Here is a 144,179-nt window from a genome sequence, read left to right as displayed (position 1 = left end):
AGACTAACGAGCAGATCTGATATGATGCAGGTGTTAGTTTTGGGGATGAAAATTTACAGGGTGATTCCATAATTTTTTCCTCAGAATTGAGTGATTCCATATTTTTTCCTCTGCTTGGTCTAAAAAAGTAACCGTTACTGACTGCCACAATCGTTTTTTCTTGATTTCTTATAGTGTTTCTTAAAGCCAGAAAGTTGCCATTTGAAATGACTTTAGTTTTGTGTCATGTCTGTGATCTGCTTTTTTTCTACAAAATTAAACAACTGAATGAACATCCTCCGAGGCCGGTGATTCCATAATTTTTGCCAGGGGTTGTATTTCCGTGCACCCCAAGTGACCCAAATTTATTTTCATTAGGGTTAGTCTATTGGGTATGGACTCCCCAAAAACGTGACAATTTTAGCGGCTGACTCAGGGCACAACAAATCGCTATTTTGTGTAATTGTGTACATTTTCACAGGGGCAGTGTGACCTGCGCCCTTAGACAGCCAAGGTCTTTCATGCATATAATGATACATTAGGACCTCTTCCTTTGATTTCAATTAAAAATTCAGCAATTGACTTTGGGCACACAATGCGAAATTACCACTTTTTCACAAAGTGATTTCTCCATGCGCCCTAAGTCAAAAGTGATGAAATATAGCTCATATTGTCACTCAGCATCTCTAGTTTCGGTGGTAAAGAGTGTTTTGTAGCTGGTTTTGGTACTGACCCTTTTTGCAGGACCACTTCAGGAAGAGGCCAAATATGGTCAATTGGCAACTTCCTCCGATTTTCATGAAACTTGGAGAATTTGCTCCCATAACAGGGTAAAGAGGCCTCTGTAAGTTTGAGTGCAGTGTGGCAAGCCATCTTGGCTGCAGGCTGCCACCTGGTGGCCAAATAGGAACTAAACTGCAAAAAATAAACAAGATTTGGTTCTTTTGAAAAATGTACAAAAGTCTGATTTGAATAGGACAAATGGTTCAAGAAATATAAGGGTTAAGTGTTTATTTTTGCCAAATTCTGCAAATATGAGTCACATTTAGACCAAAGGTGACCAATGTAACCTTTTTCACAGAAAGAAGCTCCTGCTGCCCTGCAATTTCAATTTATTTTCATTTTTATAGCACCAAATCACAACAGAGTTGCCTCAAGGCACCTCACACAAGTAAGGTCTAACCTTACTAACCCCCAGAGCAGCAGTGGTAAGGAAAAACTCCCTCTGAGGAAGAAACCTCAAGCAGACCAGACTCAAGGGGGTGACCCTCTGCTTGGGCCATGCTACAGACACAAATTACAGAACAAATACACAAGAAATGCTGTTGGTGCACAGGACAGGAGGGTTTTCACCACAAATACCACACCCATCTCTGGACAGAGAAAGACAAGACATACAGTATAATTTGCCAGTACTATTTGATTTCAGCAGTAGACCCATATATCAAAGTCAAACTGATAAAAAGATTATTTGCTGCTCAAACTGGAGTAGGAGATAAATGATGTAATGACTTATTAGCACCACAGTTCAATACATTATTATGTCACCATTCCTACCAATAGGGCACCGCAGTCTCGTTTGAACCCTGCGTGCCCTTCCAGAAATGGTGGTCACTTTTGGAAATGCAAAAGCTTCCGAGTCTATCGACATTCTGATAAGGCCGTGGATATCGTTACGGTAATTGTAAGTACGTGTTGGTAGGTTATCATTATGGCGGTGATGCGACATCCTAACCGCCCAAGTAACCCAAATCTTCCAGAGATACATGAACCGAAAGAAAAAATTATTCTGAGGTTATTTGCATCCTATCTGCATTGACAGGCGTGTGTGTGTGCGCACGTGCATGTGTATGTATTAACGCACACATTTTGTTCAAATTCTCAATCATTCTGATTATTTTGTGCATGTTGGTATAAACAAATACAAAATACTCTCTTAGTAATCATTTTACAACCCCTGGCAAAAATTATGGAATCACCGGCCTCGGAGGATGTTCATTCAGTTGTTTAATTTTGTAAAAAAAAAAAGCAGATCACAGACATGACACAAAACTAAAGTCATTTCAAATGGCAACTTTCTGGCTTTAAGAAACACTATAAGAAATCAAGAAAAAAAAATTGTGGCAGTAACGGTTACTTTTTTAGACCAAGCAGAGGGGAAAAATATGGACTCACTCAATTCTGAGGAATAAATTATGGAATCACCCTGATCATGTAAATTTCCACAGTCATTGAGGATACGGGGCTGCATGTCAGGTAAAGGCACTGGGGAGATGGCTGTCATTACATCATCAATAAATGCACAAGTTTACATTGATATTTTGGACACTTTTCTTATCCCATCAATTGAAAGGATGTTTGGGGATGATGAAATCATTTCTCAAGATGATAATGCATCTTGCCATAGAGCAAAAACTGTGAAAACATTCCTTGCAAAAAGACACATAGGGTCAATATCATGGCCTGCAAATAGTCCGGATCTTAATCCAATGGAAAGTCTTTGGTGGAAGTTTAAGAAAATGGTCCATGACAAGGCTCCAACCTGCAAAGCTGATCTGGCAACAGCAATCAGAGAAAGTTGGAGCCAGATTGATGAAGAGTACTGTTTGTCACTCATTAAGTCCATGCCTCAGAGACTGCAAGCTGTTATAAAAGCCAGAGGTGGTGCAACAAAATACTAGTGATGTGTTTGAGCGTTCTTTTGTTTTTCATGATTCCATAATTTTTTCCTCAGAATTGAGTGATTCCATATTTTTTTCCTCTGCTTGGTCTAAAAAAGTAACCGTTACTGATTGACAATTTTTTTTCCTGATTCTCTACTTTTAAGATTAGGCTTAAAACTTTCCTTTTTGCTAAAGCTTATAGTTAGGGCTGGATCAGGTGACGCTGAACCATCCCTTAGTTATGCTGCTATAGACGTAGACTGCTGGGGGGTTCCCATGATGCACTGTTTCTTTCTCTTTTTGCTCTGTATGCACCACTCTGCATTTAATCATTAGTGATCGATCTCTGCTCCCCTCCACAGCATGTCTTTTTCCTGGTTCTCTCCCTCAGCCCCAACCAGTCCCAGCAGAAGACTGCCCCTCCCTGAGCCTGGTTCTGCTGGAGGTTTCTTCCTGTTAAAAGGGAGTTTTTCCTTCCCACTGTAGCCAAGTGCTTGCTCACAGGGGGTCGTTTTGACCGTTGGGGTTTTACATAATTATTGTATGGCCTTGCCTTACAATATAAAGCGCCTTGGGGCAACTGTTTGTTGTGATTTGGCGCTATATAAAAAAAAATTGATTGAATTGATTGATTTCTTACAGTGTTTCTTAAAGCCAGAAAGTTGCCATTTTAAATGACTTTAGTTTTGTGTCATGTCTGTGATCTGCTTTTTCTCTACAAAATTAAACAACTGAATGAACATCCTCCGAGGCCGGTGATTCCATAATTTTTGCCAGGGGTTGTAAAAATTACACATGCCCAAGTAGTGCAAAAAAAAAAAAAAGCAATATTGGCTACTAATGAAAATTCAATGAACTGTTTTGGGTTCTCCACGCTGTGGAGAGAAACCTGGCTACACAAACTGAAATACCCTAACGGCTCCACCATTTAGCTTAAAAATATCATTAAAAAAAAACAAACAAACAAAAGAAGTTAACCGCTATGTACAAATAAAACTCACTGAACCGCAGCAACGTTTTCACGCGTGTACAGGACGGCTAACCAGCTAACAATTAGCACTAGGCCCAACAATCATTTCTACCATTTAGGCGTAAAAACAACTAAGCGTTACGAATAACTATTTGCACACAAGATTAAAAGACATACAAAAAACTACATGTTTGTAATTCTCCAGGAGAATATGCCAATTTATTCATCTTTCTCAAAACGGACATCAATTCATCCAACTCACCATGATGCACGGGGAAACAGAGAGGACAGGAAACGGAAATACCGCGAGACCTACAGTGAATTAGCCCCGCCCCTTGTCTTATTTATTTAAAATAAATAAAAGATCGTCCGTTATTTGTAGAGCTTTGGCTTAAAACCTTTGCGCCGCATTATATGCTTTTATGAAAGATTCTGAAATAAAATAGTTAAAAGGAATTTGCCTATGTAGACGGTGTTTCTGCTTTTCAGCCAAAAAAAAACAACAAAAAACACACAAAGTTTAAATTTAACCAAGTTAGTCCCATTGAGATCGAGCCCTCTTTTGCAAGGGAGACCTTGGCTTTTATAAAGTTTCCAACAACCTGCATGTCTTTAAATGTGGAAGAAAACCAGAGTACCCCGGGGAAACCCACGCAAACACGGACCGAACATGCAAACTCCACACAGAAAGGCCACAGGTGGAAATCAAACCTATGACCTTTTTCTTCTCACCATACTGCCTAACAGTGAAGTGAAGCCAAACAGCACCATGTAATAAAACAAGCCAACCTTGAACCGCCTTGCTTCGTGTAAGTCTTGCTCAAGGGTATCTGGCAGTGAAACCTACAAGTCTCACAAGTTCACAAGACCATTTTTTAATCTTTAGGCCACTTTTCCTAAATGTTATAGTTTTCTTCAACATAAGTAGTTATTCAAAATTTAGGAATAACTGCGCCTCGTTGAATGGAACCTTTCATCTTTCACCAAATAAAATATTCTGTCCATTGCATGAATGAAAAAATATTTTTGTTTCATATAATGCCTAAAATGGGCAGCACGGTGGCTTAGTGGTTAGCACTGTTGCCTCACAGCGAGAAGGTTGTGGGTTCAATTCCCGTGGCCTTTCTGTGTGGAGTTTGCATGTTCTCCCCATGTTTGCGTGGGTTTCCTCCGGGTGCTCCGGTTTCCTCCCACATCCAAAGACATGCGGGTTAGGTGGATTGGCATCTTTAAAACTGTCCGTAGGTGTGTGTGTGTGGGCGTGTCTGTGTTTGTTTGGCTATTTGTGGCCCTGCGACAGACTGGCGTCCTGTCCTGGGTGTACCCCGCCTCCCGCCCTATGACTGCTGGGACAGGCTCCAGCCCCCCGCGACCCTCAATTGGACTAAGCGGTAGAAGATGAATGAATGAATAATGCCTAAAATAGATCTTTGTCATTTGATACGTTATTAGTTTATAAACAAGAGACAAGGGACTTTTTGGTGTGTGTTACTGGTCCCTTGAGGTCAAGAAGTTCCAATCCAGCAAACTTTAAATCACAATCTAATCCAAATGATAAAATTTACCAGCTTTGGTAATATTAACCTCTCTCACGGTCTTAAAATGATAATGTAGTCCGTACCTGATGCCGTGCATTGAGTTCTTCGTGTACAGACTGCTATCTGCTTTCCTCAGTCCAGCAAAAAATCATGACAGAAATTTGTTGAGCTTTTCATCCGACAGAGTTTCTACTTGAGCTAGAGACATCCCAGTTGAATACTGCAAATGCCCCCAGGTGGTTTACATCATACCAGATTTTTGTGTGTGTTAGAAGACTGAGCACCGTCAATAAACCCTGCCATGTTTGTTTTTAAGCTAAGCGCCATCACCGCTAGTGTGCAGTGGTACAAAACGTATGGAACCAAAATTGCACAGTAAATGGAACAAAATGGCAAATGGGACAAATGATCAGTATCACGTGGCATACAAACCACCAATCAAATGGCAAGGATCTATTTAGGCGTTACATAATATATAATTTGCCTGCAACAAGAAATTGCTGTGTTTTCATAGGCTTAGAGTGAGCCCTTCTTATCTTCATGGGAGTGGGCTTCCTCATGGGCCTGGTATGTTGCAGCAACATGTTTTTTCAGTATAGTCCAAATGTGACATACTCATCCCACCTTTCCCATGTTGCAGCAAGGCCAGAAGACTGAAGAAATAATGTATTTTTTAAAAAAGCTTAATCATGTTACCAACAATTTTGAGAACCTTTGTGAAATGGAGGCTCATATATATTTGTTGTCTCAAGGCACAAGGGAGCCGAAATCCTCATCACCAGAGAAGTGAAAAAGCAACCCTTAATTGGAATACGTGGGTATGTAAAATTAATGAGTTTAACTTGTTATAAATTAAAAACACCTTGTTTTCTTGTTTAAAATAAACAAATAAAAAAAATCAGCCACTGGAAGAAGTGAAAATTTGCTTGACAATATTTGTTGAAATAAGGTCTGCATTTAACCCATGCTAATTGCAGTTGGACACAATCCAACCACTAGGAGCAGTGAGCAGCCACAGTCCAGCACCCGCGGACCAACTCCAGATGTAGAGACGCTGCCTTGGTCAGGGGCAGAAAAAGGAGCAGATCCTAAATTAGCATGTTTTTGATCGTTGGAGGAAACCAGAGTGCCCGGAGGAAACCCACACAGACACAGGGAGAACATGCAAACGCCACACAGAAAGGGTGGGAAGCGATCCCATGACCTTCTCGCCAGTGATAACCACTAAGACACCATGCCGCCATGGTGAATCAATTCATTAATCAATTATTTTTTTGATTAATAAATTGTTTGCTAGGTCCATACAATATCAGAAAATGGCAAAAAAACAAAAACAAATGTCAATCTATGATTTCTAGAGCCCAAGATGTTGCCTTCAAATGCCTTGTGTTGTTCACAACCCAGAAATATTCAGTTTACTGCCACATATGAGTAAAGAAACTTGTAGAATAAACCATAAAGTATTCACATTTAAGAAGCTGAAATGAGATCCTTTGGATATTTTCATTAAAGAAATGACTTAGAACAATGAATAGATGATCAAACTAGTTGTTGATTAACTTAATAGTTGATTAAAGATGGACTCACTGTTGCAGCTACAGTACTGACCAAACAAATTACATAAAAATAGCCATTGGGGGAAAAAGTGTTTAGTAATAATAGAAAAAAAAGAACAGAATATAACACAAGATATTTCAATTTTTTTTTTATTTAAATAGTCCTCTGCCTTGTGATTATTTCTTCTTGCTCTTCTTATCCTTTGCCTTCTTTTTAGACTTCTGGGCATTGGCCTTTTTGTAGAGGTAAAGTCCCACCAAGCAAAGCAGTGTGGGTACCAGAACCAGACATAGGAGCGGGAACACGTCATTGACCATTTTCTGCCACGGAGTCTGCTGCGTCACAGAAATCACCTCCACCTCGAACTCAAGAGTGGCATCACCTACAAATTTACATTCAGGGCTTGTAAAATGATAAATAACATCAGGGTTTGAATTATAGAATGCCCTCCAAAAGCACTGGGCCGCTTGATATTTCACACATTTTAATTTATTTATGCCATTTCAAATACAAAAAGTAAATACATTAGTGCACCACAGGATGCCACAGGAGGTCTTTCCTACCTGTGGCAATCAGACTGCATAATTCCTCCCCCTTCTGCAGTTGATCCCTATATTTTTTCTATTACCTCTCCATTTCATATTCTGTAGAGTTCTGGGAATCGAAAAAATATGGTTTCATTAAACTGTGTGTGTGTGTGTGTGTGTGGGGTGGGGGGGAATGTATGCAATGCGATGATGTATGCAAAAATGTATTTTTGCATACATTTTGCATACATTTTTTTGTACTTATTGTAAAACAAAACAAAACAAACCAACCAACAAACAAACAAACAAACATTGTTCACTGTTTACTGTTTCGGTACTCTGGCTAAACAACTTCCTTTGGGATAAATAAAGTTGATCTTACCTTAAATAAAGCTTCTCAATATACAAATTTCTCTAGCGTTCATCTAACTTTAAGGCAAGATGATGGGTTGTATAACTAATGGAACACTTTGTTATAATACCTGTAAATAATCAAGGTTATTGCCACTTTTCTTCAAGGGGGTGGTGGCCAAGTGGTTAATGCGCTTGGTTTCAGTTCAGAAGGCTCCGGGTTCAAATCCCACCCCTGCCACACTTCTCCATGTAATGTAGAGTTGCATCAGGAAGGGCATCCGGCGTAAAAAATGTGCCAATTCAACATGCAGATCCACCTTGGATTTGCTGTGGCGACTCCGAGTGCAAACAAGGGAGCAGGCAAGGGGACTTACTATTACCAGTTTTCTTCAGCCAAGTCAGAACATGAACATTTCCAAGTCACTGAAAATGTCTTGGACTTTATTTGCATGAGTTATGAAGAAATACAAACAGTATGGCACTCTATGGTAAATCTGTGTGGAGTAGACAGTTCTCAAAAACTGAGTGACTGTGCAAGGAGAAGAGTGAGGAAAGCCACCAAGACACCCAGACAAACCAGAAGAAGTTCTAGGCTTCTCTGGCTGTGACTGGAGAAATTGTGCATAGTGCATGTTTTACATTTTGTATCCCCAGTTATACAGCTTCATGATGACGTGGTATAGAGGAAAACGAAAACCTGAAAATTCAGCTACAATTTCCCAGAAGGTACATCTGAGATGCAAGCCTAGAGCTGATGTTTTGGTTCCATTACTAATGCAACCCATCTTCTTGACTTTTATATTTTTATTTAATTCATATCAAATTGTAGAGATTTGCTTTGAGTTTAGGATTAAGCAAGATCATTTTAAAAATGTTTATATTGAGAAGCCTGATTTACTTTTTGTATCTGAAATAATATAATCAAATTAAAATATGTGAAATATCAAGCAGACCAATACTTTTGGAGGGCACTGTATATAGTCCTAAGAACACTATATCATATATGGAAATGGCAAAGCCACAATCACTCAGATCAATACTGGCAATATAAATCAACATCCACAGTATAATTTAGAGGAAAATAAGGAAAAGTAAAAAGGACATGTTATATCCTTATTGCTGTCTCACCTCTGATGTTCACTGAAAAATATTTCAGCTAATAATTTCCCAAAATGTCAGCAGAATATTAACTATTTTTTATGATGTCATAAGATGGAATTAAAACTGATCAATAGAAAACCTAAAAATATGATCTGAATGTGCCTCAAAATGGTTCCCTTTTTTATTTATTTATTTGCTTTCTTCAGTTTCTTTAACACTGCAATATAGGCTTTCCTTTCATCTCATATTATAATAAGTCTCACAGTCTCATGACATCACAAAAAAAGATGCAATGGCACAAAAGTTGGAATTCTATTTGAGCCACTGAGAAAAAAAAGCTGGGAATTTCTGTTTGTAAAAAGTTAGTGGGACACCAAACTAATGAAATAAAACACAGCTATAAAATATACTGCGGAAATATAGTCTTGATATAGAGCACACAACAAAAGAATCAATGATTCAAACTTAGAGCATCTCTCAATAATTGTATGACATCTAAGTGGACATACTTTACAAAGACAATACTGAAAACGCATGCTCTAAAGTGGAAACACAATGCAACAAAAGTCAGTAAAAGTATGCATATAGCCTTTAATATTTAATATGGTAACATTTTCAGCCAGATTTTTTGAAAGACAAGTCAGTGGATGGATATAGGAACATTTCCAAGTCCCTCACAACCTCTTTGAGTTCATTTAAATGAATCAATCAAAAATACAAACACTAGTAGTGAACTGTAGTAGGTCTGCCTCCTGTTTGCTACCTCAGTTCAAAATCAACTCAAATTCAAGAACTGAATTTCAAGTCATTGTCACTTCAATTCTGAATTTTGCACAGAACTGCTTCCGGGGACAGCCCTTGTCTGTCCCCATCAGAAACATGGTACTTTCTGAGTTTTTGGGCAAATCACGCAGCAACAAAGTGAAAATGCAAAGAGAAAGTGACGATGCAGTGGAAAGCGGACATGTGTTGCGGTCTGTTTATGACCCGGAGCTCAAAAATGTTGAGGCGGTTGTGCAGGCGAGAGACCTCAGCTACTCTGTCAAAGTGTGTCGGCTAAAACTTACCGACATGACCTCTCCCGTTTGCCTTGTCTTCCCTTCTCCACTGGAAACCGAAAAAAAACTGCATTTTTCGCGACTGCTTCGGGGATTGCAGCCGAAAACAAAACAGTACATCATTTTTCTGTTCGAAGTGATGCTGTGTTTGTACAGGCTGTCTTCAGCAAGGATTCAAACGAGACTGCGGTTCCTTATTGGTCAACTACTTCTTGAGATATTGCACCAACAAGCGAAAACGGACAGGCAGACAGACAGACATGCTGATCACTATAACCCCCGTATTTCATACCCGGGGATAAAAAAAGGATTCAAGGACTCCACTTGACTGAGTTAAGTCACCTTGTTGCTTTGACTGAATTGCGTTATGTCAGTGTAAAGTGTCTGGTGTCATTATTGAAAACACGACACTTTAAACTTGATAGAAGTTTGAATCACTTGCCATTAATTGATAATGCACAGGAGGGTAATCTTTTGTTGAATACTGTACAACCCTGTGACAGACCACAATGTGCATGTAAGGGTGCACAGTACAAGCAACAAATTCTTGATTAATCCTCTTGTGTGTATGGAAGTGTGTATTCTCTACCTGGAACGGTTGGAGGGAATCCTTTTTTCCCATATGCAAGGTGAGGTGGAATTGTGGCTTTGATTTTTTGCCTGAAAGACAACAAATGTAGCTATTGAGCAAGTGTTTCTCAGCTTAGACCACCCTCAACCGTACTCACGTTTTACGAGGGGCGATTGAGACGTTTTGAGTCTGACCCAGAAAAAAGTTCTTGAGAAACCAACATTTCTCGAGAATGGGTGAAGTTTTGACTCATTGGGTGCAATGTTGAGAAACGCTGGTTTCTCAGAATGCAAAAGATGGACAACCACACCCAACTCTTCTGGGTCAGGTTCAAAATGCTTCAATCGCCCCTCGTACTTTGTACTTACCCTTCACAAACACCCACCAAGCTTTGCTCCAGCCCTGATAAGACAGTCAGACCGAGAAAATCGATCACCAAAACCAACAACATTCCGTGGCACACGTCAGACTGCAGTTATCTCTTTAACATACCCTCATCGAACTGTCACTCATTCAACAGCACAACTGACACTCAACAATTTACCAGCGATAACTGATCTTTTGCCGAGCTCCACAGGAAGAGGTTCCCGGGACAGTGAGGAGTCAATCACCTTTCCATCCATCAGTTTACCCTGTGCAAGACAGTATATAGCAAGATACATAATTACAATGACGACAATAATAACAAATAAATATGTATTTAGCAGATACCCCCACCCCAAAAGATTAATAATTCCTATTACTGGAATATGAACGACAGACAAGTTTCCTCAAGATCACTTTACTAATATGAAGAAATGTAATGCAATGTAACAAAAGACCACATCTTTATACGGTAAAGTAAAAATAGCTCCACAGCCCATAATGAGAGCCTAACACGGACATGACTTCACATCTGAAAAAGGTACAATGTGAAAAATAAAGAAACTTGAAAAAACAATATAATTAACATTTCACTTTTTTTTTTATAACATTCTAATACAGAATAACAAAAAAGTGAGATACACATTTAAGGAAACTGATAATATCTACATTGTTTACTCTATGTCAGCTGGTTCAGCTAGTAAACAAGGGTCACTTCTGCTTTTGTTATCTTACCAAAGAGGCTTGTAACATATTTTATGTTGTACCTATGTTATTTATGTCTTGATGTTGGTTTTATGCTATAGTTTGCTGTACAGTGTGTTCAATATATTATTAATAAAGCTTAAGAAAAAAAAATCCCAAGGCCATGAAGAAACTGACTCGACCTAACTTGTAAAACTGATGCAAGGTTGATATATGTCTGGTATGTATAAAACACACACATTCACCTTGCTAATCATATTTCTACAGATGTCGTTCTATGACATGCAAACTGATAATTACACATAGGTTGCTACCATTATTTCATTGGTATTTTTTAAATGGATGTGGATTTTATTGTATTTTCTTGATAGGTTGCACCAGTCCCTGTCATTCTTTATTTCCTAAACTATTTTTAAGGGTTACTGTCAGTCTCATAAACAAAGTCACAGCGTAAAACAGAGTCTGTAGTGAATACTGTACATATGGCCCCTCTCCAATACTGTTCAGTTAATTCTATCACAGTATAAATTAACTGTATTGCAGGTAATCAACTTGATTTAGCACTATGAATAGTGTTAAACCAACTCTACCATACCATAAATTAACTTTACTAGAGTTAATCAACTTAACTCTATCATAGATAATCAACTTGATTTTAGTATGATGCCATGTAGAGTTGCATCAGGAAGAGCAACCTGCTTAAAACTGAAAAACAAGGGAGAAGCCGACGGGACTTATTAGTGTGAAATCAACTCTACCAAATGAACTCTATACTAGAGTTAATCAACTAAAATATATTACAATCAGTCAACTTGGTTTAGCATTATGCATTATTTATTAATTATTAACATAATTTAGGATTTTAGCATTATGAGCCATGTTAAATTAACTCTACCATACCATAATGAACTCTATAGTTAATCTGTTTAATTTTATCACAGTCAATTTGATTTAGCACTATTAAGTGTTAGATGAACTCTACCATACCATAAATGAACTCTAACACTAATAGAGTTAATGCAGCAGTACTCTGCCACATCTGTTTTATACAACAATGTTTAGCTTGTACAGCACTCAGACATACCGTATATCTTAATATTAAGGGCTGTTATTTTCCAGCTCCTCAGTGGAGGCCCCCAGCGGCACCCCGTGGCTCCGGCCCTGTCTGTGTGTGTGTAAAACAACACTCCAACGTACGCATGGTCGAGGTGAATGTTGCTGACGTGTTACACTGCGCCGATCACGCGCACGATCGCGGGCCATATTCGCTCACCAATGAGCCCGACGCACCGACGACACGCAAATCCACACATGTCCGATTAACGAAAGCAGACGACCGTGTGTCGGTTCGATCAGGAGGTGGTGTGCACATGGTGCACGCACACAGTGCCACACAGACAACATCTGCACTCGTCAGCAGCTGGGCGGGTTTCCCTGCCAGATGCACAAACCTCCTCACCGTGTAGTGGATGAGGAGCGTGTCCCCCATTCTGGAGAGTACGGAGCAAGTTTCGGGCTTGACCTGCAGTCACAAAAGTTAAACATACGTTGAAACCGTCTAGTGTAATTACTGCTGTATTACTGCTGTATTGTGTCGATCCACGCGTGTCCCGCTCACCAGAGTCTTGACCTGCACCTCCTCGGGCGCGTGCTGCTGTCCGCGCGCGGCTCCACAGGTGAGAGCCGCCAGCAGCACGAGCACAAAAACGTCGCTTTTCATGGTGAAGGAGAAGTTGTGGACAAACGAAGCGGCTTTCGGTCTTGAATGCACAGAAAAGACAGACGACGGTCCGTGGGAGTGGGTCAGGTTAGGAAACGCTGATGTGTTATAAGACGCAGCGATAAGCAGCAGCAGGCCGTGGACGTTACCCCAACACCTGGGTGTCTGTCCACGGAATGCCCGCCTCAAACATTTCGCCAGGCAGCCTCCCTGCAGAAAGCGGAAACTGTCGTTAAACACGGCCGCTGGGGGCGCTGCTGTGCAACTGTCACCATGTACCACAACGAAAGGTGGCCTCTGTGTTTGTGTATCCGGAGCATCAGTTCAACTCCAGAAAGAGCTGATTTTCGTCCTTTGGCACACTTTTTCCACGAGGATTGAACTCAGGAAAACAGCAAGGAGATCGGACCAATATTTTTTTGAGAAATCACCACTGTTTGTTTGTCTGTTTTTGAACAGCCTGGAGCCCACAATTTTTCATGAAATTTTTACTAAAGATTCATATCCTGATAGGCAAGAACTGATTAAATTTAAATTTTCAAAGTTAAAGGTCAAAGGAAGGAAAAATCTGGGAATATTGGGAAAAATCGCTATCTTTAACATTGTATGAATTTTCAAAATTTCATAACTGTCAAAAAAGATCAAATTTCTTTCATATTTGAGAGTATTATGTAGGATGGTATCCGTTATCAACTGACAAAGCTTGATCCGGTGTAACAGTTTGTCTTCTCCCCTGGAATCTTCCCCCCAAAATGAACCATCAACCGCAGGAAAAGTATAAGACAAATCTCTCCACCTCATCTCCGCTCAAAGTTTTTAACACGCACAAAACTTTATAATGAACTTGGCAGACATCAGCTGACAAGGAGCTCATTTTGCGCTTTATAAACTGAACTTTATTCATAAACATCACAGCGCACAACCCTGATCATTGTTGGATGTGATATTGAAATGATATTTCTCTTTTTTCTCAGTTCATGTCCAAACTCGCATCACTCCCAACACATTGCAGTGGAGGATCTGCTGTTGCCACGGCAAAAAACACAGCAGTCATTATGCGCCCATCAGCCAGTCATGGGTTGCTTTGTGAGGTGTTTTTGTGTGGCCTATGTGGTATTTGTGCATCTTTCGGGCTCTGTGACTATACTACAGAAATCATGGCGGTTTGTGAGAGGATACCGAGCAGACCTTGTAAGGTCAAGGTGGCAGCTGTACGCTTCTTTGGCATGTGGCATTCAACATGATTTCATGACTGCACAAGGACCACTGGACAGACCCCGTCCCTGTGTAAAGAGGGTTTAAGCAACCATTCACTTGATATGAAGCAATTCTAGTAGCACCCAAAGATCCTTGGAAATGGGTGTCATCCCACAACTGTGCACTAAGGCAGGAAGTGCCAGGACCCTAGAGATGTGGACCTTCATTCTCCTGCAAAGGTATCAGTATCACCAAATACCTTGCAATCACTGTGTAAACAAAACTCTGGAAAGGGGTGAGGCCTGCATCACACCCAACTCTTCTACTCACCTGCTGTATCTGTAACAAGGAGCTTGTTCATGAACCTACAAACCTTTAAATCACCAACTGTCTGAAATGCACAACTCTTGCCTTTGCAAACAAAATTTCATGGAACAGTCATCAACACAGATTACAGTTATTAAATGACATGCTTATGACTTCCGTTCAGATGGGTTGATGATGGGTTATTGATAGTGACAATGTAAAACAGAAGTTCCTGTATTGTATACGTACCACAGCTCATGCATAGTGTTACTTTTGACTGCAAAGTGAATATGGCAGGAATAAATCAGGAATGTCATCAAACTGTGTAAACGCTACACCGTGCAGCATGAAAACACAACAGACTTGTATCTGTGTGTAACTGTGATCTGAATAAATGTGTTGATAAGACAGCAATATTTCTCCCATCTATGATATAGTTCCATCACACTACAAAAGCATCCGACTGCTACGGTCCACTTCTACTAGCTTCTGTTGTGTGGGCCGCTGAAGAGGAGGTACTGCTGGCCCACCACCACCAGAGGGCACCCTGCCTGGAGTGCGGGCTCCAGGCACCAGTGGGCGCTGCCATCTCACAGGAGTAGCCGGGGTGACAGCTGTCACCTACGACAGCTGTTACCAATCATCTGATCCGCAGCGGTATATCTGCAGGACGTCATCTCCACTTCTCTGCCGAGATATCGCTCTACCAAGGAGGTAATTTCTCAGCTGACTGTGAATATCTGTTGATTGTGTGAGTTGGATATTCCGTTTCTTTTTTCGACGAGAGGTGGAGGTGGTTTCCCACCATACGTGCTGCTGGGTGCACACGCACCCACTTCTAACTGTTTTTGCTCCTCGCCAGCAGTACCAGATCCGACACGCGGAGGCAGTGGCCACCTGGGAGTTCGGGACTTGGCGGCTCCAGTATTCCCGGGGTTCGGTGGCGGAGGAAATCGTGTGGTTCCGGTTCTGCTTTGGACAGACGTCTCTTATCTTCGAGCCTGCCCACGTGACACATTCTTGTGAATTGACTTCTTTGTCTATTGTTGTGATCCGTTGTGTTTGTTGTGCTTATTCACAACAGTAAAGTGTTGTTATTTGACTTCCTCCATTGTCCGTTCATTTGCGCCCCCTGTTGTGGGTCCGTGTACCTACACTTCCCCAACAGGATATCTCGGCCAACATCATGGATCCCGAGGGGCGTCAACCGGCTGTTGAACGGCCAATGGAAGAACAGGGCGCACAGGCGTCCGCAGGAGGAATGATCGGTGAGTTGCAGCGAATCCTCACCGCTTTCACGGCTCGGTTGGATCTTATGACCGAGCAGAACGTCCTCCTTAACCGCAGGGTGGAGGCTCTCGCCGCGCAGGTGGAAGCGCGCCCTCAGGGCGCTGCTGCGGCTCTCCCTCCTGTCGACCCTGTGCGTAACAGTGACGTTCCACAGGTCGTTCAACGACCCCTCCCACCTTCCCCGGAAGCATACATAAGCCCTCCAGAGCCGTACGTAAGGTTGTGTAGAGACGTGCGCGGACTTCCTTATGCAGTGTTCGCTCGTCTTCGCACAACGTCCTGTCATGTACGTGACTGATGCCAGCAAGATAGCTTATGTGATAAATCTGCTTCGCGGTGAGGCACGCGCTTGGGCTACAGCGCTCTGGGAGCAGAATTCACGGCTCCTTCAGACATATGATGGGTTTGTGAGGGAGTTCAGAACAGTGTTCGATCACCCAAATAGAGGAGAGACCGCTTCAGCCGTGCTGCTGTCAATGAGACAGGGGCGCCGGAGCGCAGCTGCTTATGCAGTCGACTTCCGCATCGCGGCTGCGAGGTCCGGCTGGAATAGCACTGCCCTCCGCGCCGCCTTCGTAAACGGACTGTCGTTGGTTCTAAAGGAGCACCTGGTGGCTAAGGACGAACCGCGGGATTTAGATGGGCTTATTGATCTCGTTATACGATTAGACAATCGGTTAGAAGAACGCCGTCAGGAACGAGACGAAAGGCGTGGCCGGGCACGTGCCGTCCCTCTCCCTTCCACCTCCGACCGAGCTCCGCCCTCCCCACGCTCCACGGCCCCTACGCTCCGTGTGGTAACAGCTCCCCCTGCTGATGAAGCTATGGACACGAGCAGGGCCACATTTAGACCCCCAGATAGACAGAGGAGGCTGGTCCGCGGAGCATGCTTTGTTTGTGGCTCGATAGAGCATCAGGTGAGGGACTGCCCCGAGCGGTTAAACACCAACGCCCGCCCCTAGAAACTGGGCTAGGGGTGGGCCGAGACATTCACATGGGACACACCCATATTGCCACACGACTCCCAGTTACAATCCTTTATGAGGATTTAACCCTTCAGGCCCCAGCACTGGTGGACACGGGCTCTGAGGGGAATTTGCTAGACAGCAAATGGGCCAGGGAGGCAGGGCTCCCTCTGGTGGCACTTACTTCACCTGTGCAAGTACGGGCACTAGATGGCTCCCTACTCCCTTTAATCACACATAAGACACCTCCAGTAACTCTGGTGGTGTCAGGGAACCACCGGGAGGAGATTGAGTTTTTTGTGACTCCTGCCACCTCCCGCGTGATTCTCGGGTTCCCCTGGATGTTAAAACACAATCCCCGGATCGATTGGCCGTCCGGGGTAGTGGTTCAGTGGAGCGAGACCTGCCATCGGGTATGCTTAGGTTCCTCGGTTCCTCCCGGTTCCCAGGCTAAGGAGGAGGTCAGAGTCCCGCCCAATCTCGGGACGGTGCCGGTGGAGTACCATGACCTTGTGGACGTGTTCAGCAAGGATCTGGCGCTCACCCTTCCCCCGCACCGCCCGTACGATTGTGCCATTGATTTGGTTCCAGGCGTTGAGTTTCCGTCCAGCAGGCTGTACAACCTCTCACGACCTGAGCGCGAATCAATGGAGACCTACATCCGGGACTCTTTAGCTGCCGGGTTGATCCGGAATTCCACTTCCCCGATGGGTGCAGGTTTCTTTTTTGTGGGAAAAAAGGATGGCGGACTACGTCCATGCATTGATTACAGGGGGCTGAACGAAATCACGGTTCGTAACCGATACCCATTGCCCTTGTTGGATTCAGTGTTCACGCCCCTGCATGGAGCCCAAATGTTCACTAAGCTAGATCTTAGAAATGCGTATCACCTGGTTCGGCTCCGGAAGGGAGACGAGTGGAAGACGGCATTTAACACCCCCTTAGGTCACTTTGAGTACCTGGTCATGCTGTTCGGTCTTACAAACGCCCCCGCGACGTTCCAAGCATTGGTTAACGATGTCTTGCGGGCTTTCCTGCACCGATTCGTCTTCGTATATCTGGACGACATACTCATCTTTTCTCCGGATCCTGAGACCCATGTCCGGCATGTACGTCAGGTCCTGCAGCGGTTGTTGGAGAATCGGCTGTTTGTGAAGGGCGAGAAGTGCGAGTTCCACCGCACTTCTTTGTCCTTCCTGGGGTTTATCATCTCCCCTAACTCCGTCGCTCCTGATCCGGCCAAGGTCGCGGCGGTGAGAGACTGGCCCCAACCCACCAGCCGTAGGAAGCTGCAACAGTTCCTCGGCTTTGCTAATTTCTACAGGAGGTTCATTAAGGGCTACAGTCAGGTAGTTAGCCCCCTGACAGCCCTGACCTCACCAAAAGTCCCCTTCACCTGGTCGGATCGTTGCGATGCCGCGTTCAAGGAGTTGAAACGGCGCTTCTCGTCTGCACCCGTTCTGGTGCAGCCCGATCCTAGTTGCCAGTTAGTGGTTGAAGTGGATGCCTCGGACTCAGGGATAGGAGCTGTGCTTTCCCAGAGCGGGAAGACCGATAAGGTCCTTCACCCGTGTGCCTATTTTTCCCGCAGGTTGACCCCGGCCGAACGGAACTATGACGTCGGCAATCGAGAACTCCTTGCGGTGAAAGAGGCTCTTGAAGAGTGGAGACATCTGTTGGAGGGAACGTCCGTGCCATTCACGGTTTTCACTGACCACCGGAACCTGGAGTATATCAGGACCGCCAAGCGGCTGAACCCCAGGCAAGCCCGCTGGTCACTGTTCTTCGGCCGTTTTGACTTCCGGATCACCTACCGTCCCGGGACCAAAAACCAGAGATCGGATGCCTTGTCCCGGGTACATGAAGATGAAGTCAAAGCGGAGTTGTCGGATCCACCGGAACCCATCATCCCAGAGTCCACTATCGTGGCCACCCTCACCTGGGACGTAGAGAGAACCGTCCGGGAGGCCCTGGCACGAAGCCCGGACCCCGGAACTGGGCCGAAGAACAGACTCTACATCCCACCAGAGGCTAGGGCTGCAGTCCTGGACTTCTGTCACGGCTCCAAGCTCTCCTGTCATCCAGGGGTGCGAAGAACCGTGGCAGTTGTCCGGCAGCGCTTCTGGTGGGCGTCCCTAGAGGCCGACATCCGGGATTATATCCAGGCCTGCACCACCTGCGCCAGGGGCAAGGCTGATCATCGCAGGGCTTCGGGACTGCTCCAGCCGCTGCCCGTGCCTCATCGCCCCTGGTCCCACATCGGCCTGGATTTTGTCACGGGCCTCCCGCCGTCCCAGGGCAACACCACCATCCTCACGATAGTGGACCGATTCTCCAAGGCGGCCCACTTCGTGGCCCTCCCGAAGCTCCCGACGGCCCAGGAGACAGCGGACCTCCTGGTCCACCACGTTGTCCGGCTGCATGGGATTCCCACAGACATTGTCTCCGATCACGGTCCCCAGTTCTCCTCGCAAGTCTGGAGGAGCTTCTGCCGGGAACTGGGGGCCACGGTGAGTCTCTCATCCGGGTATCATCCCCAGACCAACGGGCAAGCAGAACGGGCCAATCAAGAGGTGGAACAGGCCCTGCGTTGCGTGACGGCCGCATACCCGGTGGCCTGGAGTACCCATTTGGCCTGGATCGAGTATGCCCATAACAGCCAGGTGTCGTCAGCCACCGGCCTCTCCCCTTTCGAGGTGTGTCTGGGGTACCAGCCTCCTTTGTTTCCGGTGGTTGAGGGAGAGGTCGGTGTGCCCTCAGTCCAGGCCCACCTGTGGAAGTGCCGTCGGGTGTGGCATGCCGCCCGTTCTGCTTTGCTGAGGGCCCGGATGAGGACGAAGGCCCATGCAGACCGTCGGCGGACCCCGGCCCCTACGTATCGGCCAGGGCAGGAAGTGTGGTTGTCAACTAAGGACATTCCCCTCCAAGTGGTCTCCCCTAAATTGCAGGAACGGTATATCGGTCCGTTTAAGATCCTCAAGGTCATCAGTCCAGCCGCAGTGAGGCTTCAGCTTCCGGCCTCACTGCGGATCCATCCCGTTTTCCATGTGTCCCGGATTAAGCCTCATCACACCTCACCCCTCTGTACACCGGGTCCGGCACCACCTCCTGCCCGGATCATCGATGGCGAGCCGGCTTGGACTGTGCGCCGGCTTTTGGATGTCCGAAGGATGGGCCGGGGCTTCCAGTATTTGGTGGACTGGGAGGGGTACGGCCCCGAAGAACGCTCCTGGGTGAAGAGGAGTTTCATCCTGGACCCGGCCCTCCTGGCCGATTTGTACCGCCGCCACCCGGACAAGCCTGGTCGGGCGCCAGGAGGCGCCCGTTGAGGGGGGGGTCCTGTTGTGTGGGCCGCTGAAGAGGAGGTACTGCTGGCCCACCACCACCAGAGGGCACCCTGCCTGGAGTGCGGGCTCCAGGCACCAGTGGGCGCTGCCATCTCACAGGAGTAGCCGGGGTGACAGCTGTCACCTACGACAGCTGTTACCAATCATCTGATCCGCAGCGGTATATCTGCAGGACGTCATCTCCACTTCTCTGCCGAGATATCGCTCTACCAAGGAGGTAATTTCTCAGCTGACTGTGAATATCTGTTGATTGTGTGAGTTGGATATTCCGTTTCTTTTTTCGACGAGAGGTGGAGGTGGTTTCCCACCATACATGCTGCTGGGTGCACACGCACCCACTTCTAACTGTTTTTGCTCCTCGCCAGCAGTACCAGATCCGACACGCGGAGGCAGTGGCCACCTGGGAGTTCGGGACTTGGCGGCTCCAGTATTCCCGGGGTTCGGTGGCGGAGGAAATCGTGTGGTTCCGGTTCTGCTTTGGACAGACGTCTCTTATCTTCGAGCCTGCCCACGTGACACATTCTTGTGAATTGACTTCTTTGTCTATTGTTGTGATCCGTTGTGTTTGTTGTGCTTATTCACAACAGTAAAGTGTTGTTATTTGACTTCCTCCATTGTCCGTTCATTTGCGCCCCCTGTTGTGGGTCCGTGTACCTACACTTCCCCAACAGGATATCTCGGCCAACGTCATGGATCCCGAGGGGCGTCAACCAGCTGTTGAACGGCCAATGGAAGAACAGGGCGCACAGGCGTCCGCAGAAGGAATGATTGGTGAGTTGCAGCGAATCCTCACCGCTTTCACGGCTCGGTTGGATCTTATGACCGAGCAGAACGTCCTCCTTAACCTCAGGGTGGAGGCTCTCGCCGCGCAGGTGGAAGCGCGCCCTCAGGGCGCTGCTGCGGCTCTCCTTCCTGTCGACCCTGTGCGTAACAGTGACGTTCCACAGGTCGTTCAACGACCCCTCCCACCTTCCCCGGAAGCATACATAAGCCCTCCAGAGCCGTACGTAAGGTTGTGTAGAGACGTGCGCGGACTTCCTTATGCAGTGTTCGCTCGTCTTCGCACAACGTCCTGTCATGTACGCGACTGATGCCAGCAAGATAGCTTATGTGATAAATCTGCTTTGCGGTGAGGCACGCGCTTGGGCTACAGCGCTCTGGGAGCAGAATTCACGGCTCCTTCAGACATATGATGGGTTTGTGAGGGAGTTCAGAACAGTGTTCGATCACCCAAATAGAGGAGAGACCGCTTCAGCCGTGCTGCTGTCAATGAGACAGGGGCGCCGGAGCGCAGCTGCTTATGCAGTCGACTTCCGCATCGCGGCTGCGAGGTCCGGCTGGAATAGCACTGCCCTCCGCGCCGCCTTCGTAAACGGACTGTCGTTGGTTCTAAAGGAGCACCTGGTGGCTAAGGACGAACCGCGGGATTTAGATGGGCTTATTGATCTCGTTATACGATTAGACAATCGGTTAGAAGAACGCCGTCAGGAACGAGACGAAAGGCGTGGCCGGGCACGCGCCGTCCCTCTCCCTTCCAGCTCCGACCGAGCTCCGCCCTCCCCACGCTCCATGGCCCCTACGCTCCGTGTGGTAACAGCTCCCCCTGCTGATGAAGCTATGGACACGAGCAGGGCCACATTTAGACCCCCAGATAGACAGAGGAGGCTGGTCCGCGGAGCGTGCTTTGTTTGTGGCTCGATAGAGCATCAGGTGAGGGACTGCCCCGAGCGGTTAAACACCAACACCCGCCCCTAGAAACTGGGCTAGGGGTGGGCCGAGACATTCACATGGGACACACCCATATTGCCACACGACTCCCAGTTACAATCCTTTATGAGGATTTAACCCTTCAGGCCCCAGCACTGGTGGACACGGGCTCTGAGGGGAATTTGCTAGACAGCAAATGGGCCAGGGAGGCAGGGCTCCCTCTGGTGGCACTTACTTCACCTGTGCAAGTACGGGCACTAGATGGCTCCCTACTCCCTTTAATCACACATAAGACACCTCCAGTAACTCTGGTGGTGTCAGGGAACCACCGGGAGGATATTGAGTTTTTTGTGACTCCTGCCACCTCCCGCGTGATTCTCGGGTTCCCCTGGATGTTAAAACACAATCCCCGGATCGATTGGCCGTCCGGGGTAGTGGTTCAGTGGAGCGAGACCTGCCATCGGGTATGCTTAGGTTCCTCGGTTCCTCCCGGTTCCCAGGCTAAGGAGGAGGTCAGAGTCCCGCCCAATCTCGGGACGGTGCCGGTGGAGTACCATGACCTTGTGGACGTGTTCAGCAAGGATCTGGCGCTCACCCTTCCCCCGCACCGCCCGTACGATTGTGCCATTGATTTGGTTCCAGGTGTTGAGTTTCCGTCCAGCAGGCTGTACAACCTCTCACGACCTGAGCGCGAATCAATGGAGACCTACATCCGGGACTCTTTAGCTGCCGGGTTGATCCGGAATTCCACTTCCCCGATGGGTGCAGGTTTCTTTTTTGTGGGAAAAAAGGATGGCGGACTACGTCCATGCATTGATTACAGGGGGCTGAACGAAATCACGGTTCGTAACCGATACCCATTGCCCTTGTTGGATTCAGTGTTCACGCCCCTGCATGGAGCCCAAATGTTCACTAAGCTAGATCTTAGAAATGCGTATCACCTGGTTCGGCTCCGGAAGGGAGACGAGTGGAAGACGGCATTTAACACCCCCTTAGGTCACTTTGAGTACCTGGTCATGCCGTTCGGTCTTACAAATGCCCCCGCGACGTTCCAAGCATTGGTTAACGATGTCTTGCGGGCTTTCCTGCACCGATTCGTCTTCGTATATCTGGACGACATACTCATCTTTTCTCCGGATCCTGAGACCCATGACCCACAGCTTCATGTGCACATACTCCAAATAAGCACAGCATTTCATAGAGATTTACTTTGGTTACATGAACAGCATTTCACACTCTTGCCCATGCAACAAACACTTCATTTTAGAAACTCTTCAGTTTCTATATGAACTGAAGTTCCTCATACTTGTGAAGACAAGTATTGTGCAATGCTTCAGACCTTTTCACAATTTCCTGAAAATCAAATGTCTTCAGTCATCTAGCCGGGCTTTTGTAACAACGCGCTAGGGCTAAGCTCATAACAAGCAAACATATTACACTTTCAAAATTAGTGTTGTAATTTGTGTTTATTATCTGTTCACACTTCATACCCAGTGCTAAATAAGAACCAAAATTCACTGAAGCCACACACTGCTTCAAAAACTCCTTGGGGTCGTTTGCAGTATTTTGTTCAGTAGCACCTAATAAGTAAACTACTATGTTCAATGTTGGATTATAGATTGGGAGATTTAATATTAAGGGCATTTTGCTCATTATATTTAGCCAACCTAACTGGTTACTTATATATACTCAACAAAAATATAAACGCAACACTTTTGGTTTTGCTCCCATTTTGTATGAGATGAACTCATGGATCTAAAACTTTTTCCACATACACAATATCACCATTTCCCTCAAATATTGTTCACAAACCAGTCTAAATCTGTGATAGTGAGCACTTCTCCTTTGCTGAGATAATCCATCCCACCTCACAGGTGTGCCATATCAAGATGCTGATTAGACACCATGATTAGTGCACAGGTGTGCCTTAGACTGTCCACAATAAAAGGCCACTCTGAAAGATGCAGTTTTGTTTTATTGGGGGGGGGGATACCAGTCAGTATCTGGAGTGACCACCATTTGCCTCATGCAGTGCAACACATCTCCTTCGCATCATCCATGAAGAGAACACCTCTCCAACGTGCCAAACGCCAGCGAATGTGAGCATTTGCCCACTCAAGTCGGTTACAACGACGAACTGGAGTCAGGTCGAGACCCCGATGAGGACGACGAGCATGCAGATGAGCTTCCCTGAGACGGTTTCTGACAGTTTGTGCAGAAATTCTTTGGTTATGCAAACCGATTGTTTCAGCAGCTGTCCGAGTGGCTGGTCTCAGACGATCTTGGAGGTGAACATGCTGGATGTGGAGGTCCTGGGCTGGTGTGGTTACACATGGTCTGCAGTTGTGAGGCTGGTTGGATCTACTGCCAAATTCTCTGAAACGCCTTTGGAGACAGCTTATGGTAGAGAAATGAACATTCAATACACGAGCAACAGCTCTGGTTGACATTCCTGCTGTCAGCATGCCAATTGCACGCTCCCACAAATCTTGCGACATCTGTGGCATTGTGCTGTGTGATAAAATTGCACCTTTCAGAGTGGCCTTTTATTGTGGGCAGTCTAAGGCACACCTGTGCACTAATCATGGTGTCTAATCAGCATCTTGATATGGCACACCTGTGAGGTGGGATGGATTATCTCAGCAAAGGAGAAGTGCTCACTATCACAGATTTAGACTGGTTTGTGAACAATATTTGAGGGAAATGGTGATATTGTGTATGTGGAAAAAGTTTTAGATCCATGAGTTCATCTCATACAAAATGGGAGCAAAACCAAAAGTGTTGCGTTTATATTTTTGTTGAGTGATTATATTATATATTATTAGATTAGATTATAGATTACAAGATTGTTTCATCTGATATGAAGTACATGTTACTTATTGTATTTTATTTCAGATATCCAATATGATTATTTCTATACCTGATTAGATTAAAGATTATTAGATTAAATTATAGATTTGGAGATTGTATCAGTTAGTAGTGGCTACTGTATGTTTTTCTTCTTGTATTTTATTTTGGCTAACTAAATCTCTACACTTATATTTTAAGTACAAGATGATCAAAAATGATATGGTCACTTTAATACTTGATACACTCATTGACATGGCACTACACTGGAATGTACAATTGGGGGTGGGGGGTGGGGGGGCTACGCCTAAAATAGAGGAAAGTCTATGTCTTTTCATTGTGGCATTTGTAAATGTGACCATTAAAGCAATCATATACTTCTTTTCAGCTGCCTAATATGATGATGAAATAAACAGATATTAAAGACTGTATTAAAAAATATTCCATAGATACTTGCATTCTTAAAAAAACCCCTGATGTCAGTCAGAAACAACCTGTTTCTCTTTAAATAGAAAGGAGCTGTGTCGTCTTGTCCTTTCAGCCCAGAGGATGATAATACAATCCGTTGTGAAATACGTATATTACAAAATTCTTGAAATATTTGTTTCAGACCATACTTATGCCAAATTTCTTTCTATATGCACACACATGGGGTTGTGGGACTTTGGAGGGTGGAAAATGGAATTTCTATCTCAGACAGTCAAAGTGCTTTACAATCAGGCCTCACATTCACACTCATATGCTGACGTCAGGGTGCTGCCATGCAATTTAACTCCTCACCAGAAACTCTGGGATTCAAGACCTTGACAAGCACTGTTCTTTCGCCTTTTGTAGAACAAAGGTGCAAGAACTGGGTGAGTGACCCTTCACAGTGAGAGAAGAAAATTTCAAGAACTCCAGCGTCAGGAACTATCATGGGAAGAATTTGGAAGAATCCTGCTGCACAACCAACAAGGTTACAAAGTCCAACGCCTGACAAACAAAAAGTGGTGTCGTGTGAAAATGTGCACTTGTACAAGTATTTGGAGCTTTTCCCAAAAAGTTAAAAGTCCTTGAAATACTAGCCTTTTCGTTATCTTAGGGTTAGGGCAGCATTGCAAGGAGGGTCCATAATAAATAGACACAAGCACATTCTGTATGTGTGCAATGTGCAACAAATACGTATATTCACGGTGCACAGACAGTGAAGCTGTGGTTTTCGTGTTGTGGTCAGATCTTATGTTGTGGTCGTTTCTATCATCTTCCCAAGTTTTGTGCAGCCACAAATAAAATAGCACAAGATTTCTGGGTGTTGTAGTTTTGCCCGTTGACATTTTATACTTGTTCTGTATTTGTTCAACATCACTTCAGAAAATTAATTTACAAAGTCAAAATCTTTCTTAATTTATTTATTTTTAAAAAGGTCAAAAATGATTTAAGGTAGTGTTAATTAAAGCTTTTAATGCAGGGATGGTGGGCAAGCAGTTCTAATTTTCATGGAAGGTTCCTGGTTCAACCCCCACAATACTCCATGTAATGTAGCGTTGCGTCAAGAGGAGCATCCTGTGTGAAACTTGTGCCAAATCAACACGCAGATCTGCAGAGTCAAATATGGGGGAAGTTGAAGGGACTTACTTCATTATTTTTAAAGGCATAACTTGCAAGTTCACCAGTTATAAGGGCGATATTGAATTAACTTTAAAAAATACTCTTTTAATAAAAATCAATATTGTTTAAAGTTATTTTGAAATATCTCAAATCATAGATTTTACATGTCTCATTTATTTTTTATCTAAGACGATAAAAAAAAAGTTCATTTTCACTTCAAAAATTAAATGCCACCTAAAAATAGACTTAAATATGCCAAATCATTTCGAACGATTCAGGTTTGGATTTAGTATGTCATCTCGCGAGATTTGGCTGCCTCGTTGAGTTGTCCAGTTTGTAAATATCGTGAGACGTAAGTACTACTACAGCGGCGGAGGTTTTTGCTAAGGTAAGTGAGGGAACAAACACGGCCATTAACCTAAAACAGAACAAATACACGCGCACACAAAACATTCGTTATTATATATTTTTATGGGTGGATAAACTGTGAAGACGGTTCGGTGTCGGTCTTGGTGTGTTTGCTCGGTGTTACCCGGCGTGAAGCCGCCGCAGTCGGCTAACAGAACGAAGCAGATCGGGACGACGGCTAGCTAACGTAATTATGTTTCATCAAAACCCAAACCTACAGTGAAAAGATAACGAAAACGAGTATGTCCCACATTAGGTATTCAGAAAAAAACCTGCAATCAGGACGGTGTGGCTCAGCAGCTAGGTTGCATCGGTGAGTAGCGTCCTTGGCTACAACAACCGGTGTAGCTGGAGGTGAATGAATGAATGAATTTGGGCACACCGGCCTCCACATTTTAATCTGCATTTTTGTCTTTCTTATTTCACAAATTAATCATTATGAAATTACAAAAGCATGCAAAGTTAACATCTTCATACTATGCCAGGAACAATTTTTAAATGATCTATATACCTCTTTCTACCAAATAACCTGTTAAGGTCCTTTAAAACAAAATTAAAATAGTGAGACTTGTACATGTGAAGTTGACACAACTCACGATGACGCCTGCATGTTTTATTTAGGCTGTGGAGTCATAATCCAACACCCACAAATATGAGGGTTTCTCCCCAGAATTTTTTAGTATAGTGGTGCTATTGTTAATTATAACCCCAGGCTGCGCACAAGTAGGTCCTCCAGAGGAGGAAGCTCTACCATGTTGACTGTTCCAAGTATAAATGAAGGACATTTCCTGCAACTTCAGTCTTTTCTAAATACACAACTTAAGGCCCAGTCACACGGCACTTAAAGAAGGGCAACGAAGCCCAAAAGAAACAAGAAATCTGGGCTTCTGTCGGCATCGTTTAACCTTCGTGTAGGTTTGTTCCTGCAGCTGGCACTTCATCAGGATTTTTAAACTGTCTAAAAATTTGAATGAATGCTGCCAAAAACCTCAATTTGTCCATATTTTGTTTTGCTGTCGTTCCTGACGTTTCTTATTGTTTGCTTAATTTTTGTAACTTTTAGTTCGACTTCGTTTGACCAGCTGAATGTTTTCATACAGTACGGAAGCTGGTTTGTGAGCGCTGCTGCCGCTGCATTCATGTACCTGTCGGAAATTACAGGGCAAACTCAACCTGTTTGCTTGGATTTTTTTTTTTTAATGGGGGGGGGGGGGGTCAGCTTCACTGGGCTCAGGCACCTTATATAGGCCAGAATTAATCTTTTGTGTGGATACAATGAATTATTTTACCAAAAATAAAATGAAAAACACGCTCTTGCCACAAGCAACTGCTAAATTGTTTCAAATTTAGCAGTTGCTTGTGCATGTAATTTCTGATGGTACTTGAACGCAGCGACAGCAGCATCAATTGCCCCCTATGTGCATTTATTTATTTGTTTATTTTTATTAAATATAACAATATGAGTGTAGGAATGACAATCCAGCCCTTCTGTACATGTAGCAACAGGTAGATGATTCAGATGATTATATTAGAGCTGTTCTGGAAGGCAGAATTCACTTTGTGGATCACCTGCACATGGGGAGTCAATGTGCGGCGTTCACACGGACTGATCAATTATATAATTGATCAGTCCGTATATAAAATATAAAAAATGTATATGAAATATATAATCAGCAATTATATATTCAATTATATTAGCGTGTGTGGTTAGTGTGGTGGTGGGTTTTTTTGTTTGTTTTTGTTTTGTAAAAATGAGGTGTCTTATGAATGTTGAGCAAGCGCTTCTTTTTTTTTTTTTTTTTTTTTTTTTTTTTTAATTGGAGCAAGATTGAGGGCACAGCGTGTCGTCAGTCTGAACCAGACAGTGAGGATTCTGATGATGGAGATGATAACTCTTTTGTTCCCAGACGAGCAATCAGACCAGGTGGATCCACCGATGTGCGCATAGATATCCACATTTGGTCGGATCGCTCGCTTCTGTTTGCAGCTTCTCCAGGACTCAGGTGCTACAGAGCTCCGTCCCAGTGCCGAGTCCTGGAACATAGAGCAGGATGCAGATACACACTGCTCCAGCAGTGGCTTCAGGCACATTTCATTTAAAGCGTCGAGATCAACATTGGCTTCAGTTTCATTTGTTCCTCTTTCGTTCCTTTTGCGCTCTTGATTCACAGGCTGTTCAGTGATGGGAAAAGTCAACAGCTCATTTGTCTGCCTTTTCTCAATGATTTTTAACTTTTTTTAAAAAATTTTCCCTTTGTTCAGGAATCGTCGTATGCCATGTGACCGGGCCATTAAGAGATCCTTAACATCAAGTTCTTCTTATGATATAATGTCATTCATTGCATAATACATAACAATCTTCACTCTGAATATACCAAATAGCTCTGGAATTATCTTAATTAGACCATGATATTTTTAACTTTTACGTACAATTTTTTTCCAAAATATTGGACAATCAGGTACTTAAGCTCACAGTAACACCCAATCATGAGCTCACAACATTTATTGAAACTAAAACAGTTGCATGCACATAAAAATCATAGATTTGATTAAAGAATGTTCAGGCAGTAATGTCAATTCTTCTTTTATTCATCTTGGCCCAGTTGTTGCAAGCTGACTCAAAGCTGAATATTTCTGCCTCATTTCCTCCAATAGAAATCATAATGGACAACAATGGAAATAAGTATTTTCACTTTGTTGTGTCATCCATATATTTTTAATATATTTATACTTACATTGAAGTTATTAAATAAAATCAATCAACCAAGGAGGTTGTCCAGGGCGTGATGTGATTGTCATGGCAATAACAGCGGCAGCATTTGGATGAACAATTCTTCTGGGATTCTCTGTGTGTGTGTGTGTGTGTGTGTGTGTGTGTGTGTGTGTGTGTGTGTGTGTGTGTGTGTGTGTGTGTGTGTGTGTGTGTGTGTGTGTGTGTGTGTGTGTGTGTGTGTGTGTGTGTGTGTGTGTGTGTGTGTGTGTGTGTGTGTGTGTGTGTGTGTGTTCCACAGCAGTGGGTGTAAGTCAACTGGGTAATGAAACAGTAATGAGGTCTCATTTAGACAGTACAATTTTTTGGAACAGTGGTTCTCGGTTCCAGTCACTAATTTACAGTATGGAGAAATGTTTTGATTTCATTTCTAACCACATGTACTATCAAATCAAACTTTATTCACATAGCACTTTACAACAGTAACCACTGAAACCAAAGTGCTTTACATGAATACATAAAAATCAACAACAATAAAACAACAAAACAACCATCATAATAAGACTCTACATGCTAAAAGCAATTTTAAACAAATAAGTGTTTAGCTTAACTTTGAACAGAGCCAAGGAACTGAGCAAGCACAACTAAAGGGGCAAAGAATTCCAAAGTCTAGACCCAGGCACAACAAAAGGGCGGTCACCCCATTGCCTTCTTTTGGTCCTAGGGACCTCCAGTTGATGCTGACCAGTGGACTGCAAAGTTCTGGTGGGTGTGTGTCTGCAATTAACAGTTCAGAAAGATAAGAAGGTGCAAGTCCACGTGTAGCTTTAAAAAGAAATATTAAGATTCCTGAATTCCAGTTTTGCATTCCCATTCTGTTGTATATTTCATCCAGTATTTGCCCACATCGTGGACATCATATTCTTCCCAGCGGTTACTTGCTAATAACTGGTGGATCCCTGAAGAGGACCATAACAAATTCTGGTATTGGTCTGATCACCCAGTTGGGTACCAAATGACCATACTGAAGAAGAGTCTTATAAAAGGTGTAAATTGGAAATTTGTTGAAAAGAAAAAAAGCTGGTTTTCAAAGACAACTTTTTTCTTTCCTTTTTTTTTTATTTTAGACTGTTTTGTCATTTGAAGACATGTCCTTGGAAGTTCTGGTCAGCATGTTTTACTGTTTTCTGACATTTTATAGATTAAACATATGCATAATTTTGATCCTGTGCATATTTCATAAAACCCTTAATAAATTGAAACTTTTGAAGCAAATTCTTACTTTTAATTAAAGATGTATGCGGTATGGAAATTCTGCCTCAGAACAAGAAGAAATAGGAAACACAAACAATACTGCTATGACTGAAATGTCCATGGTAAATGTATGTAAACTTGTGTCCACAGCTGAAATTGTTAACAAAAGCATAATTGTCATTTTTTGGCATGTGAAACATTTGTACCTGGAAATTAAGTCCTGGCTCTTCACCTCTTGAATGATTATTATATGACAACTAGACTCAGTTTTCACATGTTCAGTAGTACCTCTGAACATCTTCTAAATTGCCGATTGTATATGTAGTTTTAACCGCTTTTATTGAGTGCGGTAAAGTAGGACATGTGACATGTGGACTGACATGTTGGTGTTGCTGCAGACTAACATTTGAAGGAGAAACCAAAGTGCACAAATAGCTTGAACAGATTGTGCTGCAGCCTGGAGTCATGGCATTAGCATGTTGCTCCTTCATCCTTTTAGTGATTATGACTGTGGGTAAATAGTTATTTACAGGTGTTGTGGAGTGTAGTGGAGTTTCTTAAGTGAAGCAGTTCTTTATTTTTTATTTAAGACAAGCTTTCTAGTGGGAAAACTTTATATATGATTGTGACAAATGAATAATATACCCATAATGAATGTTTGAGTTCAATGGTAGGAATATTTCATGAGGTGAATGATATGACAGAATTAAATATTTGTTGCATAGAAAGAATGTAAAAACATTATTTGTTTTATATAACGGCGAAAATAGACCTTTGTCATTTGATATTATATTAATTTAGAAACAACAGAAAAGGGACTTGCATTTTGGTTCGTCACTGCTGTTTTGATACAACAATTCAACACAAATAGTCCAAAATTGTTCTCAGTCAACTTGGAAAAACAGTTTGTTCAAAAATAATTATGACTATGTAGTCCATGATACTTCCAAAAAAAAAAAACTTTGTGTACTTCCTCAGTCCAGCGAAAAATTGCGTCAGAAATTTGTCCACCTTTTCATCCTAACAGTTCTTCATGTCTCCATACGACTTATGGCGTAGTGGATTTCTTATGGTGTAGTGAATTTGTTTTTGTGTGTGTGTGTTAGAAGAAGTAGCACCATCAATTAGCTCCATTTAAATCATCGCCTGTCAGCAAAACAAACTCTGCCAAGTTTAGCTAAACACCGCCCCCACTTGTATGTGTGTTTGTGGGCATGGTTTGCAGAGTGCAATGATACAAAACTTATGGAACAAAATTTGCACTGTAAATGGAACGAACTATCCATGTCAAGTGACGTACAACGCACCAATCAAATGACAAGGATCCACTCAGCCGTTATATAATTCTTTCTATTCAAATATGTTGACTATCCTCAATGTATTTGATGATGTACATGTACACTAACTAGCACCACAAATAAAAAAATAACGGTTCTTGTTTCTTTGTCTCCATTTAGCCCTGCTTTGCAATATATCTCTGCTGCACAACTGAGGCGTTACTTGCTCATCACAGTTGTAGAATAAAAAACATAAATCATGGGTAACCTTTTTGGGAATTTGCTGAAGAGCCTCATAGGAAAGAAGGAGATGAGGATCTTGATGGTGGGGCTTGATGCAGCTGGAAAAACAACAATCCTCTACAAGCTCAAACTGGGCGAAATAGTCACCACAATCCCCACCATTGGTATGTGCAAAATCTAAGGTCTGCAAGCTGTAATGTATCTGTATGGACACTTGTTTTATTTATTTATTTATAGGTTTTAATGTGGAGACAGTAGAGTACAAGAACATCAGCTTCACTGTTTGGGATGTGGGTGGGCAGGACAAGATCCGCCCCCTCTGGAGACACTACTTTCAAAACACACAGGGTGAGCTAATGAAAGTGGAATAACTGGTTTAAGCACTCATTTATTCTGCTTAAAGGAAGCACAGTACACTACTTTTGCTTGGTCTCACTGCCATGTCCTCCTGTCCTGTTTCAGGTCTAATCTTTGTCGTGGACAGTAATGACAGAGAGCGTGTGAATGAGGCACGGGAGGAGCTGATGAGGATGTTGGCTGAGGATGAGCTGAGAGATGCAGTACTTCTTGTGTTTGCCAATAAACAGGCAAGAAACCTCTACTGAACTGCATGACTATACGTACATTAAGTATTGCTGCATACATCATCTTAGGTTGTACTTCATCCTAAATTCTGAATTTTTCAAATCAAGACAAAATAGCTTGTCATCAGAGGAATAAGACTAACAATACTACCAGACAACTTCAGCAGGTTTCTTGTTATTGTGTTCAGCTTTTATGGTTACTTTAAAATCCTCAACAGTAGTAATGTGGAAGGAAACGATGTGGAAGGAAACGAAAATGTCCCTTGTGTGCTAACGCCACATCTGGCCCACTGCCAGTCATAATGTTAAATCCTATTCTCACTTTCACAGATACGCATCCTAGAAGGTTACAATTTGAAACCTTGTTCATACATTGAAAACCTAGAGAGTCCGGTGGATGTCCACAATACACCAGAACACCGTTATTGTGCCGTGGTTGTGTCTTAACCATGGCTCGATTTTCAAGATGTTCTAAAGTATATTTAGAACATCATTGCAAACTTTGACATACTTTGGTAATCCTTTGGATGTCTGTAGAGCTCGTAACTTGGTCATAGATGCTGTGACATCACTAAGAGGTTTTGCAGAAGAGCCAGGGTTGCACTCAGTTATACTGTGGTTGTACTGTAGTTGTTTTTGCATGTCATATGGTACAGGTCCAGCGCATTATGTTATCATAATGTGCCTAGATTGCATTGATGAATAACCTTGATCTTCACCTACTGGTTTGTCACCTTTATAGACTGTGACCTTCCTGGATACATACTCTTGTAAGTGAGAATGGGGTTTTACTAGGGGTGTCACGGTATGCAAAAGTCACGGTTTGGTTCGTATTTGTGTTTAGACGTCACAGTTTGGTACGAGTTTGTTATAGTAGCTTCAGTCTGAGCAGAACAGAGCTGCCATCAGACACTTTAGCACTGTGAGACAAACATGAATTTTTTTTCATTAAATGTTTATGAACATCTCTTGTCATTTGCGTTGGGATGAATTTACTGGGCAACACGTTAAGTGTTGTGTTGTCTGTTTATATCGCATGGAGCCAGACTCTCTCCATTATTTTGTCCATTTTAAGTTTGTTTTACTTCTGCACAAATGAGGGTATCATAAAACCTCACTCTACAGATTTGAAATCATTGTACGCAGTGTTGTTATTCAGCACCTGTGAAATTTTCCACTAGTTCTTGCAAAACGATTTATAAGTTGGTGGTGTTTTCTGTCTAAACTAGAATGCGTACTGATCTCATCCTGGGACGGTGATTCAACACAAATTGGTATCTGTACATTTTCACTTTTAGGTTCATGTTTCTGAAGAAAAAGGTAAATTAACCAATTCTGTTTATGATCCCACTGTTTCCGATTTGGAATAATCGTTTCACTCAATTTAACTGCCCGGCTCACTGGTTCCTGTTTTCACCTCAGACACGCAGACAGAGGCTCTGGCCAGTGGCCAAACCTCCTGCACTGACAGCTTTGTAATCGTACTGTGCAGAGTCGTACCGTGTATTCTGTGTGCAGTTCTGTGAACTGAACTGGCCCGTGTGTACAGTACAGTTCAGTACAAATACATGTATTGTGACACCCCTAGGTTTTACAGTTTTTATTCTTTGTTTTGTTTCCCCCCAGATGTGCATCTACCCCATTTTGTTGTTTTAATAAAGTTCCATGTTTTCATTAAGTTCTTTTCAAAAAATATACAGGACAGTGGGTTATCCCCCCCCCCCCCCCCCCCATCTGAAAATGATCTGATCTGCGATTTAAAAACCATATCTAATTTGGTGTGCGGGCTTTTGTGATTATATGACGCCCCTACTGCATATGCAACAAATTATAAGGCAAATGGAACAGCGTATGGATGTCAAACATGATTTCCTCTTCCTTACAATCCCACCTCTTAACTCAGAGGTTGTGTAGTGTAGTTAGCACTCAGGACTCTGATGCAGACGGCGTGAGTTTGATTCTTGGTGGAACTTTTATTTGATTTATTGATTTATTTCATCTCTCACATTTATTAAGTGTGGTTAGCTCTGGGGCTAAGCTTCTGTAAAATGAATGTTATTCTGTATACTGAAGGATAGTTTGCATCATTTTGGTTCCTTGTGCATGGTTTGCCAGCCCTGCATTAGCTCCATTTGTCAGTGAGTCTTGTAAGTTTTTGTTTTTAAAGTCTTTGCATTAGTATTTTCAGTTTTTCATTTGACACTGTCAGTGTGTAGTTGTTACGACCAACACCACAAAAACTGTCAGCCTGCCCTGAAGCTGTATCACTGCTCTCCTGTGGCATCATAGTTGTTGTAACCGATGTATGATCTCACCTTCTGAACAGGACTTGCCGAATGCCATGAATGCTGCTGAGATCACAGACAAACTGGGTTTACACTCCCTCCGTCACCGTAATTGGTACATCCAGGCCACCTGTGCCACCAGCGGAGACGGCCTCTATGAGGGCCTTGATTGGCTGGCCAATCAGCTCAAGAACAAGAAGTAAGAAGGAATAAGAAAAACCAGCAGCCTCACCCGCCTTTTTTTTGGGGGGGGGGGGGGGGGGGGGGGGGTGTTGACGTGGGTTAGATTTGAATGTTTTGGTCCATTGGTGGAATTTAGGGGAGATTGTACACTTTAATTTTCAGTCAGTGAGAAAGAGATTCTCATGTATCCATATTAATGCACTCTAAGCAATCACAGCACACACTTTTTTTCTGTACCCACCTTTTGTCTTTGGGTGTTAGTCTGTAGGTACTTTGTCAGTCACACGTGACTCCATTGAGTCAGCAGTTTCACTTTATGTTGATGTGTGTATGTTTTGTCAGTTGCATATTTGTGCTGCAGCCTGGTACTGAAAGTCAACGGGAGAAACAGGACTAGAATTTCCCTGTCTCTTGTCCTCTTACAGTCTCATTTTTTAAACCTTTTGGATTTTTTTGTCTTTTCATTCCCCATATGGCCACTCAAGGCATGACAAGTATCAGTTTTAAAAAGTTTACATTTTTAAGTTTAAAGGTGTTGTTCATTTCTTTCTTTCTTTCTTTTTTCCTTCGTTTTAAAGTCCATAAAAAGGATTTTCTTCTACACCGCTCTCATTTTGTCCCTTAGAAGTCTAATAAAGGCTTCAAAAACTTATATGTCCAGTAGAAACAAAAGGATCAATTCTCTGGAAACAATTTAGGATTTTGGCCTATATGGGTTAAAATTCTGTGGCAGTGTCATAGACAGGGAGCAAACTTGAACAAAATCAGTATCGTGGAGATGAAGAAATCTGGTAAACCTTCAACTGTGACTGAAATTACCACCCCTTCCCCCTGACAAAAATAAACAGTAAAATTGAAGTGAAAGAAAGCAGCAGGCACAGCTAGTAAATATAGAAGCCAGAGATGCTGTTTGGAAGAACTCAGGATACAATCTGGACGTACATTCATTTTCTACACTCATTCCAATTAAGGGTCATGGAGGAGCTGGAGCCCCTCCCAGCGCTCAGGCGGGGGGACACCCTGGACAGGCTGCCAGTATGTCACAGGGTTCTATTAGATATAATGTATCACTTTGTGGTTCATGTTTTCTGCATGATCTCACAGAAGGAACTCTGTGCAGTGGAATCCTCCCAAAATAAATATTCTACCAACAATAAAATTTAGTTGTAATTTTGTGATTGTACCACATGCAGAAATAGGTACTTTATAATAACTAGATTTCAACATAAAGTAAATTTTATTCAGGGTTTTTTTTTTTTTTTTTTTTTTTTTTTTTTTTTTTTTTTTTTTTGAAGATCAAAGGTGACAACTGCTTTAAATTTCTGTGCGGCCTGAACTGAGCATCTTATAGCACAATGAAAACTGGAGTGTTAAGGCCTAGTTCAAAAATAATGAAGCCTAACTGCTGATTTGCATTGCATTTGTCATGAACAAGCCATTATTTTATTTAGCACCATCCAGATTTATCTGTGAGTTGCCTATAGTGTCTCTGACAGGTACTGAAAATTTCATGGAAAAATTCTGCGTGGTTCCAGAGAGATGCACAAAATTTACCCCAGAAATAGCACTTTTTTCATCAATTTTGTATGACTGATATTTAGCATTATCATTTAAAGTTGAATGTTAAAGAAATAACCTTGTATTTTGTCAGTTTGTTTGTTTGTGCTTCATACTAACTAATACCAGGACCTAATGGACAGAATTCCTTTGTTTCAGGCTTCTGCAGACTAAAGAAGATACCACCAACTGTTGTTGCAAGCGTTATGCTCTAGCACATTATAGTATATATGCACTGATAATTTCTAGCAATGACTCAACCGAGACCAGTAGAAATATTGAAACTCTGATATATATATATATATATATATATATATATATATATATATATATATATATATATATATATATATATATATATATAAATATTTCACAAAAAAAAGACTACTTTTAAATTTTGATGGTTATGTCACACTTTGGCTTCATTATTTTTGAACTAGGCCTTAAGATCTAACACATTTTTTCCCAATTCTCAAAACATTATTGTAACACTCTAAATGTTAAACCTTGCACACGGTTGTTGTTTCTCAAGAGTTCATTACCTCTGCCAACGAAGTTGGAGGAGGTCATGTTTTCGCACTAGTTTGTTTTTTGAACAGCCCGTAACCTGCAATTTTTCATATATTATGAAATTTTTAGAGAGGATTCATACCCTGATAGGCAAGAATTAATTCAATTTTCATGGTCAAAGGTCAAACTTGGGGAAAATATGGGAAAAATCTATAGCTTTAACATTGAATGAATTCTCAAAAACTCATAACTCTGTCAAAAAATATATATTTTTTTCATGTTTGAGAGAGTTATGTAGGATGGTGTCCTTTTTCAACTGATCCGAATCTGATCCAGATTACAGATTTTGTGACATTTAAATTAAACATTGAAAACTCCATTTAATGTATATTTTACATTATACTGTATCTTCATAAAACATGCTCCAATCACTCATATTTGAAAGTTAGGTGCAGACTGGCACTCACTACCACCTGACAAAGTTTAATCTGGATTATGGATTTTGTGGATATTTTAATTTAATATTGAAAAGCCCATTTGGTGTAGATTTTACATTATATCTCAATCAAAAGTGCCTCAGTCACTCTCACTTTTCAGTTATGGATTTATCTACACCACCAAAATTGGATGGAGGTTCCAAATTTATGCCTGTTTGTCTTCCAGTTATCAGTCGAAACCAAGTGCCAAAAAAGCAATGACAGATTGTGCCATCTGAACATTGTGCCATCAGAACATTGGTTATCTCTGATAACCAATGTTCTGTGAAAATTATCTGAAAAAGAAACTGAAAAAGTTGGGGGAAAAAACCTGATACCACAAAAACAAACTTTGATTCAAGTGCATGAACTAAATACATACTCCTGACATTTGATCACATGTAATTTAGCTTATGAAAAGCCACTTCTAACAGGACTTTGATCTTGAAATTTTTTTCCAAGGTAAAAATTTTGCGGAATTGGAAACTTATGTTGGAAGAGGTTTGTGCTCTGCGAGTTCAGTGCTCTAGTTATCTTGGTGTTAATTCAACTGCTTACATCTGTAGATTAAATCTTTGTATGTGTCATTTATAAGCTGTCCATCACTTGAGTGAATTTTTCAGTGGTAGTTTTATGAATGTTGCTGTAACCTTTTGGTTACAACCAAAAGGTTGTGAGTTGAACCCCAGGCTGTTGTCTCTGGTTTTCTTATAAGCAGTGTCCAAACAGTTACACTTTTAAATGTGTTAAAGTACACTTGTTAAACATGTTGTAATGCAACATGGCAGGTGTCAGACAGTTAATACTGTTCATACTTTAACACTATTGTAAGTGAGAAGTATGTAATCTCAGGAATAGTGTTATTTTAACACTGCAAATTGAACTGACACTGAGGATTTTGCTGTGTGGTAGCCTAAAGGAATAAGTGCCTGTTTTAAAAAAATGTATGACCTAATTTTCTCTCCTGCAGAAACTAAACATCCCAGTTGGTTGTGCTGATGTTGTCGCCATCTGCCGATTGAAGCACGTTACCAAACCACAGATTTCTGCATTCAGTATGAACAGAAACACAGTGTACGTCCTGTGTAGTTGTTGATATTTTGCACAAGGTGGGTTAAAGTGCACACAAACACACACACAACCTGTCCAAGTGCATCAGCTTGCTCCCCCTCACGTTTTTGTTGTCTCTGTAAATTGCTTTAATACCATATTTACTGAATGTCAATACTGTTGATGAATCAATAAATGACCATAACATTTATTTTCCATGAATATCACTTTAATTACGTCTCAGCAGCATAATTATTTGATAGATTGCACAGGAAGCAGATCAGAATGTTGCCGCTGTTTGTACAGATCGCTGCTGATAGCAGCGGGTTGAAATTAAAATATTTCCTTGTGTGCCGTACACTCGCACAGCTTCTCATCCACTGACAGTTCAACAGTTCCAGCAACTCTTCTGTGTATTTTTCATTTATATGACATGTCTGTTTGAGTTTAGTTTGTGGCCTTATGCAGGTAGTCACTTAAAAATTGCCTACATATTGATTTATTTTCACATAGTTTAGTTGTCATTTTCAGCCACATGTATTTATCTGTAAAGTGAATGATTGACAGATTTATTTATGCGCTCTGAAAGCAGGATTTGTACCACAGTTCAACAAGATTTCCACCTGTTTTGTTTTGCCAGTAATGGTTTTATTTGTTTTGGGGTTTTTTTTAGGTATAAAACCTTTGGTGTAGACAATGATATTCTGCGCAAAAACAACCCCCTTGTTTCATTCTGTACCGTTGTTACACAAGTAGATTTAACACCATGTTTTCAGAATGCATGGAGACATCTGTATGTGATGTAAGAATTCCGATCCTGCCGTATTACAAATAAACTCATTTTCTGTACAGCGTCTCATTTGTGTGATCTCACTAATTGCATGAGCTTACTGTATACTATCTATATCTCTATATATATATCTATATATATCTATATATATATCTATATATATATCTATATATATATATATATATATATATATACTCTATATATATATATATAAAGAAGGAATGACTAGCATAACCACAAGCAACCTTGCTTTAACCAGGTTCTACCAGAAGAGGGCAGTCATTATCAATCACCTCCAGATTTGCCCAGAGGTTAAAACAATTCCTATTCTTATTCTACAGAACATCTGTACTGTGCCTTTAAATATGTACAGTTGTTTTTGTGAGCAGAAAAATTGCAATTTTACAATTAGATTTTAAAGATCTTAAGACATTTGTGCTCACTCTATTTTATGATGGTGATTGTTGCAACCGTTAATATGTTGTGGACACAAATGCATAACATACAGTTGTGAAAAGTGTACGGTACATACAGATTCTGCAATATTTGCACAGCAGCCTGTTTTTTTGGTACAGTGACATCCTGCTAATAGTGAAATATTAACCGTTTCTTCTGAATGGTTTTCTTTGATTTCAAGACATTGGGATTTTTTTTTCTGCATGATGTATAATTCTGAGCAGCTCCACCTGTGTGGTTGGGGAAAAAGGACAATGTGTGCTTGTGTTAGTGTTTTACAGAGAGACTGGAGCTGCAAGCAGAGCCAGTTTTCACAAAGCAGGTTAGCTTGTTCACCCACTCCAACAAGCACAGATTGTTTGCACGAAGCTTAAAGTAACAAAGTCGATAAGAGTCCCTTATGTGTTTTAACGACACCAGATATTCATCTGTGTTTGGTGTTTCCTACTTGTCTCTGTTTGCTTCTGAATTTCACTTATTCAACTCTGCAAGAAAAGTACAGACGGGTCCAAAAGCATTTAGACAGTGGCACGATTTTGTGGTTTTATCTCTGTGAATAACCACAGTGGAGCTGAAATAAAACAATAAAGCTGTGCTTGTAGTGCAGGATTTCACCTTCAATGGGTTTAACAAAAAAATATCACATTTGCCATTTAAGATTTTTAGCCACATGTATGCATACTGTAGTGCCTCCATTTTCAGAGCCCGTAAGTAATACAAATTTGTGAATATAAATTGCTTTTACAGGCAGTTATCTTTTTACAATTCGGGGTGGATACATTAACGTTTTCACTGATTATGGCTTGGACTTTGTTTCTTTGTGACTGAAGTAAATAAACAGTATGGCAAATCTTCCTGGAGACTGCAGTTCTTAACTGACCATACAAGAATGAGACAAATGAGGGAAGCTACGAATACACCTGTTACAGTTTTGAAGGAGTTATCTGCCCTTGATGTGATTGGAGGAACTATCACTCAGTCAGGCCAGCTTCAGTCCTGATGGACTGTGCCAGCGAAGAAACAGTTAAACAGTCATCATCCATAGCTGAGAGGCGATTCTGCCATCTACAGGCTTGCTATAATCATGAAAGATGGTGAAACTGAAACTTCAAGCCAGGACAGTTAAAGCACCTTGGGTTGTCCACAACCGATCAAGGGCTTCTCTCACCCATAACATCTGAATCAGAGGAGAGGCATGACCCATACATCTGAGATGCAGGGGTGGACTGCTATTTGATTTGGAGTACCAAGTTCATACGCCTGACAAAAACATGAGGTTCAGGGTGACCACCTAAAATGGGCACCTCCAACACCCGGGGTAAGAGAGGTTAAGGGTGTGCACCCAGGCTAGTGGAGTGAAGGAGACCCCTTACTGCTCCATTCTAGACAGGTGTCAGAACACCCGCTCCAAGCTAAGCCTAGCCACTGCCCAGCACTAGTTATACAGATTTGTGATGGGGGTAGTGCAGAGAAGGATTTTCTTTAAAATTAGACATGAAATTTAAATTAAAGTTTGTCAAGTCATATGGGAAACCAAGTCTGGATTTCAACTTTTTTTCTGGTGTGAAAATCTTTCTCTTTTTCTACCTTACCATGAAGCTGTGATTGGTGGCACGACAAAAAGCACTACGTGCAGTTTCTCTAGTCAGAAGCACAAATAGGTCTCCTTTGGAGTCGTCTTGCACATTCACTGGGTTTTTGAGAACTGGCTAGTCCAGACAGATTTACCATACAGTACTACACTGTTTATTTTTTAATGATTGATGTAAAAAAAAAAAAAGGTCCAACACATATATCATGCAGTGACTTGTCAGAAATAGAACCCTTCCTTGTCTAGAAAACGGGCTGTAAAAGTGATCATAATAAAAATCTTCATATTTATCCAACTAGCTATGGCCTCAGAAAATGAAATGACTGTGAAATCAAATGGCTGTAAACCTGAAATGATTCACTCTATTTTAGTTAAACTGTTTGAATAAGTTAAGTCTCCCTTAGAAGTATGCCTTGGTTGACGTGTCTGTCCAAATACTTATGGGCCTGACTATATTTATACAGTATAGCCCATAAGTATTTGCACTGATTATTGCACTGCATGCTGCAATAAAATAATATCCCACTTCCAGGCAAACAGCAGGAAGGAGTGGCAGGTCAAAGTGTCACTGTTAAGACCTGTGACTTGCTCCTGCAGACTAGTGACACAAGGAAGGAAAAAAGTTTGTTTTGTAGTGTAAAATTGAATATGAAAGCAAGTGTGATTGTTTGAGTAGTGAAATGATTGACTATTTGTCAAGTAAACATGTTTTCAGATGATGAAGGAACAGAGGAAGTGACTCACCTGTTCTGACTGACGGGAACGGCATTACAACATCAAGGAACCACGAGGAGGAAAATCAAGGCTCATAGTTCGTTGGTGTCACACTCAAATGTGACTTAAACGACCTGAAGTGTTTCAAGACCTATAGAAAGCAACATTACAAATGCACACTCTTAGAAATGAAACATACACTCTTAGGCATAAAATGTTGGATTTAATTGATAAAGTTAAGGTAACTTTTTCAACATGTTAAGTGCAAAACAACATTGTCATTGACATTAATTAAATCAAATGAAACATCATTACTTAAATCCCAATATTGTGTTGCACTTAATTGACAAAGTTATGTGGAAAAAGTTACATTAACTTTATCAATTAAATTCAACATTTTATTTCTTAGAGTGCAGGGGTTATTCTTTGAAATTCATTTAAACGGAGTGGAGAATAAACACTGAAAAATGTGATGTCAAATGTGTGTAAGAAATGTAACTTTTAAAGTGTATTCTGTAAAATGTTAGTGTTTGTTTTGACGGTGTTTAAAAATTACTAGTGGTTGTTTATTGATAATTGCTGTAAACAGATTTTGTCAAAACTGCAAACTTATTTTTCACATTAAGATTTTAAAAAGTTAAAATTTTGTTGGGTTCCGTTGTTACCACGAATAGACATATATATATATATATTGGACAATTTTATAATACTTTTTGTGCATTTTACAACATTCAAATCATAATTTGTGTACAGTGAAATGTTTTTGATCTTTGATCTGCAGACAACTTGTCAGCAGCTGCTGAATGTAACTAATAAAGTAACTAGTAATCTAGGTTATTTTTAAGATTGAGTACTCAGAAGAGTAACTATTAGTTACTTTGATTACTTATATTACTGATTACTCAATCTTAAGAGAAACCAAGTTAGATTACTAGTTACCTTATTAGTCATATTACTTATTTGTTATAAGTTGTCGGCAGCTGCTAATGAATTGTATAAAGTAAGTAGAAAAGTAACTTTTCAAAGTAACTGTAGAAACACTACATGTATATGATACCACTTTTATGGCAACGAAAGGTTTGTTAACATACTTGTATGGTGACCAGTGGGGTTACAACACTTAGAAATTAAGGCAAAACAAGTAAATACAGAAAATACTTCAAAAAACATCTTTCAAATTGATGAACACGTTAATTTGATAATGTGTCTGCTGAAAATTCATACAAACACATTTTGCAAAGCTTGACAATACAGTAGTTTCTACCTTTGAGTTCTGCACCTATAACAATAGTGAGTCACTTCGGCTGCTCCCTTGTTTTCACTCAAGGTTACTACAGCAGAGACTGAGGTGGATCTGCATGTTGATTTGGCACAAGTTTTATGTCAGATACCCTTCCTGACTCAACTCCACACTACATATATAGAAATGTGGCAGGGGTGGGGTTTGAACCAGGAACCTTCCACACTGAAACTAAGCACACTAACCACTTGGCCACCACTCCTGCCCTGCAAGTGAAACAATAAAAAGTGAAAATATTACTAGCATAAGAGTAAAATCAAGAATAAAGCAAATAAACTTACTCAGCTCTGCCGACTGTGTGGAGATAAAAAGTGGAGCGCTGCAGTGCACAGTTGAAGTCCTCCAGGCAGAAACAGCTGTATGTGTTGTTAGTACTTACGTTGTGAAACTGCAAGTTTCTGTGTTGTGTTGCAGGAAACACATTATCAAATTTATTATTTGCAGGTGCTGCAGGCTATATTCATGAAAGCAGGGCTCTTTTCAATTTGCAATATGTTTTTTAATGCCACTCTGTTGTTGAATTGATACAGATGTTTTTGCATCTGTGTTTTCTGCTTTTGCTGAATTTTGAAGTGATGTGCCCCCTGGTGGCTTCCGTGTCCTTATACTTACTTTTTGAGCAACAGTTTGGGAGGTCAGTTGCTTTTCACACTGGTTGTGTTTGAGGTTGGTCCCTAGGGAGTACTACTCGAAACTGAAAACTGTCACAATTTTTTAGGCCTTCTGGCTGAAAGGTGGAGATGACCTTGTGCGATAATGAGGCATCCATCATCTGTCTGTTGCTGTTGTCATGTCATCCACATTTTACAAAAAAATACTTCTCTCTCAGTCCTTCATAGATGTTTATTTTGTTTGATAGAACTAAGGATGGTGCATAAAACATCTTCACAGATGTGAGAAATTTTAGCAACTAATTAACTTATCAAATAATTAGTCTATTTAGGAGCTTGGCCATTCAAAATGTTGCTTCTCTCTCAACTCTTCATAGATTTCAGATCTGATGGTTCTTGTAGACTAAGGATGGTGTACAGAAATTATTTGTGGCTTTGTAAAATTACGAATCAAAATGAGGGACAATCCTCATTTTTCAGATTTTAGATCTGATGATGTGTTGGAGGTTAAGTGAGTGTTTGACGGGATGATGAATGTGAAGTTGGAAATTGAATGGGTGATGATGAATATCATCAGGTAGGTTGTGAGATGAAGGAGAAAGCAGATTTCTAGAGTGAGTTAGATGAGGTGGTGGACACTGTACCCAAGCATGAAAGAGTGGTGATAGGAGCAGACTTCAATAGCTATGTTGGCAAAGAGAACAGAGGTGATGAGGAAGTAATGGGTAGATATGGATAGGAATGTGGAAGGACAGATGGTAGTTGATTTTGCAAAAAGGATGGGAATGGCTGTGGTGAATACCTACTTTAAGAAAAGAGAGGACCACAGGGTGACATGAGAGTAGAGGAAGGTTCACACAGGTGGACTACATTCTTTGTAGGAGATGCAAGCTATAAGAAATTGGAGACTGTATGGCAGTGGCAGGAGAGAGTGTAGTTAGACAGCATAGGCTTGTGGTTTGTGGGATGACTTTAGAGGTAAAGACAAAGAGAGTGAGCGCTCAAAAAGGATCAGATGGTGGAAGCTGAAAGAGGAAGACTTATGTGAAATTTAGTGAGCAGGTGAGGGAGGCACTGGATGGAGAGGAAGCAATTTTGGGCAACTGGAAAAGTATTGCAGAGGTGGTGAGAGAGACAGACAGCTACAAAGGTACTGAGTATGACATCTGGACAGTGGAAGGAAGACAAGAAGACTTGTTGGTGGAACAAAGATGTTCAGGAAAGCATAAGGAGAAAAAGGGTGGCAAAAAAGAATTGGGATAGTCAGCTAGATGAAGAAAGTAGACAGGAGTATAAGGAGATGTGTTCTAGGGTGAGAAGTGAAGTGGCAAATGCTAAAAGGCAATTAACGAGGTGTACAAGAAGTTGAATAGTAAGGAAGGAGAAAAGGATTTGTACCGATTGGCCAAACAAAGGGACAGAGCTGGAAAGGATGTGCAGCAGGTTAGGGTGGTAAAAGATGCAGATGGTAATGTGCTGACAAGTGAGGAGAATGTGTTGGGGCGGGGGGGGGGGGGGGTATTTTGAGGAGCTGATGAATGAAGAAAATGACAGAGAGAAAAAGCTGGATGATGTGGAGAGAGTAAATCTGTAGTAAGATTGGTAAGGATGAAATGGGGTAGCTATGAAAAGGAGGTCAGAGCAGAAAGGCACTTGGTCTAGATGATATTCCAGTGGAGGCATGGAAATGTCTTGGAGTGGCAGTGGAGTTTCTAACAAGAGTGTTGAATAAAATCTTGAAAAGTGAGAGGATGCCTGAGGAGTGAAGACGAAGTGTGCTGGTTCCAGTTTTTAAGAACAAGGGTGATGTGCAGAGCTGCAGTAACTACAGAGGCATAAAGTTGATCAGCCACGGGATAAAGTTATGGGAAAGAGTAGTAGAAGCTATAGGCTTAGAAAACAGGTGAAGATCTGTGAGCAGCAATATGGTTTCATGCCGAGAAAGAGCACTACAGATGCAATGTTTGCTTTGAAAAGACTGATGGAGAAGTATAGAGAAGGACAACTTATGACAGGGTGCCAAGAGAAGAGTCGTGGTATTGTATGAGGAACTCTGGAGTGGCAGAGACATATGTGAGGGTAGTGTAGGGTATGTACAAGGACAGTGTGACAGCGTTGAGATGCGCAGCAGGAAAGATGGACTCATTCAAGGTAGAGGTGGGATTACACCAAAGATCAGCTCTGAGCCCTTTCTTGTTTGCAATGGTGATGGAGAGGCGAGATCAGACAGGAGTCTCCATGGACTATGATGTTTGCAAATGACATTGTGATATGTAGTAAGAGTAGAGAGCAGCCTGAATCTAGTGAGAGTAGAGAACAAGTTGAGTCTAGCCTGGAGAGGTGGAGATATGCTCTGGAGAGAAGAGGAATGAAAGTAGGAGCAAGACTGAGTACATGTGTGTGAATGAGAGGGAGCCCAGTGGAATAGTGCGGTTACAAGGAGCAGAAGTGGTGAAAGTGGATGAGTTTAAATACTTGGGGTCAACTGTCCAAAGTAATGGAGAGTGTGGTAGAGAGGTGAAGAAGAGAGTGCAGGCAGGGTGGAGTGGCTGGACAAAGGTGGCAGGAGTGATTTGTGACAGAATAAGATCAGCAAGAATGAAGGGGAAAGTTTACTAGACAGTAAGGAGACCAGCTATGTTGTACAGCTTAGAGACGGTGGCACTAACAAAAAGATAGGAGGCAGAGCTGGAGATTGTAGAGCTGAAGATGATGCGATTCTCTTTGGGAGTGAGGAGAATGGACTGGATTAGGATTGAACATATCAGAGGGACAGCTCAGGTGGGACGGTTTGGAGACAAAGTTAGAGAAGCGAGATTGAGATTGTTTGGACATGTGCAGAGGAGGGACCCAGAGTATATAGGGAGAAGGATGCTGAGGATGGAGCCACCAGGCAGGAGGAGAAGAGGGAGGCCAAAGAGGAGGGTTATGGATGTGATGAGGGAAGACATGCAGGTGGGTCGTGTGACAGAGGAAGATGCAAAGGACAGGTGAGATGGAAATGACTGATCTGCTGTGGCGACCCCTAATGGGAGCAGCCAAAAGGAAAAGAAGAGATCTGATGGTTTTGTTCATCACAGGTGATCGTTTTCAGTTTGTGAAATTTAAACAAGATAATACGATTACAGGTAGTAGCACTGAGCATAAACTGGGTAGTGTAGTCCATCCTATTAATGTGACCGATGACATTTCCAAAGCCATGGTAATATTTTACAATGATTTCTACAACCCCAATTCCAATGAATTTGGGACATTGTGTAAAATGTAAATAAAAACAGAATTCAATGATTTGCAAATCCTCTTCAACCTACATTCAATTGAATACACCACAAAGACAAGCTATTTAATGTTCAAACTGATAAACTTTGTTGTTTTGTGCAAATATTTGCTCATTTTAAAATGGATGCCTGCAACACAATTCAAAAAACTTGGGACGGGGCAACAAAAGACTGGGAAAGTTGATGAGTGCTCAAAGAACACCTAATTGGAAACGGTATAAAAGGAGCATCCCCAAACAGCTCAGCCATTCACAACCAAAGATGGGGCAAGGATCACCACTTTGTGAACAATTGCATGAAAAAATAGTCCGGCAGTTTAAGAACAATGTTTCTTAATGTTCAGTTGCAAGGAATTTAGTGATTCCATCATCTACAGTTCATAATATAATCAGAAGATTCAGAGAATCTGGAGAACTTTCTACACGTAAGCGACAAGGCAGAAAACCAACATTGAATGCCTGTGACCTTCGATCCCTCAGGCATTAAAAACCGACATCATTGTGTAAAGGATCTTGCCACGTGGGCTCAGGAACACTTCAGAAAACCATTGTCAGTTAACACAGTTTGTCACTACATCTACAAGTGCAAGTTAAAACTCTACCGTGCAAAGCGAAAGCCATACATCAACAACATCCAGAAACGCCTCTGCCTTCTCTGGGCCCGAGCTCATTTGAAATGGACAGACACAAAGTGGAAAAGTGTGCTGTGGTCTGATGAGTACACGTTTCAGATTGTTTTTGGAAATCATGGACGTCGTGTCTTCTGGACAAAAGAGGAAAAAGACCATCCAGATTGGTACCAGAGCAAAATTCAAATGCCAGCATCTGTGATGGTATGGGGTGTGTTAGTGTCCATGGCATGGGCAGCTTACACATCTGTGATGGCACCATCAATGCTGAAAGGTACATCCAGGTTTTGGAGCAACATATGCTGTCATCCAAGCAATGTCTTTTTCAGGGACGTCCCTGCTTATTTCAGCAAGACAATGCCAAGCCACATTCTGCACATGTTACAACAGCGTGGCTTCGTAGTAAAAGAGTGTGGGTACTAGACTGGCCTGCCTGCAGTCCAGACCTGTCGCCCATTGAAAATGTGTGGCGCATTATGAAGCGCAAAATATGACAATGGAGACCCTGGACTGTTGAACAACTGAAGTCGTACATCAAGCAAAAATGGGAAAGAATTCCACCAACAAAGCTTCAACAATTAGTGTCCTCAGTTCCCAAACACTTATTGAGTGTTGTTAGAAGGAAAGGTGATGTAACACAGTGGTAAACATACCACTGTCCCAGCTTTGTTTAAACATGTTGCAGGCATCCATTTCAAAATGAGCAAATATTTGCACAAAAACAATAAAGTTTATCAGTTTAAACATTAAATATTTTGTCTTTGTGGTGTATTCAACTGAATATAGGTTGAAGAGGATTTGCAAATCATTGTATTTTGTTTTAATTTACATTTTACACAATGTCCCAACTTCATTGGAACTGGGGTTGTATACTCACCATTACAGCAACCTGTTAGTAATGCATGTGAGCTGACTGATAATTGCAAATTGTCAAGCTGTTTTAACAAGTTTGTCATCAAGGATGGTGCACAGAATGTCTTCGTCGGCTTGTACAATTTTAATGACTAATGAACAAATGACCTAACTCAAACTAATTGCAGAATTAAACATTCATTTTCTACCACTGTTCTTCATGAATATGAGGATCCATCCTTGAATGCAACTTGCCAGATGACCTGCTGAACCAATGGTCCTCTCATTTGTTTTATGATCAGAATTCATGAATGTAGTAGATTTCACTTCATTAGACATATTATAGGGTTGACAGGTATCTTATTGCTTTTCATGTCAATGTAACAAAGCTTCAGGAATGCTACCATTTTGTGTCGTTACAAAATAGCTTTATTTTAATTCAGACACACGACATGTTCAGGAATCATCACCAATAGAATCGCCTTTATTGTCATTGTAATTTGCATTACAACAAGATCTGAGTGCAACTCCAAAAAGGTGCTTTCTGTGGTGCGAGTAATTTTTAGCCAAATAGAAGCTAGTGAAATTTAACGGTAAATTATTCAGAGTATATGTACAACTAATATAAACATAAGGTAAAATAAAATAAAATAAAATGAAATGTGGACTAAGTAATGTAAAATGAGAATTATATACAACTGTGGAATCATATTGCACGGGAATATTGCACATGGTTTACAGATATTGCACAAGAAACTTGAAGGTGCAGATTAGAGTGATTTGTTTTTGTTCAGAGCAGTGATCGCTCTGGGGAGAAAGCTGTCCCTGAGTCTGTCCTAGTTTTGATTGACCTATACCGTCGGCCGGAGGGTAGTTGGTCAAACAGGTGGTTGCTGGGGTGGGATGTGTCTTTGCAGATGCTGGCAGCTCTGCTGAGGTAGCGAGAACTGGCAATGTCTTCCAGGTTGGGCAGAGAGCAACCAGTGATCCCCTGGGCCGTTTGGATTACCCTCTGCAGCGCTCTCCTGTCTGCTGCTGAGCACCCCCGTACCACGCTGTGATGCAGCATGTCAGGATGCTCTCGATGGTGGCTCTGTAGAACAACACCAGCAGCTTCTCCTCCAGATTGTTTCTCTTGAGCACCTTCAAGAAGTGGAGTCGCTGCTGGGCTTTCTACACCACCACTGTGGTGTTGGCAGTCCAGGAGAGGCTGTCAGAGAGCTGCACTCCCAGGAACCTGATGGAGCTGACCCTTTCCACACAGTCCCCTTGGATGTAGAGCGGGGCTGGGTCAGCCCTGTTCTTCCTGAAGTCCAGGATTATTTCTTTTGTTTTTGTGGTGTTCAGCGGCAGGTTGTTAGTTGAACACCATGCTGTCAGTCGATTTACCTCATCTCTGTAGTCAGTCTCATCCCCCCCTGAGATGAGCCCAATCACGGTGGTATCATCCGCAAACTTTATAATGGTATTTGTGGGATGGGTCGGAGAGCAGTTGTGCGTGTAAAGGGTGAACAGGAGGGGGCTCAGTACACAGCCTTGAGGGGAACCGGTGCTGAGTGTGATGGTGGAGGAAAGGTGGGGGCCAAGTTTCACGGACTGTGGGCGGTTTGTGAGGAAGTCCTTGATCCACTGGCAGATGGGGGTGGAGATGGGGGTGGCCCAGATGTGTCAGTTTCTGGACCAGAATCTCCGGGATGATATGGTTGAAGGCTGAGCTGAAGTCCAGGAAGAGCATCCTCACATAGCTCCCCTGGTGCTCCAGGTGGCTCAGCGCGGTGTGGAGAACTGTGGTGATAGCATCATCTGTGGAGCAGTTTGCCCTGTAGGCAAACTGGTGAGGGTCCAGAGTGGGAGGCAGACAGGCTCTGATGTGCTGAGAGACCAGTCTTTCAAAGCACTTCATGACCACAGGCGTAAGTGACCTGTAGTCATTTAATAATTATATATATTATTAATAAATAAGTCCCTTTGGCTGCTCCCTTGTTTGCACTCGGGGTCGCCACAGCAACTCCAAGGTGGGTCTGCATGTTGATTTGGCACAAGTTTTACGCCGGATGCCCTTCCTGACGCAACTCCGCATTACATGGAGAAATGTGGCAGGGGTGGGATTTGAACCCGGAACCTTCTGAACCTAAACCAAGCACATTAACCACTTGGCCACCACCCCCTATATTATATATATTATTAATAATAATTATATATAATTAATAATAATAATAATTATTATTATTAATTATATATAATATATAATTATATATATTATTAATAATAATTATTTAGATACAATTATTCAAAATATAGAGTCCTACAAAAACATTCCTTGAAATGTACCCACGATCTTGAAACATTGTTGTAACAGCTAACTTTAGAGAGAAATTTTTGTAATTTAATTTTGATGAATCCTGTGCAGTATCTTTGGGTCTGTCTGTGAACAATGCGGGTTCCGTCCTGGTCGTGGAACAACCGACCAGCTCTTTACTCTCACAAGGATCCTGGAGGGTGCCTGGGAGTATGCCCATCCAGTCTACATGTGTTTTGTGGACTTGGAGAAGGCGTATGATCTGGTACCCCGGGAGATACTGTGGGAGGTGCTGCAGGAGTATGGAGTGAGGGGGTCCCTTCTCAGGGCTATCCAATATCTGTACTTGCAAAGCGAGAGATGTGTTCAGGTGCTCGGCAGTAAGTCGGACTCGTTTCCGGTCAGGGTTGGCCTCTGCCAGGGCTGCGCCTTGTTACCAATCCTGTTTGTGATATTCATGGACAGGATATTGAGGTGTAGTCGGGGGGAGGAGGGTTTCCGGTTTGGTGGGCTCAGGGTCTCATCACTGCTTTTTGCAGATGATGTGGTCCTGTTGGCTTCATCGGACGGTGACCTCCAACACTCACTGGATCGGTTCGCAGCCAAGTGTGAAGCGGCTGGAATGAAGATCAGCACCTCTAAATCTGAGGCCATGGTTCTCAGCAGGAAACCAATGGATTTCCTACTCCGGGTAGGGCATACGGCCTTGCCCCAAGTGAAGGAGTTCAAGTACCTTGGGGCCTTATTCACTAGTGAGGGGACGACGGAGTGTGAGATTGCAGGAGAATCGGTGCAGCAGGGGTGATATTGCATTCGGTCTACCGTACTGTTTTGATGAAAAGGGAGCTGACCCAAAAGGCAAAGCTCTCAATCTATTGGTCAATCTTTGTTCCTACTCTCACCTATGGTCACGAGGGTTGGGTCATGACCGAAAGAACTAGACTGCGGTTACAAGTGGCCGAAATGGGCTTCCTCAGGAGGGTGGCTGGTGTCTCCTTTAGAGATCGGGTTATCCATGGGGAGCTCGGAGTAGAGTCGCTGCTCCTTTGCATTGAAAGGAGCCAGCTGAGGTGATTCTGGCATCTGATAAGGATGCCCCCTGGGCGCCCCCCTAGGGAGGTGTTCCAGGCACGTCCACCTGGGAGGAGACCCCGGGGAAGACCCAGGACTAAGTGGAGAGATTATATCTCCACACTGGCTTGGGAATGCCTTGGGATCCCCCAGTCAGAGGTGGTCAATGCAGCATGGGAAAGGGAAGTCTGGGATTTCCTGCTAGAGCTGTTGCCCCCGCGACCTGAATCCAGAAAAGTGGTTGAAGATGAGATGAGATATAAATATATAGTTCCTAGTTCCTCCATTGTCAGAGCCCATAAGTAACTGGGCAAACTAATTATAAGGATTATTTTCAAAACAAATAACTTTTACAGCATTTTTTGAAATTAAGGAATGGACACATGTACATTTTCAAGTCACTCAATATATCTTGGACTTCAGTACTTTACAGACTGCAACATATCATCCACGCAGCAGAGAAGATAACTGACTGCAATCTGCCATCCCTACAGGACCTGTACACCTCCAGGGCCCTGAGGTGAGCAAGGAAGATTGTGGCCAAATGCCTCTCACCCAGGACACAAACTTTTTGTTACCCTTCCCTCTGGCAGATGGCTGAGGTCCATCAGGACCAAAACCTCAAAAAACCAAAACAGCTTCTTTATGTCCACAGCTAGACATATAACTAATGCCAGAGACCCCCATTTACCCTGCCCCCACACTGAAAAAAGGGGAAAAAGGGGCTCGATCAATGTACGTATATGTAGTTTGTATATATGACACAATTAATTTATGTTCCTTTTCTGGACATATGTCAGTCTTGTAGAATTCTTGTAATATAAAGGGATGTAAAATCAACACTTCTCAGTCATGTTAAGAAAGAAAGAAGTAGTTATTTTTTGTCTGAAATCTCCGCCTCCTGGGAGTGTGGTCCCAGGAGGTGGAGATTCCAAACTTTACCAGTGAAGCAGTTAGCCATGTGATGTTAGCCTCCTGACCAATGCTGCAGTCCAATTGGTGGTGGAAATGCTTCATATAAGCTGGTTGCCAACTGCCATTATACACGAGGAAGAAGAAGAAGAAAGTAGCAGTTAGCCATGTTTTCGGTGTGATGCATTTTGTATCAGTCATGGATGTTTCCTATGCACGCTTGATAACTTGGTCAGCAAGTGTTGTCCTTGTGAACATAAAGGGTCTGTTCTAACAAGTGAGATGTGTTAAAACTGGATTTATAGTCCAGTGTTAAAGTTGTCTTATTTTTTGACAAAATACAGCTGTTGTAAAAGAAATGTTTTTTTTCATGCCTCATGTTTTTGAAAATGTTATGGTAGTAAATGCTGTAGTTGAGCAATTGGGCTGGATTAATTTATTTAGATAACAAAAATAAACATACAGAAATAGCAAAGTATGCAGAATCTTTATAACCTAATAGTGTGACACCTACTTGAACGGATTAGGTTGATAACATAAAAAACACTGCGTATACTTTATATAAAAAACTCATGTTGCTTTAACAGATGATGACTAAATACATTAAACATAAAAAAGTCATGTTATTTGAGCAAATATGAATTCAGTATATTGAGTATGGCAATTATTTTTAATAAACATAACTTTAATATGTGCAACCAATGAACATATTTTTTTCATATAAATCGAACATACTTTTTTTTCCGGGCACTCCCACAAAGTACAGCCTGAAAGGTACTGTACATCTGCACAGCCCCATTCCACTATATTTATTTGAAAGTAACCATAGTTTTGCTCATTTGTCTATTTGACTCCTTTACTTCTTATAGAAGTGTTTTTTTTCCCTTTTTATTTTTATATTTGTTTTATGCACCAATGACACCAGATCTAATTCCTTGTATGTGAGAACTTACTTGGCAATAAATTTGATTCTGATTCGGATTTATATCAATCATTAAGAAAAAAACTGAGTGACTGTGAAAGAAGGAAACCAGTGAGGGTAGCCACCAAGACAACCATGACAACTCTGAAAGAGTTGCAAACTTTAGCGACTGACTGGAGAAACTGAATAATGTAACAGTTGTCTGATGCATCACCAGTTAGACGGCTTCATGGCAATGCAGAAGGATTTTCCTTTTAAAGATGTGAAATTTCAACTACAGTTTGACAAAAGGCATATGGGAGACTCAAGCCTAGATCTGATTTGTTTTCTTTATGAAAATTCTTCTCTGCTCTCATCCACCATGAAGCAGATGCAACAGGTGACTGTAACACCAGCTCATCTGCATTGCCCCAGTCTGCCCAGGTACAAGAAAAAACGGGCACTGGCCTCAGCTGGGGAAGCAACCTGTGAAGTGGAATAATAGACTCATGGAATCCGGATTTAAAAAATATGATGAATAATTAATAATGAGTTAAGGGTATGAGGAGCTGTGTTTTAGAAGAAAAGTAATAAATTGTCTTACTATGTGGAAAATCAAAACAAATTTTACAGAAATTCATTCCAGTGTTCGAGTGTTCATTCCATAATATAATATAATATAATATACACTCAACAAAAATATAAACGCAACACTTTTGGTTTTGCTCCCATTTTGTATGAGATGAACTCAAAGATCTAAAACATTTCCACATACACAATATCACCATTTCCCTCAAATATTGTTCACAAACCAGTCTAAATCTGTGATAGTGAGCACTTCTCCTTTGCTGAGATAATCCATCCCACCTCACAGGTGTGCCATATCAAGATGCTGATTAGACACCATGATTAGTGCACAGGTGTGCCTTAGACTGCCCACAATAAAAGGCCACTCTGAAAGGTGCATTGACTCATTGACATTGACCCTATGCCATGACATTGACCCTATGTGTCTTTTTGCAAGGAATGTTTTTGCAGTTTTTGCTCTATGGCAAGATGCATTATCATCTTGAAAAATGATTTCATCATCCCCAAACATCCTTTCAATTGTCCAAAATATCAACATAAACTTGTGCATTTATTGATGATGTAATGACAGCCATCTCCCCAGTGCCTTTACCTGACATGCAGCCCCATATCATCAATGACTGTGGAAATTTACAGGTTCTCTTCAGGCAGTCATCTTTATAAATCTCATTGGAAAGGCACCAAACAAAAGTTCCAGCATCATCACCTTGCCCAATGCAGATTCGAGATTCATCACTGAATATGACTTTCATCCAGTCATCCACAGTCCACAGTTGCTTTTCCTTAGCCCATTGTAACCTTGTTTTTTTCTGTTTAGGTGTTAATGATGCCTTTCATTTAGCTTTTCTGTATGTAAATCCCATTTCCTTTAGGCAGTTTCTTACAGTTCGGTCACAGACATTGACTCCAGTTTCCTCCCATTCGTTCCTCATTTGTTTTGTTGTACATTTTTCGATTTTTGAGACATATTGCTTTAAGTTTTCGGTCTTGACGCTTTGATGTCTTCCTTGGTCTACCAGTATGTTTGCCTTTAACAACCTTCCCATGTTGTTTGTATTTGTTCCAGAGTTTAGACACAGCTGACTGTGAACAACCAACATCTTTTGCAACATTGCGTGATGATTTACTCTCTTTTAAGAGTTTGATAATCCTCTCCTTTGTTTCAATTGACATCTCTCGTGTTGGAGCCATGATTCATGTCAGTCCACTTGGTGCAACAGCTCTCCAAGGTGTGTTCACTCCTTTTTAGATGCAGACTAACGAGCAGATCTGATATGATGCAGGTGTTAGTTTTGGGGATGAAAATTTACAGGGTGATTCCATAATTTTTTCCTCAGAATTGAGTGATTCCATATTTTTTTCCTCTGCTTGGTCTAAAAAAGTAACCGTTACTGACTGCCACAATCTTTTTTTCTTGATTTCTTATAGTGTTTCTTAAAGCCAGAAAGTTGCCATTTGAAATGACTTTAGTTTTGTGTCATGTCTGTGATCTGCTTTTTTCTACAAAATTAAACAACTGAATGAACATCCTCCGAGGCCGGTGATTCCACAATTTTTGCCAGGGGTTGTATATATATATATATATATATATATATATATATATATATAGATAGATAGATAGATAGATAGATAGATAGATAGATAGATAGATAGATATAGATATAGATATAGATATATATATATAGATAGATATAGATATATAGATATATATATATGTGTGTGTGTGTGTGTGTGTGATAATATTACATTATATTATATACAATATAACAATTATATATATATATAATACCATAATATCATAATATATTCTGATATTATGGAATGAAAACCAGATCACTGTGTGTACAGTTTCCTGCCTTTATACAGCCTGGACAATGCTTCAAGTATGTTTTTACGGGTTTAAAACTGACAGTTGTTTATTTATTTATTTATTTTTTGTACAACTGGATAACTTTGTATCAAACAATCTGTGACTCAGAGTTGACTAAGATGAGGAGCATCATTTGCATTGTGAAGGAACGTCATTATGGGCAGGTGGCATGTTTCTCTGTGCATGATCCAGCACGCAGGTGTTCCTACTGGCTGGAGAAAGCCCAGGTGAGGCCCACGCTTCACTTGGCTGTGACATATAAATTAATATTTTAGAGATGTAGGGATGGACGGTTTGTCTGCCTGTTGGTTGTGATCCAGGACCCAAGATGGTTCTGTGGAGTTGTGGATGTGGAGAAGTGTGACTCCAATGCATGCTCCCAGACTTGACTTGACTTACTAGTTAGTTACACATCTTTTCTACTGAAAAATTCTCACTGAGAGCTGTAACATGTGGGAGGCAAATAGACACGCCCCTTTATGTTAATTGCAAGCCTAAGATGAACACCCGTGATTTTCAATCCGTCAGACAGCACTGCATCAAGAACTGCCCATCAATAGCTGATATAACACCACTGGCAAAGGTTTGGGAAACCATTGTGAAGCCCTCGAGTCACGTTCACAAATGCTGCTTAAAACTTGACTGTGCAAAAAACAAAACAAAACAAAAAAACCTTCGTCACAACACATCAGCAAGGGGCCATCATGTTAAAATTGAAAAAAATCAGACCCAAACTGAACAACAGGATATATCCATTCACACTCCGATCAACTCACACCTGGAACAACCTACCCGAACACGTTGTGAGTGCACCCACCCTCAACATCTTCAGAAACCGCCTTGACAAACATTGGAGATGTATACCACTATGAGGAGCTGCTCAACCCCAGGGACACCAGGAAAAGAACTCGTACAGACTCAGACTCAATCAATCAATCAATCAATTTTTTTATATAGCGCCAAATCACAACAAACAGTTGCCCCAAGGCGCTTTATATTGTAAGGCAAGGCCATACAATAATTATGTAAAACCCCAACGGTCAAAACGACCCCCTGTGAGCAAGCACTTGGCTTCAGTGGGAAGGAAAAACTCCCTTTTAACAGGAAGAAACCTCCAGCAGAACCAGGCTCAGGGACTCAGACGAGTGGGAAGAAGCAGAGGAGCCGACAGAAGAGGATCCATGAAAGCCTAATGTTGGAAATCGCCATAAGCTGCTTAGGTAGGTTTAACTCTGTCCGGAAGTGGTGTCGACTTCTCTGGGCTCAGAGGCACCTGGGTTGGACGTCACATCACACAGTGGAAATGTGCACTACGGTCAAACTAGTCAGCGTTCCAAATCTTCTCATGTGTCAATCAAAATTGTGATGCAAACATGATTGGTTGGGACACAGAAGATTTTCAGATATCAAAGTGAGCCCCAGCATTATTAAGTTTTGGAATGGATGAGTAAATGCTTAAGAATTCCAGCTATTTGTACAATACTTCTCGATCCATGCAACAACTTTACGTAAGAGCAGAATTCCAACACGGTCTGGCTATAAATCAGGGATTTTCATCCTTAACATCGTCCATGGAACAGATGCAGCTGGGTTTTTATTTTATTTTTTTCAGTTAAGGAGCTGCCTGATCTCCCCCACGTGCTGCAGCTCGCCCCGCCCACGTAAAAAAAAAATCAGTGCTGGAAAACAGAAGCCTCCGCTGCTGATTGGCTGTCAGCTGCTCCAATCAGTGAGCCGTAGTGATTTCACCACAGAGCTGGCGGCTTGTAAAGTTGCGGTTCATGTCAAAAAAACACAAAACAGGTTTTTACTCTGGCGTGGATTTACTCGCTCATTCCAGGAGAACAATCTGGATTATTTCCACGTTTTCAGAGGGGGGTTCAGATGGACACTTTCGATGTGAAACAACCAGGAACGGATACAGGGAGTTATTTTTCATGATGATGATGATGATGATGATGATTGTTGCGGAAAACCTGTAGAGCACAATGAGGATGACCTGGCTGGTGCTGTGCGTCCTGCTGCCGTGCGCGCTCCACGTGTGCCGCGCTCAGACACAGGAAGGTAAAATCATCCCTTTTATTCTCAGACATTCTGTGCCTTTGATAAATGCGGGTGTAGTGGCGGAGCTGCGCCGCAGGAGGCGCTGTGCCGAAGCACCTGTCTCCCGCGGATCACAAACCTGTTCCACTCACGGGGAAACTTGTTTGTTCTGACTCACTTGCACCTCTCCCACGATCTTCTGCTTGTTTGTCGAAATCGCCCGAGTGTTTCATATTTCTCTTCCTCCTCATATTCAAGATCAGCGTGTCTGTGTTCTAAAGAACAGAAACCCGTTTGCACGAGACGGACTGAGGTGTTTTGAAACTGTGAACTTTGACCCCACTTTGAGAAAAACAATGTCACCGAGATCCATTTAAAAACCAGCTAAACAACCAACAATTACCCGTACACATCCTCATGATTTTATATTAGCTTTTATACGTTTTTTTAAAAATCAGGTGTCAAATAAATCTATAGAATTATGCTCTTTAATCTCTCATTCCTATATATGATCTAAAATTTTAAAAAGTCTAAATAATGGCTTGATTTATTTAGCATATGTTTTAATATAACATGACTAATTTGCCAGTTTTTTTTAATTTTGTGAGTTATATGCAACACTTTTGGTTTTGCTCCCATTTTGTATTAGATGAACTCAAAGATCTAAAACTTTTTCCACATACACAATATCACCATTTCCCTCAAATATTGTTCACAAACCAGTGTAAATCTGTGATAGTGAGCACTTCTCCTTTGCTGAGATAATCCATCCCACCTCACAGGTGTGCCATATCAAGATGCTGATTAGACACCATGATTAGTGCACAGGTGTGCCTTAGACTGCCCACAATAAAAGGCCACTCTGAAAGGTGCAGTTTTATCACACAGCACAATGCCACAGATGTCGCAAGATTTGAGGGAGCATGCAGTTGGCATGCTGACAGCAGGAATGTCAACCAGAGCTGTTGCTCGTGTATTGAATGTTCATTTCTCTACCATAAGCCGTCTCCAAAGGCGTTTCAGAGAATTTGGCAGTACATCCAACCAGCCTCACAACCGCAGACCACGTGTAACCACACCAACCCAGGACCTCCACATCCAGCATGTTCACCTCCAAGATCGTCTGAGACCAGCCACTCGGACAGCTGCTGAAACAATCGGTTTGCATAACCAAAGAATTTCTGCACAAACTGTCAGAAACCATCTCAGGGAAGCTCATCTGCATGCTCGTCATCCTCATCGGGGTCTCGACCTGACTCCAGTTCGTCGTCGCAACTTCGCACAGCCATTGAAGAGGAGTGGACCAACATTCCACAGGCCACAATTGACAACCTGATCAACTCTATGCGAAGGAGATGTGTTGCACTGCATGAGGCAAATGGTGGTGATACGGACTGGTATCCCCCCCAATAAAACAAAACTGCACCTTTCAGAGTGGCCTTTTATTGTGGGCAGTCTAAGGCACACCTGTGCACTAATCATGGTGTCTAATCAGCATCTTGATATGGCACACCTGTGAGGTGGGATGGATTATCTCAGCAAAGGAGAAGTGCTCACTATCACAGATTTAGACTGGTTTGTGGACAATATTTGAGGGAAATGGTGATATTGTGTATGTGGAAAAAGTTTTAGATCTTTGAGTTCATCTCATACAAAATGAGAGCAAAACCAAAAGTGTTGCGTTTATATTTTTGTTGAGTATACTGTCTTGTCAAATCAAGTGTTTCTGCTCCAATAAGAGTTGATTTTACACTGTAACATTAATTCATTGTGTTATATTAATATGTATGTATGTATATTATATGTATTATTTTATTCTTAGTGTGTATTCATGATTTTTTTTTTTTATCTTTGTTTACTATTTGACGACATCTCTGTTCTTGAAAGATCACTGGGATTAAAAAGCGTAATATATATAAATTATATATAAATTTTAGGCTTCTTTCTTCATTAGTTTTTGAGATATGGAGGTCCTAAAAAGTGGGTGTTTTCTATTGGAATCGAAGACTTCCAAAAAACTTGCAATGTTCAGTCAGAAATAACTTTTGAACTACTCACTGACTTCTCATTGTAGACAAATGAAATGTTCAGGGATTGTTCTATGGTATTAGTACTCTTCAACCATAAAATTAACTGGTTATATGAAGAATATAATTTAGAATTTAAATGACAGCTTTTAAAAATTCATATTAAAAAATCTTTTGTGTTTTGGAGCAACTTTGACCCTCTTTATTTCCTTAATGAATAATGTCAGAGCTTTCAGTTTTTCAGATATATTAGTCATATCTAAGTTATTATTCAAAAATTAGAAATGTGAAAAAGAAACATTTTGTGATTTGTGAGGCATTAAAAATAAAAATATTTTCTATGTATTTTTCAAATACATATAGCCTAGTTATGAGAAAGTGTACCACAAAAAGAATTGTATCAGTGGAAAGAGCATGTCTTCACTGATTTAAAAACACAAAATACCAAGTTGGTACCTTGACCAAAATAGTTTTATTAAGGTATCAAACACACCATGTTTTACTGCAAATGGAAATACTGTTTTAAGATATACACTGTATTGTGACAATTGCCATCAGTTTACAAAACTTAATTACTGCATAAGTTTGAACAAGGAACATATTTCCTTTTCCACATCAGATGGGAGTTTGTACTTCTTGCCAGCAGATGTAAGTGGGGCATCAATGATGCTCCTGATATGTACAAGAGGAACCCAATAGATCTCCTCTCGTGATGGCCAGCTGTAGCTCTTGGAGGGATCATGCAGACACATAAATGAAAATTCAGTAAGGTATGTCTTCTACAATATATTCCAATTCTAAGGTAGAACTACTAAAGAAGAGTAGAATAGAATAGAGTAGAGCCACTTAGGTGCCTGATCTTGAAAACCAGGGATGGTTCTTGTCACTTGTATGTCAAATGTCACTTCTACATCTTATTCTTCGTCTGACGTTGAATGAATGTTACCAATCCACCACTGTTTGTCATAGGCACATATAGCATATGTTCCAGGCACAGCACTGGCATAAGTGACGGCTGATGTCACAGCTGTTTGCTGACATGTGCTTTCAGTGATAATTGCAAGTAGAAATAGTACCATTTACTTAAAAAAGAATAATAAATAAGTTGTTACATGACTTGTGATTTCAGGTTTTATAAATTACAGGCAATTATTGTAATATGCCTTAAAACTGCATTTCCATTTGCAGTAAATTGTTATGTTTGATACCTTTTAATAAACATAGTTTGGTTTAAGGTACCAACAACATTTTTTGTTTTACCTTGTTTTTTATTAACTAAGACATGCTCTATCCAGTGACATACTCTGTCATAGCTTGGCAATATACATTTGAAAAATAACCCATTAATTTGGTTTGAATTGATTGGGAAAAATTACTTGAAAACACAAATTATTACATTACATTATTACATTACATTATTAAGATGGATTGGATATGACTCTGAATTTATTCCAAATAGAATAGATAAGAGTTTTAAAAATTGGATCACGGGTCCCTCATATTTTTGGAGCTTTTAAAAAAGACGTTAAAAGTTTCAAGAGATAAAAGTCCAATATAGTCTAACAAATCAAGACCAATACAGGTATTTGCAATTAAGGCGCTACTTAGAACAAATAATTAGGGGAACCATGGAGGTGAGGGGATTTGAATTCATTAAGATGTTTATTTTAGCACATGAATTAAAACTGGGGAAAAAGCTTGGGAGTGGAGGATTTAAAAGGAAATTAAACAGGTGGGAGAGGGAAGCAAATATTACCATATCAGACGACGAATGGGAAGAAATAAATGAGCTGCAATGGAGAACAACTTGTTCTTGGTTCTCAAGACCAGGCACCTAAGTGGCTCTACTCTTCTATTTTACTCTTCCTTTTTAGATATTTAGATATACCTTAGTATACTGGCATAGTTCCACCTTAGAATTGGAATATAATATGTAAGATATACCTTACTGAATTTTCATGGAGAGATCATGGGTGGAAGAACATTATAAGATTCTTAAAAACACCTGGACACAAAGTGTTGGAGACTATGTGGAGCTGATAAAGCAGATCATTTTCACATGTTTTGGGGATATCCCCTAATTAGAAGCTACTGGCAGGAGCTAAAGAAGAGTATGGATAAAATACTAAAGGTAAAGGTTTCACATACTTTTGAGGTACTTTACCCAGGAAATATAGGGGCAAAGAGTGAAGAAGAAGGAAAGTGGAAAAAAACAGTCATAAACCCTAGTTCATAGCTACAGAAGTTGTAAAGCCTGTTCCTTGTTACTTTAACTTACCTTTTCTCTCTCTCTTTTTTTTTCTCTCCATGTTGGATTTACACACTGGCAACATTGACTAAATTTTCTCTGTCATAAGTCTTATTTTATCGTATTGTTTATCAAGTCAAAAGGATGAGTTTATTTCTGGAAGAAGTGGGGGAGGAAGGGAGGAAAAGAAAAAAGAAAGAAAGTTCAATTGTATTCTTTGTGTGTGCTATAATGTTCAATAAAAATAAAAAAAAATAAAAAAAATCCATCCATCCATTTTCTTCCGCTTTCTCCGGAGTCGGGTCATGGGGGCAGCAGCTCAAGCAAAGCTGCCCAGACCTCCCAATCTACACACACCTCCCCCAGCTCCTCCGGGGGAACCCCAAGGCATTCCCAAGCCAGCCGAGAGATGTAGTCCCTCCTGGGTCTTCCCCGGGGCCTCCTCCCAATGGGATGTGCCTAGAACACCTCTCCAGCGAGGCGTCCAGGGGGCATCCGGAAAAGATGCCCGGGCCACCTCAGCTGACTCCTTTCGACATGGAGGAGCAGCAGCTCGACTCCGAGCTCCTCCTGAGTGACCGAGCTCCTCACCCTATCTCTACTGGAGCGCCCAGCCACCCTGCAGAGGAAACTCATCTCGGCTGCTTGTACTGGCGATCTCGTTCTTTTGGTCATGAGCCAAATTTCATGACCATAGGTGAGGGTCGGAACATAGATCGATCGGTAAATCGAGAGCTTTGCCCCCCTGCTCAGCTCTCTCTTCACCAACCTTGTATTGCCTTGTAAATAAAAAAAAAATGGTATTGCTTTCACACGTCTCTAGTTCCTGAATAAGAACTATATGAGTAATGCATTTGAAAAATCTGGCGTTCTTCATTATGGCGATATAGAGGATCAAACTTGCTCCGAAAGGCACCAAAAAAAATTTTAGCCAAACTTTAGGAAGCTGTGAATTGGGAAATATTCTACACAGGACCACTTATTTTTCTGTTTGAAGAGGGCTAATATCAAAGAAGAATCCCTGAGCATTTCATTAATCTACAATGAATAACTCAAACATTAGCAATGATTGAACATTGCAGTTTTTTTTTTTCTGTTTTATAAGTCCTCAATTTTAATGGAAAACTTTTTAAGGCCTCCATATCTCAAAAGCAAACACTGAAGCCAAAAAAATTGTATGTGTGTTTTTGGGTTCAATAGCAATATTTCCAGAAAGTGTGAAACAAATCTGAGATGGTCAGGTGTGAACTTTTTTTTCTTTCAGTCTATTGATTGCCATGGAATGACTGTATACTAAAAATGCAAACCAACTCATTTAATAAAACAGCAAGAGCATTTATGCATTTTGTTTAAGTTTAACTTTGATATGTCAAATGCAGTGACATTAAAATGTTAAAAGGAAATTTAAAAATTCAGAAATTTCTGCTAAAGGACTTGTGAATGAACGAGGTTGTTGTTTTGTTGATGTAATAAGCCAGACTTGTACATCAATCAAGTTTTTAGAGTAATTATTGGTTGCACATAGAGCCCTGGGGTGTGGTGAGTTGCATTCAGGGTGTAGTCTTAATTTTTTTTTTTTTTTTTTTTACAGTACATGTAAACATTGTAAAGATAAAGGTGACATGCAACTCAGTACCAGTCATTAAAACCTATTTAAAAAAACATTTATCTGAGTCAAAAAGGAGAGTCAGAGTATTTCAGAGGTATTTTTTTTTTATTACACAAACATGACATCATCAAGAGAACAACAACAATGCATTTCTGATATGTTCCATATGTTTGCATGACTCACCAAGTGTTTGAGCAAAATAACAGCAGGTGGCACTTTTTCAATTTGTTAATGCACTCTTGGCTCTTAAGGTGTGACTTAGCCAAATAACTGATGCGTCAAAGAGCAAATATGCTGCCGCTCCTGTTGTCAAAGCATGCAACTCGATGTTGAACAACTCTGTGTGAGCCTTTGTCTGTTACAGAGATTTTAAGAGAAAAGTCTTACATGTGAGACTCAAACACACACACACACACACACACACACACACACACACACACACACACACACACACACACACACACAATCTCTTCTAAAACCAGTGTCTATGTGCATGTGAACTTCCAAAGTATGCTGTCATGTCCTGCCAAGCTGTGCCAGGTTTCTGTTTACCTCACTCATCCTCTCGGCTGCTTTATTGACCTTGTTTGTCTCCTCCTCCCGTCTTTCTTGTCTGCCTTCCTTTGCAGCATTGAAACCTTGGCAACAGCCACATGAAAATAAAAGCTAAACCTGATCCTTCCCTCACCTCCACCGATGTGTTCATCGTGTGTTAGGTTACACTTTAATACAGAAGACAATGCCACACTTTCACATGCTGTGCACGACCATAGTGACAGAATGAAGGTCGTGCAGGAGTGAGCAGAGTGTGTCATGCAGACTTCTTGATGCACTGCATTGCTTGTTTTGCACTCTTTCAAAATAGGGCCATTGTGTATGTGTGTCTACACTGACTCTTAACCCTCCGCCCCGTTCTTTTTTTTTTTTTTTTCTCCATCATCCATCTGCCAACCCTGAAAGTGCTCTTTGAGGGAGAAACTCGCTCAGCCTGCTGAGATTTCAGCTCCTACAGCTGCAGTTTGTGTGTTGTCTGCACGGCTGACATGCTATCGTGTGTGTTTTTGGTGAGCGTGCATGCACTGTTTGTGCCTTTTAGACAGTGGTTGTATGCATTCTACCCACAGCACGGGAGTCTTTCTCAAATGTGTGTGCTCAGGAGTGTTTCTCAACAGGCAATTCAAATGGTGCAGAGTCAACAGCTAAAGCTGATAGCTGATGTCAGAGTGTGAGGTGTAGCACAAAAAACAACAACAACAAAAAAACTCACCTTTTGTGCTGCTAGTTAAATAAAACTATCGTCCGTGACATGGGTGAGACTCCATGACTCCACCTGGATGGGATGCCAGTCCATCGCAGGATACTTCCCTATTCAAGACCAGTATTCATTTACAGCTGGGTGGACTGAGACACTACAGATGAAATGTCTTGTCCAAGTACACAGACAGGTAGCGTAACCAGGAATCGAACACAGGTGTATATATTGGTAGTCCAGCTCCTTGATTGATTGAGGTTTAATATGTTGGAGGGAAAAGTGAAGTTATTCTTCAAAAGTTATTTGGAAATTTGCATATTCAGGTTAGAGCAACCTGCAGAATCTCTTTAGACCAGCTCCACATTATAGAATGCCCACTTGTAGGAAATAAAAGTGCCCAAGTCGGTATAGGACAAATCAGTCAGGAGAAATCATAAAGGAAAAAACAAAACAGGTTCCCACTCATGCACATAAATGGTAAATGGACTGCATTTATATACATATATACGTATATATATAGCACTTTTCCATCTGTATCAGACGCTCAAAGCACTTTACAATAATGCCTCACATTCACCTTGATGTCAGGGTGCTGCCATACAAGGTACTCACTACACACCAGGAGCAACTAGGGGATTAAGGACCTTCATTTTTTTTTTTTTTTTTTTTTTTTAATGCATAAAAGATTTGTGATATCGATGTACGATGTAAATGGACTGTTGTTTGTGGGGCTTTTGAAACAATCACCAGCAGCTTTTTTTGATCCTGGAGAAACAATGTTCTGGCTGCTTGGGCTCATCCACAGGTTTGCTGTTGGATAGTTTTTACTCATTCGGTTTCTTTAGTCAGAAAAATAATTGTCCATATCAGGACTTGTGGTTTCGTCTGAGGGTTTCTGCATAAGATACTTTGTTGCTGATTTTTTTTTTCTTTTCATTCTGGATGAGACAAAAAGCAGAAATTAAATTCCATTTACCGCGGTACAGTCGGGATTGCAGCAGAAACAGGCGATACCTCAGCCAGATCAAATCTATAATAACTGCCCACTGGATACTGGTGAGGAAAAAGCCAGCAAGTATCTTGTTTGATGAGGTTGGACTGAACAGTTGTTAATGTTCATCAGCCTGATTTTTCTACCAGCACAATAAAACAAGTGTTATCTCGAGAGCTTTTTGTTGGCAAGAGATGATCATTGGACTTTTACTGTTTGCTCACACACTAGTCACGTAAGAGGTTAAAGCTGAACCATGTTCATTTTATTCCTGTCCATGAAGTATAATGAAAACTCTTTAGTACTATGTGCTGTTTAAAAGCTGCACCTTGATTTCAATTGTAGCTGTGAGTTCAATGGACACAAACTCGATCACTAGCTGTAGTTTTGGTGGATGTATTCTGCAAAATAGCTGCACCCCCACCTGTGATGTATGTAAAAGCAATGCATAGGTTGTTCCCTAGCAACGTAAAAATAGTGTTTTGGTTTTTCAGAAGCATCACCTCAGTGTCTCTAGAGGATACTTTTTCTGTGGTGGCAAATAGAGGTCACGAGACATGCAGCGTAAGACAACACTAACAAATGCAGAAAACACAAATAGAAAATAAATAAATAAATCAGTTCTACAAATATGAGTTTGAACTAAAAACGTCTTGCAAACACAGGGGACACAAACAAATGCACAAACAAAATTTAGATTTTGGTAATATGTCTGCTGCAAATTCAGACCACACACGGCAAAACACAGACACACTGCAAAGTTCCACAACACAATGGAAGTACTCTCAACACAAAAAGAGGTTTCTGCCTGGAGACCTTAAACTGACGGGCCTTATACTGATGGGCCTTATACCGACTGATGGATGTTAAACTGACAGACCTTATCCTGACGGACCTTTATACTGATTGACGTTAAACTGACTGATGGGCCTTAAACTGACTGACCTTATACTGACTGACGGTCCTTAAATTGACTGACCTTATACTGACGGACCTTATTCTGACTGACGGGCCTTAAATTGACTGACCTTATACTGACTGACGGACGTTAAACTGACGGTCCTTAAATTGACTGACCTTATACTGATTGACATTATACTGACGGACCTTATTATTCTGACTGACGGGCCTTAAATTGACTGACCTTATACTGACGGACCTTATTCTGACTGACAGGCCTTAAATTGACTGACCTTATTCTGACTGACGGGCCTTAAATTGACTGACCTTATACTGACGGACCTTATTCTGACTGACAGGCCTTAAATTGACTGACCTTATTCTGACTGACGGGCCTTAAATTGACTGACCTTATACTGACGGACCTTATTCTGACTGACGGGCCTTAAATTGATGGACCTTATACTGACTGACGGACGTTAAACTGACGGTCCTTAAATTGACTGACCTTATACTGATTGACATTATACTGACGGACCTTATTATTCTGACTGACGGGCCTTAAATTGACTGACCTTATACTGACGGACCTTATTCTGACTGACAGGCCTTAAACTGACGGACCTTAAATTGACTGACCTTATACTGATTGACATTATACTGACTGACCTTAAACTGACGGATCTTATACTGACTGACGGGCCTTTCATATCCTTGTGACACTCTGTTAGCTTTATCTCTACATGGTTGGCAGAACTCAGTAAGTGTATTTATTAAGTCGGCTTAATATTTTCACCTTTGTGAGTGTGTGTGTTAACAAAATATCTGAAAAATTAATTCTGGAATTTCAACCAAATTTTGTGCATTACTTAAATTCCAACCAAGACTGAATCCATTAGTTTTTCAGGTTCAGGAGTCAAATTGCAAGGTCAAAATTAGGGAGAAAATTTTCCAAGGCTTGTGACTCATGATTCAGAGGCAATCAGCACAAGGTTACGATTAGACATAAACAAGAAGTCACATGTATATGTGCTGGACATCATATATTAGAAACCCAAGATGGACTCCACTGTATTTTCAATTAAGGACTCTGTTTTTGTTGCTCTTCTGTTTTGTCTGTTTATAAACAAACATTTGTACAATCTGTAAAAACTTTGTAACTGTTAGAATGACCTAAGCAGTGGGTCACCCCTCTGAGTCTGGTCTGCTTTAGGTTTCTTCCTTATTATCCTTATTATTATCATCAGAGAGATTTTTTTTCTTAACCGCTGTCACCTGTTTGCTTGCTCAGGGGGCTAGTAAGGTTGGACCTTACTCATGTGAAGTGCCTTGAGGCAGCTTTGTTTGTGATTTGATGCTGTATAAATAAAATAAATTGAATTGCATTTAACCTTGTGTTACTTTGAATATGACATTGCATAAATCTAGGTGACTTTTGCACTTGTGAGTGTCCTTGTCATGTTCACTTTATTGATGATTTGACTCTTTACACTGATATTAACTGGTTCCAATAAAACTTTAAAGAATGCGTCCAAAACCTTAAACCAGTAGCTCCCACACTTTTTCAGTCACACTTCGCTTCATTAAGTGGAAAACATCAGCCCACACAGCGCCCCAAATAAATGGTTACATTTTAATCAACTGAACAATAAGGAACATCAGAGAAACTACATAAGCTATCAAGAATGGAACTTGCACACTTGTCACATTAAAACAAACCAATGGATAAAGAAAAACATGATTTTCCAACATTACAGTGAACTTGAAAAGCGAGACAGACCATATCAGGTGTTTTTGGTTTTGACTGACATGTCTGGTTGATGTGAGTTGCTTCTTGTCCCGTCGTGAAAGTCAACTGTTGGTCCTTTGCGTGTGTGTGTGTGTTTTGTAAACCCATTCAGATCTTGCAAATATGAATCTTGATCACCTTGTAGCATCAGAGTGATGATGTGCATTCAATTAATTGTCTTTATTGCTGGATAATTGTTCCGCACACTGACTTTACAATGTGCCTCCTCCTGACCCCAGCAACAGAGCAACCAAAGATAACCTTAACCTGACCCTATTGTTGACCTTCCTCACTGACCTTGTCAGTCTTAAAAAAAAAATTAACTCTTTTCTGACTGGTATTTGTCCCCATAATCTGAATATGTAAAGAGATTTTTGTCAACACAGTCTGTCACATAACACTGACTCACCTGAGGTAACAATCATCATGTGGTGTGTGTGTTTTTAAATGGTCCGGTCGATCCTGTTGTTCTGCTAGCCTTCTTATTTTCATGCAGATGTCAAGAGATGGAATGTGTTTGTGAGTGTGCTGGTCATGTTTTATGTGTAACCCTTTTGTGAGTGTTGTTCAACAGTCATGTATTTGAACAGTGATACAATTTTGGTCATTTTCTACCCCTTCACCACCACAGAAATAATCACAATGTTCTCATAGTATAGACTTTTGGCTTCAATTCAAGGGGTTTAACAGAAATATTGCATTAACCATTTATTAATTGCAGTCATTTTATACATACTGTAGTCTCTCAATTTTCAGAGCTTAGATGTAATCAAACAGTCAAAACACAAGGATCATTTTCAAGTTACTGAATATGTCTTAGACTTCATTTATATCAGTCATTAACAATTATACTTTGGTATTGTATGGTAAATCTGGAGTAGGCAAATCTTAAAAACTGAGTGACTGTGAAAGAAGGAGCCTAGTGAGGCAAGCCACCAAGACACTGATGACATCTCGAAAGGAATTGTAGCCTTCTTTATCTGTGATTGGAGAAACTGTGCATTAAATAACTATTGCCTGTTTTGTGGTGGTGTACAGGGGCAAATTTACAAAATTGTTCAGTATACTTATGGACCCAAATCTACAGTGCATCTAGAAAGTCTTCACAGAGTTTCAGTTTTTCACTTTTTCTTTTTTTTTTTAAATGTTACAGCCTTATTCCAAAATGGTGTAAATTTATTTTTCCCCTCAAAATTCTACTCACAACACCCCATAATGACAACATGATTTTTTTTTAAGTATTCACACCCTTTGCACAATACTTTGTTGATGCACCTTCGACAGCAATACAACCTGAAGTCTTCTTGAATATGATACCACAGACTTGGTGCACCCATCTTTGGGCAGTTTTGCCCATTCCTCTTTGCAGCACCTCTTAAGATCCATCAGCTTGGTTGGGGAGTGTCGGTGCACAGCCATTTTCAGATCTATCCAGATATGTTCAATCAGATTCAGGTCTGGACTCTGACTGGGCCACTCAAGGACATTCACAGAGTTGTCCTGAAGCCACTCCTTTGATATCTTGGCTGTGTGCTTAGGGTCATCATCCTGCTGAAAGATGAACCGTCACCCCAGTCTGAGGTCAAGGGTGCTCTGGAGCAGGTTTTCATCCAGGATGGCTCTGTACATTGCTGCATTCATCTTTCCCTCAATTCTGACTAGTCTCCCAGTTCCTGCTGCTGAAAAACATCCCCACAGCATGATGCTGCCACCACCATGCTTCACTGTAGGGATGGTGCGTGGTTTCCTCCAAACATGGCGGCTGGCATTCATGCCAAAAAGTTCAATCTTTGTCTCATCAGACCAGAGAATTTTGTTTCTCATGGTCTGAGAGTCCTTCAGGTGCCTTTTGGCAAACTCCAGGTGGGCTGCCACGTGCCTTTTACTAAGGAGCGGCTTCCTCCTGGCCTGCTCTACCATGCAGCCCTGATTGATGGATTGCTGCAGAGATGGTTGTCCTTCTGGGAGGTTCTCCTCTCTCTACAGAGGAATGTTGGAGCTCTGACACACTGATCATCAGATGCTTGGTCACATCCCTGACTAATAAGGCCCTTCTCCCCCGATCACTTACTTTAGCATAAAAGATTAGCAGAAAGCAGCAGAAATGTTTCTGTATCTTTCCCCAGATTTGTGCCTCAAGACAGTCCTGCCTCAGAGGTCTACAGACAATTCCTTTGACTTCATGTTTGGTTTGTGCTTTAACATGCACTGTCAACTGTGGAACCTTATATATAAACAGGTGTGTGTCTTTCCAAATCATGTACAATCAACTGAATTTACTCCAGATGGACTCCAATTAAGGTGGAGAAACATCTCAAGGATGATCAGTGGAAACTCAGTTTTGAGCTTCATGGCAAAGGCTGTGAATATTTGTGTACATGTGATTTCTTAGTTTCTTTTTTGTTTTTTATTGGAATAAATTTGCAAAAATCTCAAAAAACCTTTTTCACATTATGGGGTATTGTGTGTAGAATTTTGAGGGAAAAAATTTAACATGTAACATAACAAAATGTGGAAAGTGAAGCACTGTGAATACTTTCTGGATGCACGATATGTACTGCACACGTGTGGATGTTTGTGTAACTGTATATTCAGGAGCTCAGTCGGCCATTTGTCGGGTGTGTTTCATCAACTTTCTCTGTCCTGTATGAGATTTGAATAGCAAAGCAGCCTCTTGGTTCTGACTGGCTGAACTCCCACAGACGGTAAACAAGGCCCTGTATGTTTTTCGCAGAGAAAGACATGCCCTGTGTAGAATCCTCGGCTGGTTTCACACTGTTACAGTACTTTCATTGATCGTGTGTGCGCAGACCGCAGTGGCTTGTGGCACACTGCATAAACCTTCTTATGCGCAATTGCACGTCACTGAATAGTTTTTCATGCTCATTTTGCAAGTGTGCAAAAGTGATAATAAGAAGTGATAATATTCATTCAAAATAAAACTGCTAAAAGTAACCATCAAGTACACTGACAGTCTTGTTTCAAACTGTGAATCTAATCTCAGAATGATGTTCTTTAATGAGAGGCTGCTTGTTGTTTTTGTTTCTAGTGGTTTTGTGTTCTGGGACCAAGAATGGTCTGAGCACCACAGGAAGCCCAGCGGTGCAGTACAAGCTGATGAAGGACATGTACACCGGCTGTGAGATTGTGATGGACAACCTTGAGATTTCCATGATGGAACACAACAGAGACTTCTCCTTCCTGAAGGTGGGGATGTTAGTTTTTTTTTTTGTTTTTTTTTTTGGACACACAGAAAGCATCTTATTCCTTCTACAGAAAGTGTCAGTGACAGGAACTGCTAACCCATCTGGACAAAGATATGGACCGAGCTGTTGAGTCCCACAGTTTGAACTTTATAATACTATTTATTGGCATAACAAGAGTGAATACATTTATTCTTCTTTAGCTCTGGAAGATGATCAGAGAAAAGGACAGCATCCCCCTTCAGACTGAAATGTTCAAGGATTCTTTGTTGTTATATCATATATGCATCCATGTGACATGATACGAAATTAGGTTTTAAAAGGTTCCATTCCATTAAATAAACTAAAACTAGACCAGATTCAGAATCAAATTTATTGCCAAGTAAGTTTTCACGTACAAGGAATTTGATCTGGTGTCATAGGTGCATAAACAACAATAGAAAGAAAAGGAAAAAAATACTTCTGTAAGAAGTAAAGGAGTTAAATAGACAAATGGGCAGAGCTACATTTACTGTCAAATAGATATGGTGAAATGGGGCTGTGCAGGCATGCAGATGAACAGTATAGAGATGACCCTACCCTCCCCTTTCAGTTTGTACAGGGGTCAAAAGCTAACGTTGCTCCAATTCTGGTTTAAAAAAAAAGATACAAATTATTAGTTTAGTTAACAGGGTTTTAAAAAGGAATAGTTTGGACCATGTATCATGCTTAGTTATCATGTTACAGGGTAACGTGTCACATGTCATAGAATCCAATGGACGTTGACCTTGTTTGACCTTTACTTTAGAGACCAAGTATTCAACACAGTCAAAACTATTCCATTTATTAATCCTATTAGCTCACCCAGTAATTTGCATCACTTTTTACCAAAATTTAAGGAATTTTAACTTTTGACTCTGTACAAACTGAAACTGACCTTTGTCACCATTTTTGCTGTTTTTACCCCATAACTTCTGCTCATTCAGTCATAGATAGTCCAAACTATACCCTTTTGTAATTGTTATGATCAGACAAATTATATAGTGTACTTTTCAATTTGATTGGAGCATTTTTAATTTTGACCCCTGTGTAATTATTCAATTGACCCCTACCTGGCCGCCTATTGAAAATTCAAGTGGCTAGTCTTTTTTTTTTTTTTTTAATAAGAGTAATGTCTAAGGAGTATTTGTGCTGACTTTAGTGCTTGTATCACCATTTGCAGGATTGTTTCAGTTATCTCCTGCACTATATTTCTCTGATCAACTCTTGCCAATGTAGATGAATTAGAGGGCATTCCGAAAATATATATGAAAGTGGTCATCCTTGGGTGAGCCACATTTTCTCCAACAGTTCATCTGTCCCTGGGAGGCTCGGTGCTTAAATGTCAGTTTTGGATTCAGAAAATGTCACATACATTTCCAGCAAAATTATCACCATGACCTCAAGTTGGTGGTTGTAGCTTAATTCTCCCAAAAGTCACACCAGTCATCCTCAGATATCTCCAAGTCAGATTACCTCTCCCACTTCTGTTTGACATGGCGAGTTGAATAATTTTTGTTTCCCTTTCCTAGTCAGGATTGAGGGAAAGATGGATGCAGCAATGTACAGAGACATCCTGGATGAAAACCTGCTCCAGAGTTTCAAAAAGTCTGATAATTTTCAAAAATGAAGTTCTAAACTATTTTTGAAAACTTTGATGCATAGTATATATTCTTAAAGGGAATATAAAGCTAACGTGTGTGTTTGTCTTAAGAAGTGGATTTTTGGCTGAGTTACCGAAACACTTGTTAGGTCTTATGATACTTTCACGTAGACACAGACCTCATAAATGTGTAAAAATGTTATATTCATGTTGTTTTCATCCAGGTTTTAACATTCAAAGAGCCATTCTACAAATGATAATGTACTGGATCAAATGAGATAATTATTAAAGAGTACAAAATCACTTATTGTCTACCTTTTACATTTTCAAGTGTTTGATGTTTTAACATTCAACAAATGCAAAGTCCCAAAATGAGTGTCCTCATAGAGATGATCCTCCTTTCAGCATCGTTTAGGCCTGATGCCACTTGTTTGAGACATTTGTGACATATGTAACAGAAATGCCTCACAAATGCACTGGTTTTACCTCAGATTATAAAAAACAACCCAGTTGATTCACACCCTTTGCCCCAGATGAGGCTTACTTATGTTTTCCTCAGTCATAGCAAAAAATAATACTAATAAATAAATAAAACTAACTCCTATGCAAAGTGACAGTGGCTACATCACATAGAAAAGCCATGTTAATTTAGGTTCTAAAAATATATTCAATTATAGTCAAGTCAAAGAATTCATGTTTAATAATCTTTATTGCAGCAGTAGCACATAGTTAGAATTTAGGCTCTGAGCTCATCATTCCCCGTAGACTGTTATTTGTGATATTGGAGAGTGATAATTAGCTGTGTTACTCAATCCCCCGTTTGAGCCTACAGGTGGGTGTTGGGTTGGAGGCGGAGCTGACAGCAGCCAGCGATTTTGGTGCAGCAGTGGTGGCATTCACAGGCAGAGGGAAGAGCGGAGAAATGGAGTTTTGAACGGCCCTCCCAATTTGCAGGAAGTGTTTAGTAGATTGTGAAGAGAGTGAGGCATGACAAGTGAACAAGGCAGCTCAAGTCATCGGTCAGAACGAGCTCACAAGTTCACTCCATAAGTGTAGCGCAGTAATGAGTCATACTCGGTGTGTTCATCACGTGGCATTTTTACAAAGGTCAAAGGTTGCACAGGTTATTTTAAGACAATAAACATTGCTGCAATTATTTTAATGAGAGTGAAGCTTTTTTTGCTCACTGCAAAAAAAGGAGAGGTACAGGGGAGGTAATGCTCTAGTGGTTAAAGTGTTGGGTTTGAGACCAGAGGATCCTCAGTTCAAATCCCAGCCTGACCAGAAAATCACTAAGGGCCCTTGGGCAAGGTCCTTAATCCCTTAGTTGCCCGCGGTGTGTAGTGGGCGCCTTGCATGGCAGCAGCCAGACATTGGGGTGAATGTGAGGCATTGATGTGTAAAGCGCTTTGAGTGAATGATGCAGATGGAAAGGCGCTATATAAATGCAGTCCGTTTAACATTTTACTGCTTTTGCATTTATAAGTACTTCGCATTTTTCTGCTCTACAGTACGTGCCTTGCAATTTGATGTTTTTATTTGGGATTAATTTAGATTAATTAATTACAAAGCTTGTGTTTAATTCAATCAGATTTTTGAACCACCTGACAGCCTTAGTAGTAATAAATAATGCATGCCACATTTAACATTGAATCAGTGTGTAACTTTGCAAAAACAATGTCGGACTCTGTAGTTTTCCCTGGGCCCCTCCCCAATCGGACCGGGAGTGACATGTTTAGCCGCATGTTCTCCTTGAATTGCTGGCTGTCTGAGTGGTGTCCAAAAAATGAGGTGGGCTTCATAGATAATTGGCAAAGCTTCTGGGGAAAACCTGGTCTTGTTAGGAGAGACGGCATCCATCCCACTTTAGATGGAGCAGCTCTCATTTCTAGAAATCTGGCCAATTTTCTTAAATCCTCCAAACCGTGACTATCCAGGGTTGGGACCAGGAAGCAGAGTTGTAGTCTTACACTCCTCTCTGCAGCGTCTCTCCCCCTGCCATCCCCTCATTACCCCATCCCCGTAGAGACGGTGCCTGCTCCCAGACTACCAATAACCAGCAAAAATCTATTTAAGCATAAAAATTCAAAAAGAAAAAATAATATAGCACCTTCAACTGCACCACAGACTAAAACAGTTAAATGTGGTCTATTAAACATTAGGTCTCTCTCTTCTAAGTCCCTGTTAGTAAATGATATAATAATTGATCAACATATTGATTTATTCTGCCTTACAGAAACCTGGTTACAGCAGGATGAATATGTTAGTTTAAATGAGTCAACACCCCCGAGTCACACTAACTGTCAGAATGCTCGTAGCACGGGCCGAGGCGGAGGATTAGCAGCAGTCTTCCATTCCAGCTTATTAATTAATCAAAAACCCAGACAGAGCTTTAATTCATTTGAAAGCTTGACTCTTAGTCTTGTCCATCCAAATTGGAAGTCCCAAAAACCAGTTTTATTTGTTATTATCTATCGTCCTCCTGGTCGTTACTGTGAGTTTCTCTGTGAATTTTCAGAACTTTTGTCTGACTTAGTGCTTAGCTCAGATAAGATAATTATAGTGGGCGATTTTAACATCCACACAGATGCTGAGAATGACAGCCTCAACACTGCATTTAATCTATTATTAGACTCAATTGGCTTTGCTCAAAATGTAAATGAGTCCACCCACCACTTTAATCATATCTTAGATCTTGTTCTGACTTATGGTATGGAAATTGAAGACTTAACAGTATTCCCTGAAAACTCCCTTCTGTCTGATCATTTCTTAATAACATTTACATTTACTCTGATGGACTACCCAGCAGTGGGGAATAAGTTTCATTACACTAGAAGTCTTTCAGAAAGCGCTGTAACTAGGTTTAAGGATATGATTCCTTCTTTATGTTCTCTAATGCCATATAACAACACAGTGCAGAGTAGCTACCTAAACTCTGTAAGTGAGATAGAGTATCTCGTCAATAGTTTTACATCCTCATTGAAGACAACTTTGGATGCTGTAGCTCCTCTGAAAAAGAGAGCTTTAAATCAGAAGTGTCTGACTCCGTGGTATAACTCACAAACTCGCAGCTTAAAGCAGATAACCCGTAAGTTGGAGAGGAAATGGCGTCTCACTAATTTAGAAGATCTTCACTTAGCCTGGAAAAAGAGTCTGTTGCTCTATAAAAAAAAAGCCCTCCGTAAAGCTAGGACATCTTACTACTCATCACTAATTGAAGAAAATAAGAACAACCCCAGGTTTCTTTTCAGCACTGTAGCCAGGCTGACAAAGAGTCAGAGCTCTATTGAGCCGAGTATTCCTTTAACTTTAACTAGTAATGACTTCATGACTTTCTTTGCTAATAAAATTTTAACTATTAGAGAAAAAATTACTCATAACCATCCCAAAGACGTATCGTTATCTTTGGCTGCTTTCAGTGATGCCGGTATTTGGTTAGACTCTTTCTCTCAGATTGTTCTGTCTGAGTTATTTTCATTAGTTACTTCATCCAAACCATCAACATGTCTATTAGACCCCATTCCTACCAGGCTGCTCAAGGAAGCCCTACCATTATTTAATGCTTCGATCTTAAATATGATCAATCTATCTTTATTAGTTGGCTATGTACCACAGGCTTTTAAGGTGGCAGTAATTAAACCATTACTTAAAAAGCCATCACTTGACCCAGCTATCTTAGCTAATTATAGGCCAATCTCCAACCTTCCTTTTCTCTCAAAAATTCTTGAAAGGGTAGTTGTAAAACAGCTAACTGATCATCTGCAGAGGAATGGTCTATTTGAAGAGTTTCAGTCAGGTTTTAGAATTCATCATAGTACAGAAACAGCATTAGTGAAGGTTACAAAATGATCTTCTTATGGCCTCAGACAGTGGACTCATCTCTGTGCTTGTTCTGTTAGACCTCAGTGCTGCTTTGATACTGTTGACCATTAAAATTTTATTACAGAGATTAGAGCATGCCATAGGTATTAAAGGCACTGCGCTGCGGTGGTTTGAATCATATTTATCTAATAGATTACAGTTTGTTCATGTAAATGGAATTTAAAATTCTTCTTCTTACTTATAAGGTTTTGAATAATCAGGTCCCATCTTATCTTAGGGACCTCATTGTTATGTGTCGGACGCAGCCCGGAGAACCGACCAGCGTTTGAAGGACCCAGTATAAAATAAGCAGAGCACGGTACAAAGGATAACAGAGTTTAATAAACATAACAGTGATGTGAAAAAATATAAAAGTGCGCGGTCTGGCATGGTGGATTGCGGTGCGCTCCCAGCAGCGCTAACGGTCCGGAGCCAGAACCAATTCAGACCCAAGGACCCCGCCAACAACCCCCAGGTGGCCGCGACAAACCGAGTCTGTGAAAGAAGGAATCATTATGTGAGTCCACACTCAACACACAGAGAGAACGCTCAAAGGTGCAAAAACAGCAAACACTTCCTGGCTTAATTACTAATCAGCTTCCCACCCTGCAGGCATGGAACACCCTGTTCACAAAACTCCACTGCAGAGGAAGCTGATTACACGACCAACATACAGCTCAATATAATAAGGTGTGAGGGACACCACATTTACTGACTGTATAAATGTTAGTCACAAAATCTAACGTACCTCAGGAAGTGTGCTGACGAGCGTGAGACCTCACCCCCTCCTCTTTCACAGACCATGCATCAAACCTGGACGTTCTCTGCATCCACTGATGATGAGATGGCTCCCGAGACGACGATCTCACCCGTCTGGTCACAAGGTCGAGTCTCTGGCCAATACACACTGTGTACTCCAGTCTTAAATGCCACCATGTTCCAATCCATGTAGATGCACCACAGCTGTGAGTCCTGACGAGCCGCAGGTGATCAGCCTCAGGTGATCAGGGTGAGGTCCTGATAAACTCAGCTACACAGCCACTCAGTCCCAAATGCAAGCCACCTGGAAGGAAAAACAAAAGACAGAAACAAAAAGGCAGCCAGGCCCCCCAGCCATACAACACTCATAGTACCATATCACCCCAATAGAGCGCTTCGCTCTCAGACTGCAGGCTTACTTGTAGTTCCTAGGGTTTCTAAGAGTAGAATGGGAGGCAGAGCCTTCAGCTTTCAGGCTCCTCTCCTGTGGAACCAGCTCCCAATTCGGATCAGGGAGACAGACACCCTCTCTACTTTTAAGATTAGGCTTAAAACTTTCCTTTTTGCTAAAGCTTATAGTTAGGGCTGGATCAGGTGACCCTGAACCATCCCTTAGTTATGCTGCTATAGACTTAGACTGCTGGGGGGTTCCCATGATGCACTGAGTGTTTCTTTCTCTTTTTGCTCTGTATGCACCACTCTGCATTTAATCATTAGTGATTGATCTCTGCTCCCCTCCACAGCATGTCTTTTTCCTGGTTCTCTCCCTCAGCCTCAACCAGTCCCAGCAGAAGACTGCCCCTCCCTGAGCCTGGTTCTGCTGATGGTTTCTTCCTGTTAAAAGGGAGTTTTTCCTTCCCACTGTCGCCAAGTGCTTGCTCACAGGGGGTCGTTTTGACCATTGGGGTTTTTACGTAATTATTGTATGGCCTTGCCTTACAATATAAAGCGCCTTGGGGCAACTGTTTGTTGTGATTTGGCGCTGTATAAATAAAATTGATTGATTGATTGACAAACCTGGATACAACCAGTTTCCAGTCGTTTTTCAGCCCCTGAACTGTACCCTTAGGGTGGCCTCCAATTGCCAAATGATGGCCCCAGTTTCCTTCCCAATTTCAAAATTAGGGAAGTTGTGCAAAAAAGTAGGCAAAATTCATATTATATTCAACAGTATTTTATTATCGCTTACAGCATTTATTGTGAAATATACCCAAGTGCGTACCATTACACAAATGTTTTTGCAAATGCACAAAACACTTTTTGAAAAAGTTAAAATGTGTCTGTGAACTGTTTTCTGTTGACGTGTCCAACATGTTTTCCAAGTGTAGCAAGGTGAAGTCCAGATTGAAATATCTAGTGACATGTCTTTGTGGGTTCGAACACCAGACTTCTCCCTTTTGTGAAGTTTGTCGGAATCTCCACTAGCCAAGGAAATCTCCATGAGCAAAGTCGGTAGAAACATATTTCAGTCTGGACTTTACCTTGCTACACATGAGTTTCATGTTGTGGAAGAGGATCAGAAGGAGGCTTCTGTTCAGAGAACAGTAGGTCCTGATCACTGCATATTTTACCAGATTAAAACAAAACACCAAACACTTTCATCTACTTTTACCCCAGCGTGCTCCAATTTAATCCAAGTATTCATGTTTTGTGGAGTAGGATTTATCCCGCTCACACAGTAAAAAGTAAGTCCCTTTGGCTGCTCCTTTGTTTGCACTTGGGGTCATCACAGCAAATCCAAGGTGGATCTGCATGTTGAATTGGCACAAGTTTTATGCCGGATGCCCTTCCTGACACAACTCCACAGTAAATGGAGAAATGTGGCAGTGGTGGGATTTGAACCAGGAGCCTTCCACACCAAAACCAAGTGCACTAACTACTTGGCCACCACTCCTGTTATCCCAATCACACAAATAATAATCATTTAAAAAAAATGCATTTCCACCACCAATTGCACCCAGTGTCAGGACAGACTGGGTATCCCTCCACCACCACCAAAAAACACAGGCAATCAGTTGTCAAAAATCAGTAATGGGAGACTACTTTCGGCTGGTGGTACTAGTGGTGGTTTATTCAGGCCCTTCATTTTCATTTCAATTTTCTGAGGTGAATGGATGATAACGGTAAGAATTAGGTGGCGGTCATTTACTCAATAATTGCAGTGCAGCATGATGAGATGGTAAATTTACAAATTTTGCTCATGCAGACAGAGTAAAACGCTCTTAAAAATTAAATGTTCCATTTACCTAACCTAGTGTCAACCAGTCCCATAAAAACACATAATATGAGAAACATAAATATGTAAGTAATTGTGACAAAACAATCTTTGAAGTGTTCTTGTTTCCATCCACCTATTTGTCTAAGAAAAACTGTCTGTAAAAGTGATTTAGTTGTTAAATGGTACCCTGAGATGAAGCATTTGAGTATTCATTCCCACAACACCTCCTCTCATCCACTCAATAGCTTCCATTATACCCTGTACCACTCTTTGTCAAAAATCAAATTGTTATAATTAAATGCACATTATGTTTTACTTTTAAACAACCAAATTTTATGGAGCCAGTTCACAAAACTAGATTAAGTAAATCAATATAACATTTCAGGACAACACGGTGGCTTAGTGGTTTGCACTGTTGCCTCACAGCAAGAAGGTCATGGGATCAATTCCCACCTGTGGCCTTTCTGTGTGGAGTTTGCATGTTCTCCCCATGTTTGCGTGGATTCTCTCCAGGTGCTCCGGCTTCCTCCCACATCCAAAGACATGCAGGTTAGGTGGATTGGAAACTTTAAATTGTCCGTAGGTGTGTGTGCAGGTGTGAATGAGTTTGTCTGTCTATACGTGGCCCTGCGACAGATTGGTATCCTGTCCAGGGTGTAACCCAGAACACGCCCTGTGACTGTTGGGATAGGCTCCAGCCCCCTGACCCTTAATTGGAGTAAGCAGTTGAAGAAGAGTGAGTAAATATAACATTTCACTTTTTCAAATGAAGGCTTTTTCTCAATCAGCATTCTCTAGCAAGGACATCAAACTACTGCCTGTCTGCAGTAAACCTGATTTTTATAAAACATAATCCTATAACATTATTAGCGGATTAACTTTTCAACCAACTTTGAAATGTTTTAAATGTCTGAAACTGAAACATCGCACAAAAGCGACAAGCATCACCTTGAGCAGGTGGAGCAGCAGGAGGTCCAGCCATAGTAAAGGCAATAATTAGATTATTGAAGTCCTTTTCCATGTGTACTTTTATTTCTTATTCATTTAATACTTACTGTGCTGTGTATAAACTGCATGTTAAAATAAAACTGCTTAATTTCATTTCTTCATTTAATTATTTATGTACATCTTGATCATCGTCTGATCTTGGCCTGCTAAACCTTTTTGGGAACCTCCATATTTACGCTTCAACATATTAAAATTTCAGCACTTGAGGTCTGTTTTTCAGAGTTCTAGAGCCAAAAAACCAATCCAACCAGTAATTCTTAAAATGAAAGTTAGCCATGAGCTGTAGCTTCAGTGGATATCAAAGCTACGATTTCAGTGAGGTGTGCCCCCCACTGCTGTTGGCATCTGGGTGTGGCTGGAGTGCATGTTGTGCTTTGGCAGCGATACAGTATGTGCTCTACTCAGTGCCCTTCTACTTGTAACATTCATTCATTTTCAAGGGCCACTGAGGGGATTGGAACCAATCCCCACAGTCACAGGGTGAGGCAGGACAAACATGCACACTCGTAGTAAATTTGTCTTTGGAAGTGGCAGGAAGCCGACGCACGCAGAGGGAACCCGCGTGAACACGAGGAGAATACACAAACTCCACACAGAAACAACTAGGTGGGAAGCGATCCCATGACCTTCTTGCTGTGAGGCAACAGTGCTAACCACTAAGCTGCCGTGCCGCCTGTAACATTTATGATGTACTTAATTTTGTCTTATTCATTTAAGTTTTTGGTCTTTTTTTCTTTTTTAAAAAAGATTAATCATCAGTATTTCACATGATTGCAGAGTCACATTTTATGTTTAACTTCTCCCGCCATAGCTACCATGCCTCATGCTAAGTTTTGCAACTATTTGTCAGGGGACAGTCATGAATGTAACGCGAGAGCCCGATAAGAACCCCAACGTGAGCGTGTTTACTATCTTCCCATGTTTAAACATTATTCAAAGAGAAACTCAAGCCCACTCTTTACACACCCAGCCCACAGCGCCTCAACGACAAACATGAAGATATCAGACTATCGCAGTCATCATGACCAAATATAAAAGGAAAACACACCTCTGTTGCCAGGTGTGGGCTCTGATAATAAGTAATATGACCAACAAAATCAGAATTGTAATTTCTTTTGTCATGTCTGTGAACCCTACAGTCTATCAGAGAGGTCATGGGCCACATCCTGTTTGCCGTCAACGAGGTTAGTCGACTGCCGCTGGACAACCTGCGTGTCATCAGAGGTACCAGACTGTATGGCGGCCAATTTGCCTTAGCTGTGATGGTCAACTATCAGAAAGACGGCCAGTACGGACTGCAGGAACTGGGCCTGACTCACCTTACAGGTACACACTGCTCAGTCGGGTCGTGCGTTCAAGTGCAGGAAGAGATAACAGGCAATGCCTTTTGGTTGCCGTTACTCTCACACCCCCACAGTGCAGCCACACCCACATAGTAGTGGTTGCTGCAGTGTGTGTGTGTGTGTGTGTGTGTGTGTGTGTGTGTGTGTGTGTGTGTAATTTGTAGTAATGTAAAGTGCCTGGAATGTCTCGAATGCTCAACCGCTCAACTGTCACTGTCAGACGAGTTGCGGTGCATGACACCGTGTTTGAGCTATAGTAAACGGTGAGTCACAGGCTTGTTCTGGCTTGTATGCCCTTCACTTTTACATGTGTGGTGCCTACAGAGATACTGGAAGGAGGAGTCGCGATCATCCAGAATAAATTCTTGAGCTACGGCCCGCAGGTGAACTGGCTGGATATAGTCAAGAACACATCGGCTAAAATTGTCATCAGCGAAAATGGTCCTCAAAGTGAGTGGAAAGGTTGCTTATTACCAAAAAATTAAAAAAAAAGCCTCGAATTTGGTTTGGGTTGCTTTTTGGAACTTCATAAAATGTGCACTGGCTGTGAAATTGTATTTCAGAACCTTGTGACGAAGCATGTGGTGACGCACCCTGCTGGGGTCCAGGGAAGGACTCGTGCCAAATCTGTGAGTCCACATATCCCCAAAGACCTCATTTTCCAAAGTTATAAAAAAACTAATGTGTGTTTTCATGATTTAGTGACAGTAGTTTTATAGTTTTAGTACCTGTGGGCATGAAAACTGTAACACCTATGGCAATCTGACATTAGACCTCAGACCTTGACACTCATCCACATGATTGACCTCTGGCTGACCTTGCCAGGGTACTTTTTGAATCCACCTAAGCGTGTGCTACATTTGGTCCAAATTGGGTTGAAAATAAAATTATTTGAGATTGACTTTTGCCATAATTTTTTCATGTCAATTTTGGGTCCAACCTTTATTGACATACCAAGTTTATTAAAAGCTGAACGACATAGGTGGAGGCCAACAGATGAACATGACCTTGACCCCAGTGATTGACCTTTGGTAACCTTACTGGCCCTTTCTGGAAACCACCTACATATGTGGGCCAAGTTCAGTAGAAATCAGTTTGAAAAAGTTAAATTTTGACCTTTAACCTTTTACCTTGAGTCCAGTGATTATCCTTTCGCAAATTTGATGCCACCTGGGCAGGTCCAGAGCCGACCTACATATGTGTGCCACATTTGGTGGACATTGGAGTGGACAACCAAAATCATAACTTTTTACTTTTGACCCCAGTGACCTTTACTCATACCAAAACAAACCCTTTTAAGGCAATTCTGGGCTTGACTGTCATCCACATCTCAAATTTGTTAATAATTGGCAAAGCACCTGTGAGAAGTAGGGGAACAGATGAACCAAAATTTTGACCTTTTACCCTAATAACCTTGATCTTTGATAAAACAAACCCCTTAAAGGTAATTCTGGGCTCCTCCTACATGCACAAGTATATTTATAGAAACTGACTTGTGTTATTGTTGGACATGCTGTGATTTGGTGCTACATAAATAAATTGAATTGAATTGGGCAACACGTCAGAAGAGTAGGGAAACAAACAAATGCACAAACATTCCTCAAATTATTGTATGAAGATAGTATAATCTCCTTTCTTTCAGTGACCAAGACTGTGTGCGCCCCTCAGTGTAATGGTCATTGCTTTGGTCGAAGCCCTAGCGAGTGTTGCCATGTTGAGTGTGCTGGAGGCTGCACTGGACCGCTGAACACAGATTGCTTTGTGAGTTTGCAGCTTGTTGTCTCAGACAAAATAAATCCAACAGGTCGTTTGCTGACAGGTCCATATGTGATACTTTGCAGGCCTGCAGGAACTTTAACAACTCTGGCTCTTGCGTGCCTCAGTGTCCTAAAACCCTCATCTACAACAAACATACGTTCCAGCTGGAGCCAAACCCCAATGCCAAGTACCAGTATGGCTCCATCTGTGTGGCCCAGTGCCCCAGTGAGTCCCTACAGACACCCATTACCATATACCCACTGATTCACACAGGGTTGGAGCTTACATACGCTTTGTTCAATTTTTTTTTTTTTTTTTTTTACAGCAAATTTTGTGGTACATGGGAGCTCTTGTGTGAGCAGTTGCCCTGCAGACAAAATGGAAATGGAGAAAAATGGTGTGAAACAATGCGTGCCTTGTGGAGGCCTCTGCCCAAAAGGTACTCACAATTATTCAACACTGTTGACTAATTGGTTTGTGCATGTAAGACCCAGCAATGTGTGTACTGCTATGGTCAGTTCAGTTTTATTTCAGTGCACTTGTACTTTCAATCAGTGTTCTTTGTCATCTTCTCCCCAGCATGTGTTGGCACAGGAACTCCAGAGAGACAGACAGTTGATGCCCTAAACATTGACAGTTTCATAAACTGCACTAAGATCCAAGGCAGCTTGCACTTTCTGGTGACTGGGATCGAGGGGTATAAATTTATTTCATAATATTATTTTTGTGTAATGTAAATTCCATTCATTTTCTTCTATACTGTACTGGCTCTTTTTATTTGCTGCTACTTTATTTATTTTTTTGAATTCTCTTTTATTTATGCACAGTGATTCTTATAAGAACGTACCAGTCCTTGACCCAGAAAAACTCAAAATCTTTAAAACTGTTCGAGAGATTACAGGTTTGTATGTGTAAGATATGCTTTTTTTCATAAATTAATACATGACACTCTTTTGTTCTATTCTAAGTACTTAAAAAGCACATATAGTATGTAAAAATGAGTTTTAATCAAACACTTTTTTAACAGCGTGCCCCAAAATGCTATACATCATTTTTAATTTGTGGTTCAATATACATGAACAAATATTGTAATTCCCTGAGGTGACTTACTGCTGTGTTAGCAGTCATTGTTTTGTGTTATTAGGTTCTACTAATGTTTATTATTTTGTGTTACATGTGTTATCTACAGTATTTATTGTGGAGAAAAATGTAGGGCCCCATGTGACTTTTGGCCCCTGAACTTCAGTCCACAAAAGACAGCGCATTATTCCGCCACTGAATCACCTGCTGGAAACATGCTTGAGCATAACAAATGAGGCATGATGGACGGGGAAGTTCATCAGTGCTGTTCCAACCATCTGGTTTAAACCTATAGGGCCTTTCAAATTTCACAAAACTGAGAAAATTTAGTTTCTACCAAAATCCAAACATTATAATGTAGGTTTATTTTTGTCATATGTTGCAAAATTACAGCTCATTTTAATGAAAAGGACATATTTATCTATGGAAATTCTATAGTTGGTTCTGCGAGAGACTGGTGTTCTGTCCAGGGTTGTACCCCACCTCATGTCCTATGACTGCTGGGGTAGGCTCCAGCCCCCGCGACCCTAAATTGCAAGCGGTTGAGTAAGCGGTTGAAGATGAGTATGTGAGTGAAATTCTATAGTGAATATTGTCTTTTCCTACATCGATGTCATGCAGACTAACTACAGGAGGAAGTGCATGTGTGCATACATGACGTTTTGAGATTACCTATGACCCATCTTATGTTAAGATCAGTAAGTTTTCTTGTAAATCAGTTCCAAATCTACCAAATGTTGGTCATAGCATCTGATCCTTTGAATTTCTCCCCCTCAAGAGTTGAAATTCTAAATGGTTTCCAGATGGCATGAATTTTGATATTAGGGATATCATATTATGAATCCCCTATCGAAGAAATAAAATTATAGTGGAGCCAAAGAAAATTCTTTATATGACTTACATCTTAAAAAACCCAGTGGCACTATACCTTTAAGAATGGAACAATAAATGATCATAATATTAAGCAGGCACTTGGGTGTTGGAGCAGACTGCAGAGTAGGTGGTTTAAAGATACTGTATTTGATTTAGTGATGTTTATTAGCAGGAATGGAATATAACATTCATAACCATCAGGTCATTAGTGTATTATTACCGGCAACAGTGAATCAATGTGATATCATACCATAAGCTCAGAATGAGCTCTTCATATCTACATGGGAGTGAGCCTCCTTATGGAGGGTGTCATATTTTGTACAATATCCCAAAACAGACATACTTTCTCTGCCTTTCATTCAGTACAGTCAGAAGACTGAAAAAAAAGAAGAATTATGGTTTACTCCTCTGTCAACAGGTTGCTACTTTAAGCTTAAGAACCCTCATTTTGTGACATGGAGGATCACACATGTAGTTTATCTCATGAGAAGGCAAAGGGAGCATGAACCCCCATCACCAAAGATGCAAAAGATGCAAAAGCCTGAAGGGTAAACAGTACAGTGACCAGCGACGGTATAATGCAATCTGCAACCTTACCATTAGATGGCATTAAGCCCTACACACTGTGGCTTTAAAAATGTGAATAAGCAACACTGAACCCAAAAATTTCACTCTCTGGAGATCATAATCTTACATGGAAGCTCCTGGAATGTGTGTAAAGATCAACATGGAAATCTGTTGTAGAAATTTACTCTGTTTACCATTTATCGCTATCAAGCCACAGTAACGCTGGCAGTGTTACCGACTTGAAGGATTTGTGATCACTGGTGTTTGTCTGTGTTTCTGTCAGCAAAATAAAAAAATAAAAATCAAGATAATCTCTGCAAAACCTAACAGGAATATTCGTATCAAGTAGAAGAAACTTCATTTTGAATGTCGATTGGAAGATGAATGTGGATTCTCAGTTATTATATTTTAAACTTTCTGTAAAATAGTGAAACGGTAATAATGAAATTAAAGGTTTTTTTTTATGTCCTATATTTCAGACATTCTCAGTATCCAGTCGTGGCCCAGCAACATGTCTGATTTGTCAGTATTCTCCAACCTGGAAACAATTCAAGGCAGAACCCTTTACAGGTGAACAGTTTTTATTTCTTTTATTCAAGCGTTATGTTTGTTTGTTTTTCTAGTTCACTAAGCTCACTGTACTGTATCTTTTGCTGCATTGTAAACTAGACTTCTACTATTATCAGTCTCATTGTGTCTTATATCTCTTTATCCCTCTGTCATACTTTTTAAACCTATTTAGAGGAGTGAGCTCTAGAAGGTAAAGTAAATATTTCACATGCCTGCATCTCTTTGCCACTTCATATATGACTTCAGTGTAGAGTTTTCTTTGTTAAATCATTTCCACATAGGTTTACAGCACATATTCAGTGCTGGGATCTTTTGATTGAGCTGGTGGTGGGTGCACCTGATTTTGTTGTTTGTGCATGTTCTTCCTGACTGGGTCACAGAAAATATTTTTGAATCAGAGCCGGGATGTATTCTGATAAATTACCCTTTATTTATTACCCAGCATGTTTAAAGGTGAAGTCCCTGTTGGATTTTCCAAAAATTGACAAAATGCATTTTGTGTTGAAATCAAGTTATTATAAAGTACTTTTATTTCTTTGGTGTATCAGAAAATTACAGCAAACTTTATTATTGCTAAAGTATTTATGTTGGACAAATTTCATGGTGAATATAGTGTTTTTGCTGTCACATCTTGCAGATGTCACGAAGGACGAAGCCCAAATGCAGGGTTTGGAGCTCATGCTGCAATAGGGCAGTGCAGTCTCGTTTGAACCCTGTGTGATATCGCGGGATTTGACTACTTATGGGGACAGCTGGTCCCATTGCGCAATATATACACAGCATAACGTCACACGGCAAAATGGTGTACTGTTTTGTTTTCGGCTACAATCACTGAAGCAGAGAAAAGTGCAGGTTTTTTTGGTTTCCAGTGGAGGAGGGAAGACGAGGCAAATGGGAGACGTCATGCCGTTAAGTGTTAGCCTACACAGTAAAATCACCAGTGTTAAATTAACACTGACAGTGAACATATGGTCACACTCTGACCACAGTAGGACCGTATGTTCACTGGCAGTGTTAAATTAACACTGACAGTGAACATATGGTTAAATTAACACTGACAGTGAACATATGGTCCCACTCTGACCACAGTAAGACCTTATATACACCCACTCTGACCAGAGTAGGACCATATGTACACTGGCAGTGTTACTTTAACACTATCAGTGTTAGTTTTACACTGGTGATTTTACTGTGTAGACAGCTAACCAGAGTAGCTCCGTTCTCTTGCCTGCACAACTGCCTCGACATGTTTGAGCTCTGGGTCTGCAACACATGTTCACTTTCCACCGCATCGTCACTTTTTCTTTGCATTTTCACTTTGTTTGCGTGTAATTCGCCCAAAACTCATAGAATGTGCCGTGCTTCTGTCCCCGGAAGTACAGCTGTAGAGAAATTACATCATATGCATCATATTTGATCCCTTTAGCGCCCGCCCTCAAACGAGACTGTGGTGCCCAGTTGATTAGAGTTGGAAACTCGACATTTCTAACTCTTAAAAAAGAAAAAATATCTAATAAAACTGAAAAAAAAGACTAATTTTGTCAAACCAAGTCAAAATGCTTTATGTGTAACTTTTGTTAGGATTGACAACTGACAGACTAAGACCTATGGGAGGACTTGTCCAGCAGATATCCAGCAAAACTCTGCTTTGAAATTTGTCCACATTTTACCCGGAGTTTCCCCAATGTGATGTCTGGTGGCCTGTGTTTATTGACTGTGTCTATGCTGTCAATCTGTGTGTCCTTACTCTACTGGGCTGATAGTCTACCCCCCGTTTCATAACTTAACATAGATAGATGGATGGATAGACATCTAAAGGGGCTACTTCTTTAATTCTGTTTATTCCACTGAGTTCATTCACGCTTTGGCCTTTCAGGGGCTACTCTCTGCTAGTGATGAAGATCCCATCTTTGATGTACCTGGGGTTACGCTCATTGCGAAGAATCAACGACGGCAATGTCTACATCACAGGCAACAAGAAGCTCTGTTACCACAACACTGTCAACTGGACACGGATCTTCAGCAGCAGCTCCCGGCCGCAGAGACGTCCAGCCCAACTTGACATCAAGGAAAACCGATCACGAAATAAATGTGGTAAGAAGGGTTGTTTTCAGCCTTTGCCTGCATTACTGTTGATGTGGGGTGGTAATATTTGTGATTTGTGGTATTTAAAGCTGCTGAAGGTCATGTCTGTGACCCCCTGTGCTCATCTGATGGCTGCTGGGGTCCCGGGCCAAACCAGTGTCTCTCCTGTAAGAATTTTAGCAGAGGAGGAATGTGCGTGCCGCAGTGCATGCATCTAACCGGGTCAGTCTTCACAGGTTATCTGTATTTATCTTAGGGTGTATATCTGCTGTGGCATAGCTGTCCCAGGTGTTTGAGGAAAGATTTTGAAATACTTGTTGACCTTGTTTTTTTTTTTTTTAAATGTAGTGAGCGACGGGAGTTTGTTACGCCGACAGGCGAATGTATGCCCTGCCACTCAGAGTGTGAAGTCCAGGAAGGAAAGCCGACCTGCACGGGCCCGGCAAGTCTTTCTCTGCTTGTTGTCACTATCAGCTTGAATAGCCTAAATGCTTTACAAACAAGTTTGTCAAGCTCCAGGAGCAACTGTTTGTGCAAACTTTCTCTGTGTTGCTGCCACCTAGTGGGCTTACATTTGATCTATTTGTACATAGCACACGAGGTTGCCATTTCTGTCATTTTGGTTTGTATCAATTTGTATTTATTTATCATCTGTTTAATTGTGTCCATTTTTTAGGGAGCACATGAATGTGTGGCATGTGCTAATCTCCGTGATGGACCGCATTGTGTGTCCTCATGTCCAGAGGGTGTGATGGGAGGGGAAGGATTCATCTTTAAATACCCCAATAAGCAACGTAATTGTGAACTGTGTCACATAAGCTGTACCAAAGGGTGAGCAATGAGTACTGTTCTGCGTGCTTATTTACCTCATGTTTGTCTCTCTGCCTTAAACCTCCATCAGGTTAAACATTTTCTCACAATCAAGCCTCTGAGTGTTTGACTCGCCTTTAATGACCGCTTTGATTGCAGAAAAAAAAAGTCCATGAGAGTCAATTGAGCAGCTATCTGGGTGTTATGATAGTAACGGGAACTGGAAGTGGACTCAAGATGCTGCAAGGCAGGAGTTAAGAAAAACTCTTTATTATAACAATGCTGGAGGACGGTCTGCAAATGCAGAAAAACCAGATGGGCCAGTGGAACTGGTGGTGGCTGTGGACTGCACAAAATGCAATCACAAAATTTAGAATTCACTGAAAAAGGCTAAAAAAACAAACAAAACTACAGGCTAAGAATTCTGTCAAAGGCAAGACATATAACTGGAGACCAGTATTACCACTCAATGGAAAAATGGATAAATTGGCGGCATCCTTCTCTTCAGCTGAAGCTTAAGTAGACACCATTGATTTGACACGGGTGTGCTGCAGCCATGGGTGTTGGTGATGATCAGCTCCACGGCAGGGAAACGGGAAGGAGGGGAGACAGGACCCAGACCTATTCTCCAGACCACAACACTAGGAGTTAAAAATCCACCACATACTGCTGTCTGAAGAAATATGACTGGCTCAGTGTGTTTTTACTAATATTCGCGTGTATATCAACCTGGCATAATTCATAGACAGAAACTGGACCACCAGAGTTTGATTTCAGGTGTGCCACATGGTGCCTGTCTGTGTCCTTCAATGATACATTTTATCTCTTTCATCCCAACCCAACCAGCTGTAACATGGTGACCAAGGCTGGTCACCATCAGAGTTTTCAACCACAAAATCAAAGTTGAAATTCTTGTGCTCACTGGGTTACGGCACATCGGTCACTGAAATTCACACATTCCGTAGTTGTAACCACAAACCAAATGCTTCTCCAAATAATATGACTAAATGTTGTAAAAGAGTCAACTTGTCCTTTTTAATGTTCAAAGTTGAATGCACCCTGTGTTCAGGTGTTTTGGCCCAGGAACTGGTGACTGCGTAGGATCTTCTCGGTATATTTCCAGGTAAGTATCATTTGATGCAATAAAACTATTTGACTTTCATATTTAAAGACCCCAAAATGTAATATTTCTTTATTTTGGCAGCCAAACAACCACTGCCATCGTCCTGGGAGCGATTGCGCTCCTGTTTGCTACATTCTCTGTTTTCGTGCTGACGGTCTTGTACCGCAGAGGTCTTGCTATTCGTCGCAAACGAGCAATGAGGAGATACATGGAGAGCAGAGAAGTTAGTCCATTTTTATTTTGAGCTTCAACCTGCTGTAATATTTCAGTTGGACTTGGATTAATGTGTCCTATGTGCCCACAGAGTTTTGAGCCATTGGATCCTGCTGAGAAAGGGGCCAAAGTTCATGCTCGGATCCTGAAGCCCACAGAACTCCGCAAAATAAAGCTGCTGGGTAGTGGAGTGTTTGGATCAGTACATAAGGTAAGGATGATTTGCTCTTGAACATTTCTTTAATTGTACAATTATTATAACTATTTGATCAAAAAGGTTACATACATTTTCTTGTGATTTCTTTAATTTACAGGGCATTTGGATTCCTGAAGGAGATACAGTGAAGCTTCCTGTGGCTATAAAGACGATTCAGGATCGCACTGGACGGCAGACCTTCTATGAAATAACAGATGTAAGAATATCTGACTCAAAAACTTGAATTCAATTGGACCACATTATCCTCCATCACTATCCACTATCGCCCGACCCTTCCACCATGTTTACCTATACTGGCTCCAAACTGTGAGATAAACTGGTTTGACCTGTTAAGGTCAGCGGTCTCATGACTAATACACAGGTGATATAGGACTTCATATTACTCTTTAATAATAACATTGGTGTTTCTTTGACAAAGTCAATGATGTATACATTCTAAATATCCCCTATATGGTGCATCTGGAAAGTATTCACAGCGCTTCACTTTTTCCACATTTTGTTATGTTACATCCTTATTCCAAAATGGACTAAAGACATTTTTTTCATCCAGGATGTTTCTGTACATTGCTGCATTCATGTTTCCCTCAATCCTGACTAGTCTCCCAGTTCCTGCCACTAAAAAACATCCCCACAGCATGATGCTGCCACCACTATGCTTCACTGTAGGTATGGCGCCTGGTTTCCTCCAAACAGGTCTGAAGACAAGGAAAGGCTGGACGCAAATGCAGAGCTGAGATACAAAAAATGGTCCACGGTAAAGCAGTCCAAAATCCACAACAGCATCAGAAACATTAGGCTAAGGCGTGGTCCAAAAACGAGCAGGGAGTCATAAAACACAGCAAGGCAAAAACGGGTCGACAACAGAGCAAAGAACAGAGCTGGAAAAGAAGGCATAAAGCACAACAATCTGGTGGGTAAGTGAGAGAAACAAGGTTTAAATTCAGGGTGTGATGAGTGGTTGATTGACAACAGGTGTGTAAGAAAGTTCCAGAGTAGAGCATGGAAACAGGGAAAGAACCGCCCACTACCAAAGACCCAAGTAACAGACAAGAGTGAGCAGTGACACCAAAACCCAAGCAAAAAGTAACAGACAAAACTCACAGTGATTTAAAAAGAGAACAAAGCAAAATCAAAACAATACAAAACCAAACCAAAATATGCCTAACAATACCCCACAATCCTGACACAATCTTTGTTTCATCAGAGCAGAAAATTTTGTTTTTAATGGTCTGAAAGTCCTTCAGGTGCCTTTTGGCAAACTCCAGGTGGGCTGCCATGTGCCTTTATTCTGTCTGGCCACTCCACCATACAGACCTGATTGGTGGATTGCTGCAGAGATAGTTGTCCTTCTGGAAGGTTCTCCTCTCTCCACAGAGGAATGCTGGAGCTCTGACAGAGTGACCGTCGGGTTCTTGGTCACCTCCCTGACTAAGGCCCTTCTCCCACGATTGTTCAAGAGTCCTGGTGGATCCAAATCTCTTCCATTTATGGATAATGGAGGCCGCTGTGCTCATTGGGACTTTCAAAGCAGCAGAAATGTTTCTGTACACTTCTCCAGATTTGTGACTCAAGACAATCCTGTCTCTGAGGTCTACAGACAATTCCTTTTGACTTCTTGCTTTGTTTGTGTTCTGACATGCACTGTCAATTGTGGGACCTTATATGTAGACAGGTGTGTGCCTTTCTAAATCATGTCCAGTCAAGTGAATTTACCCCAGGTGGACTCCAATTAAGCTGTAGAAACATCTCAAGGATAATCAGTGGAAACAGGATGCACCTGAGCTCAATTTTGAGCTTCATGGCAATGGCTGTGAATATTTAATGTTCATGTGATTTCTTAGTTTTTTGTTTTTTAGTTAGTTTGAAAAAAATCTAAAAAAAACAAACAAACAAACAAGCAAACAACCTTTTTTCACATTGTCTTTATGGGGTATTATGTGTAGAATTTTGATGGGAAAAAAATTAATTTACTCCATTTTGGAATAAGGCTGCAAGATAACAATATGTGGAAAAAGTGAAGTGTTGTGAATACTTTCTGGATGCACCGTAAATAAGAAGATGACAAAAATTTTGACCTCGGGGTATGACCTTGACTTTTATCCAGTATTTCTCAAAATCAGATCACTTTGTCCTTGACTGTGCCGTCAATCAAGTTTGGTCTAAATTGGACAGGGTCCGAGAGAAACCGTGTTTGTACAGTGTGTGTAGTGTGTATTCTTATTCAGTATAGGTTATTGTTAAAGTCCTGATACTTATATGTTCACTGTAGCACATGCTGACAATGGGAAGCTTAGACCACATTAACGTCATTAGGATCTTGGGCATCTGTCCTGGTGCCGGCCTGCAACTCGTTACCCAGCTTAGCAGCCAAGGCTCCCTGCTAGAACATGTCAGGAACTACAAGAACAAGCTCAGCCCTCAGAGGCTGCTCAACTGGTGTGTTCAAATTGCAAAGGTAAAGTACCTTTTTTACTTCTTTTTTTATTACTTTTTTACTTTGGTACATAGGAAAGGATTTTTAAACCACATGTTGTCCACACTGATATTTTCTGCCTTCCCATTAGGGTATGTACTACCTGGAGGAGCACAGGATGGTCCACAGGAATCTGGCAGCCAGAAATGTGCTTCTGAAAAATTACACCGCCCAGGTGTCAGACTACGGCATTGCAGACCTTCTTGACCCTGATGACAAGAAGTACTTTTTTAATGAGGCTAAGGTCTGTACTGTTGTTGCACTAAAGATACAGTAGGCAAATGGCCAACGATCATTTGCAGAGGCCTTGATATTAAATTTCACATTGCTCACACTCTCTTCTATGATATTCACAGATAAATTAATTATGGTTTTTTTTTTGAGTGATGTAATTAAAACTCACACTTTTTTGCCTGTGCATGTCTCCAGAGACCAGTCAAATGGATGGCCTTGGAGAACATCTTGTTTCGCAGATATAGTCATCAAAGTGATGTCTGGAGTTATGGTGTGTTTTAAACAACATTACAAATCTTACTTAAAATGAGTGCTAAATAATCAGCGATAGAGTTCTGCTCCTTGGAGCAAAGGCAGCATTAGTTTGATCCCACACTAAATCACACCTTCTGATAGGTGTGACAATATGGGAGATGATGTCCTATGGAGCAGAGCCCTATGCAAACATGAGTCCTCAAGAAGTTCCTGATCTGCTGATTAAAGGCGAGCGTCTGTCTCAGCCCCAGATTTGCACAATAGATGTCTACATGGTTATGGTCAAATGTGAGTGCCTGAATCTTTTTTAACATTCTATTCCATAATTTCAGAACTACAACATGGCAACACCAAGACTTGGATTACTTATTATTACTTATTGGAGTCTTGGAGTATTTAACATATCTTTCAACTGCTCTCTGATGTGTGTTAGTATTGACAAATTAAAATGGAGTGGGAAATGATTCACTCATAATTTACAGGTTGGATGATAGATGAGAATGTCCGGCCAACTTTCAAGGAGCTGGCCAACGAATTTACCAGAATGGCAAGAGACCCACCTCGGTACCTGGTGATAAAAGTAAGCTTGCAACAGTGGACACAGCTTATGTACCATAATCTTTCCTAAACTTAGACACACAACTGTTGCACCTGTGTTTACCAGGAGGACAGCAGCCAGCAAGATCCAGCCGGAGATGAAGTTGCACAACGAAGTGCTGACTTGGATGATATAAACTTTGAACTGGAGGACTTGGAGGGCGATGAGCTGAATTTTGGGATGACATCGCCCCACTACCTTTCTCAGTCCAGGAGTCTCCGCTGCCTCTCCAGGGTGGATGCTCCCAAAGTAGGCAACAGCACTTACTCTTAGCATTAACCCTATCTAGACTGGGCTTTTTGGGGATTCCTGGGGCTGGGGGGGGCTCTTTCACTCCCCCTCCATAACTGGTGAACGGTATAGTGTAAATTTGCAGGAGATGATCTACACGTGGAACTTAATCATTAGTGCCATAATGTATTTTCTTACAAATATTTTCCTACAGATTTAGTTTATGTGTCTCAGTCTTACTGATTATGTGCCTTGGAGCACTTAAATCTTCACGATTTCTACTGCAAATGGCAACTACAAAAAATATCAAAATGACCTCATAAAACTACGTCACAGATGTGGCAAAATGGCTTCAGTTTCTCATAACGTGACAGTAAACTGTAAATCCTTAACAACATGATATCTTACTACCAAATTTGCAGGGCATGAAGTACAAATACGTAATCGCTACAAATATATTGGTGTTATTATTCCTAATTATGATGTCAAAATGATATCACATATTCTATTTTCTGACTAAACGGTCATGACCTTATAAAAAATTATGTTAATATAAGGGAATAAGTATATGTTAAGTAGAAAATATGGAAAGTACATTGATGAAAGTTAGATCAGTGATTTTTCGGTCAGACATAACTGTCAGAAAATCTTTGCCATGGAAATGGCAAACATGATGGACTTAAGCTTTTGGTACCAAATTGTAGCCAACTAAATTTTAGGAAAAGGCACCAAGTTTCGTAGTCCTAGCATAAGTTGTTAAGAAATTATACGACGTGAAAGTTGGCGTGGGCACTTTTAGCCCCCCCGTCTAGATAGGGTTAAAGGTGCCCTAAATGACATTTTTACACATTAATATCGACGTCAAGAACCATTTTCTATGTAAAAATTTAGTGGCTTAATGTTGTCTTGTGCAGAGAATGAAGCAACACTCCTTTTATTCTCTGAACTTTTCTGTCACATGTTTACATTATCTGGTAAATATGTGATACATTTAATACATGAGATTTCCACTTGTGCACATTTAGTGCATGTGCATCCTGCCGTGTCATATCATTGCATCCTCTATTTACAGCAATACTCACTGCCCAACACTTGGCTGTTGAATTTCTTTTCTAAGATAGCAAACAGCTGCTACTTTCCAGAAATGCATCCAAAAATCACATTTGGAGGCTAAAAACGCTTTTGACCAAGAATGTAGTCTGGATCAAATCCACTTGCGTCTGGCGCGTCCCCACATAGCAAGATGGTTGACCCATTTAAAAGGCTACAACTGCCATTCATTGGACCTCATGTATCAAAGTTGCGCACTTGTGGCGTAAATTTCCGGTGTAAATTTGAAGTACACCAAAGTTGCCGTGACATGTATCAAGCAGTGCGCACCTGCCCATTTCCGGCATACGCCCGACGTGACCTTGATAAATGCGGCGGGTGAAAACAATCGTAATTATAATGAACACGCCCATAAATATTCAGACTCCGCTTCAGACACACCCTCATTTCACAACAGGAAGGAAGACGGCAAAGAAAACGAACTTCACCAATCACGATGCGTGCCAATAGAGCGTCAAAAACGGCCGTCGTATTAATTGTTTTGTAGTATAATCAAAAAAGTTATTCTCTTTTCACGTCAATAATTCTTGACGTGGATATTTGCTCGCTCAATTAATAAGACACGCCTTATTTTTCAGATGTCTTTATTTTTAAAATTTATTTCTTTATTTATTTTATTGTAACAAACGAATGGAGAAGACAAAACCTGATTGCAGCACGGGCGAAGGGAATGACAACACTACAGCTGTAATTATCAATTTCATTGTCTAAAACGATCACACCACATGACGTTAAGCTCAGCGCTGCTCTGGCTCCAGGCTCGAAGTCTGGAGAAAAAGGCGAGCAGCGCTTTCTTTGCGGTCAGCGCTGTGGCCACGGATCGTGCTCCATAGACCAACAATCCTGCAAAAGAGGGATTTGTATTAATTATTATGTAGTATAATCAAGAAAGTGTTATTTATGTAACATATGCATTGATTTGTATAATGGCACTGTTTATCATGTTGATCATTTTCATTTTTATGTGGATTCCAGTGCTGGTTCATTTTGGTGTATAATTTATGCCACCTCTCGACCTGGTGTATATTTTCAGCGCAGCGTACACCAACGACCACATTGATAAATGCCAAGTAGCGCAGCCAGTTTGGCGTACACCCCATATAAGCTCAAATATCACCGTACGCAACGTTGATACATGAGGCCCATTGTGCTTGACACACAGTGGGGGAGCAAGGAGGGTTGTGGAGGAGTGGCCAAGAAGGTAACCCAACAACCGGCCCTGAATTGGGCCAGATACTGGCCTCTCTCTCCTAGCCTGTGATTGGTTGGTGGCCGAGATGCTGACGTCTGCCCATGCATCAGCCTCACATTGCTGTGGTGTGAGCGCTGCTCTCATAATGGTCGTTTAGGAGAGGGAATTCCAGCGCTGCTCTCCAATTGATCATTTGGGAGTGGAAAATCTCACTCCAAAATGGAGCCCAGTATCCGGCCCAATTTATAGCCGGTCTGATTGTTGGGCTACCAAGAAGGGAAACTTTGTTTTTACTCAGAACACAGAGCTAGTGTGACATCTAGTGGCAGAAAAAAATTATAATTTAGGGCACCTTTTAACGACAGTTTCTATAAATACAATTGCATCATCTCCTGCATGTAAATTTTTTCCTTTGTTTTTTTTTTTTTTTTTTTTTTTTTGTAAAGGTGGTTGTGACTCCCCCAACTATGGCTGGATATCTGCCGATGACCCCAGGTGTTGACAACCAAGGACAGGTGAGTGAAGAGGGCTTTGTAGTTTTTAGCTAGTTTATATTTCTGGCTTGGCTCTGAAGATGACCGTGGCAGTCCTTCAGTTTGTACACACAGAATGTAAGTGCAGCGAGAAAAGCTAAATATCCCCGTAACTACTGGCCTAGTTTTTTTTTTTTTTCTACAGCCACCAATTTTTATTTCAATTTAATCAGCTTATAAAGTGCCAAATCATAACAAAAGCCATCTCAGAACAGTGCAACATAAAAATTAAAATAAATAAATAAAAGAAAATCAAATACATAATTAAAAACAGAAGTAAAAGAATAAAACAGATGAAACATAAAAACTATTCATAAGAAAGAGAATAAAAATAGGTTTTAAGTCTTGACTTAAAATGTCCATGGACTCCGACTGCCTCACTGTCGCAGGAAGACCGTTCCACAGAGCGGGTACACGATATGAAAAAGCTCTTTGACCCACTGACTTCTTCTTCACCCTGGGAACACAGAGAAGTCCCGCATCCTGCAACCGCAAAGCCCAGGCCGACACCAGAATGTTAATTTCACCCGGTTCTTACTGTAATACTGTCCCTTACAAAGTCAAACTATTTTTGCACTTTAAATTTATTTAAAGTCACAGTGTAAAAACAGGCCTGGATTCTGAAGAACTTATTTTGCATGAGATCATCCGTTCAGAACCTCAAACAATGGACTAAAACAGTTTTTATAAAGTACAACATGGGCGTGGCAAAGGCGGACCTTATTTCACAAAATCCTTCCCTTATTGGTCCCTGTGGGCACTCAAGGGAGGTCCAGCTCCCTGCCCATAACCCGCACAATAACAGGACATATGATTTATATTGTAACTTGAATGTCTTTCAATTCAAATCACATTATTTATCCCCAGGGCCAATTTTAAAAAGGCATGACAGTAGCTTGAAAGACTTTAAAAAAAAAAAATGGCACACACAGTACACAACCATCAACAATACACAGACCATGCAACCACATTCAACTGCTAAAAAGTTATAATTGCTGGATTATAAAGTGCTTCTCAATGAAGTGCTTTTAATTTGTGCTTCAAGCATCATTTTCAAACCTGATTTATGCAAAAACCTCTCTTGTGTTGTGTGAGTACTTCCATTTTGTTGTGGAGCTTTGCAGTGCATCAGTGTTTTTGTGTGCTTTGTGAATTTGCTTTCAAATTAAATTGTTGCATGTGGAGTAGGTACTAATTTTGTGTCCTCTGTCTTTACAAGTATCTTCTCAGTTTGTGACATGTTTTTTTTTTCATGCAGCTGTCTGTTGAGTTGATGTTTGTGCTTTCGGTATTTGTGTTTTCTGCATTTGCAGGTGTTTGTTGTCTTTATCAGAAGTGTTGTGGCCTCTCTTGGCCAATGTACCAAACACATTTCTATCAAAACTATGACATGCTCCTAACACTTTTGTGCAGTATTGTATAGGAAAAAACCTTTCTTGCTAACGGGTCCTGCTACTGATTGTTTATCACTAACTGTGTTGTTGTATGTAGGGTTTGTGTCAACCACGATCTCGACTCGACTCGGCACGCACTATGTCTGAGAGCTCCGAAGGGTGCGGCACAGTGCTGGAGATGGAAAATAGTGAGGACCTGTCCTTTGCAGGCAGTCTGCAAAGAAAACGTCATTGTGAAGACAGTGCCTATATATCGCAGAGGGACTGTTCATCCGGTGGGCCACCAGAGACCCCATCTCCCGAGATGGAGGAGGAAGAAGACCAGAATGGATACGTGCTCCCTGGAGAGAGTCCAGAGAGAGGTGAGATTACTTACATTCATTGTCCATTTTTCTATTTGAGTAAGAAAATGTAATATGTATATTTCAATAATAGCATGAATGCTTCTAAGTTCATATTATTCTTACACATGCTATCAGATTCAGTACAGTTGTATATTTGGAAAGCATTTTTGCTTTTCTAACTGTACATTACCAGCATGCAACATTTCAAATCTGAATTCTTACTCTGTCAAACATATTTTTCTCAGATACTCTACTCTCAATATCTCGAGCCACTTCTGGCAGGATAAGCAAGCCTCTTTTGCCAGGACTTGTGACTGAACCAGATGATGAAGAATACGAGTATATGAACAAACAGATAAGTCTGTCACCCAGATATAACCGCTATGTGAAGGACGGCACCAACCGGGTGAACCCCAACAAAAACCAACCCCCCAGTATATTGGCACAAGGAAGACCATCCCAAGGAGACGCCGCACCGTATGTAGAGGTCAGGGGAGCTCACACAGGTGATAAGCTCCCAAACCATAACTCCCGTTCAGATCAGCAGGGATTTCAGCAAATTGAATATGAATACATGGACATCAGGAGCAGTGACAAAGAAGAAAGCCCTCCAGCACATGGACTTTCTCCTCTCGCATCATCTCAGCTGACAAGAGAAGACAAGGAAGAGGAGGATGAATATGTGGAGGATGGCAATTATCACTACACAAATAGACAGCCAAAACTGAGACGGTGCCTGCAAGACAAGAAGGATATGCAGACTCGGGGAGTGAATGAGACGTGTGAGTATGAAGACATGGAATGCCTTGCTGGTGCTCAGCTGGGTGATGTGGTGGTGTACCAAAACATGCAAAGGGAAAGGGAGGGTGCAGGAAAGGCCACAGAGGCTCAGCAGTCTGGATGTGATCCCTATGTAAAAGTGCGAGCTGGGTTTGGGGTTGGGGAACCTGCTCCTGGGGATCATTCATTTGACAATCCAAACTACTGGCATAGCAAGATGTTCCTAAAGCCCAAAGCTGCAGTGCCTTCATGAAGAAACTGATAAACTATGTGAACTTCCCTTTGAACTGTATTAATGAAGGGCCTTAAGCAGGAGTGCAGCCAAAAATCACTTTCAGTGCTGCCTATAACACCGTTAAAAAACAAACAAAGACTTTTTTGCCTGTTATAGACAGATATTATATCATGTCTTGAGACTTATGATTATGGGCATTTCTAAAAATAACAGCACTGACTTACAATGACAAATGAACTGTTTATGAACATTTTCCTGATTGTATTTTTAAATGAACAAAGAATGTTTCTAAGAACAAATGCATTTTTAATGGTTGTATCATTGTTTTAAGACCTATTTTCTACTGATAAATCACAACTCCAAATCAGAAAAAAAGTTAGGACAATATGGAAAATGCTTATTAAATACAAAACAAAACAATGATTCTTACATTTGATTTGACTTCTGTTTCATTGCAGCCAGTATAAACCCAAGTTATTTTATGTTTTGTGTGGTCGGCTTCAACTGTTCCTGCATTTAAGGTTTTTATATATATATACGTATATTATTTGTATTGCACTATACATTTCAGCAATCTCAAAGTGCTACAGAACAGAAAAAAATTCAAATCAATGCAGTTAAAAATTATCAAGCTCAAGGAGAATCTATAAATATATTTAGCAAAATGCTTGTTTCATTTAAAAACATCGATAGACTGTGGGGCCCTAAGGTGGTCAGGGAGGGCGTTCAGCAGCCTCAGAGCAGCAGAGGAAAAGGCCCAATCACCCATGCTGTGAAGCTTGTTCTGGGGGCTTGGAGGGTGTTTGTGGTTGCAGAATGGAGGGTGTGTGAGGCAGTTTCGGGGGGTGAGGGGTTCCTGGAGATAAAGTGGGGGCATGTCTGTGAATGCACTGGTGGGTAAGTAGGGAGACCTTGTAATCAATTCTGAGTGGGACAGGGAGCAAGTGAAGGGATTTCAGGATGGGAGGTGATGTGATCATACGTGCGTACCCTCATGAGGATCCTGGCATCGCTGGTCAGGATGTATTGTAGTCTCTGGATGCTCTTGCAAGAGATCCCGATGAGGAGTCCAGCCTGAAGGAGACAAAGACATGGACAAGCTTCTCTGCATCTGCCAGGGTGAGTGTTGGACAGAGTTTGGTGACGTTCTTGAGGTGGTAAAATGATATCTTACAGAGATATTTGACGTGAGTGTAAAAGGTGAGTTGAGGGTCCATTTTTAACAAGCAAATTGGTGATAAATGTGGAAAGGGATATACTGTGTGTGTGTGTATATATATATATATATATATATATATATATATATATATATATATATATATATATATATATATATATATATATATATATATATATATATATATAAAGCTGTACCATCGACCAATAGAGGAAGTGGCTGACATCAAGAAGACCTACCAGTGGCTACAAAGGTCAGTCTAAAGGACAGCACAGGGGCTTTGATCATGGCAGCACAAGAAGAAGCCCTAAGCACCAGATCCATAGAGGTAGGACTCTACCACAGCCAACAGGACCAAAGTTGCGATCTGTGCAAATGTGCCCCAGAGACAGTCCAGCACATAGTTGCAGGAAACAAGATGCAAGTTGGGACAGTGTACACTGAGAGGCACAACCAGTGTCTGGAATCATGTACAGGAACATCTGTGCCGCATACAGATTAGAAGTCCCCAACTCCCGATGGGAGACGCCACCAAAGGTGGTGGGAATGACAGGGTTAAGGTCCTGTGGGACTTCAAATTCCAGAGAGACAAGAAGCTGCTGGCCAGCACAGGTGGTAGTTGACAAGGGAAAGAAAACCACAGTGGTGATTGATGTGGCAATCCCAGCTGAGAAAAAAAGGAGCACAAGAAAATAGAGAAATACCAAGGGCTGAAAGAGGAACCGGAGCAGATGTGGAAGGTAAAGTCTAAGTGGTAATAGGAGCACTAGGAGCTGTAACCCGCAGATTGGATGAGTGGCTCCAGCATATTCCAGGCACAACATAAGAGGTCTCTGTCCAAAAGAATGCAGTCCTAGGAACAGCTAAGATACTGCACCGAACCCTCAAAATCTCAGGCTCAGGCCTCTGGTAGACGACCTGAGCTTGAGGAACACACGTACCACCCTCCCCAGGGGAGGTGAGAGGGAGGTATATATATATATTTCACAGAACATTTAACAGTGATTCCTCACATTCACCCACACACCAATTTCAGGCTCCTGCCATATAATGTGCTCAACTGCACATCGGGATTAAACACTTTGTTCAAGGGCTCTCAGTGATTTTTTTTTTCTTTTTTTTTTTTTTTTCCCCCAGTCTGACAGGAATTAGAAGTGAGGATCCTCTAGTCACAAGCCCACTGCTTTTACCACTTGAGCATCGCCACCTCACATTAACAAATATTTATTTTTATTTAATATATTAACAAATTAAATTAAGTTGACAACACAAAACATAAAATATCTTGGGTTGATACTGTTGCCAATGAAATAGAAGTCTAAGTTTCTTTCTATTTTTTCATACATTTTCCATACTATCCTAACTTTTCTGATTGGGGTTGTACCATTTATGCTCAATGAACATACTGTATATGGATATTTTGAAATGGGCTGTTTTCATTTTCGGCTTGCTTGTACTGTAGAATGATTGTGGAGTTTGCAACTAAGTCGTTGAAACCTGCTTCATCCAGTTACTGATGTGCAGGTTAGCCTGTAACCTGCAGGTCAAGCTGTTGAACTCTCAAATGTCGCAAATGTACTTAAAAAATGCATATAATGAATAATTAAAATAAAATAATGAATCATGTTTTTTAAATGATTTAAATATCAGTTATGTTGTATTTTTAAAATTGGTATAGCTGATTTTCTGTTTTAATTGTAAGAAATTCCCCTTTCATAGGGCATAAAACTTGTGCCAAATCCCAATGTGGACCTGTAGTGGCTCAACTGTGGCAACCTTGAACAACTGGGTCAACTGCAAAACAACAACCACTGTAATAAATTCCTCTTTTTCTGTTGAGTTAATACATTATGTATTTGTCTTTTTGTTTTAAAGATTCTTGTATACGAGTACTTGTGCCATAACACTGGACAATGCTTTTGTTTTATTCCAAAAACTTTTGATGAAAAACTTTATAGACCAAACTGAACACAAAAATAATTTCAGATGTGCTGCATCACAAAAGAAATTTGCATAAACATTAAAATAAGTTGCATTAAATAATTTTGTTTAATCACATAAGACTTAAACTTTCTTTGCCATTCAGATTATATCCATATTGTGCACATTAGAACAAAATTTCATTGCAACTGTCCAGAAAAAAATGATGCAAACAGTAGTTCTGTGCATAAATAAAAGATAAAATAAGCAGTAAAGCAGCAGCATATTGCACATTAAGGATATATTTTTGCACAGCAATAGTTTATAGTAGAAGTCCAGTGTAGAACATTTACATGTATGTAGGTGGGTGCACCTTGGAGCAATTGAGTGCATTCCCAGGCTCGGATGGACTGACCAAAACAGCTTGTTTTTCAGGAATGTACTGAGATTTATGCTGCCTTCATGTGTTAGTCTGAAGAGCCTACTTCCAACAAGTAAAGTCAAAATTGCAAGTACATGTTCAAATGCCTAGTTATCACAGTGAAATTTAAAAAAAAAAAAAAAACGGAGCTATCCTCCAGACACAATAAAAAGTGTTTTATATCAAATTTAGTGTGCATAGATTAAATGGATATGTAGGAGTGTACAGGTTAAATTGATGTACACAAGCAACATCCATGATTGCATCTGTTCTCTGCTATACTGGAAGGTTAGGTGTCAAAATCCAACCCCTTGTCCACATTGTGACACCTGAGTAATGCATCAAGTACGGGACTGCCTATTGGAGTGAAATACGGTGTGGAGTGTACCTTGCATGCCCCGCAGTTGCTAAGGTAACCATGGAGGCTCAACAGGAACCCTGAACACAAGACAGCTAACGGGGCTCTGATGAACCAAGAAATCTTCAACGACGGATCAGGTGGAGGAGGTGATGGTTTGTAATCCAACAACTGAAGGTGGATGAAGGCTGCAGCAGGTCCTCCGACCCCAGTCGTCTGAGATTTCCCAGTCATTGGACCAGGCTAAGGATCTGTCAAGGGTTGTGTGTTTGTTGGGGTGCAACGACATTCCCATGTTAAACAAACCCATGCACAGTTTGCTCACGTGTCTCTAGATCGACCCTGGAATGTAGATTTCTATCTGTCACGATGAAACAGTGCATGTCAAGATTGGGCCTGTTCAGTCACCTCGGTGTCCACCATCCTGTCTGGGACCTGATCAAGAGATGATCTTTGCCACCAAGGGATTACCACGAGTGACTGGAAGGTCGAAGGTCGCACCAACTCAGGAACTTGTGTATCAATATTATCTGAGTATCATGCTCAAAATTATGACTTGAGCTAGGGTTGTTGTGCAATTTACAAGAGGAACTTCCCACTACTGCTAGGGTCCACTAGTCCTAGAATTAAAGACAGCATGTTACCGTTGTTTTTACATTTACGGTAGGCTATATGTTGCACTAAAGTGAGTTAAGCAATGTTACAAAAGGGTGACAAAAAACAAAAACATTTAATTATGGTGCATTAACATTATTTATTTTTTAAAATTTTCAATTCAAATTTATAGACCACAGTACAATTAAAGGTGATTAATGGTGTATATCAACAGAATCCTATGTCTTATTTTGTAAATTGATCAAAACTGGATCTGGTTTGTTAGCTATTTAAAAGTATTACATTTATTTGTAAACTTTAAAATCACTTTGGGGTTGTAGTATGCACCATCAAATAATATAAAGAGGTTAGGAGCACTGGACCCTAGTGGACCCTCCCCATTTACAAGTTGGCAAACTGGATTCCATGGGAAATGGAGATGGTGACGTAATGGTTTGCACGTTGGACTGGGATGCCAGCGATCTGGGTTCGCTTTCCTATTGCAGCCATGCTCCCAAGTGGCACTCTTAACAACAGTGCTGGGGAGGAGTGAGAGACACGTGCCGTGGGCCCTTCTGGAAACAAGCTTCGTGCTTTCGTTGGCTACCCACGTTAAATATGATCCTCTTCTTCTTCTTCTCCATGATACATTTCTAGGCTGTTGATCCATATTGTGTCAATGCAAATAAGTGTTTACACTTTAATGTGTAATCCATCTATTGCAATGTGCTTTTGTATTTTGTACAAATACTGTATTTTATTAAATAAATTCAGCCAGTAAAAATGAAGCACAAAAGTAAAATAGGTACACTTTTTGTGCTGTCATTTATTGTAATGTACTTGCTATGCAATTTCGATAATAAAGAAGAGAAAGAAAGAAAATACGTCTACATTTTTTATTTTTATTTTATTTATTTTTTTACAAATTTTTACAGATTTGGACTCGCGTCACATTTTGGCGGGTTGGACGTCTTTACGTCACGGTGCAGTGGGCGGGGCTTTGAGAGCGGCAGCAGGGAGTCCTGTACAGTCTGTTCGGTGCCCGCGAACGACTTATTAAACTTCACTGCCAAGATGTCTGACGAGGAGCAGGAGCAGACCATCGCGGAGGATCTGGTGGTCACCAAGTACAAAATGGGAGGCGACATCGCCAACCGTAAGTAAAACGGAACGAGTGTTTTTAGGTGCGCGTGGGGCCGCCGGTTGGTCGGCCTGTCCTGCTGCCGTGTCCGGCTAAAAAATGTTCCGCCATGTGGTTTCCAGGCGACACGCACACACGCTGCTGGAGCTGGTAAGCAGGTGCCACCGGCGTCCACTTAGTCTGACTTCTGCCTAGATATTTTATTTAACTACCATGGAGTGCTAACCAAACCGGCTAGCTGTCTGTCGTCAGTCACTGACCCAAAACATGTCAAGTAAACGACAGCGCGAGCGCGCTGAGAGATAAACACACAACAGACAGTCCCAGTGGGATCTTCATGTGTCAGAGCCACCAGACTGAAGTCAACCAGAATGCTCACTTTTCTGCAGGGTCAAGCACAGCATGAGGCTTGTATTTTGGTCCATGTGGTTTATTTTTAAGTTAGAGGGCACTTTCAGAGTGCACAGCTCTGCCATCAGTTCTCTGTTTTTGTCCATAACTGAGTAGAAGTGCTGCGTTGTTTCGGGTCAGGATTGGGAGCAGGCGGTGATTCTGCACGTCCCTGCATCCACCACAAAGTAACCGCTTTGTGTTCTTGATGGTAACAACTCAGGCAGACATCCAGCCCATCACCGCCTCTTGAACATAACCATCTATCTGCTGCAGCCAGATGAAACGTGGGCATCCTCTTAGCCTTCTCTAGTTACTAGGGTCTTCAACACTAAGTGACCTGTGTGCTGGATCATGCCCAGAGAATCGTGCCACGTGTCCATAATGCCATAGCTGATGTTCCCTCACAGTGACAGTAATACACCTTACCAGAATCTCCTGAAGTAACCCTTCATTTGGTACAGTCATTTTAACACTACCCAAGGATCCTCTGAAGGGAGCGAGTACCGAAGACATCAGGTTGTCACCATAGGCCTGAAATACTGCAGCTGTGTTTTGTGTGTACGGTGGATGCATTGAATGTTGATTTTCATGGTGATCGTGTTTACAGTTTCACAACTTGCACATCGTGTGCATGAGGGAAGACTCCCGGACTTTTGTTTTGTGTCACAGCTGCCCTCTAGAGAATAGAGCCAGTGCATCTTTTTTGAGCAGTACACATGGAAAAGAGAAAAATGACCTTTAGCTTTGGCTTTCCTCACTCTTCTCCTTCTTGCAGAGTCACTCAGTTTTGAGAACTGTCTACTCCATGCAGATTTACCATAGAGTGCCATATTGTTTGTTTTTCTTTGTAATTGATGTAAATAAAGTCCGAAACACATTCAGTGGCAGCTTTACCATCAGAGAGCCTCGTCCACAACTACCACAAAAGACTCCAAGCTGTCATTGCTGTTAAAGGGGGCAATACACAGTATTAAGAACGGGGTTATGTAAACTTTTGATCAGGTTCATTTGGGTAGTTTGTGTTGTCATTATGATTTAAAAAGAAGAAACACAGTTGTTTGACAATAAATGGCTTCACCCAACCACTAACCATGAGTGGAAAAAAGTTTTTGTGTTGTCATTCATATTCTCTTAAAAATGGCCAAAAAAGCAAAAATTCTGCCAGGGTATGTAAACTTTTGAGCACAACTGTATATTGCATGGATGGATAAAATGACTAATGAATAAAAAAAAATCCCCATGCAAAACAAAGGTTGTAGTGAGTTACAGAACTTTGGATAGACCCACGCACACTGAAGGCATCTTCACAGGTAAGATGTGGAAGTAAAGTGAAAACTTATTTTTTGCTTTTTATGATGTTTTGGGCTCGCAAAATTAATTTTAAGCAGGACGTTTGATCAAGTTTCCAAACATTAATTTAGGGTGGATGTTTAACCAAGTTTCAGTAAGCGGTTGGGTGGGGGGGTTCCAACGTGCAGATATGGTACATATGTTGATTACCATTGATGGTAATTGATGGTGATATTGATTACCATTGAAATCTCACAAACCATACAGAGAGACGGGGCACACCAGAACCATGAAGTCTTGGCCCTTCAGTATCCTGTGAAGGTACAGGCAGATCCAGTGATTTCATGACTATAAACTCTTCCCAGGCATCTGTAGATCTCAAAGGTTGAGAACCCAGAGACATGAATGTCACTGCTGAGATTAATGAACATCTACAAGTTCAGCCTGTTCACCACGTACAGATACGTTTCTGATGGCTGAGTCCAGGGAGTCGTTGAAAGTCTTGAGCTTAGTCTTGATCCAGGACAATCACAAACCCAGATACTCCAACTCCTCGCTCAGCTTCTCAAGTGTGGCATCAGTTACAGTATCTCTTCTCTTGACTCCCTTTTGGCTCTGCACCATTTTGCCTCCAGTGACTCCTTTCCTCTGTGTCTCACTGTGTCACTCAGAGACTCTTCGTCAGGTGGTGGAAGCAGCCAAGCCCGGGGTGTCAGTGCTCAGCCTATGTGAGAAGGGCGACTCTTACATAATGGCAGAGACAGGAAAGGTCTTCAAGAGGGAAAAGGAAATGAAGAAAGGTGAGTGGTGTGACCTGTCAGAAACTGTGTGGATGCAGGCATGGATGATGTGTACTGCATGTGAGCCCACACACATTTGATTAGCAGTGCTATCAGTATGTAGGTGATCCAGGTTTAAGTCTGTGATTCATACATGATGTTTAAAACTGTGACTACCTCATAATCACAGTCGTGTTTGTTCTCTTTTTCCCTCTTCTAGGCGTTGCCTTTCCCACCAGCGTTTCAGTCAATAACTGTGTTTGCCATTTCTCTCCCCTGAAGAGTGAGCCTGACTACACACTTAAAGATGGGGATCTGGTCAAAATGTAGGCACCAGTTATAAATAATCTTACCCCTCTTTCCCTGATGTGTCGTGAGTCTCCCACTGTGGTGTTCTCCCTCCTCTCTTTGGTGTTCTTTGGTGAGTGTTTTCTCTTTGTTGTTGACTGTCAGATTCAAGAGTCAGGTTTCATCTCTCTGTTCCATGACACGTAAGGCTGGACTTTTTCTAACAGTGATTTTTGGTGAAATTTTCAAGTGATATATTTGCTTTTAGTCTTGATGGAAACATTTTGCCAAATTCCAATGTGACACTTTTCTCTGCAGCATTTTGGCATAAAAATATTTAGATAACAATATTCAGTTTAGTTGCTATATTGCAATTTATGTCTGTTTACTCTTCTTTTTCTGCAGTTTTTGTGTTATATACACAAGATTTGGACTCACAATTCACACACTCATCTCATTTATTATTATGTAAGATATGTTTGTCCCATATAAAAACTACACTAATATGTGTATTTTTTCTTTCAACCAATTTGATCCGAGCAGAATCACTGTTTTAATGTTTCCTTTTTTGAGTTCCACCTTGAAAGTTATCATTACTGAACCAGATAGAACCAAATACCTGTAAAGCCTTGTAACAAAACCAGGGTTTTCTGTGGTGTTTAAAAACTAAACCACTGTAGCTAATTGGTGGAAATTTCTGTTAGCCACATAAAAAGTTGTTTAGCCACACACTGGTTCAAAAGATTTGTTTTATTTATTTAAATATTTGCCACCGTTTCAATTCTCCGACACACTCTGCTCACCACATCATGCATTCATTTGCTATAAGAAACATGGTGAGAGCTAGGATGATCCCTGTATAACAATACATCTTTTGGACATTATAAAAGTGTCATGTGATATATATTCCCTATATTTTACTCTACATTCTTGCTAACTCCGTTAACGGCGGAGTTAGCAAGACTGTTATGTGCCCAGCTTTTGCTGGGCACATTGTTAAGCCCCTTTCACATTGGTGCAAACGTGGAGCTGTATTGTGGCGTTCCATCTACACTGAGTTGAGCAGCTCTGCGCCAAGTTTTTGCTCCTTACGCAGCAGTATGTTGAGGGCTACGCGCGTAGGATGGAAGAAATTAAACGTTTAATTTTTTTGGAGTAGAGTACTGGACACAGAAAATACGCAGTTTTAAGCAGGTCTGCGCAACACGCCATTACTGCATGCAAGTCTGCAACACGGCGTTCCTGTGTACATCCAAAAACTGAGTGTGTGCATCCAGAGTGAATCAGCTGGAGGGCATGATCACGCAGGTGCAGTGCCTCTGTGTGCTCAGAACAGCTAATCTAACTGACGGACGTGTGTGTGCTCAGAACAGGTAATCGAACCTCAACTCCTTAATCCAGAAACAGCAGGTCGGTTGGTCGCTCACTCTGTTTCTCTCGCTCTGTCTCTCTGTTGCTCTCTCCCTCTGTCGCTCTCTCTCTCTTTCTTTCAGGTTTGATCACACCTGAATAAGTGCTGTGTCTCTTTAAAGGCGCGGTCATTGAATGTCGGTGCGCTCATCAGACCCCCTGATCGATCAGGTCTGATCAAACCTGAATAAGCACTGTGACTCTTTAAAATAAAAGTGCTACATTTGCACCAGTCTGAAAGGTGCTTAAGCCTAACCTGAGCTAAGTAACTATTTCCAACATCACTTCTCTTTACATGTTAGCTTGGCTATCAGACATTGATGAAGTTGATGTTTAAGATGAATATTTATAGGGTACATAACACAATATTTACCTCCTTTGGATTCATACAGGAAGACCACATCATGTTTTACTTTAATCGTCTACTGCTACACAAAGTTATTGCAATCAGAAAATGCCGCACTACTGTATGTAATGAAAGAACACAATGGGAACATTAAATGGTTACGATTATTTTAAGTATACATTTCTGTTCCTGAGCATAGAAAATACAAAGTTTCGACTTTGATTTTTGTTCATTGAACTGGTTCTAGGCCTAGCCTGTTTCCCAAAATGCAAAATGGATGAATATTTGGACTTTGTGAGGTGATTTGGGTGATTTGTTTACACAGTGTCATTAATAATGCTGACTGCACAGTGAATTAATTTGTGTTATGTTGACCTCTTACTCTCATGTCCTGCAGAGATCTTGGGGTTCATGTTGATGGCTTTATTGCCAATGTTGCACACAGCTTTGTGGTGGGAGCCACTAAGGTCAGAGCTTTGATAAATAGGCATTATTAATTAGTCATCATGTTGTGTTCTTTGTCTTTGCACACTTTGGCATTGTCTTTGTGTGTTGTTTTTTTTCTGCTCTCTAGGAGAACCCTGTCACGGGCCGGAAAGCTGATGTGATCAAAGCTGCCCACCTGTGTGCAGAAGCAGCTCTTCGTCTTGTTAAACCTGGTAACCAGGTATTTCTACAAATGACCACCTCATTGTTTCACTAACAGTTGTCATTACCTCTGTCAACGACATTGGGAGGCGGTTATATTTTCACCCATTTGTCTGTTTATGAACAGCCTGTAACCCACATTTTTTCATATATCATTTTGAAATTTTTGCAGTGGATTCATATCCTGATAGGCAAGAACAGCTGATGAATGAAGAAAATGAAAGCAGGGGAAGGTTGGATGATGTAGAGAGAATAAATCAGGAAGTACAAAGGATTAGTAAGGATGAAGTGAAGGCAGCTATGAAGAGTGGAAAAGCAGTTGGTCCAGATGACATCCCAGTGGAGACATGGGAATGTTTTGGAGCGATGGCAGTGGAGTTTCTAATAAAATCTTTGAAAGTGAGAGGATGCCTGAGGAGTGGAGAAGTGTGCTGGCTCTAATTTTTAAGAACAAGTGTGATGTCTAGAGCTCCAGTAACTACAGAGGTAGTATTAAGTTGATCAGCCCCAGCATGAAGTTCAGTTATGGGAAAGAAACTAGGCTTAGAAAACTGATGATCTGTGCAGCAAGATGGTTTCATGCATGAGAGTATATGGACTGAGAAAGTTAACTATGTTTGCCCTTTGTACATTTTTATTCCCTCATTATGAAATTGGGGGGGGGGGGGGGGGGGTTATAGTGATCAGTGTGTCTAGCGCAATATTTCAACCACCAGTTGACCAATTTCACTCATATTTAGCATAAGGGTGTACTTGGGTGATTGGCCAACACCAGTCAATTCTGGTGAACGTAGGGGCAGTTTCAAGGTCACGGCAAGATACTGAAGATGTTGTCATTGCCACCGTTCTTAGAGCGTTATCTCAAGAACCAGTTGACCAATTTCATTCATATTTAGCATAAGTGTGTACGTGGGTGACCCCCCCCCGGACACTTTGTATTACTGCTTTGTGGGGACCGGGGAGATGTGTCATTTCCTGATGACTCTTGAGTTAGACATGACATATCTTGCGCAAGTAAAATAATATATTAGTTACATTATGGTGGCTGGACAGACCCCGTTTAGCAGGTTCTGTGAGCACCTTGGATGAAGTGTATGCTGGCACGTATATAATGTAAGTCGGTAGGTTTTAAGGGATGTTCAGACTTTTCTGAAGAGTTTGTGAAACCTGGTCTGTTTTAGAATTATTGACTGGGGTTTGATTACAACCACAAATTACTGTTTTTAGATTACATTTTATTTCAAAAGCAAAACTATAGTTTGAGTGCTTTGTGTCTGTCTTTCAGAATACTCAAATAACAGAGGCTTGGAACAAGATCACCCAGTCTTTAAAATGCATGCCTATAGAGGGTGAGTGCACGTCATCTGTGTGTCAGTCTGCTGTGGTGTGGAAAAGTCACTATGGGCAATGACAAGTGTTCAGTGTTATTAAATTTTCCTGCTGCTCATTTTTAAATCTCTTGGAACATGTGCATGTTGATTTTATGTCTGTGTGGTTCTGTGTTTTAAAGGCATGCTGTCTCATCAGCTAAAGCAGCACATCATAGCTGGTGAGAAGACCATCATTCAGAATCCATCAGACCAGCAAAGGTACATTTGATCATTGTTTTTTAGGGGTCTGAAATTATTGTTGCCACTACTTATGCTTGAAATTTTGTGCTTTACAATTGAAGTTACAGAGCTAATGCATATGAGTATCTGTTTATTCACAATTCTCCTTACTGCATTTAGTCACATCTGGGCCACTGTAGGAGACACATAATTATTATTTACTTTTTCCCAGTTGTGTTCTAACAGGTGCAGCCAGCGATTAAAAATACATCCAATAAATGTAAATCAGATTGGACAAACTAAGTAACAAATAATCAATACATACCTTGAAACACAGTTGCATCCCACTGATTTTACCTCTTAAGTGGCACACAGTAGTCACAAAGAATATTGTCCTGCACTTCTTCACGCTTCACAGGGCTTCATAAATTTACATATTTTAAAGTTCCACGTGACTATCATTAAACATCTGATTGTCATCATCTTGTTTGTGTCTTTTGATTCTTTAATTTATCCAGCCACAGTCAATAAGCTGGTAAACATAGACGAGTGTAACAGCTTGTACTGTTTACTGCTTCAGAGTCCCGTGTCCACACCGCAGCTGTCCCGTTGAGATCTGTAACGTGGCGTTGCTTCCTCGCCGAGCCTTTGTGGTCTCTTGGCGCTCTTGCAAAATTGGATAAACATGTGACTCTCTCATAGGTGCATGTTTTGTTTGGTTGGTTTGTTTGTTTTAAGTGGACATCAAGCATCGTGAAAAATGTGCCTGGAAATTTGACTGATTGTGGGGGAGAAAAAAATCTGATGTTGACAAAGCAATGCATTCTGGGCCATTTTTTTCCTCTCCTACAGTGAGGAAAATACGTATTTGAACACCCTGCAATTTTGCAAGTTCTCCCACTTAGAAATCATGGAGGGGTCTGAAATTTTCATCTTAGGTGCATGTCCACTGTTAGAGACATAATCTAAAAACAAAAAAATCCGGAAATTACAATGTATGATTTTTTTTTATTTTTTTTTATAATTTATTTGTATGTTACTGCTGCAAATAAGTATTTGAACACCGTGAAAATCAATGTTAATATGTGGTACAGTAGCCTTTGTTTGCAATTACAGAGGTCAAATGTTTCCTGTAGTTTTCACCAGGTTTGCACACACTGCAGCAGGGATTCTGACCCATTCCTCCACACAGATCTTCTCTAGATCAGCCAGGTTACTGGGCTGTCGCTGAGAAACATGGAGTTTGAGCTCCCTCCAAAGATTTTCTATTGGGTTTAGGTCTGGAGACTGGCTAGGCCACTTCGGAACCTTGATATGCTTCTTATGGAGCCACTCCTTGGTTATCCTGGTTGTGTGCTTCGGGTCATTGTCATGTTGGAAGACCCATCCACGACCCATCTTCAATGCTGTAAGTGAGGGAAGGAGGTTGTTCCCCAAAATCTCGCAATACATGGCCCCAGTCATCCTCTCCTTAATACAGTGCAGTCATCCTGTCCCATGTGCAGAAAAACACCCCCAAAGCATGATGCTTCCACCCCCATGCTTCACAGTAGGGACGGTGTTTTTGGGATGGTACTCAGCATTCGTCTTCCTCCAAACATGGCGAGTGGAATTAAGACCAGAAAGTTCTATTTTGGTCTCATCTGACCACATAACTTTCTCCCATGACTCCTCTGGATCATCCAAATGGTCATGGGCAAACTTAAGACGGGCCTGGACATGTGTTGATTTAAGCAGGGGAACCTTCCGTGCCATGCATGATTTTAACCCATGACGTCTTAGTGTATTACCCACAGTAACCTTGGAAACAATGGTGCCAGCTCTCTTCAGGTCATTGACCAGCTCCTCCCGTGCAGTTCTGGGCTGATTCCTCACCTTTCTTAGGATCATTGATACGCCACAAGGTGGGATTTTGCATGGAACCCCAGTCCAAGGGAGATTGACAGTCATGTTTAGCTTCTTCCATTTTCTAATAATTGCTTGAACAGTTGATCTTTTTTCACCAAGCTGCTTGGCAATTGCCCCGTATCCCTTTCTAGCCTTGCGGAGGTCTACAATTTTGTCTCTGGTGTCTTTGGACAGCTTTTTGGTCTTAGCCATGTTAGTAGTTGGAGTCTTACTGATTGTGTGGGGTGGACAGGTGTCTTTATGCAGCTAACGACCTCAAATAGGTCCTTCTAATTTGGAATAATAAGTGGAGTGGAGGTCGACTTTTTAGAGGTGGACTAACAGGTCTTTGAGGGCCAGAATGTTTGCTGATTGGCAGGTGTTGAAATACTTATTTGCAGCAGTAACATGCAAATAAATTATTAAAAATCATACATTGTGATTTCTGGATTTTTTTTTTTTTTTTTTTTTTTAAGATTATGTCTCTCACAGTGGACGTGCACCTAAGATGAAAATTTCAGACCTCTCCATGATTTCTAAGTGGGAGAACTTGCAAAATCGCAGGGTGTTCAAATACTTATTTTCCTCACCGTATATGCAGTAGGGAATATTTACAGTATAGTGAGGGTAGAAATGTAATGGTTACCTGTAGTGTTGGGAATCGGACCTGTTATCCTTACTCGAGTAGTCTTGACCTTTTCGAGCCAACTTGAGAAATTGACACATAAACGACCTGACTGTCCTTGAGGTGGCATGAGTTGTCGTCATGACAGACAATGTCTGAAACCAAAAAACAAATATAATTCTATAGTCACTTGCATTTCTTACCATCAGAAGGACTGGGGCGACAGCCCAACTGGGAGGAACCCCCCCCGAACCAAGCAGGTGACTTGCTGCAAGTCGGAGATTTTCAATTTAAAAGCACTTAAAGCAGGCATTCAAAAAAAAAAAAGTAGCCAACTCAGGCGGGGGAGACACTGGGTACTGTGTTTTTTCTGGTGGCAGCTGCCTGCGGTTGAATGTGCTTTGTTATTTAGTGCTGAAGAAAGACTTAATTGGACACAGGGTGTTATGTCCTCTGTGCTGAAGGGAGACATGTCTGCACACTCCAGTGATGTCACACGTATGAGAGGAAATGAAAGTCACAAATTCAGACAATTGGGTTTCATCTTAAACAGGCGTGGTGCAGTAGTCCAACAGCACCTTTCACTTGCCACTATCGAGTGGACAAGTGGTACCGTCGAGCCCTGGGGGGGCTTTCCTCACTCATTTCCTTTGTGATCAGTTTTGACACTGGGGCTGCTCATAACGGATTGAGAATAACTGAGATTTACTGTGTCTGTCTTGAATGACCGTTTCTAGTTTGAGCATTAAGCCGTGGTCACACCGAATAATAAAGACGAGAATAATGAGCCATGTATGGATTTGTCAGAAATTTCAGTCATTATTCAAATAATGAGCCACGTATATGAACATCTCATCTTCAACCGCTTCTAGATTTGGGTCACGGGGGCAGCAGCTCCGGCAGGGGAACCCAGACTTCCCTTTCCCGTGTCACATTGACCACCTCTGACTGGGGGATCTCGAGGCATTCCCAGGCCAGTGTGGAGATATAATCTCTCCACCTAGTCCTGAGTCTTCCCCGGGGTCTCCTCCCAGATGGACGTGCCTGGAACACCTCCCTAGGGAGGCGCCCAGGAGGCATCCTTGCCAGATGCCCAACCACCTCAGCTGGCTCCTTTCAACGTGAAGGAGCAGCGACTCTACTCCGAGCTTCCCACAGATGACCGAACGTCTCCCCCTTCTCTAAGGGAGACACCAGCCACCCTCCTGAGGAAGCCCATTTAGGCCACTTGTACCCGCAATCTAGTTCTTTCGGTCATGACTCAACCCTCATGACCAGAGGTGAGAGTAGGAACAAAGATTAACCAGCAGATCGAGAGCTTTGCCTTTTGGCTCAGCTCCCTTGTCGTCACAAAAGTATGGTAAAGCAAATACCGCCCCTGCTGCACCAATTCTTCGGCCAATCTCGCGCTCCATCGTCCTCTCACTCGTGAACAAGACCCCAAGGTACTTGAACTCCTTCACTTGGGGCAAGGCCGTATTCCCTACCTGGAGTAGGCAATCCATCTGTTTCCTGCTGAGAACCATGGCCTCAGATTTAGAGGTGCTGATCCTCATCCCAGCCGCTTCACACTCGGCTGCGAACTGGTCCAGTGAATGTGGGAGGTCACTGGCCGATGAAGCCAACAGGACCACATCATCTGCAAAAAGCAGTGATGAGACCCTGAGCCCACCAAAACGGAAACCCTCCTCCCCCAGACTGCACCTTGATATCCTGTCCATGAATATCACAAACAGAGTTGGTGATGAGGCGCAGCCCTGGCGGAGGCCAGCCTCCACCGGAAACGAGTCCGACTTACTGCCAAGGACCTGAACACTGCTCTCGCATTGCAAATACAGAGGTTGGATGGCCCTGAGAAGGGACCCCCTCACTCCATACTCCTGCAGCACCTCCCAACAGTATCTCCCGGGGTATCTGATCATACGCCTTCTCCAAGTCCACAAAACACATGTAGACTGGGTGGGCATACTCCCAGGCACCCTCCAGGATCCTTGTGAGAGTAAAGAGGTGGTCGGTTGTTCCACAACCAGGACGGAACCCGCATTGTTCCTCTTCAGTCAGAGGTTCGACTATTGGCCAAACCCTCCTTTCCAGCACCCTGGAGTAGACTTTACCAGGGAGGCTGAGTAGTGTGATACCCTATAGTTGGCACACACTCTCTTGTCCCCCTTCTTAAATATGGGGACCACCACCCTACTTTGCCACTCCTTAGGGACTGTCCCAGACCGCAACGCAGTGTTGAAGAGACGTCTCATACAAGACAATCCCTCCACACCCAGAGCCTTCAGCATTTCTGGACAGATCTCATCAACCCCCAAGGCCTTGCCACTGTGGAGTTGTTTGACTACCTCAGTGACTTTGACTCAGGGAAATTGATGAAAATCCTCCATCAGCTTCCAGCTCTGCCCCTACTATAGAGGGTGCTCCGGTCTGATGCAGTTGTTCCTCAAAGTGTTCCTTCCAGCACTGGATTACATCCTCAGTTGAGGTCAACAAAGTCCCATCCTTCCTGTAGACAGCTTGGATGGTTCCCTATTTTTCCTTCCTGAGGTGCCTCGTGGTCCAGCAGAAGCACATTGGTGCCGACTGAAAGTCCTTCTCCATGTTTGCTCCGAACTCCTCCCACACCCGCTGCTTTGCCTCCCCCACAGCAGAGGCTGCTGCCCTTTGGGCCTGTCGGTACCTTGCAACTGCCTCTGGAGTCCTCAGAGATAACATGTCCCGGAAGGACTCCTTCAGTCGGAATGCTTCCCTGACCACCGGTGTCCACTACGGTGTTTGAGGGTTGCCACCCCTTGAGGCACCTAAGACTTCAGGCCACAGCTTCCCGCTGCAGCTTCAGCAATGGAAGCTTTGAATATTGCCCATTCTGGTTGATTGCCCCCAACCTCCACAGGGATGCTAGAGAAGCTCTGCCCGAGGTGTGAGTTGAAGATGTGTCGGACAGTGGGCTCCTCCAGATGTTCCCAGTTCACCCACACTATCCATTTGGGCTTACCAGCTCTGTCCAAAGTCCTCCTGCACCCTCTGATCCAACTCGCCACCAGATGCTGATCAGTTGACAGCTCTGCCCCCTCTTCACCCAAGTGTCCAGAACATGCGGCCTCAAATCAGATGATACGATCACAAAAATCGATCATCGCTCTTCTGTTGTGTGGGCCGCTGAAGAGGAGGTACTGCTGGCCCACCACCACCAGATGGCGCCCTGCTTGAAGTGCGGGCTTCAAGCAGAGGGCGTCATAGCAACCGGGAGTGAGAGCTGTTACTCGTCATCAGCATCAGTTGTCACTCATCCACATCATCACCACCACCTTAAAGGCCGGACTGCAACTCCACCTCCCCGCCGAGAAATCAACTACCAATCAGGTAATTTTCTCTGCTGACTCAAAACATTGAGTAATAATCTGAACTTCTTTGCAGCTGTTTTCCTGTGGTGTGTCCTTATCTGTGGGATTGGCGTTTGGTGTGATCAGCGACGGCTTCGCTTCACACCCCATCCAGATAAGTGGTTAGACAGGAGCTGCACGAGTGTGTGATTGGAGGTGGAGGTGCTCCCTCCTTACTGAATACAGACTGTGGGATTACTGAGTGTGCGACCTCACACTCATCAGGACTGTCTCTGTTCTCTGCCAGCAGTACCGGGTCTGACTGCTGAAGACAGCGGCCACCTGGGGCGCAGGGCTTGGCGGCTCCGGTGTTCTTCAGCTCCGTTGGCAGTGGAAGCTGTGTGGATCCGGCTCTTCTCTCGCCAGGCGTCTTCTATCGTCGAGCCTGCCCACACGTCACCTGGTGTATGATTGACAGTCACTATATTGTTATTGTCTGTACGTCGTTGTGTGGTTCACAACATTAAATTGTTACTTTTGGCTTATCCATTGTCCGTTCATTTACGCCCCCTGTTGTGGGTCCGTGTCATGACACTTTCACAACATCTTCGGCCTAGCGTACTCTGGTACCATGTACACTTACGAGCATCCTTATGTTCGAACATGGTGTTCGTTGTGGACAGTCCGTGACTAGCACAGATGTCCAATAACAAACGACCATTCAGGTTTAGATCAGGGAGGCCGTTCCTCCCAATCACACCTCTCCAGGTGTCTCTGTCATTGCCCATGAGTGCGTTGAAGTCCCCCAGCAGAACAATGAAGTCCCCCACTGGAGCCCCATACAGGACTCCATTCAGGGACTCCAAGAAGGCTGAATACTCCATAATGCTATTCGGTGCATACGCACAAACAGTTTTCCCCTCGGCCACCTGAAGAAGCAGGGAGGTGACCCTCTCATCTACTGGAGTAAACTCCAACATAGTGGCATCAGCCGGGGACCCGTGAGTCCTACCCCTGTCAACAAGAGTGGTTCCGGAGCCAAGGCTATGCGTGGAGGCGAGCCCCACCAGATCTAACTGGTATTGCTCCACCTCCCACACAAGATGCTGCTCTTTCCCCCACAGTGAGGTTACGTTCCACATCCCCAGAGCCAGCCCCTGCTGCCCAGTTCTGGTCCATCGAGGCCTTCGACTTTCACTGCCACCCATGGGACAGCACACCCGACACCAGCAGTTCCCCCTGCGGGTGGTGAGTACACAGGGTGGAGATGGAAGGTCCACGTTGCCTTTTCGGACTGTGCCCGACTGGGCTCAGTGGCAAGCCCAGCCACCAGGCGCTCGCTGACGGGCCCTACATCCAGGCCTGGCTCCAGCTGAGGGCCCTGGGCTTCCTCCGGGCCGGGTCACATTTCCTCTACCTCGTTCTGTCATGGTGTCTTGTGAACCATTCTTAGTATGGCCTCTCTCCTGAGACCAATTTGCCATGGGAGACCCTACCAGGAGCACAAAGGCTCCAGACAACACAGCTCTCAGGTTCATAGTGGCACACAAACCTCTCCACCATGATAAAGTGATGGTTCCTGGAGAGTATAGGAACATTGCGCAAACAATTAAAAAACACTGCGTGTGAGTTATTGCGTCAATGCACACAGCGCAGCTCATTCGATTTATAAAGAGATGTTAAATCTATCATCAACATACTTTTACAGCTGCTCAGAAGGAATGAACATGCAACTGTTTTACCAAGCCATTACAATATAAACAATAATTACCTTTTAAGACCATTCCAAAGACAATGTCCACCTCATGAAGAGCAGGAAAGCGAGAGAGGGGAAAAAAGTGGCTGCTGAAACAGTTCTCTGTGATTCCGGAGGCAATTAGTGGTGTTTTCAACAGGTGTTTTCTGAGAGAACATGATTAATCCACTACAAAATAATAATTTTATATGCAGCGTCCAGCGCACAAAGCAGGTGGGATTGTCACGACGAAGTGCGTGAGAGTGCGGAACCAAAATAGCCTGTCCTGTCTTCGTAGCCGCCAGGTGCTTGGATAATGGACTTCTAACAGCCTTGTTCTCACCACAAACATGCCTCTAACGTCCTCATAGTACCTCGTACACAAACTACCCCACGCTGTTTTTGTTAAATTTTAAACTTCTTGAAATTAGCCCCACACTCAGAGATGAGCCTTATTAGCCAAATATTCTGCCTTTAAGAGCCTATGTTCTCCCACGTTTGTTGAATAACTCGACTCGTACCAAAAAAAAAAAAAACAGAACATGCTACATGGCTCATTATTCATTGTTCATTATTCAGTGGGACCAGGGCTTTAGTTTTTACTGACCGCTGTTGATACTCTTTGCTAGGAAAGACCATGAGAAAGTGGAGTTTGAGGTACATGAAGTCTATGCTATAGATGTGTTGATTAGCACTGGCGAAGGGAAGGTAATGTTCTCTTTTCTTTCTTACTCATATTGTTTAAATTAGATGGTGTTGTAGCTAATCATACCAGACATATGAAAATTCATATTTGCTGTTTATTTATTCTGCAATTAAATATGTATATTTAGGCCAGGGATGGAGGTCTGAGGACCACAATTTTCAAGAGGGACCCTAGTAAGCAGTATGGCTTGAAGATGAAGACTTCACGCACATTCTTCAGTGAGGTGGAACGACGGTTTGATGCAATGCCCTTCACACTCAGGTACTGGCCTTACATGTGCTTGCTAGAAATTAGTTGTTTTGGAAAATTTACAGTGCATCATATTTGCAAATGCATGGGAATTGAAGCTTCACAAATCAGTTTTTGGTCACCCACTGAACGAAGGCCCGAAGGGGATTATATTGTGGCGACTTCCGTCTGTCCGTCCCAAAACGATGCCTGCATTCTGAAATCAGAATCTGTGAAGAAGTTTATGTCAGAAAATCAACTTCTCACACATTTAGGAGGAATTTTTGTGAAACTTGGAACAATTTCTTGTTATAGGTTGGTAATACGCATAATATCATATAGTTTGAGTTGGGCCCATTTTACCAGAGTTATGGCTCTTGATAACGAATCTAGATACTGCCAGGTTCATGAGTTGGTGCCTTCATTTTGAAATCAACTCCTCACATATTTAGGATGAATTTTGTGAAACTTGAAGTGTTATCATAATGTAGAAAGCACTTGTACCAAAGCAGCATTTGCCAGTGGGGGATATTTTGCTCTCAGAGCACTCTTGTTCACAAAAACACGTGAGTGCCATAGGGTCCGGACCATACCTCTGCCAAGTCTGAAAACATTGAGTTTTCCAGTGTTTAAAATGGTGTTTATGAATGTTCTGTCTCTACTATGTAGGAATTTTTCTCAGCACATCCAAAATAATAATAATAATAAAGGATAATTACTAGGATGCTACCAGGACACCGTGCAATGTTGCTAAGCCGTTCTGCCAAGAGGAAGCATCGGAGAGAGAGAGAGAGTGGGGTGGGGGGGAGCAAGAGCATGAGGGAGTGTTAGAGAGACAGAGACACACACACACACACAGTATGTTTCCCATGTCAGTAAAGCTCAATTGAAATTGAATTTAGAGCCAGAGACATAAAATGGTAAATGGACTGCATTTATATAGCGCTTTTCCATCTGCATCAGACGCTCAAATCGCTTTACAATAATGCTTCACATTCACCCCAATGTGAAGGTCCTGCCATAAAAGGTACTCACTACACACACACACACAACTAGGGCAGTGTTGTCCAAAGTATTCCAGGAAGGGCCAAGAGGATACAGGTTTTCCTTGCAGCTACTGACTCCAGCAGGTGATTTCACTGATTAATATCATTTTGAGCAGGTGGGATGAGTTCATCACTTCAGATGTGTTTTTTTTTTTTTTTTAAGCAACATATTTTTCTGTTTTCTGTCAGGGCTTTTGAGGATGAAGCCAAAGCCCGTCTGGGTATACTAGAATGTGCCAAACATGAATTGTTGCAACCCTTCAGTGTACTTCAGGAGAAAGAAGGCAAGTGTGCTTCTTTGAAACTTTTTTTTAGTTTTTAAACAGCTATATATTTCCTCCACATATTTTTTGGTATCTTTGTTCGCAGGAGAGTTTGTAGCTCAGTTTAAGTTCACAGTGCTGCTGATGGCCAACGGCCCCCACAGAATCACCAACGGACCTTTTGATCCCGATTTCTACAAGTCAGAGCATGAAGTCCAAGATCCAGAACTAAAAGTAAGACTGAATTCAGTGGACTTTTCTCCCTCATCATCCTCAGTGCACACAGCAGACAATTGTATGAAATCCACTTCAGTTAAAAGTAACATTCTGATTTCTCATCCAGACTTTACTACAGAGTTCTGCAAGCCGTAAATCACAGAAGAAGAAGAAAAAGAAAAAGAAGGTATGGTTTTCTTTCCCAAATTGTGTCAAACTTACAATTATTACAGTTGCTATTGATAAAAATTACAATGTCCAGTATGTTAACTGCACATACCATTGACTGTTTTTATCTTTTTCACATTATTTAGGCCACAAAAACTGCAGAAAATGCAACTGGACAAACAACAGAGGAAACTGAGGCAGCAGAATAAAGGCAGCCTTTCCATACATACAGAAACATGTAAGAACCCAAAGAAATGCAAGAGAAAACATCATAAATGACCCCAAACTGATCATTCGCAGATTAAACAAATTCATAATAATTATGTTGGAGTCAGCCGAAGATTGTGTAGTTTGTGAGCTTGACAACACTGGGCCCTTTACTTTTTTTTTTTTTTTATATATATATTTCCTAACCTGATGTAGAAAATTTATGTTTTCTACAAAATTTAACATTTTTAAGTAGCTTTGTTGTCAAATGGTAAGTGCAACTGGTGTTTGTTTGAATTTCAAATATTTACTCTGCTGCACAGCTGCATTATTTGCAGTTGCAAATGTCTTTGCATGATGACATTTCAGTAACTTTAAAGCTGAAGAATTGGTCCAAAGTATATTTTTGGTGCAAAACTAGGAATGTGGTGGGATGATGGCATCTCAATGAAGATGTGGTATCTGTAGAAACCATTATTATTATTATTATTATTATTATCCAGCCATCCATTTTCTTCCGCTTTATTCGGAGTCGGGTCGCGGGGGCAGCAGCTCAAGCAAAGCTGCCCAGACCTCCTGATCCACACACACCTCCCCCAGCTCCTCCGGGGGAACCCCAAGGCGTTCCCAAGCCAGCCGAGAGATGTAGTCCCTCCAGCGTGTCCTGGGTCTTCCCCGGGGCCTATTGTTATTATTATTATTTTATTTTATCTTTGTGGTTCAGATGGTGTATGTTCAAAGCCAAATGAAAGGATTCTCCTGGAGCTTGAATAATAGGTTCATTCTACTACATTGTTGGATGTTATTTCCCTTTGACAGCAAAGTCAGTTGGAAAGGTTCTGAAGCCCCTTTCACACCGGGCCTGCATAGAGTTCCATATACTGCGTATCTTAATATGCAGGAATGTCTGCTTCAGTTACACACTATAGGGGGGGGGAGAAGCTTGGCTCCAGACTTCCTGGACACGCAGATGGAGTTGATATATTGGAAAAAGTCAGAATACATTATTTCCAGGAGTTAATGGACATTATTACTGATTTCTCTTCTAGTTTATCTTTCTTCTTGTGCAGCGCTGCAGGTGTGTGCTCTGATTTCTGTTCTAGTTTATCATTCTTGTGACCGCGGAGCTGCAGTCAGCGATCCCGCGCACGCGATCCATCCATGAGTTGGACGTGGAGATGTCCTCTGTGAGGAGTTATACTGGATGTGGACATGTCTTCTCGCTGGAGATCGGTCTGTGAGTAGAACTTAATGGAGTTTATTTGACACAGTCAACTTGAGGTGAGAGCGCTGAGGAGCTGCAGCCTGGCTGTAATGTGCATTTTTTTTCTTCTAACTGTTCACATGTGCTCTTTGAGCGGTATAGTTTTACTACATTGTGTTACGGTATAAAGACTTTTGACAACAGTCCTGCGTGATTTATGGCTTGGCAACAATGGAGCAGAGCAGTAATCATATATTGGCGTCAGGTAGCGTGGTATTGTGTGGGTGTGGGATCGTTGCCTGAACTTGTTTGAAAACTACTTCCTTTCTGCATCCAGTGCTCTACGCCGAAAATCCATGACAAAATTAAACATGTTTTTTTTTTTTTTTTTGCATCCGTTTCATGTCGCCCTTTGCGTCCCTCAGTGTGTTGTGGCGTTAGGCTGCATCATGACGCCACATGATACAACTCTGTTGGTCCGCTGTGAAAGGTGCTTTAGAGTGCATACCTCTAACTGGGGTAACAACTACTATTGTTACATCTGCTGACAAAGGAGGGACTTCAAACTTGGTCAGATCTTTGTGACATCATAGGTGTAACACCCCCCCCCCCCCCCCCCCCCCAGGAATTAAAGGAAGGCATATCTCAAATTGTTTATAACTTCTGTTTTTTTTTTTTTTTTTTTTTCAGTCTAGTAGCAGGAAAATTTTAAGTAGATCTTGCTCAAAACTATAATTTAGCCAACTTTTACCAAACCCAAGTATCAACTCTTCACATAATTTTATATAAGTCTGACCAACAGTTTTGGAGAGATTTTGACTTCAGTTGGCAACAGTCGCATAACCTTTGCCCTCTTCTGTTTATTGGTGGAACCAATGAAGGTTAACGAAATTTGTTTACATTAAATTGTACAATTGAGAGTAACAGATATTTTTATGAAATGATTAGGAATAGACTGCCAGTGTTGGCAACTCCCCCCAAAAATGTAGTGTCTTATTTATGCAGCTTAGTCTGGATTTGTTAATAACTTAGGAAGTAAAATCATGTGAACAGACTAAAAAAGTAAGATTTCCATTATTTTCAGTTTTGTCTCCTGAAATGTACAAGCTATATAGTGTTAACACCCCCCCCCCCCACTAAAACTGCAGAAAAAAATGCATTCTATAATAGATGGAATGTGTTTTTCAGTCCAGTGTTTTCACTTTAAATAGCTGACCCGTATTTTGTTGGGGGGGCATTAACTGAAGGAAATACTTGTAAGTGTACATGGTTCAAGCATTGTTTTATTCAACTCACTTTTTGGGGGGGGGTACAAACTGCTACACAGTCGCAATTTACTGCCACTGCCCCAAGAGAAATATGTGTATTTCAATTGTGAAGAAAAAGGTTTTACTCTGTAGTTAAATGACACTTAACTTTTACTTCACCATTAGCCCTGTACAGCATTAAAGATAATCAAGGTTGGGGGTCGAAAGGAGTTGGAAGAACTAATTTTGGATCCAGGTTTCAGATCTGGGAGAGTGTTGGGTCAGAACTGTCCAGAACTGGGCAACTGTCAAATCCTGTTTTGTAGCTCTGCCTGTGACCAATGAAACTTTACATCTAATACAATAAATAAATAAATGAATAAAAACATTTTCATATATATCAATTTTTTGTTTTGTTTTTCCTTCAAGGGTTCTTTTTTGCAGTAATGAAAGTGTCTGCAGAGTATCAGAAATGTATTTTTAAGTCTAACTTTAAAGTTAGAAGCTAAGGCAAAAAAATGTGTATTTGCTGTCACTGGAGTTTGGAAGAAAAGTTGATTTTTACTTTATATGAAATATTTTATTTAGAGGGTTGAAATTTATATTTTAAAGACAGTAAGACACAAGATAGGTTCAAGTGACAACCTCTGGTGCTGGAAAAATAAAACTGAATGTGCCAAGACCTGCAGTTCCTTCAGTGGCCACTTGAGGCTAGCTCCAAAATGGCGTCACTCCCCATAGAACCCCATGTGAAAATCTCAAACTCTACAACAGAAATAATCAATCAATCAATCAATCAATTTTATTTATATAGCGCCAGATCACAACAAACAGTTGCCCCAAGACGCTTTATATTGTAAGGCAAGGTCATACAATAATTACGTAAAAACCCCAATGGTCAAAACGACCCCCTGTGAGCAAGCACTTGGCGACAGTGGGAAGGAAAAACTCCCTTTTAACAGGAAGAAACCTCCAGCAGAACCAGGCTCAGGGAGGGGCAGTCTTCTGCTGGGACTGGTTGGGGCTGAGGGAGAGAACCAGGAAAAAGACATGCTGTGGAAGAGAGCAGAGATCAATCACTAATGATTAAATGCAGAGTGGTGCATACAGAGCAAAAAGAGAAAGAAACACTGCATTATGGGAACCCCCCCAGCAGTCTAAGTCTATAGCAGCATAACTAAGGGATGGTTCAGGGTCACCTGATCCAGCCCTAACTATAAGCTTTAGCAAAAAGGAAAGTTTTAAGCCTAATCTTAAAAGTAGAGAGGGTGTCTGTCTCCCTGATCCGAATTGGGAGCTGGTTCCAGAGGAGAGGAGCCTGAAAGCTGAAGGCTCTGCCTCCCATTCTACTCTTACAAACCCTAGGAACTACAAGTAAGCCTGCAGTCTGAGAGCGAAGCGCTCTATTGGGGTGATATGGTACTATGAGGTCCCTAAGATAAGATGGGACCTGATTATTCAAAACCGTATAAGTAAGAAGAATTTTAAATTCTATTCTAGAATTAACAGGAAGCCAATGAAGAGAGGTCAATATGGGTGAGATATGCTCTCTCCTTCTAGTCCCCGTTAGTACTCTAGCTGCAGCATTTTGAATTAACTGAAGGCTTTTCGGGGAACTTTTAGGACAACCTGATAATAATGAATTACAGTAGTCCAGCCTAGAGGAAATAAATGTATGAATTAGTTTTTCAGCACCACTCTGAGACAAGACCTTTCTAATTTTAGAGATATTGCGTAAATGCAAAAAAGCAGTCTTACATATTTGTTTAATATGCGCTTTGAATGACTTATCCTGATCAAAAATGACTCCAAGATTTCTCACAGTATTACTAGAGGTCAGGGTAATGCCATCCAGAGTAAGGATCTGGTTAGACACCATGTTTCTAAGATTTGTGGGGCCAAGTACAATAACTTCAGTTTTATCTGAGTTTAAAAGCAGGAAATTAGAAGTCATCCATGTCTTTATGTCTGTAAGACAATCCTGCAGTTTAGCTAATTGGTGTGTGTCCTCTGGCTTCATGGATAGATAAAGCTGGGTATCATCTGCGTAACAATGAAAATTTAAGCAATGCCGTCTAATAATACTGCCTAAGGGAAGCATGTATAAAGTGAATAAAATTGGTCCTAGCACAGAACCTTGTGGAACTCCATAATTAACAGTCTGTGAAGAAGATTCCCCATTTACATGAACAAATTGTAATCTATTAGATAAATATGATTCAAACCACCGCAGCGCAGTGCCTTTAATACCTATGGCATGCTCTAATCTCTGTAATAAAATTTTATGGTCAACAGTATCAAAAGCAGCACTGAGGTCTAACAGAACAAGCACAGAGATGAGTCCACTGTCTGAGGCCATAAGAAGATCATTTGTAACCTTCACTAATGCTGTTTCTGTACTATGATGAATTCTAAAACCTGACTGAAACTCTTCAAATAGACCATTCCTCTGCAGATGATCAGTTAGCTGTTTTACAACTACCCTTTCAAGAATTTTTGAGAGAAAAGGAAGGTTGGAGATTGGCCTATAATTAGCTAAGATAGCTGGGTCAAGTGATGGCTTTTTAAGTAATGGTTTAATTACTGCCACCTTAAAAGCCTGTGGTACATAGCCAACTAATAAAGATAGATTGATCATATTTAAGATCGAAGCATTAAATAATGGTAGGGCTTCCTTGAGCAGCCTGGTAGGAATGGGGTCTAATAGACATGTTGATGGTTTGGATGAAGTAACTAATGAAAATAACTCAGACAGAACAATCTGAGAGAACGAGTCTAACCAAATACCGGCATCACTGAAAGCAGCCAAAGATAACGATACGTCTTTGGGATGGTTATGAATAATTTTTTCTCTAATAGTTAAAATTTTATTAGCAAAGAAAGTCATGAAGTCATTACTAGTTAAAGTTAAAGGAATACTCGGCTCAATAGAGCTCTGACTCTTTGTCAGCCTGGCTACAGTGCTGAAAAGAAACCTGGGGTTGTTCTTATTTTCTTCAATTAGTGATGAGTAGTAAGATGTCCTAGCTTTACGGAGGGCTTTTTTATAGAGCAACAGACTCTTTTTCCAGGCTAAGTGAAGATCTTCTAAATTAGTGAGACGCCATTTCCTCTCCAACTTACGGGTTATCTGCTTTAAGCTGCGAGTTTGTGAGTTATACCACGGAGTCAGGCACTTCTGATTTAAAGCTCTCTTTTTCAGAGGAGCTACAGCATCTAAAGTTGTCTTCAATGAGGATGTAAAACTATTGACGAGATACTCTATCTCACTTACAGAGTTTAGGTAGCTACTCTGCACTGTGTTGGTATATGGCATTAGAGAACATAAAGAAGGAATCATATCCTTAAACCTAGTTACAGCGCTTTCTGAAAGACTTCTAGTGTAATGAAACTTATTCCCCACTGCTGGGTAGTCCATCAGAGTAAATGTAAATGTTATTAAGAAATGATCAGACAGAAGGGAGTTTTCAGGGAATACTGTTAAGTCTTCAATTTCCATACCATAAGTCAGAACAAGATCTAAGATATGATTAAAGTGGTGGGTGGACTCATTTACATTTTGAGCAAAGCCAATTGAGTCTAATAATAGATTAAATGCAGTGTTGAGGCTGTCATTCTCAGCATCTGTGTGGATGTTAAAATCGCCCACTATAATTATCTTATCTGAGCTAAGCACTAAGTCAGACAAAAGTTCTGAAAATTCACAGAGAAACTCACAGTAACGACCAGGAGGACGATAGATAACAACAAATAAAACTGGTTTTTGGGACTTCCAATTTGGATGGACAAGACTAAGAGTCAAGCTTTCAAATGAATTAAAGCTCTGTCTGGGTTTTTGATTAATTAATAAGCTGGAATGGAAGATTGCTGCTAATCCTCCGCCTCAGCCCGTGCTACGAGCGTTCTGGCAGTTAGTGTGACTCGGGGGTGTTGACTCATTTAAACTAACATTCATCCTGCTGTAACCAGGTTTCTGTAAGGCAGAATAAATCAATATGTTGATCAATTATTATATCATTTACTAACAGGGACTTAGAAGAGAGAGACCTAATGAGACCTAATAAGCAGGTTCACAGTTGGCTACCAAAAACAAAACAAACAGAAAACCTGTTCTGGTCTTTTGGTCATTATAGCTAGTTTAGCTGTTCGTGGTATGTTATGGAACCAGGCAAATGCCCACTTGAAAATGTTTGTCCTTTATGATCATTTTGTTACCAATATCTGAGATAATATGGCTTGCTGAGCCAACCTAAGAGGCCTGCTATTTCTTCTGACTGTAATATTTGTATATTAGCACAAATTAGCAGGTTGTCTATAGGAGAATTCGGGGATCCAAAAAGTGATGTTATGCGTGTGACCCTGACTGGGGTCTACAGACCAGCAAGCCCTGCTATTAGTATTTGAAGCACAACGCTCACTGTCAACAATTTTTTTCTTTTTTTTTTTTTTTTTTTGTAATAGTGGATGAAATTATGTCTGAAATTGCAACATACATGAAGGCGTTAGACACAGAAGCTCGGCAAAGATACTTCACCGAGCTGAGCTTTGACAAGGAACTGAAATGTCTTCCTGATACATACAAAATTCCAAGGGAATAATTCGGCCATGACCTCACCTATGGACCTGACAAGCTGACAGTTAGAAATTTGAATAAATTTGATCTCGAGTCCAGCTTTGTTCACCCTAATGTCAATGAGAAACTATAAAAGCTTGGAGGGCTAAAGGTACTGTATGTATTTATTTATTTATTTTAAGCTAAATCGTACTAAGAACATAGGCATGCTAACGAACGACACACATTTTATTAGAAACAATGACATGATTTTTTTTTTTTTTTTTTTTAAATACAACAGGTTTACAAAATCCATAATGCCCTTGATCATTTGTTTAAATGTCTGTTTTTAAAAAGATTTTTGTGGTGTCAGTAAGAGGGAAAATAGAGAATTTGAAATCGAGATGCATGCTGAATTGAATAGACGCTACTTGTATTTACAAGCCGTTGGTGCCGGTGCTCATCTCCTGATTCCATAGCGTCAAGATGATGAGAGTCTACGACTCCCCCTGGGCACAACACGACTCTGGTGCATGTTACTTCCCCAGCTGAGGCTGGTACCTATTTAAAGCTGGGTGAACTGAGATAATGTAGATGAAGTGTCTTGTCCAAGGAAACAGGCAGCATGACCAGGATTCAAACCCATATTAGCAGGCCAGCTCCTTATCCACTCAGCTACCTTGTTTACAAATGAAATTAATTCTACAAAAGGACATTTGTGATAGACAACAAACACTCCTCTGTTCCCAATCTTTTCAGTGACTCGGCCCCTCCTGTGATCGCTCTCAACTGTTGCTAATTCTGTGAAACTTTAGGCCTTTTTGTTTGTGTCTTTATTTCTACATCTGTAAACAATGCATTCCTTCCCCATTGTCCGTTTCTGTTTGATTGCTAAAATATGTAAATATCTTTCGCAGCTTGAGCGTGCTGATGGCCAGGCTACTTTAGGCTTTGGAAGTGACATTGCATCGAATTTTCCTGTCGCTTGGTAACATTAGTTATAGTTTTTAATATCCACACCCAAGCAACAATAAGGAATGCTGCCCAGTTTGCAAAAGATGTTAATCACCCAAACCCTGGTGACCTAGCCTGTTTTGCTTGCTTGGTAACTCAGAGATAGGTGGGTATGTTCGGGCTTCATTCATCATGCTGGTCTTGCCCGCACTCTAGCCCTTTACCCATTTATGGCTAGGAATTGGGTGGAGTCAGGCATTGCTAAGATGGTGCCAACCAAAGCCAACCCGCTTGAGCTTCAAACTTTTCATAAAAACGTATGGGAGATGTCATGGAGGATTTGCCCATTATACATATAGTTGACAGTGAGGCTATATCTCAGGGTCATTTGTGTGTAAAAGATTGTTGAAGGTGCTCACAATAGCCAAGTGGCCTCTGTGTGTATGGCTTTGATCACGGAGAAACTGGGAAAGCTGACATTTGCCATTTGGTATCCTTATGCATTTTGTCAAGGATGAACGCTGTGGAAATGGAAAGTTGATAGGACTACGTAGTATTTTTGGAGAAATTAGTGATATTGACCACATCTAACACATTGATGGGATGCACAGTCCTGTGCATTATGTCCTTGGTTCTATTAGAATGTGCAATTCAATCTAATGGGGCAGAAAGTGTAATTGCTAAAAACTGCAAACTATTTTGAATCAGTGAGAATAAAGTGTTAATAGGAATAGCTTTGTAGTCCTGCTATTGACTGGCATCTTGTGCAGGGTGTACACCTCCTCTTGCCCCATCCCAAGACTGGGATGCTCCTTAAGTGGAATAAGCAGGTATAGAAAATGAATGAACTGCAGATTTTGCCATACTCTTTTCTTGGAATAGAAATATACATTGCAGTGAAATAGTCGTGGGGCAGCAAATGGCCATCTGGTGTTGGTAATTAATTTTCAAACATTACCCTGTTATACCAGTCACATTTCATTTTAATACTCTATTTATGATTATGAATGGTGTTCCATAATAGAACCCCAATTCCAATGAAGTTGGGACGTTGTGTAAAATGTAAATAAAAACAGAATACAATGATTTGCAAATCCTCTTCAACCTATATTCAACTGAATGCACCACAAAGATGAAAAAAAAAATTAAGTTGCTGAACAAACAAGAGGGACTAATGTTTCGAGATATTTCATGTTCAAACTAAAACTTTGTTGTTTTTGTGCAAATATTTGCTCATTTTGAAATGGATGCCTGCAACATGTTTAAAAAAAGTTGGGATGTGGCAACAAAAGCCTGGGAAAGTTTCTGAATGCTCAAAGAACACCTGTTTGGAAATGTGAGTGTCAGGATTGGGTATAAAAGGAGCATCCCCAAAATGCTCAGCCATTCACAAGCAAAGATGGGGCGAGGATCACCACTTTGTGAACAACTGCATGAAAAAAATAGTCCAACAGTTTAAGAACAATGTTTCTCAACATTCAATTGCAAGGAATTTAGGGATTCTATCATCTACAGTCCATAATATAATCAGAAGATTCAGAGAATCTGGAGAACTTTCTACACGGAAGCGGCAAGGCTGAAAACCAACATTGAATGCCCGTGACCTTCGATCCCTCAGGTGGCACTACATTAAAAACCAACATAATTGTGTAAAGGATCCTACTGCGTGGGCTCAGGAACACTTCAGAAAACCACTGTCAGTTAACACAGTTCGTCACTACATCTGCAAGTGCAAGTTAAAACTCTACCATGCAAAGTGAAAGCCATACATCAACAACATCCAGAAGCGCCGCCGTCTTCTCTGGGTCTGAACTCATTTGAAATGGACAGACACAAAGTGGAAAAGTGTGCTGTTTTTTTGAAACGTGTTGCAGGCATCCATTTAAAAATGAGCAAATATTTGCACAAAAACAAAGTTTATCAGTTTGAACATTAAATATCTTGTCTTTGTGGTGTATTCAATTGAATATAGGTTGAAGAGGATTTGCAAATCATTGTATTCTGTTTTTATTTACATTTTTCACAACATCCCAACTTCATTGGAATTGGGGTTGTAGAGTTGTATGGTGAAATGTTGTGGGTAAATATTTTTCCAAACTGCAATGCTTGTGGAAAGTGGGTAAATTTACAAGGATTTTGGACACCTCAAAGTTACATTTAAACAAAACCTCAGACCCTCCAATCTGACTAAACATTTTGTTTGTGATTTGGTACCACACTGGTTGAAACTGAGAGTACAGCATACAGAGAGTTGAAATCTGACTTTTGAGACCCCATTAATATTGTCCTTGACTGATTTACGCAAGTAATGTTTAGTTGTTCCCTATAAACTTAAATATAATGTTATTAGTTGATTTTACCACATTTGTGCAAAGAGTGATATGGGTAAACACATTTTCATAAACCATCTTTTACCAGAAGAATCCTACCCAGCATAGGTAAGTTCCATGTGAGCTAAGGATTTAATGATTTTTGCACAGCTTCCAATTCTGGAATAATATTCAAGACTTGTCAATGTATGTTCTCGTTGATTACTAAACCAAAATATCTCACTTTTTTAATGGGATATCACTAATACCCCTTAGATCACTACCATTAATAGCTAGAAGTTAATGTTTAACAATATTTGAAGTCAGAGAAGCTTTGTGGAAAAAAAAAATGTTTTGAAACCACTATTCTGTTTCCTAACAGGGGTGTATCATTGGTAAATTGGCTTCTTTTTCATTCTTTTCACAATATTTCAATGCTTTGAATGTCTGTAGAGTTTTAAAAGTAAATTGAAATCAACTGCAGCTGAAATAGGGGAGTGATTGGTTGAATCTATTCATCCAATCACTCCTTCATAGTGGAGTGGAGCAGAGAAGAATTTTCTTTCAATAAATCAGATCAAATGTGCCTTCTGGAAAATTGCAGCTTTTTTAAATCCTCTATACCACTTAATTGTGAAGCTGTATAACTGGTGATGCAAAATGCAATACTTGCACTATGCACAATTTCTTCAATCACAGCCACAGGAGCTTATAACTTCTTCAGAGTCATCTGGGTGTATTGGTGGCTTTCGTCAGTAGTCTCCTTGTATGGTCACTCAGTTTTTCAGAATAAGCCTCCACACAGATTTACCACAGTATACCATACTGTGTGTATTTCTTCACAACTGATGTAAAGTCCAAGAAATAATGTGTTGTGGAAATGTTTATGTATCCATCCCCCTGACTTGTCTAAAGAAAACTTGAATGTAAAAGTGATGGTTTATATCTTATACTACTTACTTATTCGCACCATCATTTTAGCTTTTAGAATTTTTTAATAATTCAATTCAAAAAGCCCGATTTTTTTTTTTTTTTTTTTTTTTTGATGTCCTAAAAAATTTCAAACATGTAGAAGTTCAAGTGTGCACAAACGTTTTCACAGCACTGTGCAACTCCAATTAGGCCACAATACGGCCGTCTAAGCCGTTTGTTTGTGCAACATCTCTGGGGGCACCTTAATTCTTGATCAGTAATATCAAAAATATTATAAACTAACAGAAAATGTTTATCCCCAATCGAAATAAGTGCTCATGAAAGAGAAAAATAGATATTTTGGATGACTTTTGCAACTAAATGTCACAGACCAGTTTATTCATGTGATAAAAATAATCCAATCAGCAATATCGTATTTGATGGTCACAAAGTCAATGATGTAGTTTTGATAAATACACCAATCAACATCGCCGTACTATCACCATGCTACCACATTTCTGTAACATAAGTAAAGTAAGAAGGAAGGAGAAATCCCTTGCGAAGAAGTTAGCTGCACGGGGTAGGTGTTAAATATAATAAAATAAAAACTTTGATAAGATTTATTGATATGCATGATCATTGATGTACCTTGTTGTACATGTTGTATATGCGACTTGATGTACGTTATTGTACATGTTGTATATGCGACTTGATGTACCTTGTTATTGTACATGTTGTATATGCGACTTGATGTACATTGTTATTGTACATGTTGTATATGCATATTAAATCAGAATCGCCAAATCGGTCAGTCCTGTCAGTGTGCACTACTAATTGTAGCAATCTCAAGCTTTAAAAAAGAAAATAATAACAATATATAGTCCTTGTAACACTAACATAAAACTCAAATCCCTATCTCTATTCATTCCAGTGGCAGTGCGAAGTTATGCCATATGGTCAATTTTGTACATTGTTTTGTAAATATTAAATTGTTGATTTAAAAAAAATAGTACCAACCACATCTGACATAAGTTACGTGGGTTTAGAAACAATGACCACTTCAAGTTACATTTCACTTGTTGGAACCTGGTGTTAGACTGAATTATTTTGTTGTTGTTGTTATAAATACGCAAGTGATGTGTGCTTGTGATTTCTACTAAATTATTGCCATGGTATTTATTTTTATCATTCAGTAGACATGAATACTGTCTTCCCATTGGCTAAAAGCCATTTTAGAGCAAAGAACGATGAATTTACTCATCTGATTTGGTGGCTATTTACTGGTATACATTATGTACATAATTTGACATCCAGCCAACTATCCCTTATTACTATTATTACTAGTATTTTTTTAATCGTATTTTATTTTACTTGTTATTGTCAAATTAAACTTGTCCACTTGAGGCCAGCAACAATCCCTCTCCCATATTACCTGTGCCATCACATGTAATGTAGACATGTATTTTAATTGAAATGCTAGATTCATGATGTACAATACATGTAAAACAATTACACACAAATTCTTATAGAAACTAGAAAATAATGGGCCCGGATGGGTAGCATGTTTATGCAGAAATGTTTTACATATACTGTAGAATCATGTTCTCCCTGGGATCTCCTTCAGTCCCATCCCTGGGGTTCTGGGTTGTCATACTGTTGCTTGGTACCTGTATAAACAGAAACGTCAAGTGGTAGTATGAAATAAGCAAAATAAAGATAAATAATGGTGAAATGTTTTTTCATTAATTTGAACTCTTACCACTTGAGGTATATGATGCCCCCCCATCTTGAATTTGCATACAAGATGAGAAAGATTGTGGTAAAAAGAATGACAAAAGTACTTAACATAATATATACTTAGTGAACATTTCTGCAACTTGAAATTGATAATCAATCAATCAATCAACTTTTTTCTTATATAGCGCCAAATCACAACAAACAGTTGCCCCAAGGCGCTCCACATTGCAAGGCAAGGCCATACAATAATTATGAAAAACCCCAACGGTCAAAACGACCCCCTATGAGCAAGCACTTGGCCACAGTGGGAAGGAAAAACTCCCTTTTAACAGGAAGAAACCTCCAGCAGAACCAGGCTCAGGGAGGGGCAGTCTTCTGCTGAGACTGGTTGGGGCTGAGGGAAAGAACCAGGAAAAAGAGATCGATCACTAATGATTAAATGCAGAGTGATGCATACGGAGCAAAAAGAGAAAGAAACAGTGCATCATGGGAACCCCCCCACAGTCTACGTCTAAAGCAACATAACCAAGGGATGGTCCAGGGTCACCCGATCCAGCCCTAACTATAAGCCTTAGCGAAAAGGAAAGTTTTAAGCCTAATCTTAAAAGTAGAGAGGGTATCTGTCTCCCTGATCTGAATTGGGAGCTGGTTCCACAGGAGAGGAGCCTGAAAGCTGAAGGCTCTGCCTCCCATTCTACTCTTACAAACCCTAGGAACTACAAGTAAGCCCGCAGTCTGAGAGCGAAGCGCTCTAATGGGGTAATATGGTACTACGAGGTCCCTAAGATGGGACCTGATTATTCAAAACCTTATAAGTAAGAAGAAGAATTTTAAATTCTATTCTAGCATTAACAGGAAGCCAATGAAGGGAGGCCAACACGGGTGAGATATACTCTCTCCTGCTAGTCCCCGTCAGTACTCTAGCTGCAGCATTCTGAACCAATTGAAGGCTTTTTAGGGAACTTTTAGGACAACCTGATAATAATGAATTACAATAGTCCAGCCTAGAGGAAATAAATGCATGAATTAGTTTTTCAGCATCACTCTGAGACAAGACCTTTCTGATTTTAGAGATATTGCGTAAATGCAAAAAGGCAGTCCTACATATTTGTTTAATATGCGCTTTGAATGACATATCCTGATCAAAAATAACTCCAAGATTTCTCACAGTATTACTAGAGATCAGGGAAATGCCATCCAGAGTAACGATCTGGTTAGACACCATGCTTCTAAGATTTGTGGGGCCAAGTACAATAACTTCAGTTTTATCTGAGTTTAAAAGCAGGAAATTAGAGGTCATCCATGTCTTTATGTCTGTAAGACAATCCTGCAGTTTAGCTAATTGGTGTGTATCCTCTGGCTTCATGGATAGATAAAGCTGGGTATCATCTGCGTAACAATGAAAATTTAAGCAATACCGTCTAATAATACTGCCCAAGGGAAGCATGTATAAAGTGAATAAAATTGGTCCTAGCACAGAACCTTGTGGAACTCCATAATTAACTTTAGTCTGTGAAGAAGATTCCCCATTTACATGAACAAACTGTAATCTATTAGACAAATATGATTCAAACCACCGCAGCGCAATGCCTTTAATACCTATGACATGCTCTAATCTCTGTAATAAAATTTTATGGTCAACAGTATCAAAAGCAGCACTGAGGTCCAACAGAACAAGCACAGAGATAAGTCCACTGTCCGAAGCCATAAGAAGATCATTTGTAACCTTCACTAATGCTGTTTCTGTACTATGATGAATTCTAAAACCTGACTGAAACTCTTCAAATAGACCATTCCTCTGCAGGTGATCAGTTAGCTGTTTTACAACTACCCTCTCAAGAATCTTTGAGAGAAAAGGAAGGTTGGAGATTGGCCTATAATTAGCTAAGATAGCTGGGTCAAGTGATGGCTTTTTAAGTAATGGTTTAATTACTGCCACCTTAAAGGCCTGTGGTACATAACCAACTAACAAAGATAGATTGATCATATTTAAGATTGAAGCATTAAATAATGGTAGGACTTCCTTGAGCAGCCTGGCAGGAATGGGGTCTAATAAGCATGTTGATGGTTTGGATGAAGTAACTAATGAAAATAACTCAGACAGAACAATCGGAGAGAAAGAGTCTAACCAAATACCGGCATCACTGAAAGCAGCCAAAGATAACGATACATCTTTGGGATGGTTATGACTAATTTTTTCTCTAATAGTCAAAATTTTGTTAGCAAAGAAAGTCATGAAGTCATTACTAGTTAAAGTTAATGGAATACTCAGCTCAATAGAGCTCTGACTCTTTGTCAGCCTGGCTACAGTGCTGAAAAGAAACCTGGGGTTGTTCTTATTTTCTTCAATTAGTGATGAGTAGAAAGACGTCCTAGCTTCACGAAGGGCTTTCTTATAGAGCAACAAACTCTTTTTCCAGGCTAAGTGAAGATCTTCTAAATTAGTGAGACGCCATTTCCTCTCCAACTTACGGGTTATCTGCTTTAAGCTACAAGTTTGTGAGTTATACCACGGAGTCAGACACTTCTGATTTAAAGCTCTCTTTTTCAGAGGAGCTACAGCATCCAAAGTTGTCTTCAATGAGGATGTAAAACTATTGACAAGATACTCTAACTCCCTTACAGAGTTTAGGTAGCTACTCTGCTCTGTGTTGGTATATGACATTAGAGAACATAAAGAAGGAATCATATCCTTAAACCTAGTTACAGCGCTTTCTGAAAGACTTCTAGTGTAATGAAACTTATTCCCCACTGCAGGGTAGTCCATCAGGGTAAATGTAAATGTTATTAAAAATGATCAGACAAAAGGGAGTTTTCAGGGAATACTGTTAAGTCTTCTATTTCCATACCATAAGTCAGAACAAGATCTAAAATATGATTAAAGTGGTGGGTGGACTCATTTACTTTTTGAGCAAAGCCGATAGAGTCTAATAATAGATTAAATGCAGTGTTGAGGCTGTCATTCTCAGCATCTGTGTGGATGTTAAAATCGCCCACTATAATTATCTTATCTGAGCTAAGCACTAAGTCAGACAAAAGGTCTGAAAATTCACAGAGAAACTCACAGTAACGACCAGGTGGACGATAGATAATAACAAATAAAACTGGTTTTTGGGACTTCCAATTTGGATGGATAAGACTAAGAGACAAGCTTTCAAATGAATTAAAGCTCTGTCTAGGTTTTTGATTAATTAATAAGCTGGAATGGAAGATTGCTGCTAATCCTCCGCCCCGGCCCGTGCTACGAGCATTCTGACAGTTAGTGTGACTCGGGGGTGTTGACTCATTTAAACTAACATATTCATCCTGCTGTAACCAAGTTTCTGTTAGGCAGAATAAATCAATACGTTGATCAATTATTATATCATTTACCAACAGGGACTTAGAAGAAAGAGACCTAATGTTTAATAGACCACATTTAACTGTTTTAGTCTGTGGTGCAATTGAAGGTGCTATATTATTTTTTCTTTTTGAATTTTTATGCTTAAATAGATTTTTGCTAGTTATTGGTGGTCTGGGAGCAGGCACCGTCTCTACGGGGATGGGGTAATAAGGGGATGGCAGGGGGAGAGAAGCTGCAGAGAGGTGTATAAGACCACAGCTCTGCCTCCTGGTCCCAACGCTAGACAGTCACAGTTTGGAGGATCCCAAAAAATTGGCCAGATTTCTAGAAATGAGAGCTGCTCCCTCTAAAGTGGGATGGATGCCGTCTCTCCTAACAAGACCAGGTTTTCCCCAGAAGCTTTGCCAATTATCAATGAAGCCCACCTCATTTTTTGGACACCACTCAGACAGCCAGCAATTCAAGGAGAACATGCGGCTAAACATGTCACTCCCGGTCCGATTGGGGAGGGGCCCAGAGAAAACTACAGAGTCCGACATTGTTTTTGCAAAGTTACACACTGATTCAATGTTAATTTTAGTGACCTCCGATTGGCGTAACCGAGTGTCATTACTGCCGACGTGAATTACAATCTTACCAAATTTACGCTTAGCCTTAGCCAGCAATTTCAAATGTCCTTCGATGTCGCCTACTCTGGCCCCCGGAAGACAATTGACAATGGTTGCTGGTGTCGCTAACTTCACATTTCTCAAAACAGAGTCGCCAATAACCAGAGTTTGATCCTCGGCGAGTGTATCGTCGAGTGGGGAAAACGGTTAGAGATGTGAACGGGTTGACGGTGTACACGGGGCTTCTGTTTAGGGCTACGCTTCCTCCTCACAGTCACCCAGTCAGCCTGCCTTCCCGACTGCACGGGGTCTGCCAGGGGGGAACTAACGGCGGCTAAGCTACCTTGGTCCGCACCGACTACAGGGGCCTGGCTAGCTGTAGAATTTTCCACGGTGCGGAGCCGAGCCTCCAATTCGCCCAGTCTGGCCTCCAAAGCTACGAATAAGCTGCACTTATTACAAGTACCGTTAGTGCTAAAAGAGGCCGAGGAATAACTAAACATTTCACACCCAGAGCAGAAAAGTACGGGAGAGACAGGAGAAGCCGCCATGCTAAAACGGCTAAGAGCTAGTAGCTACGCTAAGCTAGCGGATTCCCAAACAGGGAATCCGACACTAGACAGGCTGTGGAGCAGCACAGGTAACGCACGACAACAGTGCTAAAATAAAATAAAAATCCACTAGACAGGCTGTGGAGCAGCACAGGTAACGCACAACAACAGTGCTAAATAAAAATCCACTGGACAGGCTGTGGAGCAGCACAGGTAACGCACGACAACAGTGCTAAAAAAAATAAAATAAAAATCAAAATCCACTGGACAGGCTGTGGAGCAGCACAGGTAACGCACGACAACAGTGGTAAAAAATAAAATAAAAATCCACTGGACAGGCTGTGGAGCAGCACAGGTAACGCACGACAACAGTGCTAAAAAAAATAAAATAAAAATCCACTGGACAGGCTGTGGAGCAGCACAGGTAACACACGACAACAGTGGTAAAAAAAAAATAGAAATCCACTGGACAGGCTGTGGAGCAGCACAGATAACACACGACAACAGTGCTAAAAAATAAAATAAAAATCCACTGGACAGGCTGTGGAGCAGCACAGGTAACACACGACAACAGTGGTAAAAAATAAAATAAAAATCCACTGGACAGGCTGTGGAACAGCACAGGTAACACACGACAACAGTGGTAAAAAATAAAAATCCACTAGACAGGCTGTGGAGCAGCACAGGTAACACACGACAACAGTGCTAAAAAATAAAATAAAAATCCACTGGACAGGCTGTGGAGCAGCACAGGTAACACACGACAACAGTGCCAAAAAACAACAAAAATCCACTGGACAGGCTGTGGAGCAGCACAGGTAACGCACGACAACAGTGCTAAAAAATAAAATAAAAATCCACTGAACAGGCTGTGGAGCAGCACAGGTAACACACGACAACAGTGCTAAAAAATAAAATAAAAATCCACTGAACAGGCTGTGGAGCAGCACAGGTAACGCACGACAACAGTGCTAAAAAATAAAATAAAAATCCACTGGACAGGCTGTGGAGCAGCACAGGTAACACACGACAACAGTGCTAAAATAAAATAAAAATCCACTAGGCAGGCTGTGGAGCAGCACGACAACAGTGCTAAAAAATAAAATAAAAACGAAAGCGTTAGCAAGCTAGTTAGCTTGCCAACGCTGATGAAGGTTAGCTGATAAAAGTGCTCCATCGCGATGCTTCGACCGTTAGAGGTCTTCTTTAGGCGTTGGAGCACGGTGAAAAAGTAAAAAAGTCTTGAAAAAGACTGTTAATTCAAAGAACTCAAACAGCTAACAGATACAGCAGAACACCGCTGTGCTCCGGAACAGGAAGTCAAGTTATTTACATTGCATTTTCATCAAATACACGTTACAAATTAATGAGATTCCCCCTCCCAGTAATTAAGAAATAAGAAAACAGTTGAAATAACATTTTCCTAAAACATACAGCTTTAATGGTCCGAAAACTGGAAGCCACCCATCTAGTACCATGCTCAGACACTGCAACGCAAGTTCCTCACAACGTTCTGAGCTTGCGGCGGTTTTTAGCCGATGCATGATAGAGACTGTATAATTTGTCAAAGAAAAACTGGAATTCATTCATCCCTGCAATTTCCTCTACAGCATCTTCAACCTTCAACTCAAGATGGTGGTTCATGTAGTGGCACACCAACAAATTGGGAAACTTTTCAACAATTTTGGTAGTAACACCTGATTCACTTCCAAGCATGACAGAAGCTCCATCTGAAGCAAAACA

At 41.3% G+C, this 144,179-nt stretch overlaps 5 protein-coding genes across 8 annotated transcripts in view; 3 read left to right on the top strand and 2 right to left on the bottom strand.

Annotated features, from left to right (window-relative positions):
• The window catches only part of LOC117506994 (40S ribosomal protein S26), a 12,590-nt gene extending 2,206 nt beyond the window's left edge, over positions 1 to 10,384 (bottom strand). The window contains exon 1 of one of the 2 annotated variants that reach the window (XM_034166671.1): positions 10,337 to 10,384. In XM_034166671.1, coding sequence (XP_034022562.1) covers positions 10,337 to 10,369 — 33 coding nt within the window. In that variant the 5' untranslated portion in view covers positions 10,370 to 10,384. Of the gene's footprint in view, positions 1 to 3,874; positions 3,918 to 10,336 lie in introns of those variants that run through there. The other variant, XM_034166672.1, reaches the window with a different exon arrangement.
• On the bottom strand, positions 6,840 to 13,321 carry fkbp11 (FKBP prolyl isomerase 11). The gene is made up of 6 exons (XM_034166673.1): positions 13,005 to 13,321; positions 12,846 to 12,908; positions 10,863 to 10,950; positions 10,687 to 10,720; positions 10,337 to 10,407; positions 6,840 to 7,089 (listed from the first exon to the last, which is right to left on the bottom strand). The coding sequence occupies exons 1-6, from the start codon at positions 13,104 to 13,106 to the stop codon at positions 6,884 to 6,886; spliced, it is 564 nt and encodes a 187-aa protein (XP_034022564.1). The 5' UTR covers positions 13,107 to 13,321; the 3' UTR covers positions 6,840 to 6,883.
• Positions 13,322 to 26,613: 13,292 nt separating this feature from the next.
• LOC117506992 (ADP-ribosylation factor 3-like) lies at positions 26,614 to 39,436 on the top strand. The gene is made up of 6 exons (XM_034166663.1): positions 26,614 to 26,740; positions 32,182 to 32,408; positions 32,482 to 32,592; positions 32,707 to 32,831; positions 35,155 to 35,312; positions 38,810 to 39,436. The coding sequence occupies exons 2-6, from the start codon at positions 32,261 to 32,263 to the stop codon at positions 38,814 to 38,816; spliced, it is 549 nt and encodes a 182-aa protein (XP_034022554.1). The 5' UTR covers positions 26,614 to 26,740; positions 32,182 to 32,260; the 3' UTR covers positions 38,817 to 39,436.
• A 19,073-nt stretch (positions 39,437 to 58,509) lies between these two features.
• On the top strand, positions 58,510 to 102,429 carry erbb3a (erb-b2 receptor tyrosine kinase 3a). 2 transcript variants are annotated; one of them, XM_034166661.1, is made up of 29 exons: positions 58,510 to 58,814; positions 72,659 to 72,816; positions 83,419 to 83,605; positions 83,947 to 84,072; positions 84,186 to 84,251; positions 85,265 to 85,383; positions 85,464 to 85,605; positions 85,706 to 85,819; positions 85,960 to 86,077; positions 86,208 to 86,281; positions 88,380 to 88,470; positions 88,643 to 88,660; positions 90,347 to 90,564; positions 90,645 to 90,777; positions 90,904 to 90,997; positions 91,232 to 91,386; positions 92,435 to 92,488; positions 92,570 to 92,711; positions 92,793 to 92,912; positions 93,016 to 93,114; positions 95,188 to 95,373; positions 95,483 to 95,635; positions 95,821 to 95,896; positions 96,022 to 96,168; positions 96,363 to 96,460; positions 96,545 to 96,727; positions 99,458 to 99,526; positions 101,036 to 101,300; positions 101,528 to 102,429. In XM_034166661.1, the coding sequence occupies exons 1-29, from the start codon at positions 58,739 to 58,741 to the stop codon at positions 102,313 to 102,315; spliced, it is 4,269 nt and encodes a 1,422-aa protein (XP_034022552.1). In that variant the 5' UTR covers positions 58,510 to 58,738; the 3' UTR covers positions 102,316 to 102,429. The 2 variants fall into 2 exon arrangements, with proteins under 2 accessions (XP_034022552.1, XP_034022553.1); XM_034166662.1 differs by lacking the exon at positions 88,643 to 88,660.
• Positions 102,430 to 107,740: 5,311 nt separating this feature from the next.
• On the top strand, positions 107,741 to 125,202 carry LOC117506989 (proliferation-associated protein 2G4-like). 2 transcript variants are annotated; one of them, XM_034166658.1, is made up of 14 exons: positions 107,741 to 107,923; positions 110,263 to 110,391; positions 110,591 to 110,696; positions 112,812 to 112,881; positions 112,989 to 113,081; positions 114,348 to 114,411; positions 114,573 to 114,651; positions 117,334 to 117,384; positions 122,815 to 122,893; positions 123,019 to 123,152; positions 124,355 to 124,449; positions 124,535 to 124,662; positions 124,772 to 124,831; positions 124,959 to 125,202. In XM_034166658.1, the coding sequence occupies exons 1-14, from the start codon at positions 107,842 to 107,844 to the stop codon at positions 125,019 to 125,021; spliced, it is 1,233 nt and encodes a 410-aa protein (XP_034022549.1). In that variant the 5' UTR covers positions 107,741 to 107,841; the 3' UTR covers positions 125,022 to 125,202. The 2 variants fall into 2 exon arrangements, with proteins under 2 accessions (XP_034022549.1, XP_034022550.1); XM_034166659.1 differs by lacking the exon at positions 117,334 to 117,384 and having other exon boundaries at positions 107,742 to 107,923.
• The last annotated feature ends 18,977 nt before the right edge of the window (positions 125,203 to 144,179 follow it).

The sequence above is a fragment of the Thalassophryne amazonica genome, chromosome 3, assembly GCF_902500255.1.
Source record: "Thalassophryne amazonica chromosome 3, fThaAma1.1, whole genome shotgun sequence".
Lineage (NCBI taxonomy): Eukaryota > Metazoa > Chordata > Actinopteri > Batrachoidiformes > Batrachoididae > Thalassophryne > Thalassophryne amazonica.
The sequence above is the reverse complement of the archived record's forward strand: the minus strand, read 5'-3'. Positions and strand labels throughout refer to the sequence as shown.

Excerpts from the sequence above, each read along its gene's own strand:
- LOC117506992 (XM_034166663.1), top strand. The coding sequence starts at position 32,261 with ATGGGTAACCTTTTTGGGAATTTGCTGAAGAGCCTCATAGGAAAGAAG. Across the intron at positions 32,409-32,481 it reads CACCACAATCCCCACCATTG|GTTTTAATGTGGAGACAGTA; the intron begins GTATGTGCAAAA and ends ATTTATTTATAG. Across the intron at positions 32,832-35,154 it reads TTGTGTTTGCCAATAAACAG|GACTTGCCGAATGCCATGAA; the intron begins GCAAGAAACCTC and ends CCTTCTGAACAG.
- erbb3a (XM_034166661.1), top strand. The coding sequence starts at position 58,739 with ATGAGGATGACCTGGCTGGTGCTGTGCGTCCTGCTGCCGTGCGCGCTC. Across the intron at positions 84,073-84,185 it reads CAGCGAAAATGGTCCTCAAA|AACCTTGTGACGAAGCATGT; the intron begins GTGAGTGGAAAG and ends ATTGTATTTCAG. Across the intron at positions 92,712-92,792 it reads GATACATGGAGAGCAGAGAA|AGTTTTGAGCCATTGGATCC; the intron begins GTTAGTCCATTT and ends ATGTGCCCACAG.
- LOC117506989 (XM_034166658.1), top strand. The coding sequence starts at position 107,842 with ATGTCTGACGAGGAGCAGGAGCAGACCATCGCGGAGGATCTGGTGGTC. Across the intron at positions 110,697-112,811 it reads GATGGGGATCTGGTCAAAAT|AGATCTTGGGGTTCATGTTG; the intron begins GTAGGCACCAGT and ends CATGTCCTGCAG. Across the intron at positions 113,082-114,347 it reads TTGTTAAACCTGGTAACCAG|AATACTCAAATAACAGAGGC; the intron begins GTATTTCTACAA and ends TCTGTCTTTCAG.
- fkbp11 (XM_034166673.1), bottom strand. The coding sequence starts at position 13,106 with ATGAAAAGCGACGTTTTTGTGCTCGTGCTGCTGGCGGCTCTCACCTGT. Across the intron at positions 10,408-10,686 it reads TTGGTGGGTGTTTGTGAAGG|GCAAAAAATCAAAGCCACAA; the intron begins GTAAGTACAAAG and ends GTTGTCTTTCAG. Across the intron at positions 7,090-10,336 it reads ATTCCCTCCAACCGTTCCAG|GTGATGCCACTCTTGAGTTC; the intron begins GTAGAGAATACA and ends GTAAATTTGTAG.